The following is a 117,410-nucleotide window of genomic DNA, read 5'->3' on the forward strand; positions in this document are numbered from 1 at the left end:
GCAAAACTCAAAATGCAAACATATAGCGCTCTTGACAAAAAGAGGTTAAATGTCACCATCTGAATGGAAATCAATTTTACTGAGTAGTGGTGGCCTGGAGATTCAGTTAAGTGAAGGTTCTAATTGCCTGCATGTTAAATAGGCAGATAATACTGACAACCTTCTGGAACACCTTAACTGAAAGAGAAAATATAATTAGAGACTGAATATACTGACTTTTCTCTTTTTAAACTAAAGTTTGTGCTATATAACTTCTAGCCAATAATAAATGGAATTTCTCTGTCAATCCTTTCAGAAGCAGTTCAAATAACCACAGCAATCAAAGACATCTTGCAGGGTTGGATTTTTTTTTCAAAGTTGTGAGAGTTTGGTAAAGTAAAGAGAAATTGTGGAAAGCTTCTACTGTACTTAGAAGATTGAAAACCACTGAGTCAAACATCCCCCTCATTTCGTGCCTGCTTATCGTCCTTTGCAGATCTGCTCACCTACATGGCTTTATGTCATATGTTTTTACTTTCCTGCCTACTCTTAGCACTGCAGAACCAGACAGCCTTGAAAAAGATTAATTTTATTCTGTCTTATGCATCAGCAACAAAATTTGTCAACTTGAATCTTTATTACCAGCAATCACATCAAAGCTGGAAAACACAGCATGATTTCTCTTTCCACATTAGAGGTTGAATTTGTCACAGTAAAAAAAAGAAAGAAAGAAAGAAAAGGAAAACAAAAGAAATCTTTACGCCTGTAAATGTAATGTGTTTGATTTAGGAATTATTGAGAAAGAATAAGCAAAACAAATAAACAATCAACCCCCCAACTCTTTTCTAAGGAGAATCAACTTAGGAAAAGAGGAAGATACAAGAGGTTAGGTGTTAATCAGGCAACAGGAATATACTTCTTGAAGCAACTGTATGTAGAATAATAATGATTTTGGAGAAATGCTAACATTTATTCAGAGCGAGACATCAAGATAAACCCTTTATAGGCATTATCCTAACCATCCTATGAAACAGATTCTCTTATTGTTACCAATTTATGGATGAAAAAACTGAGGGTAAGGAAAGTTAAATAACTTTCTCAAAAAGCACACAGTTAGATTTGGTGGAGCAGGAATTTGACCTCAAGTCTCATTTCAACACCTTCACTCATTCACTGCTCAAGAGCTCTTCTCAATCAGCTCTTGTTCTACCACTCAAACTGCCTTCTACAACCTTTCCCAATATTTTTCTTGCTTCCCTCCCTGCCTACCCATTTCCGCTAAACAAATCACAGCAAGCTATTTTTTTAAAGATTTATTTATCTTAGAGGGAAAAGGGGAGGGAGAAGGGGGGGAGAGTGCACATGCAAGTGGGGGGGCACAAAGGGAGAGAGGGAGAGAGTCTCAAGCAGACTGCACTCAGTGTGGAGCCCCATGGGGCTCGACCTCACAACCCTGAGATCATTACCTGAGCTAAAACCAAGGGTCAGACCCTTAACTGACTGCACCACTCGGGCACCCCCACAAACTACTTTAAATTATCAAAAACCCAAATTAGTCCAGATTTCTTTCTTTTGTAAGTGACAGACACCCACTTGAGCAAAAGAAGGAATGCACTAGGTCCCATAATGGGACCTTCAGGTAAAGCCAGGTGTGGATGTACCAACAATGTTATCAGGTCACACTTTTTATCTGTGACTCAGTTCTGCTTTCCTCTGTGTGTTTTACACCAGCTTTCTCCTTCCAGTCACAGGATGGCCACCAGCAGCTGTAAATTTAATCCTACTTTAGCAATCCCAGCTTTCCCAATGGTTCTAGTCTCTCAGAATTGCTTCACCCTTGGGGACAAGGGAGTGGTTTAGCTCCCTTCAAATTACATGTTAAGGGAGTGAGGGATGGTTGTTTCTCAAAGGAAATTCAAGATATTACTCATAGAAGGGAAAGGAAGCTGGGTTGACAAGCACAACAGATCTTGCTCTGAAGTCTAGGTACATGCCTTTCTCCATGTACTCACTATAATAACCCATTTCCAAAGCTGACCTCCATCAGCCTCCTTTAAGCAGACTTACTGAATTTTGACGGCATCTTTGGGACTTAAATACTGAAATTATATAGATAGATAGATATCTCCACACCTACCCACACATACACCATATATATATTTTCCCATAAAAAGACTGAAAGTCATACTCAAAAGTTTTCAAACTGAATTAGCCATTGTCCTTCTTCTCATACTTATTCTACTACCTATATCCATTGACTTGGTGTAGAGCACCTCTATTGGCCCAATTGTCCAGAGCAGAAACCAGCCATTATCTTTGATTTTTCTTTCTTACTCCTATATCCAGTCAGTCATCAAACCTGTAAATCCTACCTGCTTAATATCTATCGACTCCCTCTAAATCTCTCCATCCTTCTTGCTACTGACCTAGCTCAGATTTCCTCATTTCTTGATTATTCTACTTATCCTGATAAATCTTCTGCCTCTCAAATATATCCTCCAATTAAAAAAAATGATCTTTCTAAAACACAGATATGATCCCATCATGCCTCTTTCCCACTATTCAGTGACTCCCTATTGTATGACTGCAATGGGCCCCAGTTTCCTCATTTTTAAAGGAAAGGAGTACATTGATGATTTCTTGGATCTTTCCAGCTTTGTGACTCTGCTAATCCTTGACAACCTAAAGCAGTTATCTTCCTTTGGTTATCTGGTAATAGACTTTTCTACCTTTTGGACTATGGGCTGAGACCTCAGTTCTTTCTCCTATCACTCTTTATTATACCTCATGGGAATGCTGGGCCAAGATATACTAAGAAATCATTTCATATTGAAGACAGTTGGAAAAGTATGAGCATGAGAATTCCAAAGTCATAATCAGTTATCAATTATTTGAGACTTATCTTTTAACTACTATCTCTTTTGCATTCATGTAAATGTCTAGAAATTGTATCAGAGAAAAACTCTACCCTGTATTCTTGCATTGAAACTTCTTCCAACAGTGAGAACTATAGATGCAGAAATAGAAATATTGTTTTATCATAAGACAAAAAGAAGTATTAATTAATGCATTATTCATTAAGAGGTCATTATTTGACATCTGTTGCAATATACCACCACAGGGATTCTCAATCACTCCTCCCCTCCTAATCCTGGATACTGGAGAAAACCTTAAAAATGACTACACGTAGGAAACTTAAAATTTTCAAGTCGAAGAATTTACTCTAACCAAAGGAATGCCTCAATCTTCCCTTGCCCATTTAAGGTAACTACACAGATTCGTCATTTTAAAATAGAGGCATATCTGTTTTCGTATTTTGCTCCACAATAGTTTATTATAGTGCATTCAAGTCATACCTCCATACATACACATTATAGTACCCAAAGGTATAACTGACATATATTTTTCTCATATCCAGTAAGGTAGAGTGTACATTATTACTTGTTCTTGGCCAGTGTGACTGATTACACTAGGCTGTCCCTCCTTCAGAAAGAGTGATGGGTGACAGTTTACTTATTTCTTTTGCCTAGTTTTTAATCTGCCATTACATTGTGTGCAGGTGATCATGTTTGACACGAAATGGCTAAAAAATGTTTAAAATGGATAATGTTGGATATAGAGAAAAAGAAGCAAGAAAGAAAATCAAATCTTATGTCAAAATGCACATTTTTAGGGCTGCTATACAGAGAAGCACTATCAAGAACTTGATCATGAAAGAGGTCAACAAAGCTCAGCTAGGAGTTAGGGATTGGTGGAAGTTTTTGACATTAAGAAGGGTATTACAGACATTGATAAATATCTATGGAGCAAAGATTGTATATAAGGCATTAATCTAGGTGCTTGGGATAAAGCAGGGAACAATGGAGACAAAAATGCCTGTCCTCGTGGGGATTACATTCTAGGAAAAGGAGACAGACAAGAAACAACATAAATCAGTAAAAATATATGGTGAATAGATACCAATGGTTGGCAGGGGAGGGTTACAATTTAAATGATAAGTTATGGAAGACTTCATTGAGAAATGAAAGGGCAAATATATCTTTTGAAGAGTATTCTAGGAAGAGAAAACTACAAAAAAAACTTCCTTTTTTTAAAAGATCTTATTTATTTATTTGAGAGAGCATGAGGGAGGGAGGGTCAGAGGGAGAAGCAGACTCTCTGCTGAGCAGGGAGCCCCATGCAGGATTCCAACCTGGGACTCCGGGATCATGACCTGAGCCAAAGGCAGACGCTTAACCAACTGAGCTACCCAGGTGTCCCCAAAGAAAACTTTCCAAGTTAAGACTCTGACTAGTATGTTTGAGAAATATCAAGGCAGCCAGTGTGGCTGGAATTGAAAGAGCAAAGGGAAGAATAAGAGGGAGGTCAGAGAAGTATGAAGGGCAAGATGGCAGTGTGCCTTTCGGGCTGTCCTATGGGCTCTAGATTTTACTTTGAGGGACAGGTGCAATACTGCCATCAACCAGAAGATTATATTATTCAGGCTGCTATTTTGAGAAGGTACTATAGGGGACAAAAGAGCAGAAGCAGAAGAGGTCTCCAAGGTTTAGGTTACTAAGCTAAAAAAGCAGAGAAGCATTTCCAAAGAGAATGTACTATAAGGACTAGACATAGCTATGATTCAGTTACCTGAATTTCTAGGTAGACCATTTCTAGGATGAGCCCTTAGAGCAAAATTTTGGAAAACTTTCTGAAAGTATTTTTAGATGGTTTATCCCATAAAATGTACCAACCCTTAAGTGTTGAGGTTTGACAGTTATAAATTTACTGAGGTTTTTTTGATATTCACCCTGAGAGGGCAATGATTTACATCAGAGAAACCCTTTGATTTTAATATTTTCTTCCTGGATAGTTTTGCATAATTTTATGTGATTTCCTTGATGAACCCACTAAAACTATTTTCCATCCATAGTTTTGCATAATCTGCACAATAAGGAAATCCTGAGGAAGAACTAGGAACTGGGCAATTCAGCAAGATCACAGAAACCATGTGTTGGGAGCTGCTTGTCAGCAAATGCTGCTAGAGATTCTGTAAAGATCAGGACAAATCTTGCAGATAAGGGCAAAATAACTGTCTTTGGGAAGATTTTGGTATAGGCTGCATATTTCTTTGTGGGGTCATTGCTACTTCTAAAGAATCCAACTAGACTTATTATTTTGCAACACAATTTTCTCTGTGCCTGCATACTTCCTGTCTCCCTGTCCAGAGTTCCCCCAAAATATTCCTCTTCCCAACTATTTGTTGCCCTGTTGAGGGGGCAGTATAGATTATAGGGGACTTTATGGCATTGGATGAAGGGAAGCTAGCAAAATATTCTAGTTACCTTTGCTGCACAACAAATTACCATTAACCTTAGTAGCTTAAAAAACTATTTTATTTTGCTCATAATTTTGTGGGTCAGGAATTCTGGAAGGGATTGGGATGGTGGTTCTCATAGAACTTCTGTCATCTGAGGGCTCAGGTGGACTGTACATCCGAGGTGGCTCACTCACATGGCTGTCAGCTGATGCTGTCAGCTGGACGGTCAACCCGAGCACCTGTAAGTGGCCTCTTCATGTCGTCTGCATTTCCTCACAATATGGCCACCTCAAGGTAATCAGATTCTTACAAGGCGGTTCAAGGCTCCAACTAGGAGTGGTCCAGCATGTAATACAGAAGCCACCACCATTTTGTTTGTTTGTTTTTTTAGCTTTGGAGGCCGTGCAGTATAATTTTTATCACATTCTATGGTTATAAATTAGTTATAAGTCCACTCAGATTCAAGAAGAGGGGACACGTACCCTACCGTCTGATAAATGTCAGGGTCCAATGGCAGAGGAGCACATGGCGTAGGAGATGTTGTTAAGGCTGCATTTGGAAAATGAAATCTCCTACACCTGGTTAGTTGGTAAAAACAGATTGTGTGAAGTCACTGTAAAGTGTACAGGTCAGCAGCCCATGGAGAGATAAAGAAAGGAGGCAGAAACTGCAGAATGTTTTCGTTCTTGCATTCACAAAAACAAAAGGATCCAAGAAACAGACATCTGGGTAACTTTCAGTTGTCTTTATTCTGCATTCTACACTCCAGGTTTGCTTGCTATGATGATCTCATAGTAATTCATTCATCATTTCACAAACTTTTATTGAGTGCCCGCTACATGTGCCAGAGACTATTCTAGGCTCTTGGTGCCTATCAGTACATAAGTGTAACAAAAAGCCCACCCTCAAGGAGAGTGTATTCTAAGGGAGTCATGATACTAAAATAAGCAATACGAATTAAGTAAATGGCAATTGGAGGCAAGGCCTCATGTGGTCTAAAACTAGTTCCACCCTGAAGGATGTTCTGGACTGAAGTTTTGCCAGGTGATTGTGCAACAGACCAAGTGGTGGGTTCTTTGAGAAAGACATTTATTGTTAAAAGGGCTAATTTGTCCTAGGAGTTTAAGAGGGCTTCTGGATACCGCTAAATTCTTGCTTCTCCCAAATCATGCTGTCTCACATCCAACTGGTGACCTCTGTTCTACTTGTTGGCATCACTGTCCAAAACCCCTAGGAACCCCAGTAATTCACCCCACCCTGTATACACACCCTTTGCCATCTACTTCAGAGTTGCATAAAGACACCCTGCATTTTTCACGTGATTTGCCAATAGATTAAGGCGGGTAAAAATGTGTCGGTTTTAAGACCAGACCTAAAGAAGTCTTGCACGTGTCCACCTGGGCTCTTGCCCTGCTGCCACCACCATGCAGGTGTGCTGGGGTTGGCTAGAGGGTGAGAGACAGTCATGTGAACCAGAGCCCTGCAGCTCCGATTTCCCCAAGCAACAGCCAGCCCACCCCCAGACACATGAAGGAGCCCAGCCAAGACTTACTATTACAGGCTACAAGATTTTGTGGTTGCTATGCAGCATTTTGAGGCAAGGGGTTGGAGGTTGACACAACTGGGAAAAGGCAGAGCTCCTTCTCTTGGAGACCTGCTTACTGGTCTTACTTTTTTTTTTTTTTTTCTTTTTTGAAGTCAGTGAGCACAAGTCCCTGTCATTGCTGCTGGTGTTACCCTGGTGCTGGAATTCGTGAAAGGAGAGTCAAAATGAACAGAGTTGCCTCTAGATGCATGACAAAGGGGAGGTGTGGAGGAATGAAGTGGAATAAGGCTCATTCCTGCCTGTGAAAGTGCATTTTAGGTCTCCTTGTCTGAAGGAACAAAAATCACTCTGGTTTACCACCATTGAGGGATGAGGAAGAAAGCCAGAAGCGAAACATTCCAGTTGCTCCTTTGATATGCTTAACCCATCAAGCTCCCTGCCTAAAAGTGGCCTTAGCTTTTTGTTTTTTGTTTTTTTAATTGTAATTCAAAACAAACCTGTTTTGGCAGCATTATAGGAAGGGGGGAGGCCACAGCATCCCCTATGTGGCTGTCAATCCCAGCAGAAATCTTGGCAAACAGAGCTCCTTTTCCAGAATGCAACCAGCAAGGATAGAGGGGCAGGCTATTTAATCTCTGCTTCCAAATCATTGTGACAATTACCACTTTTGAGGAAAAAACTGTCTCCAAACAGAGCTAGTCTTTCAGGTAAGTGGAGTAGTTGCTCTCCCCACCAAGCGTCAGAAACTTTTCCATGAGTCACTTATTCTTTCCTGTCTCACACAGCCCCTATCAAAATGCAAATACCCCTGGGAGAGATGACCTCTTTGGCCTTCACTTGTCAACACTTTGGAAATGGAAGAATTATTTTAAAACAGCTGAGCAAAAGAAAGGCAACTTGTTTGTGTAATTGTTCATTTTCTGTCTTTCTCAGTGGATGGCACCGTCCAAGAGGTGTAGGACCCTGTCTGCTTTGTTTATCCATCTATTTCCAGAGTCCAGGACACATATGAGACCCTCAATAACGCCTGGGGAAGGAAAGCAGCAGGGAAAAACAGGAGAAGGGAGGAAGTAGGTAACTAAGGACCCGCAGAAAAGGGTAAAAATGCTGAATTAAAATTCGCACGCAGCATTTGCCCTTATATTCAGTTAATGACTTACTATGCATGCATGGGAGGGAGGGGTCTCTAGAGTAGGAGAAAGACAGAGAGCCGCCATCCTCTTACCTTAACCTGGTGTGGTTCTTTGCATTTTTACTCCTGCGTACTCCAAGAAGAACACGACAACCAAGGCCAAGAAAGTTTCCCTATGGGGCCTTCCACCGATTCCATGCTTGAAACGTGATGTACTCAAAGCCCTCAGCCTTTGGGATGGAAACATTCAGAATGAGAACTCCAAAGTGACCAAAATGAGAAAACAAGTTTCTGGAGCGCTCTCCGTTTTTTCCTAGCCAACCTCCCCCCCACCTCGCCCCAGTTTAGTGGCTTCTCAACTTTTAATGTGCATGTGAATCACCTGGGGATCTTGCTAAATATGCTGATTTTGATTCGATATCTTTGGAGCGAAGTCTGAGCTGCTGCGTTTTTAACACTCTCCCAGGTGATGCTGATCGGCTGAGTCGAGGACCACACTTTGAATGTAGTGTACTAGGGACTCGAGGTCTTCACCTCCAGCGTCAGGTGTGTGTGTGCTGAGCCTCAGCTTTCCGGATCGGTGTCCCACACGTCCCCGGCATTCCGCCGGGAAGGGAGGAGCCGGGGGCGGAGCGGGAGGAGTGGCGCGCGACCCGCGTGGGTCTTGCCGGAGATCACCTCGGCCCCTTGGAGAGGCGGCCGAGCTGCGGCGGCGCAGGAGGGGGCGGGTTCGGCGAGGGCGCGGCCTCTCGGAGAGGGGGGCGTACGACGCGCGTCCCCAGCGCCCGCCTGGGCCACTCGGGAGCTTCCCGGCAGCCCGGTGCCCCACTTGGCAATCCGCTCCGTGCTTCTTCCTCGCGCCCGCCTTCTCTTGTCACCTCCCGTCTCAGCCTCCCTGCTCCATCCCCGCCGCATCAACCGCCGGCCGAGTGCCTCCGAGAGCGAGAGGTGGTGCGCGGGGCTGCAGGGCGCGCCCTCACGCGGACCCCGGCCCGGCTTTGGGGGGCACGGGCAGCAGCATGGACACCAAGCGCTGCTTCGCCAACCGCTTCGATGACTACCAGGGCAGTCTGCTGGTGGGCCAGTGCGAGGAGGCGGTGGCGCCCTTGGTCACTGCCACCATCGAGCGCATCCTTCAGGAGCTGCCCCCGCTCGGGGGCGGCTCTGAGGCCCGGGGGGCGGCGGCCGCGGCCAGCAGCTGCCAGGGCGGGCTGTACGGCGGCGTGGCCGGGGTGGCCTACATGCTCTACCACGTCTCGCAGAGCCCGCTCTTTGCCGGGGCCCGGGAGCGCTACCTGCGTTCGGCCAAGCGCCTCATAGACGCGTGCGCCCGCGCCGAGGAGTGGGGCGAGCCGGACGCCGACACCCGCGCTGCCTTCCTGCTCGGGGGAGCGGGCGTGTACGCTGTGGCCACGCTCGTGTACCACGCCCTGGGCCGGTCCGACTACGTGCAGCCGCTGGGCAAGTTCCGGGCTCTGTGCGCCGTCTGCGCGCCAGTGTCCTTCCTGGAGTGCGGCTCCGACGAGCTGTTCGTGGGCCGCGCGGGCTACCTGTGCGCCGCGCTGGTGCTCAAGCAGAAACTCGCCCAGGAGGTAAGAGGCAGCCCCGGCCGCGGGGGGGCGCTCGCCGCCTGCCCGGCCCTTTCCCCGGAGTCCCGGCTGCGGGAGCAGCGCACCCCCCACTGCCCGCACGGCTTGTTACTCTGGCGCTGTCGTTTCCTCAGTCTCCAGCGGTTCATCTGGTTTTGTCCGCCTATCCCACTCTTTTTCAGTCTCTCAGTTGTTGGGATTCCGCGTCTTTGCGCTTTTTTCTTGTTTTACGCCGAACGTGGCATCTCCTCAGATGCCTTCTTGCCCAACAGCTTCCTGGAGGCCGTTTGGGGCGGGGGGAACTCCTCGAAAATGAAAGGGATTTCCTTTCTTTTGACCCTCCTGTCGAAAAGCTGAAGCACCCTCGAATGTTAAGACTGCTGGCAAAGTGTTGGAAGTTTAGGGGGCTGGTCAGGTTTTCATGGTTTCCATGGCTAACGTGGAGGGAAATGGCTTTGACGACAGCCCCCCCCCCTCCGCTGGTCCCCCGCGCCGCCGTCTGTAAGCCAGAATTACTGCCCAGCTGCGGGTCTGATGTGCTAACTGTGGTTGCTTACTATTCAGTTAATCTCAGGGCTCTTTTAAAATGCCTGTCTAACGGGGGTGTCCTCTTTGAAACGCATAAACGGAGACAGAAGTTTACCCCATTGTAATCGAATGTGCATTTTTCATTCTAAAACACGTAGTTAGGATTGTCAAGATGACAACGTACTTAACAGGGTAGGTTTTCCTAATGAATAGCTTTCCAGTGGCTCCTTGAAGTGAATTGGATTTCACAACTACATATTTTTTTTTTCTGGATTCACTTTGAATACAGCATGTGACCATTAGAGGAGAATGTGCCAGTTCCTGTGGAGTAGGGGGGGGGGGGGAATCCTCCAAAGGATCATAGTAACTAGAACTGAGAGAGAGGCATTTTCATTCATAACCCAGTGGAGCCAAATATTGTTCTAGGGAGGAAGTGACACATTCAACATGACTTTATTTGGGTGAAAGAGGCGTTTGAAGAAAAATTAAAGATACACAGTGTTTTAAAAGTGTAATTAACTTAGATAACTTCTAAGATAACAGAGGCAGACTTGACTTTTTTTTATTTATAGAAGGTGAGGTTGATACAAGTGAGAAAAAAATCAGTAGACTGTGCACTGTGCTAGCACGGTAGCAAAGATCTGTGTGACAACATTGTCTTGAAATAGTTCACTCTGCTTCTGAGTCACTGTTATCTGCTAGCAGTTCCCAAAGGGCCCTTCCAGTTGTAGAAAACCTTTTAGAAGGCCACCGGGCTATTTACATATCATTTGCATTTCATTTGCATCTGCTCCTCAGACCTTGCAGTCTGGTGGTAGGCAATTTTCAGATTCGGGGCTTTTGGGGACTGCTTTCCCTTTGTGTTCCTTGGGGTCTTCTCTCCAGAATGGGGTGGCGAAGAGTGGGGGACCCGTCAGGTCATACAGACGGACACAGACTTCAAGGACTCATTGCCCCAAAACTGGTGGCCCAGGGCCAGTCTGCAACCCTGATCCAAACAGACATTTATTAAGACCTCTCTGCTGCCCTCCTGCCAAACCAAATCTGTTTTTTTATACTAATCAATTTGAGGTTCTTTGGCCCCTACTCCCAGGAGACAGAACAAGTTCTGAGGGTTGTTCAACCGCCCCCCCAACCACCACCAAAACCAGCTCTTAACCTGAGCAAATAAGCTAGTCTCCGTGCCAGCCTCAGCTGCAGTAATCTGAGAAATTCAGGCTTGAAAAGTGCAGGGCAGGGGCTAAGCACGCCTGGCTGGAAGCCCTTCTGAGGGGAAAATATGTCTCCTGCACCATCCCCACTCCTGCACCCTAGCCGGCATATGGCTTTGCCCTCAGTAGATGATCCATAAACGTTGATTAAATTGAGTTGCCAACTTCTATCATTTCTCTATAAATAATCTGTTATTATGTCCTGGGTTTCTTTCTTTCCAATGTCATTTATATTCACTTTGCTCTGGCAATTCCGTCAGTTATCACCCTAGTCTATATCCTCCCCACACTACTTGGCAGAGCTTTGGCACCTAATAAATAGTTGAATGAATGAATCCCCATTTACTGGGATTAGTGCAATATACTCAGCTGGATTCTCTGGAGCCATTACATGTACCTCTTAGAAACCAATCTCAGAAGCACTTCATTATGCCATTTTCCCCACTCAGCATCCTGCAGTGGCTCCCTATTACCTTCTCTCCAGGGAATTCTCATCTTTCTCAGAGCTCAGATCCTTAAAATGGCCGACAAGGCCCCATGTGATCTGGCCCCCCTGCATACCTATTGCTCTTCTGCTCACTCTGCTTCAGCCACACTGGCCTTCTTGCTGTGCCAGGCATTTCTTGTCTCGGGGCATTTGTACTCGCTGTTCCCTTTGCTTGGAATACTCTTCCCCTAGCTATTTTTATAGCTAGCTCTTTGACCTTGTATAGGTCGCTGCCTTATCAGTGAAGCCTTCCTTCCCTGTTCACCCTCTATGAAACTGCAACCTTGTCTCCTGACGTGATGCCCTTTACTGGTTTCATTTTACTTGTTTATGTATTTTCCAATTAGCAGGTAAGCTCCATACGTTAGAGAGGTTTTATTTTATCGTTATAGTCTCATCATTAAGAGGGTACCTGGGACATATTCAAGTTCCCCCCTTTTCATTTGGGATTATTGCAAATACTGTTTATGGCTTGCTTTGCCACTCACTCTGAATGGTGACCCATTTATCAATATTTTCCTTTATGGTGGTGCTTTTGGGTCATACTGGTAAGAATATGTCCTATTGGTCAGAATCCTTTCTTACCACCAAGGTTTCAGTAAATATGTGTTGCCTGAATAAGTGAATACCAGTTTCTTGGAAATTTTGCCTGAGATCAAGCTTAACCTTGAGACCGGCGCTTGTTAAACTTGAACGTTCATGGGATTCACCTACAGATCTTGTCAATAGAATACAGACCGATTCAGCAGGTGTGGCATTGGGCCTGAGATTCTGCATTTCTAGCAAGTTCCCAGGTGATGCTGCTGGTCCAGGGACCATGCTTTGAAGGAGCAAGGCAATGCAGTGCGGCACAGGATTGGGCATACCAGTCATGTCTGTTGAGCTTTACTATAAGACACCATTCTCTGAAGCTTGATATATTTTTTTATAAGGTTGTCGTTGAGAATACTGATCACTCTATCCTATCATGCTTTCATTATAAGGACCCACAAGGGGAATTTCTCTCAGTACTTAGAGTACAGAAATAGTTGTGCTCTTCCTGGAAATTGATTGAATTTTTTAATCTTCAGAATATGTCACGCAACTGACATGTTTCTCACTTGATGCTGGCTACTAGGAAGCCTGTGGCCAAAATTGCCCACATATCTGATATAAAGTGCCTTATGTACTTCCATATACTAGCATTTAATTTAGGTTAAATTTTTTTCTTCCTTAGTCTACCCTTTTTTGACTTCCTTCCATCTGATTTTATTGTTTGTATCGATAAGACTCAGAGATGAGAAAAAACGTGTGTCGATGTATGTACAGTGACAGGGACATGGAGAGTCGCTCTAACCAGGTAATATATTTTTGTTCAATTTGGCTCTCCTGGAAATACTCAAGGGAAGTAGCTTTGATGGTTTGTTAAGCAGATATCCTTGAGCAACAGGGCACTGAGGTCCTATGAAATCACACCATAAAAACTTATACTGGGTCCATTCTGCTTTCCAGATTGGGGGAAATGTAGCCGGGAAACGTTAGAAATGGCGGAGGGATAAAGGGGAGGCCTAGGGACCACAGTTAAAATAATAGCTTTACCACTGGGTGACCTTGGACAAATAATTTTATATCTTTGAGCCTCAATTTCCTACTTCTAAAATGGATGAATGATAGCTTCTGTCGTTTATTCCTTCATTCCATGAATGTCAGGTTTTTACATGTACCAGGCCCCTTGCTGGATGCCAGGAGTTAGTAGTGAGCAAAAATCAATATAATTATGTTGTGGCAAGTGCTCTGAAGGAAGTAAACAGAAAATACCTGGGGTCAGGGCAGGCCAGAACAGGAGAGGGGTGGGATGCTGCTTGGCAGAGGAGAGCCAGGAAGACTGCTCTGTGGAGGTGATGTCCTGGTTCATCACTGAAGCCTGAACATGAAGCAGCTGCTTTAAGAGTAGGCAATCCAGGGGGGCGCCTGGGTGGCTCAGTGGATTAAGTCTCTGCCTTCGGCGCAGGTCATGATCTCAGGGTCCTGGGATCGAGCCCCGCATCAGGCAATCTGCTCAGCGGGGATCCTGTTTCTCCCTCTCTCTCTCTCTGCCTGCCTCTCTGCCTACTTGTGATCTCTCTCTCTGGCAAATAAATAAATAAAATATTTTAAAAAGAAAAAAAAGAGTAGGCAATCCAGGCAGCAGAGACGGGAACTATGAAGCCCCCAAGGTGCAAATCTACTTGTAGATTTCAAAGAAGTGGAAGGCCGCCCATGTGATGGGAGCAGAGTGAGCCAGAGGGATGGGAGAGCCCTCTACCGACTACGACTGCATAGGAGCTGTGAGCTGGCTCAAACAAGATCCTGCAGGGCCAGATCAGTCAGGAGTTGAGGCTTGTTTCCAGTTTTAATGGTCATGTCTTCATTTTACTTACCTTTAAAAAGATCACCCTGGTTTTCTGCTTGGACAGTGAATTGAACAGTCACAAGGAGGACTAGTTTCATGGGATCTAAGCCCCTTTTGTGCCAAGGATCCCTTTGTAAATCTGGTGAAGCCATCGGTAGCTCTTTTTTCTTTCTTTCCTTCTTTTTTTTAAAAGATTTATTTATTTGAGAGACAGGGAGACTGAGAGAGAGAAAGCACGAGCAGAGCAGAGGGAACAGCAGGGCCCCGGATGAGCAAGGACCCCGACATGGGGCTTGGTCCCAGGACTCTGGGATCATGACCTGAGCTGAAGGCAGCCACTTTGAGCCACCCAGGCGCCTCCCATCAATACCTCTTAGAATAACATTTGTAGGTGCATAAAATCAAACACTTAGGGTTACAAAGGAAGCCAATTATATCGACATTCAGTTACCAAAACGTTTGAAAAATTGTGATGCAGTGGCCTGTGCATAATAAAGAAATAGAGTTTCTGGGGCGCCTGGGTGGCTCAGTGGGTTAAGCCGCTGCCTTCGGCTCAGGTCATGATCTCAGTGTCCTGGGATCGAGTCCCACATCGGGCTCTCTGCTCAGCGGCGAGCCTGCTTCCCTCTCTCTCTCTCTGCCTGCCTCTCTGTCTACTTGTGATCTCTCTCTGTCAAATAAATAAATTAAAAAAAAAAAGAAATAGAGTTTCTTTATTAACATGTTAAATAACAAGATTTCACAGCAAGCCTACGGATTATGGTACCTTTGAAAGAGTGATGAGGGTCAGTGATATTTCGAGCTGTCTTCAACAACTGCAGGGTGATATGAATATAGCTGTGATTTCTATAGGTGGCAAAGTCACAAGTACTTGAGTGGTTTGTGGTCTGCATTTGTAAGGAAAGTAAATGCAAAATTGTTTAAATGAGATTTGAGGAAATACAGATGTGATTTTATTTCCCCAGCCAGAGGGGGCTAGTCTGGAAGTTGCTGTGGTGACTCACTTTAGATCAAGTGCCTGGTATTTTGCTTGGCCCACAGTAGCTGCCTAATGGAATCAGAGTCGTTCCCTTTTGCATCCACGAACAGAAAATCAAAAGTGATTCTGAACATCATATAGAAAATCATACCAGATACCAGGAATATATCTTCCTTCCATAATTATATATATCTATTGCCAGATTGTTAATTGGGTCCGTGGCTCATTCCTAAGGCAGGTGGTTGGCAGCTGTGTAAGTGGTCATGCTTTTAGCCGCAAATAGTAGAATGTCCAATAAAAAGTGATCTGAATAATGGGAACATCTGTTACCTCACTTTCTAAGGGGTGTAGAGCTAGGCCATTACAGATTGGTCCAGCAACTCGAGAAGGTCATCAGAACCCAAGCCCTTTCCAACATTTTTCTCTGCAATTTTCAGTGTAGGAGTGTCCCACTCTCTAGGGTTGCAAGATAGCCACTGTCATTTCAGACATTATGTTCCCATTCAACTAAAGTAGAAAGGAAGAGTCTGAGGCTTTTTTCTTGCTTCTTTAAAAAAAATCATGGAAAACATTTTATGCTTGAAGAAATTCCCTTCTGTCTCATTGTCCAGCACTTAGTCACTGGCCACTTCTGTTTTCAGGGGAGGCTGGGAAGATTAGTGTCCTTCATTTTTAACCTGGATCATTGAATGCAGGTTCTGACAAAAAAGAGGAAAGGAGAAGGAAAAAGCTGTTGCATGGATACCAAAATGTCTGCCTCCTGACATCCCTTGGCAAGGTCTGTCTTATGACTTCCCACTTCCTTGGCTATTGTGAATAATGTTGTCATGAACATGGGGATGCATGCATCTCTTTGAGATCCTGTTTTCATTTCCTTTGGATCAATATCTAGAAGTGGAATTGCTAGGTCATAGGGTAATTCTGGTTGTAGTTTTTTGAGGAACCTCCAGACTATGAATTTACCTTCCCACCAACAACGCACAAGGGTTTCCTTTTCTCCACATTCTCACCAACACTTGTTATTTCTTGTCTCTCTGATGACAGCCGTTCTAACAAGAGTGAGGTAAGACCCTATAGCAGTTCTGATTTCCATTTCCCTGGTGACTACTGATGTTGAGCACCTTTGCAGTTACCCGTTGGCCGTGGGTATGTCTTCTTTGAAAAAATGTACAGTTCTTCTGCCCATCTTTAAATCAAGTTGTTTGTTTTGCTATTGAGCTGTATGGAGTTGTTTATATATTTTTGATATTAACCTCCTATTCAAATAGAGTTTGCAGATATTTTCCTCTATTCCATAGGTTGCCTTTTCATTTTGTTCATGGTTTCCTTTGCTGTGCAGAAGGTTTTTAGTTTGATGTCGTCCCATTTACTGATTTCTGCTTTTGTTCCTTGTGCTTTTGGGGTCCTATCCAGAAAATCATTGCTAAGACCAATGTCAAGGGGCGTTTTCTTTCTTTTTTTTTTAAGATTTTATTTATTTATTTGACATACAGAGATCACAAGTAGGCAGAGAGGTAGGCAGAGAGAGAGGGAGAAGCAGGCTCCCTGCTGAGCAGAGAACCCGATGAGGGGATCAATCCCAGGACCCTGGGATCATGACCTGAGCTGAAGGCAGAGGCTTAACCCACTGAGCCACCCAGGTGCCTCAAGGGGCGTTTTCTTTGCTTTATTCATATTTCACATTTCAGGTCTTATGTTTAAGTCTTTAATCCGTTTTGAATTAATTTTTGTGAGTGGTGTAAGATAGAAGTTCAGTTTCATTTTTCTGCATGTGGTTATTCTGTTTTTCTAGCACCACTTACTGAAAAACCATCTTTTCTCCATTGAGTTGTATTGGCTCCCATGTCAGATATTAGTTGACCATATATGTGTGGATTTATTTCTGGACTCCTGATTTTCTTTCATTGGTCTATATGTCTGTTTTTATGCCAGTACCATACTGTTTTTATTACTATAGCTTTGTAATATAGTTCAGAATCAGGAAGTGTGATGCCTTGAACTGTGCAGTTCTGCCTTAGAATTGCTTTGGCTGTTCAGGGTCTTTTGTGGTTTAATGCCTTTTAGTATTTTTCCTAGTACTATGTTGACTAGCTGTGGTGAGTGTGAGCACCTTTGTGTCTTGTTCCTGATCTTGAAAGAAGAGTGGTCCACCTTTTATCATTGAGTATGATGTTAGCTGTGGGTTTCTCTTATATGGCCCTGATCATATTGAGGTATGTTCTTTCTATATCCAATTTGTTGAGAGTTTTTATCATAATTGTGTGTTGAATTTAGTCAAATGCTTTTTCTGTATGTCTTGAGATAATCCTATGTTTTTTTTTAAGATTTTATTTATTTATTTGACAGAGAGAGATACAAGTAGGCAGAGAGGCAGGCAGAGAGAGTGAGAGGGAAGCAGGCTCCCTGCCGAGCAGAGAGCCGGACGCGGGACTCGATCCCAGGACCCTGAGATCATGACCTGAGCCGAAGGCAGCGGCTTAAACCACTGAGCCACCCAGGCGCCCAATCCTATGATTTTTTTTGTCTTTCCTTCTATTAATGTGCTCTGTCACATTTAGTAGCATATGTTGAACCATTCTTGCATCACAGGGATGAATCCCATTTGGTCATGTTGTATGATCCTTTAATGTGTTGTTGAATGTGGTTTGCTAGTATTTTGTTGCAAATGTTTGCATCTGTATTCATTAGGGGTATTGGCCTATAGTGCCTTTATCTGGCTTTGGTGTCAGGGTAATAATCGTCTCATAAAGTGAGTTGGAAGTGTCCCCTCTTTTTCAGTTCTTTTGGAGGAATTTGAGGATTGACATTCTTTTTTAACTGCTTGGTAGAATCCTTCAGAACCTGTCGGTCCTGGTCTGTTTTTGATGACAGGTTTTTGGTTACTGATTCCATCTCCTTACTCCTTATTGGTCTGTTTGGATTTTCTAATTCTTTTCTTTTTTTTTTTTAAAGATTTATTTATTTGACAGACAGATCACAGGTAGGCAGAGAGGCAGGCAGAGAGAGAGGAAGGGAAGCAGGCTCCCTGCTGAGCAGAGAGCCTGACACAGAGCTCCATCCCAGGACACTGGGATCTTGACCTTAGTTGAAGGCAGAGGCTTTAACCCACTAAGCCACCCAGGCGCCCCGGTTTTCTATTTCTTCATTTTTAAAAAAAGGTTCTATTTATTTGTGTGGCAGAGCACATAGGGGAACATCAGGCAGAGGGAGAGGGAGAAGCAGACTCCTTGCTGAGCAGGGAACTCGATGCAGGGTTCTATTCCAGGACCCTGGGATCCTGACCAAAGGCAAAGGCAGATGCTTAACCAACTGAGCCACCCAGGCACCTCAATTTTCTATTTTGTCATGATTCAATCTTGATAGATTGTGTGTTTCTATGAATTCATCCATTTCTTCTAGATTGTCCAATTTGTTGGTATATAATTGTTCACAGTAGTCTCATACCCTTTGTATTGGGGTGGTGTTATTTACTGTGTCTCTTTATTTCTGATTTTATTTGAGTCTGTTTTCTTTTATTCTAACTACAGGTTTATCAGTTTTGTTTATCTTTTCTAAGAATCAATTTTTAGTTGATCTTTTCTATTGTGTTCCTGGTCTGTATTTTGTTTCTGCTCTAATGTTTATTACTTCCTTCCTTCTGCTAAGTTGGGGCTTAGTTGTTGTTTTTTTTTTTTTTTCTTTTTCTAGTTCCTGGAGGTATAATGTTAGGTTGTTTGAGATTTTTTTCCCTCTAGTTTTTCTTAAAAATTATTACTGCCCTCATACTCAAAAGGTAAAGCCAAACAATGAGAAGATACAGAAAGATGCATAACAGAATGTCTTTGAACATATTATCATTAATTTATCTTTTTTAGAAATAGTCATGTAAATTGCCTTTCTCCATCTATGGAAATGATTATATTATATATATTCTATAGTTTTCTTGCACATGACTGCATAGAAAGAGGTCTCATTCTTTATACTGGTTTGATTTAATGGCTATAGCACAATTTAACCGTCAATGATTGATATTAAATTCAAATTTTCTTCTTTTTTTTGCTGTCAAAACCGTGCTGTAAAGAATTCACACTTATACATATAATATGCATATATACATATACAATATTTACATGTAATGTGTACAGATATATACATGTCTTTTAATGTATGTTTATGTATCTTTGCCTTCTGTTGCAAGTATATATATGTAGGATAAATTTTTTTATTTATTTTTTAAGATTTTATTTATTTGCCAGAGAAAGAGCACATGCACCATCACAAGTGGGGAGTGGCAGGCAGAGGGAGAAGCAGGCTCCCCGCTGAGCAAGGATCATGACCGGAGTGGAAGGCAGGCAGAGGATTTACCTCTTAACTGACTGAGCCGCCCAGGCATCCCTAGGGTAAATTTAAAACACAACTGCTCCTTCAAAGTTTACAGATCGTTTTCATTTGATAGAGATGATCAAAACTGCTTTCCAGAAAGATTTTATCAATTTCCTTTCCCTCCATGAGTGTTGGGGAGTGCTGGTGTTTCTACATTTTCAGTGCTGGGTTTCATCAGACTTTTTAGTAGATGAGAAACTGATAGGTAGAAAATGAGGATGGAAGTTTCTAGGGCAGAAAATGAGTCCCACTATTGTTTCCTTCAACACTCAGCAAACAGAATGCATAGGCAGGGTTTCACTCAGTCTGGGTTTGAGTGGTCTCTACAAGCAGCCGTGTGTTATTCACTGCTAACGAAAACCCCACAAGTTTGGCTTGAAATGACAGCAGGTTGGGGAATGTGGTTTTTTGTAGGCTGAGTCCAGTTCCTCGTTGCCTGCTTATAGACCCACCAGCAAGTGGGGCACATCTATGAGCTACAGCTTAGATCCTCTGTTACTCTTGAGCCAGAACCCTGTGATTGCTAGAAGGATGTAGGGACAAACTTGGTAAGTTTGATAAGCACTTTACGGATTTTGTCCTTTAATACTAGCAGCAACCTTATAACTTAGGCACCATTGCTATCTCCATCGTACCAAGTGAGGGAACTGAGAGACACGGAGAAGCTGGGGAACTTGTTCCAGGTTACACCCCTAGTCAGTGGCAGAAATGAGGTTCTGCCCCCTGCAGGCTGGTTGTCAAATCTGTGCTTTCTGTTAGTGCTCCTCACACTTAACTGTGCACACAGATCTCCTGGGGATCTTGTTAAAAACCAAGTTTTGATTCAGCAGGTCTAGGTTAAGGCCCAAGATGCGGCATCCCTAGCAAACTCCCAGGTGATGTGGCTACTGCTGCTGGTTCACTGAGCAGACTTGAGAGTAAAAAGCTCTAAATCACTATTTTTCTTCTAATTTTATGGGATTGCCTATCAACAGATTTGATGGATTCCCCCCAAACTTCATGATTTTCATTGTTTGTCCTTTGTGCTGAAAATGATTTCTTCCATAAATGCCAGACTATTAGCTCTTCAGGTCATAGTTAATGCTGAAGGAAAGATTCACTGCCTGGCACATCTCCTTGCAGGTTTAAGAACTCTGTTAACAATCTGTGAATGAATGTATGGATTCTTTTTTTTTTTTCCCTGATAAATACAATTGTGTACTATATATACAAGTTTTTTTTTTTTGAGGGGAGCACGGTGAGGGGTTGGGTGAGCCTGGTGGTGGGTATTGAGGGCACATATCACATAGAGCCTTGGGTGTGGAGCATAAACAATGAATTTTGGAACACTGAAAAAAATTTAAAAAAGGAAAAAAAAGAATTTCTTTAAAGGCCCAAATACACCAAGTTCCAACAGTTTTAAATTAGTTCATAATAATAGAAGAGACACGTCATTACATTTCCAGATCAGATAGAAAACATGATTTTGATGCTCATAGAACCCCTCTCATTTTAGAATCCTTTAATTAAATCTACCTGTGTGACATAAAACAGTGTTGCCCCCACTCAAATTAATTTAAATGGAAAACACTTAGACTTTTTATTTTTTATGATACAGTGATTTAAAAAATCTACCCAGTAATGCAGATTTCCTTAGAATTTATTTATACCTTCTCATCTGTTAAATACGTTCCAAAAAAATCTTAGCTTATTGTTGGCATTGTAATTATTTGGCGAGAACATGATTTGTAATTTTCTTTTTTTAAATTTTTTTTTATAAACATATAATGTATTTTTATCCCCAGGGGTACAGGTCTGTGAATTGCCAGGTTTACACACTTCACAGCACTCACCATAACACATACTCTCCCCAATGTCCATAACCCCACCACCCTCTCCCTATCCCCCTCCCCCCCAGCAACCCTCAGTTTGTTTTGTGATATTAAGAGTTTCTTATGGTTTGTCTCCCTCCCGATCCCATCTTGTTTCATTTATTCTTTTCCTACCTCCCAACCCCCCACATTGCATCTCCACTTCCTCATATCAGGGAAATCATATGATAGTTGTCTTTCTCTGACTGACTTATTTTGCTCAGCATAATACCCTCTAGTTCCATCCATGTCTTCGCAAATGGCAAGATTTCATTTCTTTTGATGGCTGCATTGTATTCCGTTGTATATATATACCACATCTTCTTTATCCATTCATCTGTTGATGGACATCTAGGTTCTTTCCATAGTTTGGCTATTGTGGACATTGCTGCTATAAACATTCGGGTGCACGTGCCCCTTCGGATCACTACATTTCTATCTTTTTAGGGTAAATACCCAGTAGTGCAATTGCTGGGTCATAGGGTAGCTCTATTTTCAACTTTTTGAGGAACCTCCATGCTGCTTTCCAGAGTGGTTGCACCAGCTTGCATTCCCACCAGCAGTGTAGGAGGGTCCCCTTTCTCTGCATCCTCTCAGCATCTGTCATTTCCTGACTTGTTAATTTTAGCCATTCTGACTGGTGTGAGGTGATATCTCATTGTGGTTTTGATTTTTATTTCCCTGATGCCGAGTGATGTGGAGCACTTTTTCATGTGTCTGTTGGCCATCTGGATGTCTTCTTTGCAGAAATGTCTGTTCATGTCTTCTGCCCATTTATTGATTGGATTATTTGTTCTTTGGGTGTTAAGTCTGCTAAGCTCTTTATAGATTTTGGATACTAGCCCTTTATCTGATATGTCGTTTGCAAATATCTTCTCCCATTCTGTCAGTTGTCTTTTGGTTTTGTTAACTGTTTCCTTTGCTGTGCAAAAGCTTTTGATCTTGATGAAGTCCCAATAGCTCATTTTTGCCCTTGCTTCCCTTGCCTTTGCCGATATTCCTAGGAAGATGTTGCTGCGGCTGAGGTCGAAGAGGTTGCTGCCTGTGTTCTCCTCAAGAATTTTGATGGATTCCTTTCACACATTGAGATCCTTCATCCATTTTGAGTCTATTTTCGTGTGTGGTGTAAGGAAATGGTCCAATTTCATTTTTCTGCATGTGGTTGTCCAATTTTCCCAACATCATTTGTTGAAGAGGCTGTCTTTTTTCCATTGGACATTCTTTCCTGCTTCGTTGAAGATTAGTTGACCATAGAGTTGAGGGTCTATTTCTGGGCTCTCTATTCTGTTCCATTGATCTATGTGTCTGTTTTTGTGCCAATACCATACTGTCTTGATGACAGCTTTGTAATAGAGCTTGAATTCCGGAATTGTGATGCCACCAACTTTGGCTTTCTTTTTCAACATTCCTTTGGCTATTCAAGGTCTTTTCTGGTTCCATATAAGTTTTAGGATTATTTGTTCCATTTCTTTGAAAAAAATGGATGGGATTTTGATAGGGATTACATTAAATGTGTAGAATGCTTAAGGTAGCGTAGACATTTTCACAATATTTGTTCTTCCAATCCAGGAGCATGGAATATTTTTCCATTTCTTTGTGTCTTCCTCAATTTCTTTCATGAGTACTTTATAGTTTTCTGAGTATAGATTCTTAGCCTCTTTGGTTAGGTTTATTCCTAAGGTATCTTATGGTTTGGGGTGCAATTGTAAATGGGATGGACTCCTTAATTTCTCTTTCTTCTGTCTTATTGTTGGTGTAAAGAAATGCAACTGATTTCTGTGCATTGATTTTATATCCTGACACTTTACTGAATTCCTGTATAAGTTCTAGCAGATTTGGAGTAGAGCCTTTTGGGTTTTCCACATATAGTATCATATCATCTGCAAAGAGTTATAGCTTGACTTCTTCTTTGCCGATTTGGATGCCTTTAATTTCTTTTTGTTGTCGGCTGAGGCTAGAACTTCTAGTACTATGTTGAATAACAGTGGTGATAATGGACATCCCTGCTGTGTTCCTGACCTTAGCGGAGAAGCTCTCAGTTTTTCTCCATTGAGAATGATATTTGCGGTGGGTTTTTCATAGATGGCTTTGATAATATTGAGGTATGTGCCCTCTATCCCGACACTTCGAAGAGTTTCAATCAGGAGGGGATGCTCTACTTTGTCAAATGCTTTTTCAGCATCTATTGAGAGTATCATATGGTTCTTGTTCTTTCTTTTATTAATGTATTGGTTTGTAATTTTCTTATTACTGAATAAATTGGGGGAAAATGTGTGTAGCAAAAATTCCTTTAAATGGATTGAATTATTTTTGTCAATAATTTAACCTCCCAGTGTTCTATAAGAGGTTGTTTTAATGGAATTTCACTGTATTTATTGAACTCTAAATGTGAAAATGATAGATTGTATTAATTTTTTATTAACTTGGCTGTTTTCATTTTTGCTGGTTAATGAATGATGTTCGTCATATGACCGGCCCCTACAAAACACATGGTAGATTTCCTCTGTGTGGCAGGGAGGTACTTTAATAACCTCACATGGTGATGGTCTCTTGGTAAACTGGCCAGCAATCCATGGTGTGGTCCACTAAGTGTTTTTCTTCATGATTGACTTTCACTGATTGATCGCTGACCTATATTCAGTAATTAAGAACAATGCCTTGGGCATTTGGTTTGTCCCAAAGAAAAACATGTTGTTTTCATGCATTATTTATATCTAAGTACCACTTATCTTTGCCTCATTATTTTCTTTATGGATTGAGTTACTAGGGAAACCCACCAAGTTAACAGACTCATTATTCTCAGGGTGCTAGCCCCTTGGACAAATTAAATTTTCAAGAAGTCATTTGATCCATCTTTTTGCAAGCTGAACAAGGAAGTGTTTTGTTTAAGATCAGGTTTCCTTTTCTAAATAGCTTTACCCATTCAACAACCCAGACAAACGAATGACTTTGACACATTGAAGTGTGAGTGTTGCTACCTGGCCCGTAAAGAAGCTTTTTCTCTGAAGAGAGACAGTCTTACAGACTTGATGGGTGAGAACATCATCTAAATTAGAGGTGGCAAAACAAATATTGGTCATAGCACTATGTGCAGTTAGCTGTCACTGTGCCCATCTGCTGGCTCCATTGCTTTGCATGGAATGGATTTCCTGTGCTCAGTGGTGTGTTGAAATCTAGTGTCCATGGCAACCAGAACATCACCACATCACCGATCTCAAATCACTCACTGTGGGGACCAGCTGAATGTTCACTTATACGATGATTTTAGGAGGGAACCACATTCCTAACAGCTCTCGAAGGCTGAAGAGATCCAGTGCTCAGCCAGAAAGGAAGTATTATTCTCATGCACATTTCAGTAACATAATCTTACTATCTGAAATGTTCTTTCCTTGTGAGGCAAAGAGAATTGCACACACATCACAAATCCCACCTGTTGAAATAGTTTGGACTCTCAATGAAGACATGAAAGCACTGTGTTTAAGAGCAGAACTTCCAGAGTCCAATAGCTTGGGGTTTGGATCCTGACTTCACCACAATCGTTGGTTGAGCTTCGCCTCGTTTCTTAGCATCTTGGAGGCTGAATTTCCTCGTGTGCAAAATGCAGTACTAGCAGCATTCACCCTGTAGGTGTAGGTGTGTTATGAAGATCCACTGAGAATGGACCCTGAATGTGCTTAGCAGGGAGTCTGTCAGGCACAGGGTAAAGGCACGAAGTCAGCCATTATTAGTATTTTAAAGTATGATGAGTATGATTTTCATTAATGCAAAGTGACACCCGGCGTTGGCTAAACATAGGTATGCTTTTTGGACATCGAGCTCGTCTGTCTAATATTCCCCACGGTGACATTCAGAGCTGCTCTGGCCCTGATCCCAGCAGCAGAGCTTTGAGCTCTTCACACAGGCCATGCAGGAGACGAAGCTGAGCAGCTCAGAGAGCGCGTGTGAAAGCAAATGGAGTGGCCGGTCATCACCCCTGAAACACGAACCTATGCGTGCTGCCCTCTGCACTTTGCTTTCTCTGGCAGAAGGGCTGTTTCTCTTTCGAAAATTTCAGGTCCTTTGCAGACTTATTCTAGGAATTGGCTTTCCTGAGTCTCTGATTTGTACTCCTCAGAGTAAATTGCCTAATTCGCTTTCAGCGGCGGGAAGTTGCTATTGCCAAGTGACGGTGGAATATTCCTTGGTCACTTCCCCCAGCATCTGGATGGCACATTGAAGAAACTCTCTCTTGCTCTTAAGTTCTCATCTTTGCTTCTAAAGATCATTTGCTTGCATGGCACGAATTCAGAATTGGAGCGAAATTTCAGCTGTATCTCTGGTGAAGTGACAACATCAAATGAGTTTTCCTCAGCAAATGTTCTGGATCATGTATACGTGGTAGCTTGTTTCAGAAAAGGATTAATACAATTAAGGATCCTTTCACGTGTTCCTTAGGCTTCTGGGCTCAGAAATGATGTTTTTTCTTGCATTAATGCACTTTTCAATTTGTGTTCCAAGACTGTGTGGTATAGGCTCACTGTCAGTTGTGCAAACTTAAATCAACATTTTACTCTTTAGCTCCTAACTCCTATTTGTATTCATTTATGTATTTACCTGGCTCGAATAATAAAAGTATAATTATGACTCCCTCCTATCCCTAATCATTGAGTGGTTATGTATATCCATTAGTTCTGCTTACAGTCTGCAATGCCATAGTAAGTGGCTCTGGGTCTTAGCCTTCGTCTTTATGGGGGTCTGTTCTATTTCTCTCTGACCTGTGGCCTTAGGTCGGTATTTCTCACATGTGAGCACACATTAGAATCCCTTAAAGAGCTTGTTATAACACAGGTGGCTGGGCTCCATTCCCAGAGTTTCTGATTCAGTAGGTCTGGAGTGCGGCCCGAGACTTTGCACTATTACAACTTCCAGATGCTGCTGCTCATTTGGAGACGACATTTTTAGAACCACTGCCTGAGACTATTCCCTTAACCTTGAGCAAACATCTCAGAAATGGTGGGAACTAAGGGAAGGCATAGGGGGATTATACCACAAACTTGTTACCACCACTGGAAAATAACTCAAAAGACAGGACTTACTATACAACAGGCACTCTGATAAGCATATTATATGACCTATTATGACTCAGAGGCTGCCTGTCATCACACAGCTGGCAAAGTTGCTTAACCCATGTTTGTCTGACTGTAGAACTGCTTCACTTCTAGGGCTTTAAGTCAGGTCTGATTCCTGCATGTTTTTCTACTCAAGTTTACCCTGCTAAGAGGAGAGTGAGTTGTACCCAAGACATCTAGAAGACTAGACACTCTGAAGCTGAAGGTGTCACTAAAGTGTAACTTAGAATTGAATAAAAATGGCAGTTCAGGAGCTCGTTCTGCAGTTGTCACAAACATCCCAAAGCCTCGGCTTCCTGGAACACTAGGAAGGTTCAGGAATGGGAGGTTCTCAAAACCCATGGTAGTATAGGGGCTTGAGCTTTCTGAAAACAGAAGAACTAGTTGCAAGCTTGATAGAGTGATTAGACATCTAGAGCCTTTCCCAAACCCAAGCAACTAGATGATGGTCTCAGGGTAGTTCTCCAAAAGCCATCTCTGGGCTGTAGACTGATGGGCAAGTGCTTCATTAAGAAAGGGCTTCTAAGGGACACCTGGATGGCTCAGTGGGTTAAGCATCTGCCTTTGGCTCAGGTCGTGATCTCAGGGTCCTGCAGGGAGTCTGCTTCTCTCTCTCTCTCTCTCTCTCTCTCAATAAATAAATAAAATCTTTTTTTTAAAAAAAGTGCTTCTTGGAGAAACCAGTATGGGAGGAGTGGGGGCAAGAGGAAAGGGCAGGAAGCCAAGTAAAGGTGAGATTTGGGCTAAGTCCCAGCTCTGTCTCATCCTGTAGGGGAGCTCTGGAGTGTAAGTTACATCACAGAGTTTGTCCTGACCAGAGGCACACTCTAGCCCCAGTGAGTCACTACAGCTGGGGGTGCGGGCTATCATCTTCACAGGTATGTATGTTCTGTTGGCATGTGTCTGATGTGGCTCTGGTAGCGTAAAAGTTAGACCGTGGAAGAAGGCTACAGTGAGGGTTGTTAGAAGCAAAACATATGGACACAGTCGGAGCTGGGGGGTGGGGGGCAGAGGTGGATTCACAGACTCAGTGGAAAGGATCTGAGGGGATCAAGTGGGAATACCCAGTTTCTGTATGGGGGCCCTCCGGACCTTAGGAGAAACCTTGATAATCACTTTCTTGACAGACTGAATTAGAGAAGCTCTGAGCTTTGAGGCCCAGGTCATGGTCAAGGGCAGAGATGAAATATTTTGCTGAAAATAGCAACATTACATGCTGAATGGTGAGACACCACCCCACACACATACACTGTGCCCCCCCCCCCGGCAACATATAGCTTCTCAACCCAGCCCCCAGAACACTGGCAGACACACTCACCCCCCAGGAGTGGGCAGGCTAAAGGAGGGGCTGTGGTTGTCAAACAGATTCAACAAAAATAACCACAAATATTGACATCTGTAGGTGTATCCCCACCCAATGACAAAGCAGTTACACTGTCTCGTCACCCTACGGTCAGTGCCACCAATTGGCTAGCACTCTTCCCCACCCCGGGTTCCCACTGAGCTTTTTAGGTTGAGACTTTTAAATAGGGCCTGTCAGAAGACATTTGAAGAAAGCATCTGATGTGAAGGACAGTGATCACAACATATAGGTTAGCCGAACTTGGAATAAATAGTTAATAGTGGGAGCAGAAGAAAACTTCCTGAGTGCCCAATCTATAATTAATATTACCAGAGAGGAAAGCGATCACATGTATGAAGTAAAGGCAGGATGTTACTGAAAGCAATATTCAGAGGACAGAAAAAGAACTCTTTGGAATTAAAAATACGATGGCAAGTAAAAATAATTTAGTAGAAGGGTTAGAATATTAAATCAAGGAAATGTCCCTGAAAGTTCAGCCAAAAGACAATGAGATTGATAAAGAGAAAAGACTAGGGACATCTGGGTGGCTCAGTCATTGAGCGTCTGCCTTCAGCTCTGGTAGTGATCCCGGGGTCCTGGGATCAAGTCCCGCATTGGGCTCCCTGCTCGGTTGGGGGCCTGCTTCTCCCTCTCCCACTCCTGCTTGTGTTCCCTCTCTTGCTGTGCCTCTGTCAAATAAATAAATAAAATCTTAAAAAAAAAAGAAAAGACTAGTTAGAGGAAGTCTAACCTCCATCTAGCAGTCAGTCCCAATAAACTAGAACAAAGTATATGAAAAGACCAAAAAAATGACTCAAAAATATTTTTCACAGGTGCAAGACTGGAGTTGTCAGCTTTCAGGGGCCCATCAACATGTTGGGTGGAAAAAGAATAAAGAGATTGTAAAGGCTTCCAAGGAGAAAAGCAAAACTGGTTCCATAAAAGGATTAGCACTGGGCTTTGAATAGCAACTTAGGAAGCTGCAAGACAATGGAGCAAGGCCTCCAAAATACACAGAGAAAATTACTTATCAACCAGAATTCTACAGCAACCAAAACGATCAAGTGTGAGAGTAGGAAAAAAAACCTTGCAAGGTCTCAAAAGAACAATTAAAACTTTTTTTTTTCTTTCAAAATCAGACATTCTTTTTTCTTTCGAATGTGTGAGACAGAAATAATCTAGCCTCACAGGACATGTGTTTAAAGAACTTAGAGGCCAGAGGTTGTAAATAAAGCAGCCACCATCTGGAACTCTGCAACAACTTTATAACTGGCTGTATATCCATTGTAAAGGGGGACTGGACCAAGGAATAGGAAACTAAGGGAATCTCAAAATCTGGAGGCCCAGTGCAGGTGAAATGATAGGAAACTTCCAGAGTGATGGTAGAGACCGCCCCAAATGACAACTGGGTATCCAGGCTTGAAGGCAGCCAGTGAGTACTGAAGCGGAGCTACAGCTGGGATGTTGCCAAGACGAAAAAAAAAAAATAGAAAGCTTACCTGATGTATTTGGATATACCTAAGGGAGTTTTGTAGGTCAGTTGGAAAGTCTGGGCATGCATTTATTACAGACAGAGAACCAAACAATATGAAAAGAGAAGACAGTTATTAACCCTGAGGTGGGATAAACTAGGAGAAAGAAAATGGTGATCATTGTACCTGGTTTTGCTGAGTATTAATTTAACCTCATGTTGTTTGTAAAAGATGTAATATAACTAGGGTGTTTGAGAAAGGGAATGTATGTATGGAGAGAGAATAAGCTAAATCTTCTTCCATGTTAGGAGATTAATAGCACCTAAAATGGAAAAGCCAGGATATAGCTGTATAAGAAGAAATATGAAGAGAAGTAGCAAAAATACAGACAAGTGTTTTAAGATTCTTTTTTAATTTTTATTTTTTGACAGGGAGAGGGACATAAGCAGGGGGAGTAGGAGAGGGAGAAGCAGGCTTCCCGCTGAGTGGAGAGCCCCATGTGGCGCCCGATCCCAGGACCATGGGATCATGACCTGAGCAAAGGCAGACGCTTAATGACTGAGCCACCCAGGCACCCCTTAAGTTTTTGCCTCAAAGGAACAGAATGTGGGGCGCCTGGGTGGCTCAGTGGTTTAAGCCGCTGCCTTCGGCTCAGGTCATGATCTCAGGGTCCTGGGATCGAGTCCCGCGTCGGGCTCTCGGCTCGGCAGGGAGCCTGCTTCCCTCTCACTCTCTCTGCCTGCCTCTCTGCCTACCTGTGATCTCTCTCTGTCAAATAAATAAATAAAATCTTTAAAAAAAAAAAAAGGAACAGAATGTGGATGGAGAGGGGTGGAGGGCAGGAGCCCGATATTATCTTAAGGACCTCTGGTTTTTTTTAAATTATTTTTATTAACATATAACGTATTATTAGCCCCAGGGGTACAGGTCTGTGAATCGCCAGGTTTACACACTTCACAGCACTCACCATAGCACATACCCTCCCCAATGTCCATAACCCAAAGGAACTCTGTTTTTTAAGCTATGCATACGTATTTTTTGAGAAATACGAATACAAAGAAAATAACATTTTTAAAAATTAACCTTACTCGTGCTTTTTAGCTGTGACTTCTCCACAGTCTGTTCTGTTCTTCGAGTTTATGCTGTTCCTGCTCAGTGATGCAGAAATTTTCTGAGAGAACATCTATGGAATGTTACCTAATAATGAAATAACGTGGTCATTTCTAGGTAGAGTTTGTCAATAAATACTTCCTCATCAAAAATATGGCTTGATGTATCCTTTATATCCTTAGAAGACATACTAAATTAGGTTATAATGATATTTTCCTAGTTTGAATGGTTGAATGGCTTTGTGTCAATTAAAATCTTCATATGGTTCAATTTCGCATGCCCTCCTTAATAAAGGGTTGAGGAAAATGAGGATCAGAGCTACATTTAAGCTTCTACCCCAGAAGGAGAGAGAACCCAGTTAAAATAATTAAAAGTGAAAAGATGATTAGAATACAGTAACGACTGGTTGAACCATTTATGTAAAGTAGAGCAGGAATAACATTTTTTTCATGGCAGTGCCTCTAAGATGCTCCAAGATCCTAAAATGCTTCCAAGACATTGCAACCGATAGTAACTAATAATTATGTAGAACATTAAGTCTGCTCAGTACTTTTCACATAAACTGTTCCGTTTAATCCTCACAGTATCTTTTTGAGTTAGATATTATTACTATTTCCATTTTCAGAATAGAAAATAGAAAACGTTGCAGAGAGGTTAAGTAACTTTCCCAAGGATATTAGGGTTGATAAGTAGGATAAAGATAATGTTTTCAAGCATGATACTTTTGATAGGAACGAACCAGTTGGAAAGAGATGAGAGATCTAATTAGAGTTTACCTATGGGACTTAGCGCTCCCAGGTGATAAGGGACTGAATCTAGTCTAGAACTCAAGTCCTTCTCCAAGGTGGTGATCTTTCTGCTGCCCTGGGCTGGTGATACCATTCATGTTAAAGTAAATTCTCCATTCCCTAAATATACCGATAAATGTTCACCAAATGGCAAATAACTGTTGGTGTTCATGGAGAGAACTCTTGAGGGAGTTGGCAGAACCTCAAAATCCATCCTGGGGATCCAGGACTGAACCGGTTGTCACTCTCACCACCCCCCACCCCGCACCACCGATTCCTCACAGTAGCTAGAAAACTCAAAGAGAGAAGGTATCTGGAAGGCTTTTCAGGTACAGGTGTGCAGTGCCCAAAGAGAGCATGATCAACTATTAGTGTGATGCCTAAGACCAGCACGGATGCTAATGTGTGAGGATCCAGGTAGATGGCAAATTGTGAGATAAGTAATCCTAAGCAGAAAGTTTCTAATACCACATTTGTTATTTTTCTGAGTTTCTTTTGTTATTTTTTCACAAGCCTTTTTTCTTAATCGATCCCTTAATCGATCCCCCCCCACCCCGACCGGCATCTCTGGCTGCGCTTCTGGGTGTACCCTTCACCTTACATTTCATGTTTGTTTTCATCCTACACGTTTCCGAGGGAACCTTTCCTGCAGCATACCTGGGCCAACTCCGAGCTGCTCATCTCCACTCCTTTCTTACTACTAATAAGCACATGCCTGGCAAACAGAAGATTCTTAGAACTTACTGAAGGAAAGGAGGAATGCAGATGAAATGCTTTTAATTTTATGAAAGTAAATAACCAACCCCCTTTATTCGAGGCTCCAGAAGGAGCAAACCACATTGTGAAAGCAGCTCTTACCTTAATGCATTGTAGCTTTTATGGGTCTGACAGCAGAGCCACTTAGGATTAAGTATTTGATGGGCAGGATACTTGGTTAGTCATGAATATTGTCATATTTTCACTCACAGTCAGCTTTGTGACAGCCAAAGGATGCTAAAATTCTACCACTTGCACATTACACTTAGACATTTCTGGGCTGACACACAGACCTCTCTGATTGTTAACATTAAAGATAGCTTTCGGGAAACTGTAATTTTGGACTTGTATAATACCTGACATCTAAAAAGCATTCTGTTTTGCTTTTTAAAAATAATCTGTTACTTTTCTATTCACGTGGGTGATAAAGGTTGGAAAACATACAGAACGTTTTATCTCCCTCTGTTTAAAGTTTGCATTCGTGCTTCGCAAACATTGACAGATGTAGACACTTAACCATTACATGGCCCCCCCCGCTTTTTCTGGATTGTTTTTGAAAGACTCAAGTTTTCCTGTAAAGAAGAAAATAACTTACTGTAGACAACTGTCAGTTTAATCGCATATTAAAATACTGTCCTTCAAACAGTTGTTAAATATTTATGAATAGGAGGAGAAGAGTCAAAGGCAGTTTTCAGTTAAGTACACTTCCACAGTGAAGGAATGAATACCTCATCTAATCCTTCCCATAGCAAATAAACAGACATCTGAAGAGATAATTAAATCTAAGAAGTGAGAAGGAAATAGAAAACTGAATTTTGATACAGCAACTATGACTTAATATTTCTCTTCATCTTAGCGTGAGTTTTTTAAAGATTTTATTTATTTATTTGACAGAGACAGAGAGATCACAAGTAGGCAGAGAGGCAGGCAGAGAGAGAGGGGGTAAGCGGGCTCTCCGCTGAGCAGAGAGCCCGATGTGGGGCTCTATTCCAGGACCCTGAGATCATGACCTGAGCTGAAGGCAGAGGCTTAACCCACTGAGCCACCCAGATGCCCCTTAGCATGAGCTTTTAATGAGCGAGGTGGTAACCGGAATGGTACAGCCGTTTCTGATTTCTGCTGATGCGTACTGACCGACATGTAAATAACTCCCCATCAGCATTTGCAGCCGGAAACAGTTCCCAGTTCTTCCTCTTGGTGCCGGGGACTTCTTAGAGATTCTAAGTAAGATGAATGTGTCAAATGGCTTTTAACATTTGGCCTTGACGCTTAAAGCATTCTGTGTTTTCCATCAGGCAAGCTGTGTTCCTGTCCAAATGTGAATCAAAGGCAGAACAATACTCTTTGATTTCTGTTACTGCCTGGCGTTTTATTTTTTTGTTTTTGTTTTTGTTTCTAGATTTCAGGCCAAACGTGGTACCTTCTGAATAGTCCCTTGTTCTAAAGTTCTGTTCCCTGGCAGTTAATGCTATGATGCTTTCAATGTGTTCACAGTCCCCTCTGGATATTGACTGCCAGGGATTTCTTTGTTTTTGGCTTTCTGTAGTTTCACCATCATGTGTCGAGGAGTAGATTTCACCGTAATCCCCCTACTTGTTTCTGTTGGGCTGCTTGTATTTGTGGATTCTTATCTTTAATCAGTTCTGGAAAATTCTCAGCTGTTGTCCTTCAAATATCACCTGTTCTCCATTTTTAAACAACTTTATTGAGATAGAATTCACACACCATACTATTCACACATATGAAGTACACAATTCAGTGGTTTTAATATGTTCACAGGGTTGTGCTGCTGTTACTATGATCGACTTTAGAAGATTTTTTTTTTAAGATTTTATTTATTTACTTGGCAGAGAGAGACAGCGACAGAGGGAACACAGTCAGGGGCAGTGGGAGAGGGAGAACCAGGCTTCCCACCAAAAAGGGAGCCTGATGTGGGGCTGGATCCCAGGACTCTGGGATCATGACCCAAGCCAAAAGCAGACACTTAATGAATAAGCCACCCAGGTGTCACGATTTTAGAACATATTTATCACCCCAAAAGGAGACCCTGAAGCCAATTAGCACTCACTCCTCCATTATCCCCATTTCCTCCTCCTACCCCAGTGCCCTAGGCAACCATTACTCAATTTTTTTTCTTTATGGATTTGCCTTTTCTGAACATTCCATACAAATGGAATAGAAGAATATGTGGCCTTTTGTGACTGGCTTCTTTCACTTAGAAAAATGTTTTGGGGGCACCTGGGTGGCTCAGTGGGTTAAGCCTTTGCCTTCCGCTCAGGTCATGATCTCAGGGTCCTGGGATCGATCCCTGCATCGGGTTCTCTGCTCAGCAGGGAGCCTGCTTCCTCCTTTCTCGCCTGCCTCTCTGTCTACTTGTGATTTCTCTCTCTGTCAAAAAATAAATCTTTTAAAAAAAAGAAAAATATTTTCAAGGTCCATCCATGTTCTGGCATGTATCAGTCCTTCATTTCTTTCTACTGCCAAATAATTTTTCCATTCTATAGATACATCACATTTTATTTATCCTGTCATCAGCTGATAGACATTCGAGTTATTTACAGTTACAGACTGTTGTGAATAATGCCTCTGTGAACATTCTTATACAGGTTTTTTCGTGGACCTACATTTTCATTTCTCTTGGGTATGTGCTTAAGAATAAAATTGCTCAGTCAAATGGTAACTTCGTTTTTAACATTTTAAGAAACTGACAGCCTGTTTTTCCACAGCAGCTCCACAATTTTTCCATGACATCAGCAATATAAGAGGGTTCTAGGTTCTCTACCATCTCGTTAACACTTGTTATTACCAAGCTTTTTGCTTATAGCCACGTTAAGTGGGTGTGAAGTGGTACAGAATTGTGGATTTGATATGTATTTCCCTGATGACTATGGTTTTGAACGTCGTTTCATGTGCTTATTGGCCATTTGCCCATCCTTGGAGAAATGTCATTTCCATCCTTTGCCTATTTTTAATTACTTGGTTTTTATTACTGATTCACGGAAGTTGTTTGCGTATTTTGAATACAGGTCCCTTCCTTATCAGAAATAGGAATTGCAAATATGGTCTCCCATTGTGTGTCTTTTACCTGTATCGAGGTAGCACAAAATTTTAATTTTTGTGACGCCCAATTTATCTTTTTCCTTTGTCCCTTGTGCTTTTGGTCTTATGTCTAAGAAGACTACCTACCTCGAGTTTATGAAGTTCCCCATTTTCCATACCAGGACTTCTGTACCTTGGGTGCACATTAGAATCACCTGGGAAGATCTAAATACACCTGCGGCTCAGGCGGTGCTCTCCTAGGCAGCAGTAGTTTTATAGATCCCACAGGTGACTCCAATGTGCAGCCAAGGTAGAGAACCAAGGCTCTGTATCCCTCTAGGATCCATATGGACCTTTTATTATCACTTCCTGCTGCTTCTCCTCACTTTCACATTTGCCATTCCCTTGTTTTTCTGTGCTGCATTCTAGGTCACCTCTTCACATCTCTCTTCCAGTTCACCAGTTCTCTCCTGAGCATTATTTCACCTGCCATTTATTTAACCAACACATCCATTGAGTTTTATGTCTGTCAATTTTTTTTTTCTTTTCTGGACGTTTCAGGTGAGCCTTTCTCAAGCTTTCATATTGCTTATGAAGTTTTGTAATTTTTACCCTTTTTTGGAGCATTTAATGCATTTGTTGGGAATGGCATATCTGTTAATTTAAATATTAGAAATCCTTGGTGATCTAACTTCCTTGTTTGCTGTTCCTGCATATGGTCACTCATGGTGGCTTGTTTCCTTCGGTCTTTGGTCTTTCACAGGGCACACACATTCGGTTGACTTTAATATGTGGTGCTTAAATAGAGGATGCTTCTCTTTTTTTGTTGCCTTTTTTTTTTAACGATTTTATTTATTTACTTATTTGACAGATCACCAGTAGGCAGAGGCAGGCAGAGAGAGAGAGGGGGGAGCAGGCTCCCTGCTGAGCAGAGAGCACTTTGTGGAGCTGGATCCCAGGACCGTGAGATCATGACCTGAGCCAAAGGCAGAGACTTAACCCTCTGAGCACCCAGGCACCCCTAGAGGATGCTTCTTTACAGAGATTTGTGTTTGCTCTGTCTGGGATTCAGGAATACTGGCGGCCTGGAACCACTTTGGCCTTTCTCCTGGGCCCCCAGCTTAATACAGGAGATACCAGCATTAGCCCTCAGGACAACCTTCCCTGCTTATCACATATACTTCAGCTCAAGTTTTTGGTTTTACTTTTTTTAGGGGAACATGGGGCTTCCCTTACTGTATTTGAGTCTAACTATGTACTGGCAAGTAAGCCTTGCGAAGGATATGGGGAATTTCATCAATTACAAGATTTTGTCCTTTACAAGATGCATTTTGCGCATACCAATGAGAAAGAGAAAAAACAGTCCATTAAACGGACACAATACTTTTTATCAGTGAGGATTTTACACTTCTTGAAAGAGCTCCCTTTAGAGTTATTTAAACATGGACTTTTATCATAGATCATGCTGGTGTATACCTAAAAGGAAAATATAAGCAAAATAAATTTGTTATGATATTCATAAAACTTTCTCACATTTACACTTCAACAGGTCTGAGTTACTTTCTCCTTTGAGTCACTGATGGTCTGTGATTTTCCACAATATAGAGTCTCCTGTGCCATTGAAGGCACTGTGATGCAGCATTTCTTAAGAGAGCGTTCTACTTTGTCTCTTGCATTTTTTTTCCAAGTCGTTGACATCCATTTGGGACATTTTGGTGCACATACATAGACCATAAGAGCAAAATCCTGCTGCCTCCAGACAGATCGTGATTTTGAGACACATTCTAATTTCAGAGATGTTAAAATGTAGAAAATAGGTGCATCTTAGAATCGCTAAAATTACAGTTCCTTGTCAAAGGGAAAGACCTTTCTCTTTGTCTTGGCCAGTGCTACTCACAATGTAGCTTGCAGGCCAGTACCATTCTGCACATTTGTTATTGGGCTAAAAGGATGTAAGTGCAGATAATGGAGAGTAAGCACTTCAGAACATTTTAAGTAATTATACCAAATAATTTTTGTCAATTGGATCTAATAATTTAAAAAATGGGACTGGTATTTAATATGCATTGTAATTTAATTTTCCTGGCAATGTGTCAGTATGTTATTTTAGAAATAGAAGAGACAAAGTTGTCCTTGACCAGTGATAGTTTGACTACCATTGATCCTAATGGTGCCCAAAGTTTAGCTTCCAGCAGAATCATCTGCAGAGCTTGGGGTGGGATTTGAGAATTTGCATTCCAGGTGATGCTGATGCTGCTGTTCTAGGAACCACACTTCCAGAACCACTGCCTTAGCCCACCACATTGCTAGAAGCAGGAACCTTATTTCCAAGAACTTCTGGCTTAGTTTGTAGGACAAGGAATCCCGATGCTCTCTTGGAAAGTTCGTGCTTCCAGCGATCACTCTTCATGAATTTAAAGTAAGTTCTGTGAACTTCACTTTCATGTCCTTTCCTAGGTGCACTGTTGAGAACACCACCAATTTCAGGCCTGGCAAAATCAATGTAGGCTACAGGGTAGATATGATCTTATTACATTAGATGTTCACACTCTTAGAAGAGCAAAAGGTGCATTTTATTGTTTAAGTGAAGTGGTTCCATGATTCGGATGTAAATAAGCTCCCAGTTCTCTTTGGTAGTACCACGGACAATCTGTTGAAGCATTCTAGGGTCTGACCAAGTAGCACAAATGCCCAAGATAACCCTTTGCAGTGGCAGAGTGCCATAAACCAGACAGCACACCAGACTTCTGGGACATTCCTATTGCTTTGTTGCAGTGACAGGAGGAAGCATTTTATGAAAAGTGTGTCTTGCTTATCCATAGCATAGTTCCCAGCAACAAGTGTTGTTATCATTGTCATCTTGAAGAATATATGTTAACCTTAGAGACCTTGATAAATGACCCTTTAGGGGGAAATTAATATCTTTAGACCAGTTGAATATATTAATCATTGGTGCCATGGGCAGAGTAAATTTTCCTCCTGCTGCCATGGCATATGCTGTAAGTCCTTGCAGTGTCTACAGGCAATGTTTATGGCCCTCCAAATATTAGACTATGCCTGCCATTTGCTGGGGTGGGAATAATTCACAAATCCGGATTTCTCTTAAAGATCTGGGATGGGGGCCCGAGAGTCTGCATTTCTGAGAAGTTCCTGGGCAATGCCGCTGTTCCAGGTATGAGGACCACACATGGACTGGCAAGATGCTAAACACTTTTGAGCCACTTGCTTCCAGAGGGGTACCCCTTCTTTCAAACTAGCAAGTGGGGTGCTGGCATAGCCCTTCACCCAGAAGCTTAGCATGCTCCCCCGGAGTAGTCATCGCCCGCATCCTTTGGTTCACTTAGGAAGAACATTCTGCTTACTCCGTGGATGGTATTTTCATCAGAAACCACTCCTTTTATGTCTGTGTCCTTTAAGATCTTTTCACTTTGCTCATTAAAATTGTCAACTTTATTCTCGTGGAAAAATGCTGTTGAGGGAAGAGTTGTGATGAATGTCACATTGAAGGTGATCACGTGGCATAGTATCAGAGGAAGAAAACCCCAAATCCCAAAGAGAGACCCATGATGCAGGCTTGTGCTATGCCACTTAATAATGTCCTCAGAAGGCCAATAGCTTTCACTTCGCAAACCCAACTTGAGGTCAGTGGTGCATGAGGGTGAGTACTGCTTTAATAAAAGAGTTTAATTGCTTGCTTTGGTCCTGGGTGAAATAGGAGTGATGAGGGAGATGATGAGAGCCTGTGTGCAGCCATCACTCACCGTGAGGCCTCATGTGCTCCTGTTCCTGAGGAGCAAAGTACAATATTCTAGCAGGGACTTTTACAAACAATGAAATCTGCTCAGTTCTGAGTGTGAAAGCTGGACTCCTTTCCTACCTGAATGTATCAGTTAGTGACGCTTTTAGCAGTAAGTGGTAGAAAACCTGACTTACAGTGGCTTAAGCCGATAGGGTTTTTATTTTAACATGAAAAGAAGTCTGCTGTTAGGTGTCTGCTGGCATTTGTTCGATGAGCTGGTGCTATACTTTTTTTTTTTGCCTTTCCCATCTGAAGCTTGCAGAATCTGTGTGGAAGCTCCAGACACAATGTCTGTGTTCAAGGCAGGAAGAAGAGGGAAGGCCGTACTATGTCTGGATTTATCAGGGAAGCAATATCTGACCACGAGATCTCTAGCAAATTTCTTCTTCTGTCTGTTGACCAAGACTGTAGGGTGGCCACAGAGAGGAGCCTGGGAAAGCTTGAATTTATCTGGGCCACCTTGAAAACTGTTGGGGTTCTATCAGGTAGAAAAAGATATTGGGTAGACAACTAATTGTATGCATACCAAAGGTAACTAGAAGTAAAATTTTTCCACATTCTTTGACTTAAATTTTGGTCTCTTCTTAACAGAATCCAATATTCCTTACTAGGAAATTGAATATATGCTAGGGAGAGGCTTGGTAGAGGGAAGAAGCAGGGGCCAAACAGTCTTTCAGCACCCAAACTTTATTCCTTTTGACTGAGATATATAGAGATATCTATCTATCTATCTATCTATCTATCTATCTATCTATCTAGATACACGTTGGGTTTTGAAGGCACAAATTACAGCTAAAATTGAAAAGAATGGTAAATGGACATTCTGCACACAAGGTAGCTTGGAGATTCAACAGCAGAATTTCCACTGTCATAAATATGGCGGCAGTCCTTATCCTACAGTTTTATTAGAAAGTTCAAGCATTAAACAGCTTGTGTTGTCAGCTTAATGAATCCCTAATGATTCTGAAAGAAAACCTTGTACTATTAATTATAATTAGAATGCCTCTTGGGACACTTCAAGATTCACTTCTTGATAAGGAGCAATCAATAAAGTCTTTTGATAAAGAATGAAACAACATGGAATGTGAAAATCAAGGGAGTATTATGTTCCTTTTAAAAATGTTCTTTGGGCATTTATTCTTAAAATAATAGGTTTCCAGTGATGTTACTGTATGTTTGCTGTTGATTTTTAGACATTTTACATCAAGAAGAGTTAATTAGACCTGTGTGAGATTATGATTTTCCACACTGTTGAGCTGGGTAACTGCTTTCCCCCCTCTTCTTTTTCATTTAACCTTATTAAAATAATTTTGTTGCTAGGAGTTAACTCTTCTTCTGAAGATGAAGAAAAATGCAATTTTGAGGAGCGAGGGTGACGTATTTCTCTTGATTAAAAACAGTGCGTATGGTCAAGATCAGGCTTTTCAGCTTGGCTTTGTAACATTTTGAAGGTGATTGCCTTGTTTAATCCCCTTTCTCTGTGCTTTCTGGCTCTGAATTCACTCAAAACTTTTTATCTCTAGCCTGGTCACTGGATGAAAGGGAATGATGATTTCTGTGTTGTGCAGATTTTAGAATTTGCAGGAGAACAGTGAGATAAAAGACAACTTTTAATTTCCTTTCATTCATCTAGAGGAAATAGAAGTGTTTCACGGGTTCCCATAGAAAGTTTGGCAGGAGATGGTGATTGGGAAAAGATATGGGTGGGCCTCCTTTGATCTCTCTCTCAAACCAGGAGATTAGTTTTTACAGAGAATTCCCTTTCCTGCTTCCAAAAGAGTGTAAAATAGCTCATGTCCAGGTGTAAAGGATGGGCAGAGTCCTGGTAGGATTGTGTGGCAGAGAAACGACAACATAGAATCTCAGGGTTTCTCATGTATCGGTTTCTCATGTATCCCTTCGAGTGAATGAATGGGACTCATGCTGGGAGATGTGAACATTGGCATGCTGGGCTCTAACTTCACGTTGGTTCCTCTGCCCTTTGGACGTACTTGTAAGTGTTACAGACTCTTTAGTGTTTGCACAGAACTTGGAAACTGCTTCCACCACTGCACTTGGCACTTTGGGTCCGGAGCTGTGCCAGGGCTGAGTGCTCCTTGTGGGCGGACCCAAGAACTCAACCTTCAGAGGGCAGGGAGTATGTCCTGTCTTGTTTTCCATCATCCTTGTTACCAAATAAATGGATGCATGTATGCGGAACCCGACTGTGACTCTATGTCCTTTCGTGATCCCCATTTTCATTGGAATGTTCTGCCTGCTTTCACTGTACTTATTCAGCTTGTTTTGAGAGGCTTTTTGATATGACTTTGAGGGGTACTTGAAATATCTTGACCTTTTCTTTTCAAAGTACATTGATTAGAGGGGATACCTTGTGCAGCAGTAAAGCAAAAAAGAAAGAGGGGGGAGTTGAAGAGAATTTGAGCAGTGTTGAGGTTGACAGGCACAGACCTATTCAGATTTTGAATTAACCTTACATGTTGCTGCCTAAGAAACAAACAGTAAAATGGGCAGCTCTGTTGTTTTTAGGAGATGAAAATATTCTCTCGGCTCCATGCAGCGAGGCTGTGATCTTGAAATACTGCCAGCCTCCCTGCTGGGCAGCCTGCCCACACTTCGCCCAGGCACTGAGTTCTTTCTCAGCTGCTCTGGTGTCTGTGCCCTTCCTGCTGTTCCCCACTTTGCCAAAGGCCAGCCTCCCTGAGCCATATGAGAATCTGCCCTTTGTTGTACTTGAGCAGAGGTTGTTTCCAACATTTCAATTGCTCTTCTCTTTGTGAGCCAGAGAGAGAGAGAGAGAGAGAGAGACGCAGCATGACAGCTGTTAGATTCTCCAGCCCAAATGTAAGGGCTGTTATGAAGTGAAGCATCCCGTCCTGGAAGTGCGTGGCCTCCCTCCAAGTCCTTCTGGCTTTAAAGTGGTAGTCAGGCCTGCCTTTGTGCGAAGAGCTACCGTGAGAGATTCTGCGGTGCTCTGAGCTCTGGAGCTCCTGTTAGGAGTCACCTGGAGAATTTTTTCAGAGACGCTCAATCTCGGTCAGTTAGCGCTGCAAAACAAAACAACCTCACAACTTAGTGGTTCATGTTTTGTTTGTTATCGCTCATCAGTCCGTCTGATGGTAGATCTGGGCCAGGATTGCGCATATTTCTGCAGTTAGCTGAAAGGTCAGCCACAGCTGGCTGATACAGGATGGTCCCACCTATATGCCTTTCAGTGCGTCGGCTGTTGACTGGAGTGATAAGGGGTCACTGCTTTCCAAGAGTGGAAACAGAAGCGGGCAAAGCCTCTTGAGGCTTAGGTTCAGAAGTGATGTTTCATCACTTCCGCGGCATGTTGACTAAAGCAAGTGAACAGGCTTTTGGACTCCACCCCTCGCTGAGAGGAATTGCAAGGGCATGGATGCAGACAGGGAAAGGCTTAGTGGCAGGCTTTGCAATCTGTCACAGTGTGTGGTATCAGAGACATCAGGATGTAGTGTGTTGGGCATGCACATGTGGATAGGTCTTCTCAGGGTTCTAGATTTCTTTTTTTTTTAAAGATTTTATTTATGTGTTTGACACACAGAGAGATCACAAGTAGGCAGAGAGGCAGGCAGAGAGAGAGGGGGAAGGAGGCCCCCACTGAGCAGAGAGTCTGATGTGGGGCTCAATCCCAGGACCCCAGGATCATGACCTAAGCTGAAGGCAGAGGGTTAACCCACTGAGCCACCCAGGAGCCCCTCGGGGTTCTAGATCTCTGGGAAGCATGGGACGATGTGTGTGTGCCAAAAAAGTTATGGGCAGGTTCTGAGTTTTCCATACTCCTGCCTCCCCTTTTCCCTCAACATTCTCATTAGGGCCGCCACAAATAATCTGAAATACCTTTCTTCACCTCACAGGTATCACACCATTTCTCCTGCGGCCCCTCCACATGGCCAATGCTAGGTATTAAACCTATGTAAGTGCAAGGTATGGCCAGAATGATTAGGTGGTATTCAGTGATGTGCTTCTGCTGTTTGTTCACATGAAAAGCAAAAAAAAAAAAAAAAAAAAAAGGATGGTGATGATTAATCCCAATTATTAAGCTATTATGTGGGGGCTTTGGACAGAATTCTTGACTTCAGATTGAAATACAATGACTCAACACCTGAGATTTTCCTTCTCAGAGCAATACAGAATTTCATCTTACCAACTATGAATGTCCATGGTGTGTCTCATTTTGTGTATTTAATTTTTGTTTCTGATGACTCTCATGGTGGCCTACAAGGCCCTGTATGAGGGGCATCCTCCCTTCCTGGCCTCAGTTCATTGACCTCCTCTCCTACCTAGCTCTCCTTGGCTCTCACCACTCCCGGCACACCAGCCTCCTTCTTGCTCTTCAGACGCATGGGCACCCTGCCCCGTCAGGGTCTTTGTATCAGTTGTGCCCTCATCTAGAAAATTCTTCCTTCACACATAGCTTTAGCTAATATGCTTACCTCCTTCGGGTCTTTGATCAAATGGCACCTTTTCAATGAGACCGCCACTGCCCCTCCTGCTTAATACAGTAAGCTCTGTCCCTTCCCCACAGCATCCCAGTCCTCCTTCCCTGCTCTACATTTTCCTCTTGGCATCAATCACCTTCTGGTATACCAGGTAATTTAGCCATTTATAGTATTAATTGCACATAGACCAAACCTCCTCCTCCTGTGTGTTGGGGGGTCCCCAAGACCACCCCAGGATCGATGATTCAGTGGGAAAACCCAAAGCACTCAGGATGTAGTCATAACCATGGTTATGATTTATTGCAGCCAAAGGACACAAAGTCAAATCATCAAAGAGAAAAGGGGCTTGGAGTGAAGTTTGGGGAGGAGCTGGATGCAAGCTTCCAAAGATCCTCACTCAGGGGAGTCCAAAAGTACGAGCTTAATTCTCCTAGAAGGGAGTTGCAACAGCATGTGGGAAATGTTGCCCATCACGGCAGCCCATGAGAGACCAAGTGCCCCAGGTTTGGGTCACATGGGGGCTGGTCATGGAGGCACCTTCTACGTGGTATGTACCCAAATTCCAGTCTCCCAGAAGGAAAGCAGGTGCTCACAAATAAACACTATTATTCACGCAAACTGTTTAGGCATAGTGAGGCACACTTACTAGTTCTGGGACTGGCTGTCCAGAAATCCAAGTTCCAAAACTCCTGCTGAGGGCCATCCTCAGAAGCAGGCTTTTCTAAGGATGGCAGTGTCAAGCCTGCTGGGATAACTGTTTTCGCCATGCCATGCAAGAATATAAGCTTCTTGGGGCACCTGGGTGGCTCAGAGGGTTAAGCCGCTGCCTTCGGCTCAGGTCATGATCTCGGGGTCCTGGGATCGAGTCCCGCATTGGGGTCTCTGCTCAGCAGGGAGCCTGCTTCCCTCTCTCTCTCTCTCTCTGCCTGCCTCTCCATCTACTTTGGATCTCTCTCTGTCAAATAAATTTTAAAAAAAATAAAATCTTAAAAAAAAAAGAATATAAGCTTCTTGAGGCCCAAGATCTTTGTTTTGTTCCATGATGGAACTATCCTCTGGAACAGTGTTTGACGCATAGTAAGTGCTCAATAAATATTTACTGAAGGAAGAACTGGAACCCAGACCCTTGAATGGACTTTCTCTGTGGCAGAAATACCATGTGAAGGAGACAGAATCTCATGACTTAACACCTCTGAGGCTTTGCCCTCAGCTAGACCGAACCAGCAGACTCCTATACTCCGCTTGAAATGAGCTGAGCTGCCACACCCTGATCTGATTCTCTGTTTCACCTGTAAATCCATCTCCTCCACAAGGGCCATTCTCATGATGGACTCGTGTAGCATGGGAGCCGGCAAGGACCTTCTCCCCCATGAGTCCACTTGCCCAGGGACAATGTGTGCAGAGGAACCTGGTTAGTTGCTTAGGAACCTGATCCCTCTTTTTTAAAAAGATTTTTATTTATTTATTTGACAGACACATCAAAAGTAGGCAGAAAGGCAGGCAGAGAGAGAGAAAGGGAAGCAGGCTCCCTGCTGAGCAGAGAGCCCGATGCCGGACTGGATCCCAGGACCTTAAGATCATGACCTGAGCCGAAGGCAGAGACTTAACCCACTGAGCCACCCAGGTGCCCCCTGATCTCTCTTGATCCTGTTTTTCCCCTTTACCACATCTGTTTTTTGTTTGTTCGTTTGTTTTTTGTTTTGTTTTTGCCATCCCACAGAGCCTAGCACAGTGCTAAGGAAATGTTATGTTTTCTTTAAACATCACTAGCTGCTAAGTGGCCTGGGTACACCAATTGACTCGTGCTCAGTTGTGACATTTATGCAGGCAATGTCTTAGTTTTTTTCTCTTAATGTTTACTTTTATTTTTTTTTAAAGATTTTATTTATTTATTTGACACAGAGAGAGAGAGAGATCACAAGTAGGCAGAGAAGCAGGTAGAGAGAGAGAGGGGGAAGCAGATTCCCCACCAAGCGGAGATCCCGATGCGGGGCTCTATCCCAGGACCCCGAGATCATCACCTGAGCCGAAGGCAGAGGCTTTAACCCACTGAGCAACCCAGGCACCCCTAATGTTTACTTTTAAAGGCAAGTATGCCACATTAAAGGACTTTTCACCCCGAAACCATATACATGTCCTTGTTTTTCTTGGTTTCCAGATCCTGAAATCATTTTTCACTGTGACCGTGTAAGTTCTTTAGTTGCCCTATTGTCACTGACTCTTCAGGTAAAAACCTCATTTTTCATGTCCCACTCCCTCTGTATCAGAAGGATTAAGCTAATTTCAAAACTACTTGTATCAAGATTTCATCCCACCTGGAAAGTCTATTCATTTCATCAGAACCTTGCTTGTCACAGTCTCAAGTTTGACAAATGGGCGGAATGAGTCATGTGCTGCAATTCGACAAGAAGCGCCCTGCCCACCTTCTGTGTCTCTACTTAGGCTTGGTCTCAGCTCCAAAATACCGAGTCAAATTTATCAGCAGGAAAAATGAAAGGTCTTCAAAAGCAATATCATAGTACCATCTTAGAATATAAATGCTACGTAGCATTTGCTATCAAAATTAAGTTTTAATATTTTTGCAAGAATGTGTTGAAACATCGTTCCTAACAAGAGAATATCCTCATTTGGCATCTTAATAACAGTCCTAACAAATGCTGAGTCACTTCAGTACAGGGAAAATATTCTTCTGAACGGAAGGGGAATTGTGAATCTATTTTTAGCACAAATAAAAAATAATTGCTCATCAAGATTCCTGGACTGATCAGATGAATTAATATTTCTGGCCAAGAAATGATAAATTCTGAGGGAGATAAACTGTCAGTGAGCATTCACCAGCAACTTTAACAAATGGCTTGGTCTTGATAGAAACGTCTTAAATACAGCTTCTAGCTGTTTAAAGTATTTAACCATTTTGACAAGATTGGGTTAGCCTTTCCTGAAACTTTAAAAAAGCTGACATGAAAAAACATGAATCATATGCCAATATATTAACTTGGCTAGTGCTTTTGAAGGCAGTGACTTTGTTACCTTCTAGAAGTGGTAAGGACCTAAGAGAAGTTCTGACTCAAGGTTGTCTTTCTATAGATGAGAAAACTGAGATCTGGAGAGGTGCGCTGATTTGATGAAGGCCACACAGTAAACTATAGAGCACAAAATAGAACTCAGGTCCTTTCAATTTCAGTTCACTGGACCATTCTGATCCAGTTTTGTTTTGTGCTTTGTTTTATTTTTTTAAGATTTTACTTATCCATTTGAGATAGAGTGAGAGTAAGGTAGCACGAGTGGAGGGCAGGCAAAGCTAGAAGGAGAAGCAGGCTCCCTGAGTGGGGGCTCAATTCTCCATCCCAGGACCTGGGGATCTTGACCTGAGCTGAAGGCAGGCACTTAACCCGCTTGACTGACTGAGCACCCAGTCACCCTATTCTGATCCAGTTTTATGCTCTAAGGCAGGGGTTCTCACAGTTCAGCAGGCATCAGGATCCCCTGGAGAGCTTGTTCATACACACATTGCTGGCCCCTACTGCTGAGTTCGTTTCCATAGATCTGGGATAGGGACAAGGAATTTGCATTTTTATTAACTTCTCAGGTGATGCTTGATGGTCCTGATCCAGTGACCATACTTGGAGAACCACTGGGTTAACTTCTCAGGTGATGCTTGATGGTCCTGATCCAGTGACCATACTTGGAGAACCACTGGGTTAAGGGGTAGAGGGAATGTCAGGAAACTGAGAATAAACATAGAATTTTCTTGGGGGGAAGAGGAAAGACTGACTTTAGCTAGTACTGTCTTTGTGCTCAGAGAATAGGTCTGTTAGTTATTTTACCTTTCCCATTGCACTTGAAATTATTGTTAAGTGAGGTCTCTACTCTTTGCACAAATACCTGGTAAATGTCTTACCTGACTCAGATTATAACTCACTGGGTGTCTGGATAATGGGTGAAGGGGACCATAGCAAACCAAGGCCAAGGAAGAGAAAATCCTTGAGAGCTACCTTCAAATATGGAATGATGGCTAACTGCAAACACCTTTTCTTAACACCTCCCCCAAGCAGGAAATCATCAAATTGCCTTTATTTATCTGAATATTCACATTAACATAGGAAAAAAGAGATCTAGAAGTGATGACTGGAAACAAACAAACAAAAACCAGGTAACTGAGTTGACAAAGGGAATTAAAATTAAAGCAGGAATTGGATTAAATTGCCAGAAATGTGCTTTCTCTTTTCCTTGGTGCTATAGAATTTTTAGCACCTAATATTAAGGTTAAATCTAAAAACTAAATTCTCTCAATAGAGTCTAAGCACATCTTTTCATTAACATAAGGTTTCTTATTTCCTGTTTTTATCTTTTTGTCCATATTCATTAGCTCGATTAAAATGGATGCCTTATAATATACTGAGACAAAATCAAAACTGGTGATAGCATCCTTTCTCCCCAACTCCTTCCAGAAACCTGCCTGCCTGCTTAAAAGAAACCCATATTTGTCTGCTCAGAGTCCCTCTTTGTTATCACTTTCACTGTCCTAGAGTGGGCAAAAATGATTCCTTGCTGATCTAGAGGCTAAATCAAGGTTTTGTGAGAAGGGAAGAGATAAGAAGGAAAGAAAGAGAAGAACCCAAGTGGATTCTGGGGCCAGAGAAATCATTTGTGTATAAATGGTTCTGAAGCAGCTGTGAAGGACAAAGGGATTGGAGAATGGGGAAGGGGTTTGAGGAAGTGTTACTATGGGTTATGAATAGATTTATTGTACTTTGAAAGACAAGAAAAGAAAGGAGCTGCTTTCTGATGATCTGTAATTGCCAAAAGAGACTTTGCTCCAGGACTGGACCACATAGCTGCTTGGATTTATTAAGTTTACCCAAAGTACCTCAGACTCAGTCTTTGCTCTAATAAAATTTGCAAGATGGAATTGAGGGAATCCATGGAAAATCAGGTTTCCAGGGAAACCAGCCTGGATGGGATAAGAGGAACACTAAACCTATCTATCAGTTAATAAATATTTACAGTCACATGAAAGCTCTTGCTGTTGGCAAGATGGGAAACTTTCCTTGCTGCTCTAGCAGAACTAGTGGAAGAGGTAGGGCTATGGAGGTCCAGGAGAGCGCTGATCCAGCTCTCTGCTCAGCAGGGAGCCTGCCCCTCCTCCACACACACCCCACACCCCACCCCACTCCCACCTGCCTCTCTGCCTACTTGTGATCTCTGTCTGTCAAATAAACAAATGAAATCTTAAAAAAGGGGTGGGGGTGGAATACACTTCGGCTTCCAAAAGACGGTTTTGGTAAAAACTCTGAGTCAGCTTTCTGTTCTTGGGAAACTGCGTGTATCAATTATCTATTGCTGCCTAGCACACTGCCTCAAGAAACTGAGTAGTTCAGAATAAAAATCATTAATTTTGGTCAAAAATCTGAAATTTGGGTAGGGTTCATCTCAGGAGAGATGGCTTGTTTCTTGTCCTTCTGTGATCAACCTGGGAAGGCTCAACTTGGGGCTAGGGGAACGATTTTCAAGATGGCTCACTCAGAAGGGTAGCAAGTTGGGGCTGGTTGTCTACTGGAAGCTCATCCGGGGTTGGGAGCCTTGGTTCCTCTCTGCACTGGACTTCCCATGGAATGCTTGGGCTTTCTTCCAGTGTGGTGGCGGGATTACATGAGCATCCTGAGAATATGGCGGAAGTGCATGGCTCTTCATGTCCCAGCCTTGGATGTCATACAGTGTCGCTTCTGCAGTACTCTGTTGGTCAGAGCAGTCAGGATGGCTGTCAAGGATCCCTTTCCTTTTATCCCCGCAGACAGAATGGTTGGCCCTTACGAATAGTCTAATCTCAGAAACAGCCCCATGTTTTGCTTGCATCTTTAAGAAGCCAGTTTTGGCCATTTTTAAGCATTTCGGGCTACAGGCCTGGGAAGGAGAGATTAAAAAATAATTCAATAAGAGAATCAGAAGCTCCCCGTGTTAATCAGTGGCTTTCCCAGCCAGCAGCGGCCCTCCTGATGCACTAAGAGATTCTTCAATTTTAGAACTTGACATGTAGTAGCCACTATGTTCATTGTAAGTACTTCCTGTCTTAGTTTGTGGAGGCTGAGAAAAATGAAGGCCATCCCACCTCAGGTTTAGCCTTAGCATAAGTACAGCTATCTTAGCTCCGGCAGCCATCTGAGAGACCCCTGTGCCTAAGGGCTGAACTTTCCCCTACTTTACTTTAGCTCTAAGAACCCCCACCCTGCTTTAGTTCCAGAGACCCTCACCCTACTTTAGTACCGGGAAGCCCCACCCTGCTTTAGTAACAGGAACCAATAAATACCCCTGCCTTAGTTAAGCTCGGGGTCCAAGTCCCTACTCTGCTGTGTCAGGTATACTTGGGCCCAAGCTTAAGCTTATTAAATCAACCCTCGTGTGATTGCATCGGTGTTGGCTCCTTGGTGGTCTCTTGGACGCAAAAACTCGGGTACAACAAGTTCAGGTTCCCCTAAAGTACACTCAGAGACAAGGTTTTGGAAGTGACTAGTTTACGGGGCAGGTGACCCCAGGAAGCACAGTGAGGGAGTAGAAAGTGAGGTAAAGAGAGGAAGAAAGCCCACAGAGGGCGGTGATGAACACGATCTCCCAGATGATCCCGCTGCTTCAGTCCAAGACAGAGAGGCAGAGTGCTGAATGCCAATTAGCTTTCTTACGTCTCACCACACTACACCCCCGTGCTTTGTCCATCTGCTCCATGGCTGTGGCCGTTTCTTTTCTGTCTCCCATCCCAAACCATGGTTTGAGGTGCCTTTGCTTACCCACCTTACCGTGATTTGTATTCTGTTCCATCCTTTTCCTGGGTATAGCCCTAGTCGTCATTCTAACCGCAAGGATAAGGGCCCGCAGTGTCCTTCTGTTGTGGGAAATGGGAACGTTCCCTGAGTATCAGCAGCCATAGAGGGTGTAAGAATTGAAGGGAAAGACTGCTGTAGGCCAGTGTGCCTACAGTGGTGCCGGCAGACCCCCAGCATCCCTGGTGTGCTTGGTGTCAATCCCTACGGAATGGCAACACACGGAGGCACCTGAGCACATAGGCTTTGGATCCCGAGTGCCTGCATTGGGATCTCCGAGCTCCACACTTGTGCATTCCCAGGCAAATTACCTGAACCTTCTGTGTCTCATTTTCCTCATCTGTAAAGTGTGTCATGTGATTATGCTGCGGATCAGCAGAGATAGGAAATGCACTGGGAACATTGCATTTAGAATTACTGAGCATTCTGTAATGTTTCGTTATTCTTGCCCACGTCTCAGACCTAGTGAGTCATAATCTCTGAGGATAGAGCCTGGAAACTGGCATTTCTAACCAGCCACTGAAGTTTGAACACCGCTGCTCCAGGCTGAGAGGCAGAGACAGAGATCAGGTAATGTCAAGACAAGATTGATTAGCACAGTAACACCTCATTTCCTTAGCAACTTTGGGAAATGAGTTTTCCTGTGAGTTCTCCAGATCCAGATGGCTGACACTTTTGTCTTGTTTTAAACATTCAACCATTTTTTTTTCCTTCTCCTTTTTGTATAGAGAGGATGGGGGCGGGGGAAGGAGCAGAGGAAGAGAGAGACTCTTTTTTTTTTTTTAATAAAAATAAATAAAAATAAATTTTATTTATTTATTTATTTATTTATTTGACAGACAGAGATCACAAGTAGGCAGAAAGAGAAAGGGAAGCAGGCTCCCCACTGAGCAGAGAGCCTGACGCAGGGCTCCATCCCAGGACCCTGGGACCACTACCAGAGCTGAAGGCAGAGGCTTTAACCCCCTGAGCCACCCAGGTGTCCCAAGAGAGAGACTCTTGAGCAGGCTCCATGCCCCGTGTGGAACACAAGGCAGGGCACTGTCTCACGACCCTGAGATCATGACCTGAACCAAAATCAAGAGTCAGATGCTTAACCGACTGAGCTACCCAGATGCCCCTGAAAACCCAATCTTAAAAGCTAAAACTTGATGTATTATTCATTCTGAATTATAAATTCTATTACATGCTGACACAGAGAATTCTGGAAATAGTAGTGTTGTAGCAATATTTTTGAGGTGACTCAACATCAGAGAGCCAAACAAATAGTAAATATTTATTGACTCCCTTGCCTGTGTCCCCTCATGGTGGTCAGTGCTGGGGATACAATGAAAAACAGGACCAAATCCCTGCCTGCAAGCTACTGTCTAGTGGAGGAGAGGGCAGGAAGTGGAGATGACACGGCGAGAGAAGTGATAGAACAGAAGGCTGCTTTGCACTTTATCATGGGGATGTCCCAATGAGGCTGAGGAGGCGGGAAGGTATGGCCTTCATGCTGGGTCGTTGGAGTGCTCAGGCCTGCTAGCTTATAGCTTCTGCGTCCTTCCCTTCTTTTCACTGGACACTCTTTGTATTGTCAATTTGTCTGCCTTCAAACGACATTGCCATCCTCATGTAATGCACTGCCTCTAATCTGCTATGGGCTGGAAACCAGGTGCCTTAAGCTTGCTGGAACGTTGCCCTCTCAGAAAGCCCTTCTCTAACGTTGCCATCTAAAACAGCATGGCCCACGGCCCCTCCCCATACATTACAGCCCCGTACCCTGCTTGATTTTTCTTCATGGCATTAATCACAATCACAACCTTGTAATGACCTATTACATGTATTTCTTTATGTTCCACGTTGTGTATTTTCATTAGAATATAAGTGCCAAGAGGGCAAGGGCTCTGTCGGTTTAGTATACCCTCTCTCTTCAGCACCTAACACAAGGCCAGGCTCAGGGTAGACCTTCAATAAATACTTACTGAGTGAACAATAACTGCAAATAAGTTTCTTTTTCTTTATTTTATATTGAGGTATACCTTGCCTCCGGTCAAGTGCACCATCTGAAGTATTCAGCTCAGTGACCGGGGTATGTATGTGCGCGTGTTATTACACCACCTGGACCAGGATATAGAGCATTTCCAGCACCCACCCAGCAGGTCCCCTCAGGCTCCTCCCAGTCGGTCCCTCCTCTGAGAGAGACCTGCTCTACCCACTGCTCTCACCACTGATTGGTTTTGCTTATTCCTGAGTTTCAGACACACGTAATCACGTAGTTTGTGCTCTTATGTGTCTGCCTTCCCAATGTGATCTGTGAGATTTATCCGTGCTGAGTGTACCTGCAGCCCACACTTCATTTCATCACTTGCAACGGTCACAGTAAATTTATTGCCATACGTTTAACTCATTCTGCTTGCATGTGGGTTGTTTCTAGGTTTGGCTGATAGGGAAAATGAGTCTGGGGGATGGTCCTTGCAAAGCTTTGAGTAAAGGCCATAGGTTAGTTCTACATTTCTTGGTCTGTCCCCTTTTTTCCTGCTACTTCAGGGTTCTGATTTATGCTGGACCTGTGATGAATTTCTGAAACTATCACATTTATAAAACCCCTAGATGGCCTGGTGGAGAAAAAAAGCCACATTTCTGGTGGTTTATCCCACAACATAGCAGAATGCTGATTAACCATCCCTTCTGGTATCCTTCCTTTCTCTTCCTCTTTTGCCCTTGATTCTTGTTCACTTTCTGCTAATTCCCTCCAGTAAGTGGGGGCACCTTTGGGCCTAATGTGTTTTATAGCAGTGTTTCTCAACCATGGCTGCACATTATAATCACTTGGGGAACTTTAAGAATAATACCCATGCCTGAGCTTCACTCTAAAGCAATTAAATCTGTATCTCTGCCAGTGGGGCCTGGGTATTAGTGTTTTGGAAGAGCGCTCTAGATGATTTGAATCGGCAGCCAAGTTTAAGAACCATTGCAGGACACACCTTGGAAATAGTGTAGATGTGTAGAACCAAGTAACAACTAAGCCCTTTCCCCCCAAAATGAGCAAAATCAACTTGTTTCCACATAATTTACTAGATAGGGATCTTTTGAATGCTGTCCACTTTATAAATTTCAAGGAGCAATATATGAGAACTGCTTGAAAATGAGGGAGCCAAGGAATGTGGCTTTTCACCCACACCATATTAGTCACTTCATGGCATCTAGAGCAGTATTAACTCAAACTGGGCTCATGAATTATAGTTTAGATCCATCATTTAAAATCCAGGCTGTGGCATGGACACCTTGACTACAGGTGACTGGGTGCTTCAGAAAGATGGTTATTGTGATGGCTTTTTTTAGTGGACATTGTGTGTAAGCAGGATTAGCACCAATGGATCCTAAGTGTCATGAGGTCAGGGTCTATTTTTTTTTCCTATTTATTTTTTAAGTAGGCTCCATACCCAGCATGGAGCCCAATGCGGGGCTTGAACTCACAACTCTGAGATCAAGACCTGAGCTGAGGTCAAAAGTCAGATGCCTAACCAACTGAGTCACCCAAACAGCCTGGTCAGGGTCTATATTTATTTTTTTTAAACTTTATTTATTTATTTGATTGACATACAATAAGAGAGAGCATGAGAGGGAGGTCAGAGGGGGAAGCACACTCCCCTTGGAGCTGGGAGCCCAATGGCAGGACTCCATCCTGAGACTCCGGGATCATGATCCCAGCCAAAGGCATTCGCCCAACCAGCTGAGCCACCCAGATGCCCCAGGGTCTATTTTTAAATCATCTTTCCTGACAACACTCAACAGTGTTTTGTCCACTGCAGCTAATATCTACCAAGTACTTTGTTCATTTACTGAACTCAGCATTTACAACTCATTAATCTGTTAATCCTCACTATAACAGCAGTCTTACTGAATACTTACGTGCTATGCCCTTTCATAAGCTCACTTGTTTATTCATTTGCTCTTCTCAACACTGAGTCAAGTTTTTATTATCATCCCCATTTTATGGGTTAAGAAATGGAGGCACAATTTAAGGAGTCAGAGATAGTAACTAGTAGAGCTAGGATTCAGGTAGTTTGGGCTCAAGAGACTTTTTTTTCTTTTTTTGTTGTTTGTTTAATATATATTTATAAATTTTGTCTGTAAACATGGATTAGAGAGAAAATTACATTAAGAAGGACTTTGGGAAAGTCAGCTTGGGATTTAGAGGGGTTTAAATTTATTTTAATTCCAGTGCAGTTAACATACAGTGTAATACTAATTTCAGGTATACAATATAGTGATTCAGCACTTCCATACATACCCCAGTGCTCATCATACCAAATGCCTTCCCTATTCCCCATCACCTGTTTCACCCATCCCCCTGTCCACCTCCCCTCTGGTAACCATCAGTTTGTTCTCTAGAGTTAAGAGAGTGTTTCTTGGTTTGTCTGTCTGTCTGTCTGGCTCTCTTTCTCTTTCTTTCTCCCACCTCCCACCTTGTTCATTTGTTTTCTTAAGTACCACATAGGAGTGAAATCATATGGTATTTGTCTTTCTCTGACTTAGCATTATATTGTGACTTCATGTCATTGCAAATGACAAGGTTTCATTCACTTTTTTTTTTTTTATTTGACAGAGAGAGATCACAAGTAGGCAGAGAGGCAGGCAGAGAGAGAGGAGGAAGCAGGCTCCCTGTGGAGCAGAGAGCCCGACGCGGGGCTCGATCTCAGGACCCTGAGATCATGACCTGAGCTGAAGGCAGCGGCTTAATCCACTGAGCCACCCAGGCGCCCCGGTTTCATTCACTTTTATGGCTGAGTAATATTCTATTGTATATATAACACCACATCTTTATGCATTCATCAGTTGATGGACACTTGGGCTTCTTCCATAATTTGGCTATTGCAAATAATGCTGCTATAGATATGGGGGTGCACGTATGCCTTTGAAATCAGTGCTTTTGTATCATTTGCTTAATACCTAGTAGACAATTGCTGGGTCATAGGGTCATTCTATTTTTAACTTTTTGAGCAATGTCCCTGCTATTTTCCAGAGTGGCTGCACCAGTTTGCATTCCCACCAACAGTGCATAAGAGTTCCTTTTTCTTCATGTCCTCACCAACACTTGTTTCTTATGTTGTTGATTTTAGCCATTCTGACAGGTGTGAGATGATATCTCATTGTAGTTTTGATTTCCATTTCCCTGATGATGTGTGATGTTGAGCAAACTATCTTTTTTTTTTGAGAATCTTTTTTTTTTTTTAAGATTTATTTATTTATTTATTTGACAGAGAGAGATCGCAAGTAGGCAGAGAGGCAGGCAGAGAGAGTGAGAGGGAAGCAGGCTCCCTGCCAAGCAGAGAGCCCGATGCGGGACTCGATCCCAGGACCCTGAGATCATGACCTGAGCTGAAGGCAGCGGCTTAAACCACTGAGCCACCCAGGCGCCCCTTGAGCAAACTATCTTAAAATTTATATGGAACCACAAAAGTCCCCAAATATCCAAAGCAGTTTGGAAAAAGAAAAGCAAAGCTGGAGGTATCACAATTGCAGACCTCAAGTTATATTACAAAGCTGTAGTCATCAAAACAGTATGGTATCGGCACAAAAATAGACACAGAGCAGTAGAACAGGATAGAAAACCCAGGAACAAACCCACAATTACATAATTAATTAATCTTCAACAAAATAGGAAAGAATATCCAATGAGAAAAAGACAATCTCTTCAAATGGTATTGGGAAAAGTTGTCAGCTACATGTTGAAGAATGAAACTGGACCACCTTCTTGCACCATACACAAAAATAGACTCAAAATGGATGACAGACCTAAATGTGGGACCTGAATCCATAAAAATTCTAGAAGAGAGCACAGGCGGAAATGTCTCAGACATCAGCCGTAGCCCAATTTTCTAGATAAGTCTCCTGAGGCAAGGGAAACAAAAGCAAAAAGAAACTATTGGGGTTACATCAAAATAGCTTCCAGACGGTGAAGGAAACAGTCAACAATACTATCAGACGACCGAGGGAATACGAGAAGATACTTGCAAAGGACATATCCAGTAACAGTTAGTATCCAAAATATATAAAGAACTGATATAACTCAACATCCAAAAAACCAACAATCCAATTAAAAATTGGGCAGAAGACATGAAAAGACCATTTCTCCAGAGACTCTGTTCTTACGTATCCAGTGCTTCTCAAATTTTACCGTGCATAGAAATCACCTGGGGATCTTGCTAAAAGGCAGATTCTGGCTCACTCTGTTGGGGGCAGATTCTGCAGGTCTTATAAGATCCTGGGTGGTGTTGATGCTCCAGGTGCATGGTCCACACTGTGAGGAGCCAGGACATACTCTATGAGATAACTTCTATTACTGTCTCCATTTTCAGGTGATTACTCTGGGGCTCGGAGAGGGTAGTGTTTTCACCAGCAGATCCCCACTGTAAAGTCAGAGGTTGGAATGTATTAAATAGAGCCCACACCATTTATCTTTCATTGGCACTTTTTAAACCTTGGAAGTGAATCTCCTATCAGCTTTTATCCTCATCACGTTTTCTTCTTATGGCATAAACAGGTCGTTCCACCCTTGCTATTAACAGAGAACAAAGAGGAAACAACTCAGCAAATTTTCACTGGGGATGTCTTTCTGTGGGTCTTTTTTTTTTTTAACCATTGCCTTCGCTTTTGAAAAAGTGGCACAGACCTGGCATCCTACTGCTAGTATTTCTTGTTAAACTCTCTAAACAACATTCAGAAATTATGCTGCTGTCAAAAACTAATGATGTACTATATGATGACTAACATAATAAAAAATTATTAAAAAAAGAAATGCTGCTACTTAAGGTTTGGTCATCAGCAAAGAGATTAATTTCCAGTTTTTGGGTGAAAGGAAATAGTTCCTCTCGTGGCCTTGGCCCCCACACTGTCCTAATACCATAGATTGCCTTCTTCCTGAGTGGCCTCCCTGAGAACAAGGCCCATCAGAAAACAAAATAAGAATCCAATTTAATGTTCCTTGCAACAATTCAACCATTACAGGTTCCGGGAAGAGCTCTCTGTGTACTCCCACCACTCTGGGTAATGTTTTCTAACCAGATAATGCATATATGTGACAAAGAGTTTTTGCCTGGAGGAAAATTTATTTACTTACTAGATTATTTTAAGTGGCACTTCTTGGCTCAGAGAACCAGAGGGAACAAAGTGTATAATAAAAAATTCGTAACTCATAAAAATATGTGACTTCATGCAACAGGAATCAGGCATGAAATCCTAGTGTCTCTACATTGTAACAGGGTCCAGTGTTAAGAAAAGGGCTCTTGGCTGCATCTTATTGACTCGAATTCTGAAACCCTGCAGAAATATCAGTTGAGGCAGTGGCTTGTGCCATATTTACCACTTGGGGAGAAGAAGAAACCACACCTGAAGTCTAGAGGCCGTATTCACTTCACTCATTCATTCCATTCAGTTACCCAGTGAAGATCCTTGAGGGCCACTGGGCGAGGTAGCCTGGAGGTACCAAGGGGCATAAAATATGGTTTCTGACATCCAGGAGTTCACAAAATCACTGGGGATACAAAACAAAAAGGAAAGAGGTTAACGGAGGTGGTGTGTGACAAAGATTATAGAAATGGTGCCCTGTGTCTTACAGCAGCGTTTCCTCAGAGGGACCCTACACGGTGCACCTGCATCATCCGAGAATGTTCTGAGATACATATTCTTGAGCTCTCCCCCAGGACCACTGAATCAGATACTCAGTGTTTGGGGCCAGGGATCTCCACTTCTAATGAGATCATAACGCAGTTTGTATGCACATTAAAGTTTTAGAAGCATTTTTAACACTTAGCATTTCCAATCATCAGGGAGATGCTAATCAAAACCACACTGAGCTATCACTTCACACCTGTCAGAAGGGCTAGAATCAAAAAGGCAAGAAACAAGTGTTGAGAAAGATGTGGAGAAAAGGGAAACCTTGTACACTGTTGGTGGGAATGTAAATTGGTGCAGCCACTGTAGTCCTTTCAAAAAATTAAAACTAGAACTACCATATGATCCAGTAATTCCACTGCTGGCTATTTCACCCAAAGAAAACCAACACTAATTTGAAAAGCTACATGCACCCCTATGTTTATTGCAGCATTATTTACAAAAGCCAAGATACAGAAGTGACCCAGGTGACCCCTGATCGATGAATGGATAAAGAAGATGCGGGGAGTATGTGTGTAGTGAAACACTACGCAGCCATAAGTAACCGTGAGATCTTGCCATTTGCAGCAGCGTGGATGGGTGTAGAGGATATAATGCTGAGTGAACTAAGTCAGACTGAGAAAGACAAACACGATCTTGCTCATATGTGGAATCTAAACAAAACAAACGAATAAACAAAAAGCAGAAACAAGTACAGAGAACAAACTGGTGGTTGCTGGATGGGAGGGGTGGGAGCTAAGCAAAATGGTTGAATGTGAGTGGGAGGTCCAGGTCTCCAGTTACGGAATGAGTAAGTCACAGGGAGGAAAGAAAGGCACAGCATAAGCAGTATAGTCAACGGTACTGTAATAGCACTGTAGGCTGACAGATGGCAGCTACCCTTGCGGGGAACATAGCGTAATATAGAGTCTTGTCAAACCACTATGTTGTACGTGTGAAACTAATGTTATATTGTCAAGTATACATCAATTAAGAATTTTAAAAGCATTGTTTTAAAAGATCACTTCTATCAGAGGAAGAACACAGGAAGGTCTTGTCCTCATGGGCCTGTCATGTAAAAGAAAAATGAAATTTGAATATGAATTTTCAAATGTGATAAGAAACATTAACAGCTGCGACTGGAGGTACAAAGAAGATGGAAGTAAAGAGAGGAAAATTTTGTCTGCTTTGCAGGTGGGGAGATCTCTGAATGTTCCTTGGAAGGGGCCTTGGAGGATGGGAAATGTACCAGTGAGGCGTGCATTTGACTGTAACAGAAAACTTAATTGGCAGTGAATCGAAGAGGGGTTCTTTCTTACACAAGTAGTCCGGGGCTAGGTGACCTCCAGTGCTGATTCGGGTGTTCAAGGATGTCAGGGCTCTGGGTCAGTGTCTCTGCAGCTCTCTCTCTCTCTCTCTCTCTCTCTTTTTTAATTAAGGGATCATTGCCATACAACATCATATTAGTTTTAGGTGTAGAATGTGAAGCTCTAAATTTGTATGTATTGCAAAATGATCACGATTTCTTTCCATCATCATACATAGTTTTTCTTGTGATGATTAGGATTTACTCTATTAGCAAAACTTTCAGTATGCGATACAGGATTATTAACTAGAATTGGGGCATATAACCATCCACATGGGGAACTGGTCTACTTTCTATGGCTTCTAAGAATTCTAGCCCAAGATTAGTAGAATTGGACTTCTTTTTGCAGGGAACAAGTATTTTTAAGTGGCAAAAAGACTGTGGCACAGCAGGACTGTAGTTGATGGAATCAAGAGTAAGGGCTTTCCCGGGAGAGGAAAAGACATTAAGTCAGGGAGAGTGGAGAGTATAGGAAGAATGATTACTAGATGAGTTTGTCTGAAGCCCAGGGGTCTTACAAAGGAGTGTCGAGGCATTTGTCTTTAATCTGGGGAACCCTTCATTTAATTGGAATCGGATGTGGAAATCCTTTTCGCAAAGGAGAGAAAAGGATAGCTGCTTTGGTCAGAAGGAAGATGGGAGCCCTGGAGCCAGCCTGGTCAGCCTCTGACCTGCTTCAGCTGAAAGGGCATCTTGGGGTTTTTGTTTTGTTTTGTTTTGTTTTTTGTTTGTTCTGTTTTTTGACTAAGATGTAATTGACAATACAGTACTATATAAGTTTAAGGTATACAGATAATGACTTGACTTACATGTATTGTGGAATGATGAGTGGAGAGAGTTTAGTTGACATCCATCATCTCATGTAGATACCAAAAAAAGGAAGAATGTTTTTGTCCTTGCAATGAGAACTTTTAGGATCTATTCTCTTAGCAACTTTCAAATATACCATACAGCAGTGTTAACTGCAGTGATCATGTAGTCCTAAAAGGGCGTTCTTGAAGGCCAAACTGAAGGGACAGTGCACTGCTACTTTAACCCTGCCAACCCCAAGGTTCTCAGGGGCCTTCTGTGTCCTTGTAGGAGGAGGCAGTGAGGCATCTGGCAAGGTCACCCACTTGACCTCAAGCTGGAACTTCATAGATATCTCTGGACAACACAGTCACCCAGGCTGGAATGTGTATTTGGTTTTAGGATATTGTTTTTTATAAATACCATGTGTAGACCTGCAGCTCTTAATGCTGTTCCTGACCTTGAACTGCTAAAAACTAGAGTTGATGGGGACATCATGGGGAAACACCCAGAGGAAGGGGAGCTCTGTTCCTTGCAAGAAATGGTGCTGTTTCTCACCTCTTGCCCTTACCACTCTCTGTTAGTTTCCTAGGACTGTTGTAACAAAGTGCCATGAACTTGGTTTTATAAACAATAGGAATTTATTGCCTTATAGTTCTGGAGGGCAGAGTCCAAGATCGGGGTATTGGCAGGGTTGCTTCCTTCTAAGGGCCCTGAGGTAGGATCTGTTCCGTGCCTCGCCCCAGGCTTCAGCTAGTTTGCTGTGGCATCACTTGCCTTGTGGATCTCTGCCTTCATCTTCCCATGGCGTGCTCTATGCCTTCACATTGTCCTCCCTGTGTGCATGCCTGTGTCCACACTTCCACTTTTTGTGAGGACACAAGTCCTATTGAATCAAGGGCCACACCAGTGACCTCAACTTAATCATCAATTTCTAAATAAGGTCACATTCATGGGTACTGGAGATTAAGACTTCACCATGTCTTTTTGGAGGGATACACTTTGACCCATAACACATCCCATATTGGAGACCTCCACTTCTCTTTCTCTGGGGCCTTCCCTCCCATTCTTGATCCCAGTGATGATGCCACAGGCCAGTCCATTAATTCTTATGCCAATGCCAATGCAATTTACTAAGGAAGGTGGGTTATTACAAGGAATGTTTCACCCTCACTCTTCTGTTTGAAGACATAATTGTGTAGACAAGTGTATGAAAAGACATGTGGGGCTAAGTTATATACCTATATGCAGTCTTTTGCATGGGATCCTAAGTTCGAATTCAAAGAAGTAGAACCAAAAGACTGAATAATTACAGTCATTGCCACTGTTATCATCTATACAGCACTTTCACATGGATTCTTGTTTAGAAATATATCCCTTTCTGCCAGTGATCAAAACCCCTTTTTCCCATCCACTTTACTCCATAATAAATTCTCCTTGAAGGTATGTTCTGACAGGATTATCTGACAAAAGTCCTTTACTTAGAGATGTAACTGAACCTTCCCAAATTTAGTAGAGTTCGTGCAACACTGAGCTGAAGCCCAAGTAAGGGGAGATGGAGAGAGATAGTAAAAGAGACAGACACTGAAGAAATACAAAGTGGAACTTTTTTTAAAAACTTCTTTTCTTGTAAGGGCACTGACAAAGGGAGTTAAAATTTGGTTGAGCCATTTTTTAATTATATGGCTCTATTTGGTGACATATATTATTATTAAACTTTGAAACTTGCTAATTAAATACTACTTACTAGTGAGAAAATCTGCCCTTGATCAAGAAAGAAAAAGGGGAAGTTACTCTGCAGATTGTGGTCTCGGCACTTCCTTGAATTCAACCGTGTCGTCAGATGCTCTGACCATTTCCTCTTATACAGTGGAAATTTCCTGTCATTCCATTTTCCCTGGAAATGGAAGATAGCTGAGCAGAACCTCCATTCACCCCTCCCTTTATTCAGATGCTCATTATGTCATCAAGTCTTCTCTCTCTTTTATCTCAGTCTATCAATAAGCTCCCTTCATTTCTCTTCTTCAGAGTGCTTGAAGCATGACACTTAGCCATTGCTCACACTGTCACTCCTACCTAGAATGCTCTTCCCTCTTTGTTTTCTGCTAAAATATATCCCTTCCAAATTCAAGACTTAGCCAAGGTGAGAGCTCTGGGGCACACACAAAAAGGCATAAAATGGGGATGCCCCCAGAAGGGCTGGTAAACAGATCCTCAGGTAACACAGCTTAGTCTCCTTCTGTGTTTCTCTGCAGCCCTCTTACTCTGCCATACCTGAAGTGCTCATCTTATTGACCAGTTGGAGTTTTCTGGAACTCTGCTCTCCTAAGATCTCCCTAACTGCTCCAGCGAAATAGAGAGCATGGAAGTCTCCAGAGAAAGACGGCCTAAAGGCAAAAGAGCAGGTGACTCTTGGGGTTTCAGATGTGGAAAAACAACCAGGACCGACAGGGCCACATGTAGATTTAGGTACCACTTGGGCCTCTGGAAGATGGGACACTTCCTAAAAAAAGAGAAGGAGGCAGATATTTGGGCCTGTGATGGAGTCTGTGAATTTCATCTCCCCACTTCCCATCAGGTCTAGGGGAATGGAGACTAGCTGCAGAGACTATGTGGTCTCATAGAAGGTAGGACACATTAATCTGGCCTGGCCTGTTGCAGATCTTAATTGCTGGTGACCCCACTTCCGGAACCAGGAATCCCAGCATTCCTTTGGCAGTCTTACTTCCCAGGGTCACAGAGAATTTGCAAATGTGGTGAAGACTATAGGACTAACCGTGAGACCATGGCTAGGATGGACAGATTTAACTATATTCCCAATACCTTTAGTCCAGTGATAACAGCTGTTGGAAACTGATAAGTGAGGTGTTGTATCCAGAGCAATCATTTGGATCCTTGGTTATTCTTGAACATTGAACCCCACATGCCTGACTTAAAGGAGTATCCTTACTAAAGCTGAAAGGCCCTTGCTATCGCCTGAACTCTTCTGGTACATTCCTGGAATGACCCAAAGGGCTGGGGAAGTGGCGGCAGACTCCTGGTGCACAACTCCTTAATGCTGATCCCCACAGATCACAGCCTTGTTTCTGTCACATCAATAGCTCCCCATCTCATTTAAATCCAGATTAAGGAAAGCATTTAATACGAGATTTCAGCCTTTCTAAATTAGACCAAGCTGGCTTTGGAGATCTCAGAAACAAGCACCTTTGTATTTTTCCCTCCATTATTTTGCTCCTCAGACAGTGTCTGCAGCTCTGGTGGGGGTGTGTGTAGCCCTCAGTCTCTGAGGTCATACACTGTCTTTTATTTTTTAAAGATTTTATTTATTTATTTGACAGAGAGATCACAAGTAGGCAGAGAGGCAGGCAGAGGGGAGGGGGGAGAAGCAGGCTCCCTGCTGAGCAGAGAGGGGCTCCATCACAGGACCCTGGGATCATGACCTGGGCTGAAGGCAGAGGCTTAACCCACTAAGCCACCCAGGTGCCCCATGTACTGGGTCTTTTATTAATTCTGTAGACTCTATACAGAGTTTGACACAGTATTTGCAAAATATACACATACTATTGCTTGATAAATAAATTTAAGATATTTGGTTGGTTCTGAAGATCACTTCTGTAGTCTTTCTCTAGCTATAGGCAGTGAGTTCTACAAAATTCCTTTGTTGAAGGCAATTCTGGTTGCAGGTCATCTTTATGGTAAAGTAAGTGTGGGTGGGTCGAAAGCAGCCCCTAATAAATATTTTCACATTCACTGACATGTGACCTTACAAGCAGCTTTCCAAATAAGGAGAATAGTAATAACATTTTATCACCTTAAATTAGTATTTGGTGATTTTTTTTTCTTTTTCTTTTCCTCAGCTCACTTGAGAGTTATGTCTTTCTTCCCTCCAGTTTCAATAAAACAATATGTGGTGATTTGTTGTGGAAGATAGATTTTCATTTGTTAAGACTTTGGACTGTGTCTAGTCCTATGTCCAGGATCTCAGTCTTTCTGATTTTGTGACTTGAAATTGCTGAGTTTGAACTCCCAAGTGGTCTACCTTTGTGAACCACCATACTCCTGGGATGGGGAGGCAGGCCCTGGGAGACTTGAGATGGGAAAATTGATGTTGGTGTGGATCCAGCTCAACTCCTGTCCCCAAACCATCCCCCCCACCAACTGGTATCCCCTTGGCCCTGCACCCAGAGTTCAGGCCAAAGCAATACCATCCGCTTTTCTCACACATGCCTCTCAGGTGCCCCCTGAGGATGGTCTACAGTACAGACGCGTAGGCCAACTTCTCCTCTTCCTTTGTCTTTCCCAAGACATCATTGCCAGAGCTTCTGCTCCTTTTTACCATCTGTTTCCCTTCCTGCTTCTCAGCTCCCTCTTCCTTTGCGGAGCCTTCCACAGCACTGCCCTCCCACTTGGTATTTCCTAGTATCACACTTCTTAGAGTAGTGGAGAAGTGTCAGAATTCTATGTATGGGAAAGGAACTCCAGTTGGAGGGAAACTTGTGGAGCCATAGAAGAGAGTTCCCAGGTTTTCTTTCATGTCAACAATTTAGCTCATTTTACACCTCACGGCTTGTAGACCTTGTGCAAGCCCTCAGCCCACTTCCTTAGTCTGGAAGCAGGAGAGGTTCCCTGTTGCCTCCCTGGCATTTCCCAAATGGAGTTGTGAGATTAGGGATTATGCAAAAAGGGGGACCTTTGGTCAGATATTTTCTTTGCAAATGCTGACCCACTGTACTGAGAAATCATATGTTGGGGGGAGTCTTTTTTTAACCTAATATTTAGGTTATCTCAAATATTTAACCACAAGGACATGACCCCTCCTTTCTCCATTCTCCCAGTCAACCATTATCACGCGGTAAGACAATTTTATAAGTACATGGATAATACATGAAATTGCACTCTTCTTCATGGCTTCCAAGCCTGCCGCAAAGTGGACCTAGTCTCTCTGTTCAACCTGAAAGTTCTCTCTCTGTCTTTCACAACACAGTGTGCTTTCCACTGGTGTCTACTTTCTCAGTTTGTTGGTAGTCCACGTCTGGGCCTTTGCTCATGCTATTTTGCCTCCCTGGGTACTGGTAACTTTAGGCACAGCTTCGTTCCAGATCCTCTGTGAAGCCTCCTCAGGCTTCTCCTTCCTCCAAATGTCAGTAACTTGGTCTTCAGTACTGCATCGATTAAAAACAAAAGCTGTCCTCAAGGACAAAACTGTATGTTTCCCTAAGGCATGACCATATCACATCCAACTGCAATATTTCCCCTGAGCTGCTCTTAAGGATATAAGAAATGTGCTAAACGAACCTCTTCATTGATTGACAGGTAACAAGACTATTCATTCGACCATAGAAGTGGTAGCTTTTGATAGGCAGCTTTTCGTCGTTTTTGTTTTGTTTTGTTTTGTTTCGTTTGCATTGAGTACCGAAGTATAGCACAGCTACTCTGTATTTACCCGCATAAAAGCCCAACACACTTATTTCCATTGTACTTTAAAGAGAGAATAATTGTTGTGGATTTTTTCCCCCCAATTTGACAGAAGTGATTGCTTTCAAATTGCATGATGGCTCAGTGCCTCAGAAACACTTTCATCCTCCTGGACCAGTCCTGGCATAGGTGTAACTGGAGGGTCTTGTCCATTTGGCCTCTCTGCAGTGGAAGATGAGCCATGAAGATAATGCAGACATTATCTTTCATGTGTCCTCAGAGTTATGTAAATAACCATACCTCCCTTCCTGACTGAGAAGCTGTCATTAGTTTGCTTTTCAGGTCATTCTCCGTCTACTGAATGAAATTCAATAGTCCTTGAAAAGTCAGCCTTCCACAGCCTAATCACTAGATCATTGTTTAAAAAAAAAAAGTTATCCTTTTAAAAGCATTGATTTTTCTAAAGTAATAGGAAGGCTATTAGGCTTTCTTTTTGTTTTTCTGTATACCTTTAGGGACTATTCAATTTTTCTATTTATTCGTATTAACTAGATTTTCATTTTAAAAAAGACTGCATGCTTTTGGTACACACACACACACACCCCATGTGTACGAGGGGATATATCAAATAAGAGATCAGTGTTCCTCTCATCTCAGACTGACAGTCTCCAGTTCTCATCCCCCAAAGCAGACAATTTTACCTGTTTCTTGCGAATTTTCCCAGGAACATTCTAGACATGCCCACACACAGGCACGTGTGAGCAGAGCAGGTTACAGACGCTGCCGTGTACCCTACTTTTTGAATCCGACCCTGTCTGTCGAAGAACTCATCATGTTAACATGTACAGATCTACTTTGTACCTTTCGTGGCTGGACAGTATCTCATTGTCCAGGTGGTAACACAGTTCATTTAACCATACCCTCTTAACGGGCATTCTGGTTGTTTCTAGTGTTTTGCCATTGCTTATAACACTGTCATGTATCAGACATACATCTTTGTATACCTATAGCTAAGACAGTTGTTTCCCAGTATTTTTTCCGTTTTTTTTGGATATAATTGACACCGATCACGGATAAGTTAAGGATATGCAGCACAATGGTTTGATTTACATATATTGTGAAACGATTATCAGTGTTTAGTTAACATCCATCATCTCATATTGATACAATAAAAAGAAAAAGCAGAAAAAGGGAAAACAAAGTCTTTGTCATAAGAACTTTTTTGTTGTTGTCATAAGAATAATTAAGGATTTATTCTCTTAACAACTGTCCAGAAATCCTACAGCAGCCTTAGCTGTGGTCATTATGCTGCACATTACATCCCTACTACCTACTTGTAACTCTAAGTTTGTACCTTTGGACTCCCTTCCTCCAGGTCCTCCTCCCGTCCGCCTCCCACCTCTGGTAAACACAAATCTGCTCTCTTTTCCTATGGAGCTTTGTTTTGTTTTGTTCTGAGATTCCACATGTAAGTGAGATCACATAGTATTTGTCTGACTTATTCCCTTTGCATAATGCTCTCAAGATCCATCCATGTTGTCACAAATGGCAGGATTTCCTCCTTTTTTATGGCTGAATAATATTCCACTGTGTATACCAGATACCACAATTCTTTATCCATTCATCTGTCAGTGGTTTCTTATATCATTTCCATGTGCTCAGTGTTTGATCAGTTGCCAAATGGCCTTTCAAAGAGGAAGTTCCTACTTACCCCTCCCCCAAATAGTGTGTGAGATTGCTTGTTGCCGCACCAGTTACCTGTGCTATAAATTGTACTCACCTGTTTCTGCCACATTGCTAGATTAAAAATGGTATCTCATTTTCATTTACATTTTTCTAGTTTGAAGATAATTTTTTTAAAGATTTTATTTATTTATTTGACAGAGAGAGATATCACAAGTAGGCAGAGAGGCAGGCAGAGAGAGAGAGGAGGAAGCAGGCTCCCTGCTGAGCAGAGAGCCCGATGCAGGGCTTGATCCCAGGACTCTGGGATCATGACCCCAGCCGAAGGCAGAGTCTTTAACCCACTGAGCCACCCAGGCGCCCCTGAAGATAATTTTTGCCAAAGTTTGAAGTCTTTTGCATATCATTATATGCAGATTCCTTTTTTATGTCCTTTTCTGTTTTTCCTTTGAATTGTTGCTTTCTCTTGGTTTGTAAAATTTAAAACACTAACATTGTCTGTCACATATTCGGCAGCATATATAAAATCATCCCTGTGTGTTTTCTTCTACAATTTGTATGATTGCTTTTTAAGTGTTTCAGTATTTTAGTCATCTGGACATCGTTTTATTATGGGAAATCATTGCAAAAAAAAAATACTACTTACATCATTCTAAGTTTCAGGAGAACAGAGACAGAGTTTTTTATTATTACCAGCTGTGGCCACAATATAACGGATAGCACATTTCTGGCAATTTTTGTTTGTTTGTATCGACTTGCTCTCAAAAGATTCTATCACCTGAAGTTTGGGAGAGTAAGTGGTCATAACACACTTTATTGAGATGGCAGCAATTAGGCAACAGTAGCGGAGGTAATGGTGGTAGTTAAGGAGTCATTCTCAACCTCATCTCCATTGTTTCCCCCTCACAGTGCTCAGGGCTTTTGGTACCATAACAAGTGTATCAACCCACATAGAACACCTTTCTGGTACTCCCATGTGAGAATTCGTCCGCTTTGAACTGCCTCTGAGTGGAGGAGCACCCACACTATTGTATAGCAGTCAAACTGAGGGCACCAAGGAGAGGGGAAGAGGGGAATGTCCTAGAAAATTCTTTGGAATCCTCTTAGTAGCTACCAGGCAGTACCATGTGCAGGTTCCCCTGGGTAGTTAACAAATTGAACCTCACCTCTACCGCTAGTTTAGAATCTGTACTTGATAGACAGCTAGGGCTGGGTAAATTTCTTTTTTTTTCCCCAAGATTAAAAGGGTCTTCTTTTATTTTTGTTACATTTTTAATAGTACTTTTTTTAGACTTTTTAAATTTTTTTATAAACATATAGTGTATTATTAGCCCCAGGGGTACAGGTCTGCAAATAGCCACGTTCACACACTTCACAGCACTCACCATAACACATATCCTCCCCAATGTCCATAACCCCTCCACCCTCTCCCTACCTCCCTCCCCCCGGTCACCCTCAGTTTGTTTTGTAACAGTAAGAGTCTCTTATGGTTTGTCTCCTTCCCGATCCCATCTTGTTTCATTTATTCTTCTCCTACCCCCCAAACCCCCAACGTTGCATCTCCACTTCCTCATATCAGGCAGATCATATGATAGTTGTCTTTCTCCGATTGACTTATTCTGCTCAGCATAATACCCTCTAGTTCCATCCACGAAGTCACAAGTGGCAAGATTTCATCTCTTTTGATGGCTGCATAGTATTCCATTATATATATATATATATACCACATCTTCTTTATCCATTCATCTGTTGATGGACATCTAGGTTCTTTCCAAAGTTTGGCTACTGTGGACATTGCTGCTATAAACATTGGGGTGCACGTGCCCCTTCGGATCATGACGTTTGTATCTTTAGGGTAAGTACCCAGTGGTGCAATTGCTGGGTCAAAAGATAGCTCTATTTTCAACTTTTTGAGGAACCTCCGTGCTGTTTTCCAGAGTGGTTGCAACTTTTTTTTAAATTTTTTTATTTTTTAAGGGACTGGGTAAATTTCAAAACATGGTTGCTATTATTTCAAAATACATAACAAACACCTTTAAATCTCAGTGGCTTGCAACAGCAAACTTTTAGTTATCCTCACTCATGGGGTAGCTCTGTGTGGGTTCGGGTCGGCTCCATGTGTGTCCTCATTCCTGTAGGGTTCTCGGTTAGCTGGAGGGTGATCTCATGGCAAGTACAGAAGTGCAAAAGGACAAGCCAAATCATGCCATCATACTGAGCTCACCAAGGTCAAGCTGAAGGGACTTCCAAGTAGGTTCTACCTACTTATGATAGAACACAACCTGGGGTAGTAAGAATAATGAACTTTGGAGCCTGACAACAATGGGATGGCAGATACTGTTAAATAGCCATTCAAAACCCTTTCTCTCTTTCTTCCAGGATGGGGGACCCTAGTCCCCACAGTAGAGAATCATAACGCCAGATACTTTCCAGCCTCGCTTGTAGCATAGGTAGCCGAGTTACATGTTTCTGGCCAATGAGACATTGGAAGGACTCTATGAGGTGCCTCTAAGGAAATTACTTTCCTCTTTGAGTATGCAATTTAAATTTTTTAAAATATTTTATTTATTTATTTGACAGAGAGAGAGAGATCACAAGTAGGCAGAGAGGCAGGCAGAGAGAGGGGGGAAGCAGGCTCCCCACTGAGCAGAGAGCCCGATGCGGGACTCGATCCCAGAACCCTGAGATCATGACCTGAGCCGAAGGCAGAGGCTTAACCCACTGAGCCACCCAGGCGCCCCTGAGTATGCCATTTAAATGCCCCGGTAGTCTCGTCTGCAAGTTGGGACGAGGTATACCTCACAGAGTTGTGTTAGTCAAATTTACTCTGTAACAAACAATCCCAAACCTCTGGCTTACAATGACAGGCACTGATTTTCCTCACTGATGGTCTGCAGGTCATCTGGATGCCGAGTGGCTCTACTTCAGGCTGCAGGTAGGGATCAGCCCAACTCCATGTATTTCAGGACAAGGCAAACTACACAGGCATGTTTAAAGCGTCTACTGTGGGGTCTCCTGCCTGGCTCAGAAGAGCATGAGACCCTCGATTTCAGGGTCATGAGTTGAAGTCCCGGGATGGGAGTTGAGATTATTTAAAAATCTTTAAAAAGGAAAATAAAGCTTCTGTGTCCCTAGCATTCCTTTGACGAAAGCGGTTCTCAGGGCAGAGCCCATCAGTAGGGCAGGGAGTTATGCTCCGCCCACAATGAGAAATCCTTAAGTTACATAACAAAGGTATGGATGTGTAATCCTACTCCAGTAGAAGAAAGATTTAGAACAAGAATCCAACATTCCCACTCCCTAGGTGTGTGAGCCTAAACAAATTGCTAGTTGACTCCCTGTCAAGACAGCAGGGGCCTCTTTCCTCTGGGATGATGTGAAGATTAAAAATAAACCATGTGCCATAAAGGAGGCCCTTAACCAAAGTTAGCCCGGCACCCCCACCACCAAACTGTTTGCTAAGCGGGTTCCTCCCAGAAACCAGGTGTGTGATTTAACGCCGGTGTTCTATGACGTGTGGATGAGAAGTCACCAAAACAGAAGGCTCCCTGAGCGAGGAGGTAGAGCATTTCTTCAGTAAGCAAGCATTCATGGAAACCTGAAATCATTATTTCAAGGCCATTGTCATGCTTTCATGCTTCAATAGACTGTAACTGGTTTTTGTTTTTGTTTTTGTTTTTTTGCAGGGCTGGGGCAAATGACCCTTCACCCCACAAGAGCCTATGAACACTGGTATTTCAGGGTTGATTTTGTTTATTCATAGGCTCCCTCTGCTGGAGGAAAACGGCATCTTCTTTTCTGAAGATGAAGTTCCTTTACCTTTCATTGAAAAGCAACTGTAATAAACAATTTGCTGCATTGCTAGCCTGGCTTTTCATATAGTGTTTCTGCTGCCACGTCCTAAACTTACCTGCCACAGAGCTCTAACACTGACTGGCATTTCTTGCCTTTTCACAGCAGAGCCTTACAAAAAATTCTGATTTTATTTATTTATTTTTTAATATTTTATTTATTTGACAGAGAGAAATCACAACTAGGCAGAGAGGCAGGCAGAGAGAGGGGAGGAAGCAGGCTCCCTGCGGAGCAGAGAGCCCGATGTGGGGCTCGATCCCAGGACCCTGGGATCACCTGAGCCGAAGGCAGAGGCTTTAACCCACTGAGACACCCAGGCGCCCAAAAAACTCTGATTTTAAAGAGTTTGCCAGAAATGTGAATTGTTAATAAGAAGCAGGTTCATGTTTCCTGTGAGTAATGCCCTTCTTACTTCAATTCTAACCTTCTCAGTTTTAGAACATCTGGGAGTATTATGGGAAGGCTGTGCCGGGCCTATTTAGAGGTGCTTGCTGAAAGGAAATTAGCCTGAGTCACCAGGTTTGTTATGTAGGTAGACTGTGATTGTCTCTAGAAAAAGCGAGGATTGCTGCAAAGCCAACACTTCCCCTGCCAGGGGTAGCCACACTTTCTTAGGGCATGCACGTTTTCAGGGCTATCAAAATGAGATTTTTATGTGAACTTATTTTTTTAGAGAGCCATTGTTCGTTGCTTAACGTGTACAGAGTTTCACTTTATTTCTGGCTGGGCAGTGTGCCGAATATGTCTCCTTCGCCTTTGTCGCCTCTTTATCTTTTTGGAGTCGCTTTTTTGGATTTAAATAACTCAGGAGTGTATTCGGTGAGTTCTGAACTGGGTGAGTCAACGAAGCTTCTAGGTGATGGTATTGAGGGAAATCTTTTTTTTTTAATTAACATATATTATTTGCTTCAGGAGTACAGGTCTGTGAATCATCAGGCTTACATATTTCACAGCACTTCCCATAGCACATACCCTCCCCAATGTCCATGACCCAGCCACCCCATCCCTACCCCCACCCCCCAGCAACCCTCAGTTTGTTTCCTGAGATTAAGACTCTCATGGTTTGTTTCCCTCCCCAGTCCCATCTTGTTTCATTTTTTCCCTCTCTACCTTCCACGACCCCCCTCCCTGAGTCTCAAATTCCTCATATCAGGGAGATCATACGAGAGTTGTCTTTCTCCGACTGACTTATTTCACTTAGCATGATACCCTTTAGTTCCACCCACATCGTTGCAAATGTCAAGATTTCTTTTCTTTTGATGGCTGCATAATATTCCACTATATATATATATGTATATATATATACACACATGTATACACACACACACACACACACACATATATATATATACCACACCTTCTTTATCCATTCATCTGTTGATGCCCACCAAGTTCTTTCCATAGTTCGGCTATTGTGGACATTGCTGCTATGAACATTTATCGAGGGGAATCTTACCGTCAATGGGACGCCAATGTACGTGGGGCAGCATCAGCACATCCATTGCAGCCACGGCCAAAAACTATGTTCTCCTACGGCTTTGAAACCCAGAGCGTGGTCCAGCATGACATGGGGACAGATTGGTTAAAAATGCAAGATATCGGCCCTCCTCATAGACCTACTGAATTTGGCTGTGCACCTGCACCAGATCTCCAGGGAATTCCTGTGCCCATTAAGATCTGAGAAGCACTGGTCCACAGTGAGGGGAAATCGCTGAGTAATGCCAACCCCGAGATATGCAAGATAGCACTGGCACCTCAGAATCTGCCATAGCCAGAGACACCTTACTCCTGCCCTCCACTGAGGTCTGTGACTAACACCCATGGGCCCAGGGCCAGCTCCACCCACTGGCCCTGTGACGCCGGGCAGTGAGCCCACAACCCCTGCCCTGCAGTCAGTGCTTACTATCCTTGTTAACTGGCACTTGCAGACTTCGACCTCATGGACTCTGACTTCCTGGACCTAGCCATCTACCCTCCCCTGACTTAGCTGACTGTTACAGTCTATTTATCACTGGGCGTCTTTGGCCCAAACTCCTGCTTTCCCAGCTGGGATGGAGCCAGGCCCAAGTGATGACACATGTTACCGCTGAAATTACATTAAAAGAAACTGAGGCGGGGGGCCGCCTAGATGGCTCAGTGGGTTAAGCAACTGCCTTTGGCTCAGGTCATGATCCTGGAGTCCCTGGATCAAGTCCCGCATCGGGCTCCCTGCTCAGCGGGAAGTCTGCTTCTCCCCCTGACCCTCCCTCCCCTTCATGCTCTCTCTCTCTCTCTCTCAAATAAATAAGTACATAAACATCTTTAAAAAGAAAAAGGAAAGAAAGGGTGGGTCTTCAGCAACTAAGGCCTTAAATGAGTCATAACTTTAATATCTCAGATGATAGAAATTAAACTCGAAGTAGCTTAATTTTAAAAGTGGGGGGGCACCAGTAGGGGTCAAATATCATGACATGATTTCAGGGATATTCCTGCTCTAAAAGCATAACTCGAAATGGATCATGAGGAACATTGTACACATCCAAACTGAGGGATAGCCAGGAAAATAAATTGCTTGTACTCTTTAAAAATGTCAAAATCAAGAAAGACAAAAAGGCTGGGGATCTGTTCCAGATAATGAAGTCCAAAGGACATGACAGCTCAATGCAATGTTTGATTCTGGATTGGATCCTATAATAGGAGGAAAAAAACTCTTTAGGAGGATTTATTGGGATTATTGGAAAATTTAATGTGGACTGTAGATTAAATAATAGCATTGTATCAGTGTTCGATTTGTTTTGATAATTATGCTATAGTTAGATAAGAGAATGTCCTCGTTTATAGGAAATGCATTCTGAAGTATTTGGTGGTAAAGGCAATTTAACTCTAAAATGCCCCCTCCAAGACGAGAGAAGAATGGAGCAAATGTGACAAAATGCTAAGAAAACATGACTATCGGGGCACCTGGGTGGCTCAGAGGGTTGAGCCTCTGCCTTCGGCTTGGGTCATGGTCTCAGGGTCCTGGGATCGAGTTCCACATCAGGCTCTCTGCTCAGCGGGGGGCCTGCTTCCCTTCCCCTCTCTCTGCCTGCGTCTCTGCCTGCTTGTGATCTCTCTCTGTCAAATAAATAAATAAAATCTTTAAAAAAAAGTGACTATGGATACATGCTATATGGGAAAGTTTGTGCTATTCTTATACATAACCTTTTGGAATTCTGTACTAAAAATTTACAAAAATAAAAATAAAGGGAAGGGGCGCCTCGGTGGCTCAGTGGGTTAAAGCCTCTGCCTTCAGCTCAGGTCATGATCCTGGGGTCCTGGGATCGAGCCCCGCATCGGGCTCTCTGCTCAGCAGGGAGCTTGCTTCCCTTCCTCCCTCTGCCTGCCTCTCTGCCTACTTGTGGTCTCTGTCTGACAAATAAATAAATAAAATCTTTTAAAAAAATAAATAAAGGGAGCGTTTTATCAGCAGAACACTGGGGCACTTCAGAGAATGAAAGGAAGAAATGTAAGACTCAGGGCAACACTGGAGAACTGGGAGTGAAGGCTTGATGCCACCAGAGCAAACTCTGATCTGGATAAGCTTCTTGAACAGAGTAATAGAAACCTGGAAATTTAGAGCAAGAATTTAGAGCAAGAAAAGGGCTTTTAAGGTCCCTAAACATCTCCCATTTCACAGATGAGAAAAATGAGTTCCGGACAGCAAAAGTGACTTGCTCAATGACAGATAATTAGTATAATTTCTAACTACAGATATTTAGAACTCCTTTTGCCGTGGGTTTATAAGTGGATCCCTAAAGTTTGTGGCTTTTCCTTATACTTTTAACATAGAATATGAGTTGAAGCAAGAACAAGATTAACATGAATGATATGCTGCAACATGAACATATGTTTGATGAACAACTATCTAAACAAGATCCCCCCCCACGTGATGAACATATCCCCCCAATTTTGCTAGTAATATATTTATGATAAGTATTTAAGTGTGTATTTAAGAGCGGTAATAGTCTTTTAACAATTTTATTCGTATGTGAAAATCAGCTAGAAGATTCGACTTTCTCTACTTATCACGTGCATGAGGACGTTCTGTCCTTTTCCATGGCATTTTTCTCACCTCACAGAACACATCATCTTCCGGTTGCAAAGTAGCACCGGTCCAGACTCGATTGTTGGAAATGTCCCTGTGATTTGGAGAGCCTGTGATTGCAGTCCATTTAGAAAGGATAATCTCGGGCATGGAGGGGCACCTAAAAGCCATCTAGTCCCACCCATCCCTTCTAATGGTGAAAACTGCCTGCGGTTGGTAATTCAGACTCTCTCCCACACCTGTTTTGCACAAGGGAATGGACTTAAAATGGAATAGTATCTATTTACATATACTGAAGTAATTATCTTTGACATCACTTCTGAAATAGCGGTATATTTGGAGAAAACAGAGCTCCTTTAATCATCCTTCCTATAATCCTGTATTATCTGTATAGAAGAGGCATTTGTGTAGTGCTTGGATAATGAGTCTGGGAGCCGATAAACCTGCCTTGACCAATTACCTCCATGACAGCTTTTGAAATTGAATGCAAATCCTAGCTGAAGGATCCTGCGTAGTGGAGTGCAAAATTGAATATGTATAATACGGTGGCTTAGTGTGTGGTGAGAAGCAATGAATTAAAAAAAAAAATAAGTATGTTTTCTGTCACCTGTGTTCAGACATGATCACGAATGGCTCACATAAATTTTTCCAGAGAATATGGATCCCAATAGTTCACTATGGTGACAGACACTGTCTGTTGCCCACCAGATATCCATTTTCCACTTCATCCTTAGTAACGGAACCCTAATCTGATTTAACATAGCAGTGTTCTCAGATAATTACTTGATTTTCCAATCTCTCTGTGAAGGTGGCTGTGCCACACAGTACTAGCTAATGACATGTCAGTGTAAGTCGACTTGTGAGTTCTGGGAAACCTTTTGCTTCACTGATTTAAAAAAAAAAAAAAAGAATGGATATGCCTGGTTTGCCCTTCCCCATTTCTTCCTGCCTTGGATATAAACATGGTGTTTGGAGTTACAGCAGCCTTTTTTGTGCCTATGGGCGAAGCTGGGGGGGAGGGAGAGAGAATCGTGACATTCTGACTGACGTCACAAACCACTAAACAGTATCAGCCGTGCACTACTTCCGAACCTTGTTATGTGAGAAAAAATAACCTCTTACTTGATTAAGCTATTGGAAGTCAGAGTTTCTAATGATTTCACTTAAATGCATCCCTGATACAAGTACAGTAGACTCTTCTGGGCAAGAGCGGCTAGCTCCGGATATCCCCAGTTCTTGCTCCCTCTCTGGCTGGACTTTTGCACCCGTGTTGACGCATTTGGGGTAAATCCACCTGACAGAGGCTGAGCCAGTCAGATTCCCTCTCAGGAGGTTGACATTCAGTTTCAGTGGTTCTGATTGATCCTGCAGTGTGGCTAAATTTTAAGGACATTATAAAACCTGGAAGTCAGGTATGTGTTATGTTGTGATAGGAGGTCACCTGCAGCCGTAGAGAGGTAGGAAAAATGGGTCGGTGGAAAGTGAAAGAGGCAGAGTCCAGTGTCATCAAGAGAGGGAACACTCTTGTCCTATTCTTATACATAACCTTTTGGAATTCTGTACTGGGGCCTGGTACATTTCTGGGGCCTGGTGCATTTCTGGTCTAAGTATTTGTCCCTTCATGGTTTCGGCTGCCCTTAGATTCCAGGAACTCTTCAGCTTCCTTCCAGAGAGCCAGGCAGCCCTGTGTGATTAGCAAGGTGGTGCCCCACAAAAGAGGTAATGTGCTTTTTCTGCAAGTCGTTTGCCCAGAAAGGGGCAGATTTCACACACAAAACTTAGGAAGGCCCTTCTTCAGGATGGCTAGTAAGGTTAGTGCCTTATAATCAATGGATCTTGACATTCAGACAAAATGTATTAATGACCAGCGAAACCATTTCTTCTAGTACTTGACAGATACCTTGTTCAATACCCTGATTTATTTTGCTATTAAAAATTATAGTTTAGGGGTGCCTGGGTGGCTCAGTGGGTTAAAGCCTCTGCCTTCGGCTCAGGTCATGCTCTCAGGGTCCTGGGATTGAGCCCCGCATCAGAGTCTCTGCTCAGCGGGGAGCCTGCTTCCCTCTCTTTCTGCCTGCCTCTATGCCTACTTGTGATCTCTCTCTCTGTCAAATAAATAAATAAAATCTTTTTTAAAAATTACAGTTTACACATAGCAATATGTACAAATCCTAAGCACATAATTTAGTGATATCACTGTATGACTCATATACTCACTATCCAGATTAAGGAAAGGAACACTTCCATTATCGCAGAAATTTCCTTTATACCACTCAGTACCACTTGCCCCCAACCCCCAACAAAGGACTCAGGGCAGTAACCACCCTTCTGTATCACTGTAATTTGTTTTGCCTTCTTCTTGAACTTCATATAAATGGGCTCCTACAGCAAGTAGTCTTCTGTTCAACATGCTCATGAGATCCAGCCGCGTGGCTGCATGTGTCATTAGTTCTCTTTCTATTATTGAGTAGCATTCCATATTGTGAATATACCACAATTCTTTCATTCATTCTTCCCTCGGAGGACATTTAGGGTGTTTCCAGGTCTTACGAATAAAGCTTGTGAATTAAACTCTCGTGAGTTTATTCTGGCACAAAGTGGACCTACCTACTTCTTTCCTTGCGCACTGATGAATTGTAGCAAAAGTTCAAATTATACATCTTTCCCAGTAATAAACATATCTATAAATTTATATAGATATATAGATCACATGCATGCACCTGCACAAATTTTGTCTCAAGCTGTTCCTTTCTGGTGTAATTAGGAGGGCTTATTTTGTAAGTATCTCTTCATAATTAATTATACATTTAATGTACCTATCCATTTGACATAGAGACACGGGGCTACTCTCTCAGTATTGTGGGGATGCCTGCTTTGGTTGATTCAAAACTTGCTAAATGGTCAGTAGTATTTTGTGTTGCAACTAATGAAGCAAACTTATAGGAAGGGTACCTGGCATTAAGCTTGTAATTGAAAATCTAGTCTGTGACCAGGTATAAATACAGCAAAGCTACGTGAACCACAGAAGATTAAGCCGAGTCCTTTGTTCCAACCACCTGTGCAATTTGCAATATTAAATAGTGCCAGATTTGCAATGCAAAGCCCTATAAAGCAATGCCTGTGTCCCAGCATCATGAGTGGGGCTTTTTACAAAACAGGAGTGTCCAGTCCTACCCCACCTCCCATAACATCTTGGTCTACAGTGGGGCGTTGGTTTTCAAACCCGTTCATGTAATTATAGGCTATAGCAGCTGGCTAGCAGAAAATTCCTTTCCTGTGTCCATCGTCACGATTCTGGTGATTATCCTCAGCTGAACACTGGTGCCTGTGAATGTATTTTATCTCCTGTTAAACTTTCCCCAGGCAACATGAGATGAGGCATACAATTTACTCTTTATGAAGACAGCCACATTAAAATGATAACAAATGATGGAGAGTGGCTGAATAAGACATATTCAGGGTAATAAAATATGGAGCACAATATACATTTATTCAGGCCAGGCTTTATACTAGGCTAGGCTTTATACTTAAATACTGAATTTATTCAGGCTAGGCTTTATTTATACGAGGCTGTAATCTTCACTGATGGCAGGGGTTTGTCTCTCTTGTTCACTGATGTTCTCCTGGTGAGCCATAGGAGGGCTCAGTGAATATGTATGGAATAAACTGTGTATAAGACAAGGACCTTATTTACTAACTTACACGGTTATGACTCCTGCTTTGCGTAGCACTGGCTATATATCCCAGGTGCTCCCCTCAGCCTCGCTAAGGACCAGGTAAAGGCCCCCTTAGCTCCATTCATTTGGCAGTGACCAACTTGGAATCTGTGGAAGCTCAAATCTAATGAGGAGGATTTGGGGACCTTCTCATCCTAAACAGAGAAAAGGTGTCAATTTAATTAATTCTCCTGTCTTCCGCCACACAGCCAGCTCCTCCTAAGATTCTCTATTCCTTCTCTTTCCCTTAGGCGTAAAATGAAGATCGAAACCAGCCACCATGACACTTTTGTTCATCATGGCCGCCTGATCCCTAACCAGGGGTGGTGGTGGCCGCTCCTTTCACATCTTCATGCCCAGATCACCCCAAATCTCCTTTTTCGGTGCATCGGTTATGTAGAAAGCGATTCGATCTGAATTTTGTAATCTGGCTTTCCTAAGATCCCTGGCTAAAACTTTCTGAATAGAAACCAGACAACAATAAACCACAATCATTTTCCCTTGCAAGCACCTGAAGACCCACTGTCAGCATAACAAAACTACTTTGGACGGGATTACACAGAGGGTTCTCTACAATACCTACGTGACTACAAAGGGAGGAAAGAAAGTTATGCACATACTTAAAAAGCATATAAATCATGAACCAGAAAGGTTGTGGGAAGTCTCTTGGTCAGCAGTGTCGTTTCACAGATGAAAACCATGAAGCCAAAGAGGTTAAATCACCTTGCCTGGGACCATATAATGACAAAGCCAGAATTTCTGAATTTCTTAGCCTTGGTCACCTACCCCCCACCCCCCCATTCCCCCACCCCAGTAGCTTTAGGTTTCATTTTGCACACAGGGAAGGTACCACTCATGGCCAAACCTACACTCTATCACACTGGTTCCTTCAGCCCCAAAGAACAGATTTACTAAAGTGTATTTTAAGATATTGGGGGGAAAAAGATCTACGCAGTTTTAAAGAAACTCTGCCTTCGCTCCCCTGTTTCTGACCTTCAGGGCAGCCATCAGTCCTGTAGGCCCACACCAAAAAGCTTGGCAAAAGAAACCCTCTCGGCCTGTTCTGTCAGAAGTACCTAGGTGAAAGAGTTATTGAGCCTTAAAATGTCACAAATTGTTCAGATGTTATTCTTATACGGCCATTTTCACGAGGAGCTCTCTAAAGTGACAAAGTCGGCAGCCCGGAATATAATCGCTGAAGTTGAGATGACATTAGTTCCCGGAAAAGCAGGTAATTGCTTCACGGCACTTGTTGCTGAGGCTCCCGCGGGCTTCCTCTCTGTCTTCCCAAATCGACTTTGAGGATTTCAAGATCTACTGTCCTGGCAGCAGATGGGAGAGTGCCCATTGTCCTTGACCTAGAGCAGGATAAGCGGAAGGAGAAGGGAGATCATCCAGGGCTGTGGCAGCAAAGGTGACAGCTTGCTCCCCAGGCTTTGTCTCTGGGCTCTAGGGTAGCACTTAAGAAAAATCAATCACAACTTCGTGAGTGCCGCCGGGGCTGGAAACTGCAGTTAAATTTGTCCACCTAAGACAGCCTCACTTTAAAGAGCCGTGAAACTAGAGGTTTCCATGGAAACAGAGGTACGTGTGGGCAAAAACTGCTTTACAGGGAAATGAATGCTAGCCATCCTGTTAGGTTGGCGCTTTCTGGCTACCCAGTTGATGTGAGCTTGGCCATGAGTAACCCAATGAACAGTGACTTTTTTTTTTTTTAAAGATTTTATTTATTTATTTGACAGAGAGAGACCACAAGTAGGCAGAGAGGCAGGCAGAGAGAGAGAGGAGGAAGCAGGCTCCCCGCGGAGCAGAGAGCCCGATGCGGGGCTCGATCCCAGGACCCTGAGATCATGACATGAGCCGAAGGCAGCGGCTTAATCCACTGAGCCACCCAGGCGCCCCTGAACAGTGACTTTTTAAAGTTAACATATAATGTATAACTCGTTTGAAGAGTACAGGTCTGTGATTCACCAGTCTTACACAATTCACAGCACTCACCATAGCACATACCCTCCCCAGTGTCCATCACCCAGCCACCGCATCCCTCCCACCCCTCTCCCCTCCAGCAACCCTCAGTTTGGAACAGTGACTTTTATTTATTTATTTATTTTTAAAGATTTTATTTATTTATTTGACAGGCAGAGATCACAACTAGGCAGAGAGGCAGGCAGAGAGAGAGGAGGAAGCAGGCTCCCTGCGGAGCAGAGAGCCCGATGTGGGGTTCGATCCCAGGACCCTGGGATCATGACTTGAGCCAAAGGCAGAGGCTTTAACCCACTGAGCCACCCAGGTGCCCCTGGAACAGTGACTTTTAAAAAGGGAATAATTTTTCTCTTGTAACAAGAGTCTGGAGTTGGGTAGTCCTGGTTGGGATACAGAGATGCTCAATGATAGCCACAAACTCCAGGATCTTTTCTTTCTTCCCCATCATTTTTTGAATGTTGGCCTTTGATCCATGTGTTCATTGCCTCAGGGTACAAAATGGTTGCTATAGCTCCAGGCCTCACATAAACATCCAAGACACCAAAAAGAGGAAAAAGACAGGTAACAGCCAAGTCTACCCACTTTATTTTCATTTATCATAAAATAATAAGATTTCTAAGAAGCTCCTGCCCCGGAATATTTCCCCACTGATCAAAATGAGGCTACACAGCCAAGCTTAGCTTCAAGGAAGGCTGAGGATGGAGTATCTGGCAAGAGACAAAAAGATTGATGTGATTGGCTGAGGCTATTCACTATTTATACCCGAGAGCTAAACACAACTGTCCCCCTAATAAAATTGAGATCTAGTTATCAAAGAATAAGGGGAGAGTGTGTGTTGAGTAGCTAACTAATGGTGGAAGTCACAAATATGTAATCAGAATTCACCTTTCCAAATAGGAAAGGCCTTTACCATATACCTGATTGTACTCAACTACTCATCTCTGTATTTTTTAATTCACTAGCTCAGCGTTGTGCACCTAGCAAGCACTTGAAAAATTGTCTGTTGAATCACAGTTTGAGAACACTGCAATGACTCATTCATTCAGCAGCGGCTTAGAGGAGGGTCTGATGTGAAATATCAATTACGCATCTGGCATTCATAACGGAGCCATTCACTTTAGAGGCATCAGGAGGCCAGAGACGACGGGTACTCAAGTAGCCAGTTTGGCGAGGCTGTTCGGCGAGGCTAAAACAATTGCTAGTTCTTTAAGCTTTCTACTTAGGAAGAAAGTACACAAGAGAATATGCGTCTTGATAATGCCTGGGACAGAGGACAGGTTAAACATGCATCATGATCTCATTGCAAAGGACCTTTGGCCTAGCCTGTGCAGAACGAAACCACTGAAACAGACCATCACAGCCACATCCCAGAATTAGAACTCAAATAGGTATAGACAGATTTGTAAATAGTTGTCATAAACTATTGAATCACAAAATAACAAAACACTGTTGCTGAGAGGCACATTAAAAACCAATGCAACTCCTTGTGTTTTTTTCAGAAAAGGAAACCAAGTTCCAGAGGGTTTATGTGATTGGCCTAAAGTTACATAGTTGTATAGAAACTTGTCTAGACTTGTCTAGAGACCAGATAAACTTGAGAACTATTTTACAGAAGCAAAGAATCGTGGCTTGGGGTAAGTAGGACAGTGAAAGGCTCAAAATGTGGTGATGAGAAAAGTAAATACACAAACATGAAGGACCATCCATTCCCAGTTCATAAATTAGAAGTTACAACAACTGAGGAACGCCAGCTGGCACAAGCTGGTCCTGGAGTGGAACATGGCGATGAGAGGTGAGCAACGGCAAGGTTCTTTTATGAGAGAGATCCTGAGTGATCCTGATCTCAAGGTCATTGGTGCTGAATGGTGGGAGTTGAGTGACTAATTGACGTTTGGATAGCTTCCATGTGTTGTGCATGCGCTTTATGCCAGGAATTGTGCCAAGTGTCCTATGCGGAATGCTCACAGCAGTGCAGTTGCTGCTTTTTTACAAATGAGTAAACTGAGGCTTAGAAATTTCAGAAGCGCCCCCCCCCCCCCCGCTTATCCACAGGGCATATGTTTTAAGCCCCCCAGTGGATGCCTGAAACCATGGATTGTACTGAACCCCATATACACGAAAGAGCGCAATAAAAGTTATACAAATGTGGTCTCTCTCAAAATACCATGTTATCCTGTACTCACTCTTCTTGTGCTGATGGGAGACGATAAGACACCTACGTGATGAGCTGAAGGGAGGTGAATGACGCAGGCACTGTGACTTAGTGATAGGCCACTGTTGCCTTCCGATGATTCGTCAGAAGGAGGATCACTTCTTTAGGATTGTGCTTGGCTGAGGGTGACTGACACCACAGGAAGCAAAACCTCAGATATGGGGAGATTTGCTCTTTAAGTAACTGCCTAAACCCATCATGCTAGAAAGTGGTGAAGCGAAGTCTGGAACTCGAGTCTGTCTGACCTCAAAGCCCCTATTTTTTTTTTTTTTTTATCATCCTGCTCTGCTCCTTCTTTCATTCCAGAGCCAGACAAGAGCCAGTATGGAGCCCCGAGGAGCCTCAGGGGTCAGTCACCTAGTACAGTGCCGTGCGGTGGGTGCGGTGGGTTCTCAACCAGCAGCGTGCCCACCGCCTGAGAGCTTGTTACAAACGAGACCTCAGGCCCCGTTCCACAGCTGCGGAGTCAGACTGAGGGGAAGGCCCAGGAGGCTGTGTTCTAGCTAGTTCGCTAGGTGATTTTAAAGCACCCTAAAATGTAAGAAGCCTTGACTTAGCAGGTAGATTTTAGTGCAGTCTCTTTCTGTTAAAGGTGAGGAGGCACACCTGAGGAACTTAGTCGGTGAAGCAGCTGACTCTTGATTTCTGCTCAGGTCATGATCTCAGGGTTATGAGATCGAGTCCCGCTCTGGGCTCCACGTTGGGCATGGTGCCTGCCTAAGATCCTCTTCTCCCTGAGAGGGGAACCCTCTTGCACTGTTGGTGGGAATGCAAAGTGGTGCAGCCACTCTGGAAAACAGTATGGAGGTTCCTCAGAAAGTTAAGAGTAGAGCTAACTTATGACCCAGCAGTCGCAGTACTGGGTATTTATCCAAAGGATACAGTGACTCGAAGGGGCACGTGCACCCCAGTGTTTATAGCAGCAATGTCCACAATAGCTAAAACACTGAAAGAGCCCAGATGTCTATCTACAGATGAATGGATAACAAAGAGGTGGCGTATATACAGTGGAATGTTCCACAGCCATCAGAAAGAATGAATCTCACCATTTGCAATGACATGGCTGGAACTAGAGGGCATTATGCTAAGCGAAGTAAGTCAGTCGGAGAAAGACCATATGATTTCTCTCATATGTGAAATTTAAGAAACAAAATAGAGGGGGCACCTGGGTGGCTCAGTGGGTTAAGCTGCTGCCTTCGGCTCAGGTCATGATCTCAGGGTCCTGGGATTGAGTCCCGCATCGGGCTCTCTGCTCAGCAGGGGGCCTGCTTCCCTCTCTCTCTCTCTCTGCCTGCCTCTCTGCCTACCTGTGATCTCTTTCTGTCAAGTAAATAAATAAAATCTTAAAAAAAAAAAAAAGAAAGAAAATAGAGGATCATAGGAGAAAGGAGGGAAAAATGAAACAAGATGAAATCAGAGAGGGACACAAACCATAAGAGACTCTTAATCTCAGGAAAAAAACTGAGGGTTGCTGGAGGGGAAGGGGCTGGGGATGGGGTAACAGGGTGACGAGCATTAAGGAGGACACGTGATGGAATGAGCACTGGGTGTTGTATGCAACTGATGGATCACTAAATTCTGTCTCTGAAATTAATAACACAGTATATGTTAATTTTAAAAATATCCTTTAGGATGTCTAGGTGGCTCATTCTTTAAGTGTCTGCCTTCAGCTCAGGTCATGATCCCAGGGTCCTGGGATGGAGCCCCACATTGGGCTCCCTGCTCAGCAGGAGGCCTACTTCTCCCTCTCCCACTCCTCCTGCTTGTAGACTCTCTCTCACTGTCTCTCTCTCTCTCTCTGGCAAATAAATAAATAAAATCTTAAAAACATTTAAAAAATTTTGATTTAAAAAATTTTTAAAATAAAAAATTTTCAAAAATCCTTTCTCCCTTTCCCTCTGCCCTTCCTCCCCTAAAAAAAAAATGAGGAAACAGAGTTCTGATGACTAAACCATGGTCACTGGGGCAGAGTAGGATCTCAAGCCCAGGCCTCCTGAATCCCAGGGCAGTGTACTGTCTGCTGTGTTCTATGATTTCTCCATGACTGTACTACAATATGTGCACTGGTGCCTGTGTTGGAAACACTGGATGAGGTTCAGTGGACCTCTGACCTGCCCCAGCATACCCATTCATGTGGCATATCCGGTTTCTCCCTCCACTCCCCTATGAGTCACACCAAGGGTGTTTCCCTATACCTGAGAGTATCTTTTGTTTGGGAGGTCTTTTGTTCTTCCTCCCTTTAGCTTTTCTCTTCTTCATCATGATCGTCGTCATCATCATCATAGTATTATTATTACTTTGCTTTAAGAACTATTTTTGCATTTATTCACTATTTCATAGCAGTGATTCTCAAACTTGAGCATACTTTGGAATCACCTGGGGAGATTTTAAAAATCCCGATGCCTGGGTCTCACACCCAGATTGTCTCACGTATTTGATTTGGGGTGTGGCCAGGGCATCAGGATTTTTAAAAGCTCCCCAGGTGATTGCAGTGTGCAGGCAACCATCGGCAACTGCTTTTTTACGAGTCTCACCAAGACCTGAGGAGGTAGGGGGGCAAGTCCTCGTGATGCCCTTTCCATAGATAAGGAAGCTCGGGCTCTGAGACATTTAGTATCTTACAGAAAACAATGACATCATCTAGTGGCACTTGGTGCAGACTGGGTTACCAGGTAGTTGTAATAAATCTTTAAAGCCAGCAGTCAGTCTGCAAGAATGGGGTAAAATCCGTTTGTCTTTTCTGGCTTCCAGTGTTTTCTGGGCTCATGTTTCCTGACATGAGAAGGGGAAAGAAACTTTGAAATGGTGTCTGGAACCAAATGTTTATAACTGAAATTCCCTGCTGAATGCCTTTAATAGCTAGAAGATAATCACTAACTAGAGCATCCCCCCTCCCGTTCCTCATCACCCAGTAGAATAATGGTCAGGGAACATCAGGAAAACCAGATGGAAGGGACTTGCTCATTCTGTACCAGCACACTTGCCCTGTTTGGAGACTAATTAGGAAAATAACAAACCTGGCCGCATTGGCTAGAAGAACTCTCCACTGGGGTTTGTAAATTTGGACACACGTTTTTCCTACACACAGCATATTGGAAGAGAATTTCCCGTTGTTGCTTGCTTCTCTTCCCGGAGTATTCTGATGATTTAAATTATGGTGTGCAGTGTTTCTTGCCAGGTGCTCTCTCCTACTTCCTTGAATGTCTTTGGGAACTTACTACAGTTCCTTCAGTTTATCAGTCACCCTTCCCAGGAGAAATCCTCGGCTGCAACCAGCCTCTCTATTCCCATAATTCCTTGCTACTTCAGGTGCTTTCCCTGGACCAGCAGCAGCAGCAGCAGCACCATCTGGGAGCTTGTTAGAAATGTAGAATCCTGGTCCCATCCCAGAGCGACTGAATCAGAATCTGCATTTTACAAGAGCTCCAGGTAATTTGTACACTGTGGTTTGAGAGACATTACTCTAATACCCAGAGTTTTCCCCACCATCCCACCACTTAAAATGCCCACCCTTCCAGCTACTTCTATTTACCTACTTCCTACTTGTCCTTCAACGCTTAACTCGGATCCCTCTCCATCTGTAAGGCCCCCAATATTTACTGCCCCCACCTTACCCCACTATAGGTCATGACTTTTCGAATCAAAACAAATGTTGAATGTTTCATTGTTTAAATGGTTCAAGTATAATGTTGAATGTTTCATTGTTTAAATGGTTCAAGTATTATTAGTCTGTTTGTTTAGAATGTTAGAAATTTTGTGTTTTGCAAAATTGCACTATAAACAACAGTAGCTGACAGACTTAAGCTAATCATAACCAGTAATCACAATGATCAGTCAGGTTAGACCAGGTTATGTTGCAATAAGCAGAACCTCCAAGTCTTAGTGACCGAAAAGAACAACATTCCATTTCTTGCTTACAACACATGTCCAGTGTGGGCAGCTGGGGACTCTGTTCCAGGTTTTCTTAATCTGGACCCTGGCTGATGGAACCTCCCAAGACTGGAAATTCAGTGGTTTATTGGTGGAAGCCTGCAAAAATTACCTGCTTCTTAGTGGGTTTTGCCCTAGAGCAATACACATTGTATTTGCGCACATTCCATTGGCAAAATAAATGACACGTCTCTGTCCAGTTTCAAGGGAGCCAGGAAGTGCAAGCTCACCCTGGACCTAATAGAAAATCTGGAATATTGGTGAAAAGCCTTAGCATCTATTACAAACAACAGTGAAAACTCTAAGACACTGTTTACCATTTCCTCACTGGGAGAAAAAGCAGGGTACAAAGCAGGGGATTACATGTGGACAGAAAAATGAACAAATCTGAAAGTAAAAATAGAATTTAATAGATAAACAGATAAGGACAGCACTTCCTTAATCTTTCTTTTTTTAAATTAGTCTAATTATTAAGATTACATCTTCCCCCAGAGTGCCTTGCACAGGCTTTGCACAAAATAGGAATTATTCGATTCATCAAAATTTCTTTCCTGCTTGAAAGCTATCCCTTAGTCCTGTCATGTATTTTTTTTTAAGATTTTATTTATTTATTTGACAGAGAGATATCACAAGTAGACAGAGAGGCAGGCAGAGAGAGAGAGGCGGAAGCAGGCTCTTGCCAGAGAGCAGAGAGCCTGATGTGGGACTCAATCCCAGGACCCTGACATCATGACCTGAGCTGAAGGCAGCGGCTTAACCCACTGAGCCACCCAGGCGCCCTCCTGTCATGTATCTTTAAGCTACTTCTCCCTCAAAGGATTTCCCTCAGTTTTTGTCTTCTCAATGTCTGAGGTAAATCTCCACCCACTCCAGAGATCTTCTGAAGGACTGGCTCTTCTCTGTGACCTAGTAGGTTCCAACCAAACCACAACCCCCAAAAGGCATAAAAAGTTTTTTTTAAAAAAAAAAGCAGACAAAAAACCTAACCGACTGTGAATATTGACTTTGTATAATAAAGTTTCCCTAACTTTTTAATTTGAAATTATTTGCATTGAGAATTTTTAAAAATGAGTTTCCTTTTGGGGATGAGATATTTTTTTCCTGCTTCACCATGGTATGCACAGGAAACTTGGGATTGTCTCTGGCTCTCTCCTGGGATGTGCCATGCAGTGTTATCTCTTTTATTAGCCCTAGATCCTGAGACAAGAGACAGATCTTTGAGGCTTCCATCTCCCCAATTCCAGGAGGGAGCAGAGGGCACACATGCTAGCTATCTATAAATCCCCAAACCTATCCGGTGGATTATAAGACCTCTCCTAAGGCTTGGCACAGGGTGGGGTAGGAAGGAGAGCGGGAACTCCATACTGACTTTCAACTTCCTGGTTTCCTTTCTGTGTCAACTCCTCCTACCTTAAACAGCTTTTAGTTCCATCCTGAATCTATATGTCCTTCAAGAGTATTCTTTATGGTATCAGCTTTAAGTTGGAAAATACCCAGACTCTGCAACTCAAAAGCTTTTTCCTCAAAGCTTTTGTCTGTGGGTGTCAAGGCATTTTGATATTCCTTGGTAGTCAAATGGCTTGTTTCTTTTCTCTGAGCAGAAGCCCATGCTGCCCCTATGGTGGTAGACAAAGAATTGGGGCCAAATGAATTGCTGGAGGGAAACACATAAATTAATATCAGATTCTTACTGTGTGTTTGGTGTGATCTAGGAGTGGCTTTCTGCATTCCATGTAGATGAGCAATCACACACTCAGGACATTTTGGACCATTGCTTGATCATGTTGGCCGTGGTTGATCTATAACTACCAAAGACCGCCACTTCAGAGGGCCTGTGGGCAGGCTTGCCTGGGAAAGAGATCTGTGGTGAAGGAAGCTTTCTGTGGCTTGTTCATTTCATCCATTTCCTTAATGAAAGTCCTTGCTGGCCATGGAGATGGCTCAGTTACCACACAACCCTCAGGTGGGGCGAAGAAACATAGCATGGGCTTGAACTTCCTCTCAGCTCTTCAAACGCGGAGCCCATCCCCATAGGAACTATTTCACCACAGGCACCTCTGTGTGAGGATCGGTGAAGTGAGTCAGTTCAACTAATGAAACTTTAAATCAAACTTACTTTGTATTTTTGAGGTATCATAATTTATTTTAAATCAACGTAGAAGACAATTTATTTGAAGAACCAAATCCATCCAAGATATCAACGCACACATAGGCCTTAGGTGCTACAAATACAGGAGAGGGAATTTGGGTTTGTTTTGGCAAAGGCCCGATGGGCAGAGAGCCCCTGTCTGCCTTTCCATCACTCCCCCCCGCCAACTGGAAATACCACTTCCTCATTCCTTGGGCCTTGGTGTTTCCGAAGCACGGTGGTCCTCTTCTCAGAAACACAGAGGCCATCTTCTCAGAGGTAGTGTGTGTGCTTAAGAGCGCATTCGTGTGTGCTGGCTTGGGGCTAGAGACGGCCTGAGAAAGCAGACAGATGAGGAAAGGACAAGCCCCTCCCACCGCATCTCTTCTTTCTGCGATATTTGCTCAGGGGGAAGAAAACAGCACACTCTTCCTCAGTATTCCTCCTCCACACACTTTTGATGAGCACTGTTTTCACTTTTTATTTGCTGATCAATAAGCCCAAGGGTAGGTCTTGTCTGTTCCCAGAGATAAAGAACTGCATGCATAACTGGTCTTTATCCAGCCAAACTAGCACGGTTTCTCTTTGTTTTTCATAGTGTTTCTGAGAGATAAGAGGAAACCATGTAGACATGATGCATGACCAAGGAGGTTTTGAAATACTTTGTAAACTCGTGCTCTATTCTGAGCTGTGGATTAGGGATGGAAAGAAAGGAAGAGGACACCACATGTAATCTAAGTTGATTTTTTTCCTGCATTTAAAACAAGCAGGTGGACACACACACACACACACACACACACACACGGAGAGAGAGAAAAAAACGTGAATAAATGCTCAGCTGAGGAAAGAATAAGCTGATTTTTCAATTAGTAGCACATAGGGAGAATTTTATGAATACATACCCTGAAGATTCAGTGATCTTTTCCTATTGAAGAAACTATTTGTTGTCATATGGATTCAGGACCGATATTGGCAGACAGGACCTAAGTTCATCTGAAGAGCCAGATATATTGCCAGGAAAATGTGGGCTGGGACCAGGTTAGAGTCCTATGAAATGCATGCTGTTCGAGGCTCTTAGGTTTCTGAGAGCAGGCCAACTGGAGGCGTGGTTGGAGGGGAATAAAACTTTTGAGTAAGAGTCAATGTAACATCAGCTAGCACTGATAAAGGCACAAAGGAAAAGGTGGTTTTTTTTTTTAAGATTTTTTATTTATTTATTTGACAGAGAGAGATCACAAGTAGACAGAGAGGCAGGCAGAGAGAGAGAGAGGGAAGCAGGCTCCCTGCCGAGCAGAGAGCCCGATGTGGGACTCGATCCCAGGACCCTGAGATCAAGACCTGAGACGAAGGCAGCGGCCTAACCCACTGAGCCACCCAGGCACCCGGAAAAGGTGTTTTTAACAGCAAATGAAAATTTAGGGTAGCAATTTGAGTAGATGCAGGGTAGAAAATCCTTTAGGAGAAATTTGCTGCTCAGCTCTGCAAAGACCCAAGGTTGAGCCTTGAAATGATGGCAGTGATGTCTGGGAGGATAAAGTCTTCAGGAATTTTAGGCAGAAAGGAGGAGTACAGCCAAGAGACAGAGGTAGGTTGCTAATAGAAGGTAAATTTAAGTTGAAAGCCACAACATCATTATTGCTGAGCAACCAGATAGGAAATGAGTTAGTAAATTCTTGGTGAAGCTGAACAGTGCTTCCTTGTCTCTGTTACATACTCTGCATTACTCTTTCCACCCTAAAGCTCATGGACTTAGATTGCTCTATGGTAGACTTCTGGCTATATCTTATCTCCAGTGCGGGAAGTAAGTTCCCTGTAGGGAAAAAACATGTCCCAGGTTTTCTAGAATTTCCCCCACAATACCGGGTATAGGACCTCACTGGAATGGTCACTCAGTAAGTGTTAATTTGGCAGAATTAATTAATGAACAGCCTCCCCTTTATGTAATTAATTTTCCAAGTTAATTGCTAGATTTGAGGAGGCCAAAATCTGGATTATATTTTGCCCTTCTCATGTTGAGTAGATCAGAGGAGCAAAACCCTGCAAAGAAAGAAGGAGAGGCAGGGGGGAGAGGGAAAGAAAAAAAAAATCAGTAGTACTTTATTTCAGAAGGAATTGGTGAGTATAATGGTAGATAACAGGCAGAAAGATTTGGTGTGTGAGTCTTAGGAGAGAGGCCAAAATCCAACAGACTTTTCTTTGATCTTAGAGTCATTCTGTCAGACCAAGGCTGAACTTCAGATGATTCTTGGAGGGCCAGGTAGGGGGCAGACAGTGGCCACGGTTATTCTGACTGGTACTTTTCTGGTGCAGGAGTGCGTTTCCGGAAGATTGGCTTCATGAGAGCGGAGGTCTTGGCTATCTTTTCATTGTCATACCTCCAGCATCTAGAACAGCTTTCCCGCCTTGCAGTAGGGGCTTAAGAAATAATTGTGGAAGGAGGGGAAAGAAGGAGGGCTCTGCTTTCCATGCCAGTAAAAACCTGGCACTTATTTACTCCCAAAGGCCCCCTCAGGTTCGGTCTTAGGAACGGAGGATACCAAAAAGGTGAGAAGCCATAGTCTTGGGGCATCTTGATTATCTAGTAGAGAGAGACAGGGACAGAGGCATAACACCCCAGGTGGTAAGTGCTCCCCCAGAGAGTCATGGTGAGATAGAAGGAATGAGCCAGAGGGAGGTGGGAGGAACCTCTCACGCCTAAGCAGAATCCTGATAAACTCAACGCTGCTTTGTAGGCTCGAGAACATTTTCATCTCTAGGGTCCTAAAACAGACCGTGGGTAGATTGAGTGAAATGTGGAAGCCCACAAGTCATTGCATTTCAGCCATCTTCTATTCAGAGTGTGTTTGACATTGGAAGTGATTTTTGCCTTGGTACTTACTGGACTTTGGTTTCATTCTGGGGTGCAAATGCTACCGTCTGTCATGCAGCAGGCTGTCATAGCACTGTGGCTTTATAAGCAGTCTAAATGACACAAACCAGAGGTCCATTGTCTGGGCCAGACCCGTGCCGCACACTGGGAGTGACAGCTTTGTTAAGCATGATCCATTAGGCCCTGTCTTTGTTCTTCTCTTATGCAAGTTCTTGTTCCTGTGACAAGGATTAATAACATGACCACAGTAAAGTGGTCTTTGCATTTTATAAAAGCCTAGGGCAATAAAAGTGTGTGTTTCCCATCAACACAGCAAATTTTCTGAAGAGGGGGGATAAACTTGACAACAAAAAGAGAATCAGTTATTTTAAAAAAAAGTCACTGCTGGCTAAGCTTGTTTTTTAGAAGAGGAAAAGGATTTGGGGAATATGCTGATGGACCTTAATGAAAAAATCCAGTGTCTGTGGAAAAAAAGAAGATCTTGATTTGACCTTTGCTTCTTGATTTCCTTACTCAGGTACTGACCCCAGCACAGATCAAATCAATTTGCCAGGCAATTCTGGACTCTGGGAAGCAGTATGCCATGAAAAAAAGGAAACCATTCCCTCTGATGTATTCTTACTATGGAACTGAGTACTTGGGTGAGTGAAAGTGTTGGCAAAGCCCTCTAATATCCACACTGACTAAAAACTAGAAGATTCCGTTTTTGTTATAAGTCATCACTATTTGTTTAACTGGAAACACTTAAAAATGCTGTGTAAAAACAAATATTGACAGATCCTACAAATCACAATTTAATGTTTGTTCACGTAGTCTGACAGAAAGGTATTTTGATGATTGCTTTCACTAAAGACTGAAGTCCATATTCTAGATTGTGAGTTCATTGGCTGAATGTCACCAAAAGTTTGTGACTGGTTTACACACCCTTTGCCAATGGTGCCTCAGCACAGGGGAACAGGATGAAGCTACTGACATTTCCAAGTGTTTAATATTTGTGGATTAATAACAGACTCCTGATTCATAATGGCTACTTTGGTGATAAGAGGCCTAGACAGTGCAGATTAGTTACTCCCCTCTTGAGTCTCTCAGTGGCTACCCATCACTCCTGAGCGTGACTTACAGACCCCTTTGCAGATCTCCCTTTCCTGGTTCTGCCCTGCATAACCTCCTACAAGCAAAGTGCCCTCAGATCTTCCAAGTCTTTGTGCCTGTGGCTTTTGCCAGAAGGCCTGGCCTCCCCCGACCCCTTCAACTTAGCTGGAATACTTACACCTAGACTTCAAGGCTGATCAAACGTCAGCAGAGCTGTGGAGAAACTTTGCGCTTTTGGGTTTATTGAGTCGTCTCTGGAGAAACATTCACACATTTCAGGTTTTACCCTGATGCAAAATCGGTTAGTGTCAGGTCACCCTGCTACACGTTTGCCGGAGCCTTTATCACGTCACGCTGTCATCAGTGGTTCGCCTGTCCAACCGCCTCAGCGGGCTTCGTGCCCCTTCAGGGGGAGGACTTCTGCTCACTCATCTTTGTGATGCCCGGACATTTGCCAATGGCTCGCACATGAGGAGGGTGCCCAACTTCACCAACGAGCTTACAGACTAGTAGTTCTCTGAGAGATTTCTCCAAGAAGCTTTAAGTTCCTATCTGACTTTCTCTAGAATCAGACCTTGAGACAAGGATTTGAGTATTAATTAATGGCTTATTTAGGAGGTGATCCTAGAAAGTGTTGCTAAAGGAATGAGGAGGTGAGATCGGGTAGAGAAAGAGGTTAATCGAGGATGTACTAGTGAACAGCTGTGGATAACTGAGGCTTGGTTCCACTGGGGACCCTGAAGACTATCTAGAACATGCCGCAGAATTGTTGTACCTCAGTGGGGAGGAAGCTGAGATATTCATCTACCAACTCCCTGCTTCCTGGGTGAGGGGCTGTTCCCAGACCTGTTAATTCCCTAGGAGTTCAGTCCTGCCCCTGTGGGCTGGGCATACCCCTGGCCAGAGAAAACCGCGGGCAGAAGGATAAATGCTTGAGGTAGAAGGTGAGGAGGAGAGGTGCCCCAGAATGGTGAGTGTGGGAGAGGTGATGGGCAGGGTACTGGCAGTGTCTGCTAGAGTTCCTTCATAGAGCTATTCCTTTCACTATCTGTCTTCTTAGAGAAATTAACATTTTAACCATTTACATGTATAGCACAAATCAGATTGCTATCTAATGCATAAATATTTTCCTGGGAAGCTCTTTTACCCAACAAAAGTCCAGTGAAAGAAAGGTACCTTCAGGGGCGCCTGGGTGGCTCAGAGGGTTAAAGCCTCTGCCTTCGGCTCAGGTCATGATCCCAGGGTCCTGGGATCGAGCCCCGCGTCGGGCTCTCTGCTTGGCTGGGAGCCTGCTTCCTCCTCTCTCTCTCTCTGCCTGCCTCTCTGCCTACTTGTAATCTCTATCTGTCAAATAAATAAATCTTTAAAAAAAAAAAAAAAAAAAAAAAAGAAAGGTACCTTCAAGTATTATGACTAAATTTTAGGAAGAATTTTTTTTTAATTTTATTTATTAGGGGGGCGTATTTGTCCCCCATAAAAATGTTTTATTTATTGGGGAGGCATGAGGAGGGGTAAAGGGAGAGAAAGACTGTCAATGAGACTTCCTGCTAAGTGCAAACCTGACGTAGGGCTCGATCTCACGACCCTGAGATCATGACCTAAGCTGAAACCAAGAGTTGGATGCTTAACTGACCCAAGCCACCTAGGCGCCCCGGAAGAATCATTTTGGCTGGACAAAACTGAGGCCATTTTTGGAGAGTTCAAGTGCCTGAGGGCAAAGAGAAAGCTTTACTGTTATGGAGTTGAGTTTACTGTGTCTGCCTTCAAGTAATATTGCCATTCATTTTTTTTAATATTATGATTGTCTTTTCCCTAAATTAAATGGGCTGTCCTCCCAGTTGTGTGAATTAATTATGCTTTGTTTCTTGATACAGGAGCAGCTCATGGCCTGTCGTCCATTCTCCAGATGCTTCTGTCTTACCACGAGCACCTCAAGCCCTCCGATCAGGAGCTGGTGTGGCAGAGTGTGGACTTCCTCATGGAGCAGGAACAGAACTGCAACTGGCCGCCCGAGCTCGGCGAGGCCATTGAGAGAGAGAACGAGCTGGTGCACTGGTGCCACGGCGCCCCAGGTCTCACCCACACTATTATCTGAAAACATTAGCCAAAGAGACCTGTCTTTTCTGAGGAGTGAGGATATTTCTCCTGTTAGGTCATCAGTACATGAGCTAAAAAGGTCAAGACGAAGCTTGTCAAACCAAAAAAAGTCTTGATCTGTAAAGGATCTCCAGAACTGATGCTGTAATTTTATTATTATTTTTTTAATTTTTATTTGACACAGAGAGAGAAAGCGAGAGAGGGAACACAAGCAGGGGGAGTGGGAGAGGGAGAAGTAGACCCCCCACTGAACAGGAAGCCTGATGTGGGGCTCGATCCCAGGACCCTGGGGATCATGACCTGAGCCGAAGGCAGCTGCTTTAACAGCTGAGCCACCCAGGCGCCCCGATACTGTAATTTTAAAAATATGTGATCTATAGCTATTTGTGTATAAGTTAAATTAGCACTGTCCTATAACATATAATATGAACCACATAGGAAATTAAATTTTTCGTAGCCCCATTAAAAATGCAAACAGAAACAGGTGAAAGGAATCTTAATAGTATATATTTTATAACCCAGCTTACCCCAAGTATTATTTCCACATGCAACCAATTTAAAACTTGAGCTATTTCAGTTTTTTTCATATTAAAGTATTTGGAAGCTAGGGTATATTTTATATGAACGCCCCATCTCAATTCACGCTAGGCACACGGCAAGGGCTCAATATCTGTGCTGAACGGTATAAATCTGGAGGCTGCTAATTCAGGACGCGGGCCCTGGACCAGGGGCAGGGGCAACATGGGAGCTGGTTAGAAATGCAGAACCTCAGGCTCCATCCCAGACACACTGAATCAGAATCTGCATGTAACAAGATCCCTGCGTGATTTCTATGCACATTAAAGTTTGAGATGCACTGTTCCATAATTCTTCAAATGAGGATTTCCATCATCACCTAATAAAAAGTCTAGAGAACCGAGAAGCCATCTGCAGTGAACTCTCTGGAATTGAGCCTAGAAACTTATCAGACTCCATCTCTTCTTTTCTTTCTTTCTTTAAATCCCATTATACTGTTAATTAGGCTTCCTGAGAAGGAGCAATTTGAAAGAAATTAAATTCAAATCAATTAATTTCAGTTGATTGGCCAAGGGAGAGATTGAAAATACCAAAATCACACAAAAATTTTGGATTAGGAGTCGATTTAATTTTCTTTTCTTTTTCAAAGATTTTATTTATTTATTTGAGAGAGAGAATGAGAGTCAGCAAGAGGAGGGCCGCAGGGAGCCTGGCACAAGGCTCAATCCCAGGACCCCGAGATCATGACCTGAGCCAAAGGCAGATGCGTAACTGACTGAGAGCCACCCTGGTGCACCAGGAGTGGATTTAATTTTCAAGGCTATGCTTCAGTGCCATGATATATTCGATTTCTCTTTAGTCTGTTACCTGATTTTATTTTCTTTCCACTCCTTACCTAATTAATCTTCTGTAATCCAACTGCAATTTCATTTTTTTTTTTGATACAGTTTGAGTTGAAGAGTAAGTTTTAGCTCACTGGCCACGTTCTCTCTTCCCAGCACATTCACCTAAGGAAGGGACTTCAAAGCCTCTTGTGTGTGCTCGTACCAGCGCCAGCGCATTGCGCATTACGTCCAAGCTAATTCCCGCTGGTGATGACTTGAGTCCATTTCTTCGGGCTTTGGAACTTTCTGGAGAAAAACAAGTTATTGATCATTCTGGAAATGATATTGCTTCATGTTAGGCTCAGCACTTCCATATCCCATTTCCCTTTAATCATTCTCAGGGATGGTGTCTGGCTATCCTCCAAGCACCCCCAGAATCCTGGAATTTTGGAGGTGTCCCAAGTTAAATACAGAATATTTTAGAGGGACTCAATATACTAGGAAAAAAGCATTGCGACGGATGGGAAGATAATCCTTTAAGATGAGTGACTGGGTCAGTTAATCGATGGTGTCTTTTTTTTTTTTTTTTTTTTAATTTTTTTTTTTTTCTTTTTTACAGACAGAGAGAGAGAGAGAGAGAGATTACAAGTAGGCAGAGCAGCAGCCAGAGAGGGGAGGAAGCAGGCTCCCTGCCAAGCAGAGAGCCCGATACGGGGCTCGATCCCAGAGACCCTGAGATCATGACCTGAGCTGAAGGCAGAGGCTTAACCCACTGAGCCACCCAGGCGCCCCTAATCGATGGTGTCTTTGTGGAGCGGTTATTCCGTCCTCTTTGTACACCACATTCCTTCTGTCTTTGTAAATCCTGTACTGTAACCGTATGGTGTAGGATTTATCACCTTGGGGACTTTATTTGTCTTCATATATCATTCACGTTCTGTGTCTTCCAAAGATTAAACATAAGGTGCAGAGCAAACTCATTAAACCCCCGTATCCGCTGAACTACCAGAAATAAACCAACTCACAAATGAACAGAGAGCCAATTGCGGCCCATTCTGCATGCCAACCCACACTCCCCCTTCAAGGGTATTGGTTTTCCTTTTATGAGATGTCCTGAAAACAGCATACGTGTGATTATAAATCTGGTGAGTACAGGTTAAAGACCAGCAAGTTGGCAACACTTGAACTCCCTCAAAATTCTAAAAAAAGATGACTTAGAAAAATCATTTTCACTTGTTGGAGGGAAACGTTTTTTGAGAGTAGATTATGAACAGTGCGGACGGTTTGGGGCAGCAGACTGATTCCGTGAATAAAAACCTGCCGGAGATAATGCAAATGTGGAACTTCATCAGCTCTACCTGATGTCCCCCTATAATTGTTTCCTACCGACTGTTCTTCACCCCACCTCTACAGGTGACAGACAGCCCTCGTTATCATGTAGGAAGTATGGAAATAGTTCTTGCCTCGAGGTTAATAACTTCGGGTTCTAATCGTAGCTCCAACGCTAACCACTAAATGACCTTGAGAAAACCACTCTGTGCCTTTCGTGGCTTTGTTTCTTCATCTGTGAAACGAGTATGGGGAGACGGAGCAGTGAAAGTCAGTCTTTTGATCACTGCAGGTCCCCTTCGTCCTGGGGACCCTTGCCCCTCCTGACGGACACGCCCCCAAAGATCTGCAGATGCCCCGCATTTAGAAATAACCAGTGTAGCGTCTCGTTTTTCTCACTAAATGCACCGAAGTATAGCAGGCAGATCCATCTGACCTCTTCATAGCCTTAATGATTCTGAAATACAGGATGAGAGCCATTTACAAAATCATTAAATAAATGCCACGGCTAAAATAAACTCTGGGTTGAGTTATGTTACATCATTACGGTGGTAACACTGACCGTGCATTTCCTTTCTGCTGTGTGAAACACAGGTGTGGCTAGTTTTTACAATCATTTCACAAGGGCTCCTGGGTATGTGACTTTGACTAGAGAACAAGGGCTTCTCCAGGGTGGGCGTCATTGGTCACTAAGGGTTGTCGTGCACCGTACGATGCGGGTCTCATTGAAATGACAGGCCCAGAATGGACCTGTGCGGTGATGCTCCAGTCTGTTCAAACTACGCGTACCGAGTCGAGCTGTCATGAGGCTCTGCTAGATTTCGAGCTTTCACAGGCTTAGCTTCTCAAACCATACTTCTTAAGTAATAATTTCTTTTCCCAGCGTTTGGTAAACGTGTATCGTTGCTGACTTAGGTTTCTTATCAGTGCACAATAATCAGTGTTCTGGTGGCAAAATGACACAGTTCCTATCAAAAGCAAAGAAACCCAACATTCCTTCCTTTTAGATTAAGCAGCCTTATGGGTTTCAGTAGGTCAGGTTAGAAGACAAGGGGTTTAGAAGTCTTTCAAGGTCCTTTCCATGTACCACTGTGTGATTCAGGCTGCAGGAAAGGTCCTTTGTCTCTGGCTGGAACAATAGGATCGATAGCTATTAAGCTGCCTTGGGCTAATGGCCTGGCACAGCCATCGGACCCTATCAGCCCTTCTTGCTTCCACAGCTCGTCTCCGCTGTGGTGTCAGCCTGTGCTGGGGTGAGAAATGAGACATTTTAAAGCCAGCAGGTGTTTGTGGAGCCCTTGCCGTGTCAAACACCAGACCGTAGACCGGGGGAGCGAAGGTGAACAAAATAGAGTTCCCGCCCGTGGGTCATTTGCACTATTCTAGGGGATGCAGACATATAAACATAATTGTAATATGATATTGTATAAGTGCTCGGGTTTGTATAGGGCATGATGGGAACTCAGAAAAGGGATTCCTGGTACCCCTCCAGGTTTAGGAAGGGCTTCCTGGAGGCAGTGATGCCTGAGGTGAGTTGGCCAGGGCAAGAAAGTTGGGAAGATTATTCCAAGAAAAGTCAGTCAGAGGTTTGGAAGTGCATAGTGAAGGAAGGGAAACTGTGGGGAGGGTTAGTTTTACTGAAGCGAAAGCTTCAAGTAGGTAATGGAGGAGATGTTGGCAGTGAACTGAACATGACCTGAGTCACAGAGGGCTCTTCGTACCTCAGCTGGAGACTAGCTTCACCTGGCTTCTGAGTGGATGCTAAGAGGCATAGATGACACCTCAGGATTGGTCCATCCTGAGGCAGGGGAGCTGACCTCTGGTCTCCCCGTGTTAGCTAGTCTTTAGCTGAAATCTCCTGGGGAGGTGGGCTTCTAGCATAGCCTCTCCTTTGGCCGAGTGCAAATCTCCCAAGAAGAGGGCAGCTGAGAGCTTTATTAGCAGCCAACTTGTGGCGTCTGGGAAATGGGGCACCTGCAGGTAAGGTAGAGGCAATCCAGCAGAGCACCGAGGGCTCCCAGTTCACCTGGGGAAATCCTCCTCCTCTTTGATAGTCAGGCAAGATGGTGTCCCTCCCCCTAGTTGGCCTTTCCTACCTCTAGGGGTGGGTTAGGAGCCTTCCTTTGTGTTCCATGACAGCTCTACTTCCCCTCAGATAACTTAGTGCCTCCAGTTAGATCGTAAGCACTATGAAGGGAAGGGTTTTTTAAAACCTTAGCACCAACTACTGTACCTGGTATACAGTAGGTGCTCGGTTACTATCTCAACAACCACCACATCTTTTGAGCCTTTTATTAGCCTCTTTGCCATCTTTCTGACAACATGATCAGCTCATAGTTACCCCATTGTGCTTCTTTAGGTCTCTCTTGACACCACCGTGGGAAATTTTCTCTAATACTAACCACATCATTAAAAATAAAAACCAACAAATCTACAACAAAATCCCTTCCACTGGTTCCCTATTGCCCATAGAATACAGTCCATGCTGCCTAAGTAGACTTGTAAAACCATCCATAATGTGAACCCAATCCACACTTCCATCTCCCTGTCCTGTTGGTTAGAACACTGCACTACAAGTCTTCATGTGAATTGTGTGCCATGGCTCCAAATCTTTGCCCTTGTTGATCCTGATGCCTAGAATGCTCTCTCTAGCTCATTTTGGGCCTAGAGTTTCCTATGCATCCTGCAAAGTCCTAAAGAAAGCCCTGCTTCTATCCTAGGCCTCTCCCAACTGTCTCCCTCAGGGAACTTCCACTTTTTTGATCCCTGTAGGGTTATTGACAACATCATTCAATTTAGGCTCCGACAGCATCATGAACTATATGTCCTTTGATGTATTGTTCACATGCACAGATTTTTCTCTCCCTTTCTAGACAGTACCTTCCTGAAGGTCAGGAATCTTGTTTAGCATTTATTTCATAGTACCCAAGGCCAGGACTAGTTACATAATTTGGGGGGCCCGGCGCAAAGTGAAAATGCAGCCTTCTTTAAAAAACCAATTAATTTCAAGATGGTAACAACAGAGTATTAAACCCAGCTTGAGGTCTTCTGGAGACCCTGGGAGACTATACAGGTCACATGCCCATGAAACAAGTCCTGCTTAGGGCTATGTATGCAGTAATCAATGATCACTTAAAAATGAATGGATACAGTGAATGAATAAATGTGTAATTAACTAAATTCAATTCTTCTAAAATCTTCTTTTAGCTTGTGAAAGACACTTTGTTCCTAGAACTGAAGAAGGACAATAGGCTATAGGTGACCATTGTCAGTAGCTGACTGGAAAGCCTTGGCCAAGGAGAGCTTCTGGTTATGTGTTAATCATAGGAAGTGTTAGAGAATAAATTCTAAAAGAGAACACAGTCATGACTCATACAAATACAAAATAAACATAGGTCGACAATTTTATTTAGCTCATTAATTAATGAAGGAACCGGAAAGGTGTTACAGCTGGTTTCAAAAGAAAATTCCAGGAGCAGACGTATTTATGGGCCATTAGGAGTGCTGACCGCGGATTTGCTTACTAGATGCAAAACCAGCTGCTACCACAAAGGCGGAGGGAAGTCAAAACAACCTCTCCCAGAGAGAATGCGATTTTCTAGGAATAGGAATTATTTCCATTACTATCAGTTGTCTACAAGGTAATTTCTGTCTCCACAGAGCTGTAAAATAGCCTGGTGGAAAGACAGTGAGAGGCCGAGATAACCCTGATGGATGAGCTTCACCTGCTAAATTCCAGTCTTTCCCACTTCATGTAGGAGAGAGGTAGAGGCCGTGCGGGAGAGGGAGAGATCTGGTGTTATTAATCTCCTTTCTGAATATGAGCATCTGGAACTTGGGGGAATTCATTTCCATGAATAGCTGTCGCTCCTCTTGTTTCTGTTCCCACCTGTGTAATTGAGATTGCCTCTGCTGAGGGGTTTGGAAGGCAGACGTCTTCCTTGGAACAATCAAGTAGGGAAGGACTCGCTCCACAGCTGGAGTAGAAGTCTTGGCCAGATTGTTTGGGATCATTGTTTTTTCTGGAAGGACTCCCAGTTTTGCCTGAAGAAAATGTGTATAGTTATAAGCACGTTAACATTAGAAATGCCAAACCTCTGAGGGGGCATGGGCAGACTGTATAAATTCTTAGCCATTTCAAATAGCCAGATATGCAGAATGCTTAGCAGAGTATGCATAGTTAAATCTTAACCCATTTGTCATAGGGGTTGTATCACTCTTTGTACTTGTTGCTCTGTCTCTGGGGGCCAATACCACGATACAATTCAAACTAAATCTCACAGGTAAAATAAGACTAGAAGATTCTAGAGCGCTGTTACTGAAAATGTGGTTCCCGGAAGGGCGCTAGTTAGAAAAGCAGAATCTCAGGCCTCACCTCAGACCCACCAGATTAGAATGGGTGTTCGACACTGGTGATGTGTGAGCCTTTTACAGAAAGCTGGAGAAGTTCTCTGTAGCATAAGTCTCCAAAGTCACCTCTGACATCTCCAATGTTTTCACAGGAATTGCCTATCTGTTTGCCAAAGCTTATCTGGTTTCCAAAAAACCACAGTACCTGGACACGTGTATCCGGTGTGGGGAACTTACGTGGCAGAAGGGCCTGCTGAAGAAGGGGCCGGGGATTTGCCACGGTGTAGCCGGCAGCGCTTACGTCTTCCTGCTGCTCTACCGTCTCACCGGAAACTCCAAATACATCTACCGGGCGCAAAGGTCAGCTGATTGTCGCGTGGATTGTTCTTTGTTTTTTCCTAAACGTGACTCGAATTCATGTTCTGAATAGGTGATAGAGTCCCATGGTTTGGAAAGTGAAAAATGCGTCAACTGTGCACTCTAGCAATGTGCTTCTCTTTCCAGGTGACAGTCTTACCACTTTCTTAGTTCTCCTCTCAGAGAGCCAGTGTGTATGTGTATACAAGTGAATAGGTGGGCTGTATATCTGAAGTTTTGTCCCTCTTTTTTTATACAAGTGGTAGCACCTTGCTGTCTGAGCAGTCACCCTAAATCAGTACACGAGTAACTCTTCACTGTTACTGTTGTGTAATATTACATCATATGAATGACCCAGAGTTTAGTTACCAGGTCCTTGTAGAGGGATATGTGCATTATTTCCGATATTTTACGTTATGAATCATGCTGTCATGAGTAACCTTGTATATATATCATTTTGCCCATGTGTGGGTCCATCTGAAAGATAAAGCCCTAGAGATGGAATTGCTGGGCCAAAGGGTATGTATATTTGAGATTGTTTTTTATTGTAGTAAGAATATTTCACATGACATCTGTCCTCTTAACGTAGTTTCTTTAAATATGTATTTATGTATTTGAGAGAGAGAGAGAGAGAGCACGATCAGGAGGGGCAGAGGGAGAGGGACAGAATCTCAAGCCAACTCTGCATTGAGTGTGGAGCCCCACGCAGGGCTGGAACCCACAACCCCGAGATCATGACCTGAGCTGAAACCAAGAATCGAATGCTTAACTGACTGTGCCCCCCAGATGCGCCCCCCCTTTAACATCCTTTTAAGTGTTAGCTGTAGGCAGTGTTATACAGTAGATCTCTAGAACTCATTCACCTTGCACAGCTGAAACTTTATACCCATTGAGCAACAACTTTCCATTTTCCCCTCTGTCTCCAGTGTCTGGCTACCACCATTCTACTCTTGACTTCTACGAATCTGGCTAGCATAGATACCTCATATAAGTGTTACCATGCAGTATTTGTCTTTTTTGTTACCTGCTTATTTCACTTAGCATAATGTCCTCATTTAGAACAGTGTCTGACACATAACTGCAATGTAAGTCTTCACTGTTATTATTACTAAAAATTAGAGTTCTATCACTGGAGCCATTTCTTGATGCATAAATGCATGTCCATATATCTATGTATATATAATCATGTATATAGATAAATATTAATAAGATCCTACTATTATGTATATATAATAGTACTATACATGCCATCTACAGCTAATGATTTTAAATTAACAATTTCCAGGGGACATCCTTCATTTCAGTTTCTATAGATCTAGCTCATTGTTTAAATGACTGTATAGTTATTCATTATAGATGTACCATGATTAATTTCACCAGTCTTTAAGTCATGAACACTTGGTACCTGTGTGATCTTTACAAATAACAAACAAAATTGTCCCAGATATCTAGTACATACGTTTCTGGGCACTTGTGCAAGCATTTCTTGTCACAGAAATTTTAGAATTGAAGTAATTAGACCCATTGGTATTTCTAGCCTGTTTTTATCTCTTGCCTATTTTTATCCTATTGTGATGCTTAGCTTGAGGATTGTAACTCTGTGTTACAATATATGCTGTGAACATTTTCCTACATTGCCATTTCTCTTTCAACTTAGCTTGTGGTCTTTTGCCAGACCAAAATTTTAAGTATTTTTCTTGTTAAACTTTCAAGATTTCTGGATTTTGTCTTATACTTAAAAAGACCGTTCCCACTCCAAGATTACAAATCATCAATTTACGCGACTTTTAGTACCTTTGTGATTTTAACTTTTCACAAAAATAAATTTTATACCCCCTTCACCCATTTTTCCCAGCCACTTAAAAGTTATCTTAACTTTCAAATCTTTGACTAATCTAGAACTTACTTGTGCTAATGGTGTTATCTGGGTATCTGTCTTTGTGTTTTTTTTTTTGTTTTTTTTTTTAAGATTTATTTATTCAACAGATAGAGATTACAAGTAGGCAGAGAGAGAGAGAGGAGGAAGCAGGCTCCCAGCCAAGCAGAGAGCCCGATGCGGGGCTCGATCCCAGGACCCTGGGATCACGACCTGAGCTGAAGGCAGAGGCTTTAACCCGCTAAGCCACCCAGGTGCCCCTGTCTTTGTGTTTTTTAATGAAAAAACAAAACATTCCAATAATATCTATTGATGAATTACCCCAATGATTTGAAATGTCAAATTATAAACAATTTATATAAATGTTTGTTTCTGGACTTGCCATATTTTATTATTCATTTTCTCTCATTCATTCTTCCCATTGTATTTTAGAATCAATTTTCAGATTTAAAAAAATTCTGTGGCCATTTGATTGGAATTTCAATAAATTTATAGGTTACTTTAGGGAGAATTAACATCTTTAGAATATTGTTTTCCTATCCAGGAATGTGGTATGTTTTGCCTTTATTTAAGTTTTTAGAAATGTCATTTGGTAAGGTTTTGATCTTATAAAGAAGCTCTTGCATGTTTCTTGTTAATTTTATTCCTAGGTATTTTATGTTTCCAGGTTTGTGAGCACAATCTTTATTGCAGTTTAGCAAGCTAAGATGCACTTCTTTCCTAGAAATCTGCATTGTTATAAATGTCTTAATTTTGATAGATGTCATGATATAGCTGGCCATCTTTCTGAACTCCATTACTGTTTCTGTTAGTTGCAGAAAAATAGTTGATAATGGTTTCAGTTTCTTCCATCATATTTAATTATTTAGGGTTTCTGCCTCTTCTTGAATTAATTTTTGTAGTGAATATATTTCTATAAAAGCATTTAGTTCATATGGATTTTCAAATGTTTGATGTAAAACCTTAACAGTGTAGTTCCATGGTATTTTAAATTTCCCATGCCTGTGATTATGTACCTTTTAAATTCCTAATGGTTTTCCTTTTTGGTCAGACAGCAGCATTTTGTCTATGTCATTCCTCCTTTCAAGGAACTGGCTTTTGGTTTTGATTATTGATTCTTTTTGTGCTTCTTTTGCTGCTTAATTCATAGAAACTTTCTGCCTTTATTTTTTCTAGTGTTCCTTTCCTTTGTTATTTTCTACGTTTAAAAAAAATGCTTCATTAGAATACCTTACATCTTTCTGATAATAACGATAATGAAATTCTCAGATGAATGAATTTTCCAGAGTTCAATTCTTGTCTAATCAATAGGTTTTGATATGTAATGTTCTCAGTGTCTGTAGTTCTTTTTAGTTCTAGAATTACCATTCTGACTTCTATTTTGACAACATTTTTAATTTTTTTATTTTTTTTAAAGATTTTATTTATTTGACAGAGAGAGATCACAAGTAGATGGAGAGGGAGGCAGAGAGAGAGGAGGCTCCCCGCTGAGCAGAGAGCCCGATGCGGGGCTCGATTCCAGGACCCCGAGATCATGACCTGAGCTGAAGGCAGAGGTTTAACCCACTGAGCCACCCGGGTGCCCCTGACAACATTTTTTAGAAAAATGAATTTGCTAGCTTGAATTTTGCGTCACTGGGTAGATTTGGGGAGCAATCATTTTCCTCTTGTTTATCTTTTTTTTAATTCAATTCACTTAGTCATTTTCACTTGAATGTGATAACACACTATACCTGTCAGAACACAATGAAACTCCTACTCCCATGTATTGCTGGTATATTTACTCTTATAAAATGCTATATTTCATTTAGAAATTATTTTGAAAAGTGCAAAAAATGTTTATCATATTACTTTTAAGTAAAATGTAGGATACTAAATATTATACAGACTATAATTTCAATAATGTGCTAAATAAATCAAAGCTTGGGGGGGAAAAGGGTCAGGAGGAGAAAGAGCAAAATTAACTATGGGTTTCTTTTCAAGTACGGTGGAATGGTTGTCTCTGTTTTACAAACATTCCACTATGTTTATGTGAAAAACTATATTTACCATATATCAGATGCTTGCCGTATGCTCAGAGCCTAATATACGCTATCTTTAATCTTTACAGGTCATCTTACACAACTCTGCAACTTCACCATTTTAAAGTCAGATTAAGAAATTTGCCAAAGGTCATATAACATGAAACTATCAGAGTTGGGGATCTCGGCTCCAAAGCCCTTCCTCTTTCTGCTCTACCAGGGCTTCATAATCTAGGGTTTGTGAATTTACTTGAGAAGAGCATTATATTTCAAACTGAAATGGAGCATTACCTTCAATTCTGGACGTGGGTAAAAAGCCACAGGAGAATTAGCGCTAGCCGTGACTCTGACCAGCAGAAGTCACAGCTATTCTCATGTCGTATTGCTCTTGTTGCAGATATTATGAAATATATTTGACTCTCGTAACTACTAAAATGTCAGCAGTTATTAGACTCACTGCTAGATCCTGTGCTTTAATGTGTTAATGAAGAATCCATATATTATTATTTCACAGATTTGGTTTTACAACTTTTGCTAACTGTGCCTTGATAGAACTAATTTCCTTGGGAATCCTGTGTATTTTGTTTTCTGTATTTGAAGACTTTTTTTCTGGGAGGAGTACAGACTGTGAAATGATCCAGGGCACCGGAAAGCTTATGGCTCCTCGAAGCTATACTTTGAAGTTTCATGGCATAATGACAAATTTCGAATTAACTTTCAAGAGACATCATCATTCTACTGTTTAAAATTTTAAACTCCATTTAAAAATTGTTGCATATTCAGGAAAACAGTTGATAGAAAAATTGTACCAAACAGAATTGCAATATGTTTCCTGCTGACTTATTTTGAGCTGCTGTTGATAAGTCCAAGAACCCTAAAAAGATCAAATAAGTAATTACTCTTCATGGGACCCCCCCCACATACACTCACACTCACACACACACACACACACACACACACTCACACTCACACAGTAGCAATAATCTAAATTTATGGCAGTATCAGCTCTCAGGCCTTACCCATCTGTGAGTTCCTCTGAATTGGTGATTGTGTCATTAACAGAAACCAATAGAGCAGGTCCGAAAAGACAACACAGGTCACAACACTTTCAAAGCTCCAAAGTACTATAAATGTTACTCATTGTAAAGAATTTGAATAGGATTTGTGGCAGATACAGGTAGAAGAAAAAGGATCTTTCATTGAGAATCTGGAGGCTAGTGATTTGTTTTTAAGGCAAATGTCCTAAAAATAATCTATCTTGTAGCTGAGTTTGCTATTTGATGTCATGATTATAAAATGTTGCTCGCCTTTTCCCATTCATCTTATTCCTTTGTTTGCCCAAAGCACAGATTGTATAAAATCTTGCCCATTTATTTTCACAGTCTCTGCTCTCTGTCACATATAAATGAAACCTAGCTCAGAAATGATATGACTGCAAAAACACAGCATATTTACTCTTTTAAAGGAACAGTCATACATCAGTTTGCTTCTATTCCAAGTAAATAAAAATATGGTTATTTATCTGTCTCTTTTACTTTTAATTATTGAATGGCAGAAGGAATGAAATCCACAGAAAATACCAAACTGCTTTGCTTTGCAAACTCTGACAGTAGTTGAATTTGCTTGTCAACACCATTTGTTGTGAAACACACACAATTATATAACAGATTTTCTTCTCTCTTTTTTTTTAAATGGAGAAAAAAATCTTTCTTAAAATATTAAGCAACTCAAGGCCAATAATCTGGAAACCCTCGTGTTAAAACTGTTCATATGTTCTTCTTCTTCTCATAGGTTTGCTGAGTTTTTATTTACGGAGGAATTCAAGGCCGGCTCTCGTGTCCTTGAAAGTATATACAGCTTGTATGAGGGATTCTCCGGGACGGTGTGCTTTCTGATCGATCTGCTGCAGCCCAATCAGGCTGAGTTCCCTCTCTTCAGCGTCTTTGTCTAGAAGGCTCCATCTCCCACTGTGGCCCTGCAGAAGGTCCCTGAGATTTCCCGAGCCTACCTGAGGCAGTTTCCACATAAGCCACATTCAATGGTATCACAACCATGAGCCTTAACATTGCCGCCAGAAGGAAGGAAGGGAGGGAGAAAGCAGGTGAAGGCAACATGATACCAGACGGAAGGAAGAACAGTTTGAGAACCTGCAGAATTAAGACCCCACAGCTCTTCTAAACACCGTAGAGACTTAAAATATCAGGGAATAGTTGTGAAACCAGAGATCAGAGGAAAAAGGGAAAGAGAAATAATGCATTTTTCAGTTATGGCACAGAAAACAAAACTGAAATGTGGACCATGTCAATAAGATGCCAGTACTTTTGCAATTGGAAAGAGAATTTGGCCATTTGTGGGTGCCCTCCACCCCTAAATTCAGAAATAAACACAATCAAAAACCAAAGTAATTGCCCAGCTGAAAATTGCTAGGAAAGATAAAATGTCAGGTTGCTGAAGGACAAAAAAGGAAACTCTTGGTTGTCCTAAGCCTTTACCTATTCAAATTTACGTTTTTACTGAATGGAGAAATTTGCATATGAATCTCTATCTTTAATCATTACTCTGGGCCCTTTAAAGGAAACATATCATAACCTTCTTTTATTTTTGAAGATTTCGTTTTTAAGTAATCGCTATGCCCAGTGTGGGGCTCAAACTCACAAAACTCAGTTTAAGTCCTGAAATTTGAAGGTTCTTTTGGGCCTCACATCTCTTTTCCTGGTTCCTTTTTCTTTCCTAAAGCTCAGTTAGAATAGTAAAATTCATAGACTAGCAAATACTGTAGCAAGTGTTGCAGTCAAATATTTTTCTCAATTTGAAGTGTGAGCTGTGTCTTTTCTATTGTTAATTCGTATTAAAATGCTTATGTAATCCCTATGAAGCTATTAGCTGAACTGTAAAATACACTCGTGGTAAAAATCGCTCATCTCAAAGGTCAGGGTAGCCACTACAAAGATATGTCGTTTCTGCCTTTCATGGACTACTGGGTCTCCTGGGACAGGCAGATCCTGGCTGAGAATGAGACCTAGTGATGGTGAAAAGAACATTGCTAAAGTTCATGCTATTAGATTAAGAGATGAGTGAACTCGTCTTCAAGTCTTCAAGACTTTTGAAGTCTTCAAGACACCGGCTCCACTAGAAACTGTCTACAATCCCCACTGAGCCAACCCAACCTGTCATACTAAATTCTACCCTGCTATAGACACGTAGAAATTGTAAAACTACTTCAGGTAAATAAGGGTTTGCAGAACACTGGCAGGAACACCTTTCAGGTCAGAACGTGAGTTTACCCAGTTCCTAGAATTTGGTTACTGGCAATTTCATATATCGGAGTGAGGAGGGACTTGTGTGCCGTACAAGATTTAAGAATTATTGAAATAGTCATCAAATATTTGCATATATGTGATAGATGTAAAAAATATATATGTGTATTCTACATCTATCTCCATGTAAACCCAAACACTTATTAAGTTCAGTAATTCCTAACTTCTTGCTTTATAGATAAACTGGGAGGAGTTGGGAATACTCTGTTGCCTAAAATTGTGTGTGTGTGTGTGTGTGTGTGTGTTGGCATGTATGTGTGTGCCATGTGCTCTGTGTGTGTGTGTGTGCAGGGAAGAGGTTCTCTAGCATTTATAAGATTCTCAAAGAATCTGTCGGCACTCATCAGAACAAGCGAGGACAAAATGGTTTTGACAAACATGCACCTATTTCATTTATTGTTTCATTTTCATATTCTCAGATATAAATAGATGAAATTGGCTTCACTTGTTCATTTTGAAAATACTCAGGTTGGAGCAACACCACATAAATAACAGCTTCAGATGACTCTCAAAGCTGGGTTCTAGAAATTCTTTTCATAAATAGTCGAGGCCCTCTCAGAAAGCCTTAAGGCAAAATGCCTTTTATGGCCTAGTCTCCTTTTGAAATGATAGTGGTACCTGCTTTTAAGCATCGGGTTTCAATGCATTCCCTTTGGCCTCTAAAGGCTGAAAGAAATAAGCATCCAATATACCGGGCTTTGTGCAATACATGCTTTTTTCATCATCCGCCAACCCTTCAAGATGATTTAGGTAATTGATCCAAAGTCTCACAGCTGGGACGGGGCAGAATGAAGATTTAAATCCGGGTTTCCCTTTACGAGTATGTTTATTCAGTCCTCTAGACTAGACTCTGGGGATACAGCAATGAACCAAAGTCCCTCCTGGAAGGTACCTTCGGTTTCTGTTTGCTGATCCTTTCACCGTTCATTTTGACACCTGAAATCTAAAGCCCTAAGAAGGGATAATGTAGTTTGACATATGAGTTTCATTTCTAGGAACTTCAGGACAACTGGAAACAGTCATGCTTGCCCACCCTCTTAAGGTCTAGCAGGGTAACCATGACATTGTGCTGACCCTTCCGAAAAGGCAACCCTTTTGTGTGTCCAATCCAAGCAAAGGCCATGTTTGAGTGTGTCTTTATGAGTTGATACCTGGGTAAAGGAGAGACGAGGGTATGCTTGTTTAGCACTTAAGCATGCTGTAAGTTTTCATTTTCCTGAAAGAGTTGAATTGTAGCTTTTGAGAGACCCTCTTCTATCTTGTATTCCCAAGAAGAGGGAAAAGACCCTTAAGTGTTGCAGTAGAAAGCATGGCATGTCACTTCTTATTTACTTAACCAACTTGTTCCCTTCTAAGCAGTTACATCCTTTTCGGAATACGTGCTTAGGCAGGTTGCCTCGTGAAGGCTGCAGGGGCATTTCACCACCACTAGTGTAATTTTAATATTAGTTACTATATGTGGCATGAATAGTTATAAACCCCGAAGGTTACAGTGGAAATACGTGAGGATAGACTGAAAGCATTTCTCCACAGTGGGGAGACTGGAATATACTTTAAGAATGGGACGTTTTGGAAAATATTACAAATCTGTGAATTTGTTTCATTAACACAATTAGGGACTTTCTCTTCCACACATACTCCAAATATCATATATTTTGCCCAATCGCATTTCAGCCATCAGTTTTTACTTTTTTGCTCCATTTGTAACCTAATAACTGAGGTTCAACAAGCAGGTTTTTCAGCATAGATACCCCCTGTGATTCTTCAGGCAACTGACGACACTATTAGGATAATAATATTTACTTTCTGGTCCTTTGAGAAACAGTCATTTTGTTGGGCTGTGTTGAATAGCAACTCTTTCATGGCACTATATAATTAACTTCCTTTGACGCACTAAGATTTTAATCAAGGTAGTATTCAAATTGTTTCAATTCCTGTAGAGAACAAATCTCAATAATTTCAGTGCATCTGATGTAAGCTTGTGATTAATAACCATGCTGAGGAACGCATGAATAAAGGGAAAAAAACATTAGTATTGCAAAGAGCCCTCTCCACCCCACAGGGTTGTCCTGAGGATTGCCAATGATAAAAATGGATATAAAAGAGTTTTATAATATGCAGGTCCTTTATGTATTTTAAAGGGAACCTAGGTTTTTTTTTAAGTTTTTATTTATTTATTTGACAGAGAGAGAAATCACAAGTAGGTAGAGAGTGGAGGGAAGCAGTCTCCCTGCTGAGCAGAGAGCCCAATGCGGGCCTCGATCCCAGGACTCTGGGATCATGACCTGAGCCGAAGGCAGAGGCCCCAACCCACTGAACCACCCAAGCACCCAGGAACCTAGATTTTAAGTACCTATGATGTGTGTAGAAAACTGTACTTGATTTTGACCTCAAATAAGCATTTTAGACAAATGGAATCTCCGTATGTGGATACAGTGCTTGGGGTCTGGATCACTTGATGGGTAAAAATGAAAATATTTTATTCTTTTTTTTTAAAAAAAAGATTTTATCGGGGCGCCTGGGTGGCTCAGTGGGTTGAGCCTCTGCCTTCGGCTCGGGTCGTGATCTCAGGGTCCTGGGATCGAGCCCTGCATCGGGCTCTCTGCTCAGCGGGGAGCCTGCTTCCCCCTCTCTCTCTCTGCCTGCCTCTCTGCCTACTTGTGATCTCTCTCTCTCTCTCTGTCAAATAAATAAAATCTTTAAAAAAAAAAAGAATGCTTTAAAAAAAGATTTTATCTATTTATTTATTTGACACACAGAGAGAGATCACAAGCCAGCAGATAGAGAGAGGGGGAAGTAGGCTCCCTGCTGAGCAGAGAGATCATGACCTGAGCCAAAGGCAGAAGCTTAACCCACTCAGCCACCCAGGCGCCCCTGAATATATTTTATTCTAGAACCAATCCTGACCATAGTATTTGTGCCTCCTGATTCACTGGGGCTTAGTAAATAGGAATAAGCTGGTTTAGCCCGAGCTCCTTTTAATACAAATATTTATTTTGCTTGCTGGAAACAAAGGATTACAGTGCCAGTAATGTGAGAAAAGGAGCTGGCAGGCGAGCTCTGCAGAGCAAAAATGAACTGGGAAATAAAGTATTTTTGGTTGAGTTTGTAATTCAGGCCTCAGTGTAATTCAGGCCTCAGAACTGTGTGACATATAGCAATAGAAGCATACTCTCAATTACATATGAGGCCTTCTTTGGGGGATCTGGGTTGTTTATTTAACACTGTCCCAAATTAATAGCCAAGGCCACGTTAACTTGGCATAAACTTGGCCAGGAAAGCAAATGGAAAGGCAGCCACAGGTAGGTGGGGAAACTGGCTGGTGCTCCAAATGTTGTGGGTTTTATTGCTTCCTGGGACCTCTAATTCCCACCCCCCCACCCCCATCACCAGCCTCCCCTGCCATTCAGCAGCTTCATGTCCTCCCTTTGGTCTTTAAATAGTACATTCTGATGTTTATTTTTTCCTGTGTGTGCTTAATCATGTGACCTCCTTTTGCCTGGGAGGGCAGGATTTCTCCTTATCTCTTCCATCCAGGTCCATTTGTAGCTAAAAGCTCCAGGCTCCATGAGGCTGGACTCCCCTCTGGACAGAAGGGCTGACCTCAAGGTCAGCCGCAGCAGGAGTTGGGCCCATTGTGCAGCGGGGTCTCGGGTCCAGGACAGCTCACCCTGTCAGCTGTGCAGGAGGATAGAATGGCGGCTGCATTTGTCCTGCTTCTCCTCCACAAAGAAACCTCTTCATTGTATTTGTAGTGTTGTGGAAAATGCCAGAGTTGATGCTACATTAAGTATCTGGGCCTCCTGCATTACCATAAATCTCCTACCGGGCCGTGGGGGCGGGGTGCCCTCTCTCCTTCTTTCTTTAATTAGAAGTGCTAATGAATTGAGAGGCCTGATGGATGATGCCTCTAGGGGTAAAAAAATGTTTCAAAAAATTCCCTTCAAATACTGGACCTTGTCATTTCCACCTAGACTCTTCCACAAATGGCAAAGTCCCTGACCTGATCTGCAGAAATGCCTGCATCTTTGTTTGCCTTCAGGTACCTGTTACTTCCACCTCTGAACTGAATCTGAAAAATCATTTAAAAGGAAAACCAAATCATATTTTTGTTCTTTGGAGCAGTTTGTTGGTGAGTCATACGGTGAAAGGAGCAGGCTAGCTTTCCTTTTCTTGCCTTTCTCCTCCCGGTGCAGTATCGAGGAAGAAGGGAAACAAGGAGAAAAGATACACGAGGTGAGGCTTGACTGTGGAGGACCGTGAAAACAGTTTGCAAGCCCTTCCTGTTTGTTTGCTCTTTGGTTTTTCTTAGTCCTGCCCCATCCTGTACGAAATTGCGTGTGTGTGTGTGTGTGTGTGTGTGTGTGTGTGTGTTTGAGTGACAGAGAGAGAGAGAGAGAAACTCACTGACTTAGGGAGAGTCAGTATCACATATGATATAAAACCCAACAGCTCTTAGATATATCTGAATGGTGAATTGGTATATGCTGATTAATGAATGGGTCTTCACTGTGTGTTAACTGCCCTCTAATAAATTAGTGCATAATTAATGAGGGCCCTAGTTACACTTCTAGTTGTCTATCTTCAGCATTCATTTTCATTAAAGCTTCCGTCAAGTTAGAGCCGTTAGTAGCCAACTGTAGAAGACAACAGATGTGAGTTTCACAAAGAGAGCCGAAAGCAAGAGCCACATACAATTTAAAATTTTTCTAGTAGCCACATTTAAAAAGGAAAAACAAAAAGATGAAATCAATTTGAATAATGTATCTGATTTAGCTCAATGTTTCCTGAATATTCTCATCTCAACATGTAATCAGTACACAATTATTGAGATATTTTACCTTTTTGTGTGTGTCACGACAAAATCTTCAAAATCTGGTGTGTATTTTATACTTACTGCACGTTGCAAATCAGACCAGCCACACTTCAAGGGCTCACGAGCCACATGTGGGCTGGCCACTGTGTTGAACAGCAGAGGGCTGGCATTCACTGCTGCTTCACAGTCCTGATGAGGTTTTCCCACAGCTGATGTATGTTTTGTTGTTAGGAGAGGAAATGGAGACAAACCACTGCATGTTATTTGAGTCCTGCGGTGTTTCCCCAAATTCTGAACATTAATACCAAGAGCTGCCCTGGGGAAAAATAGATTCTGTGATTAAATAAGTTAGGCAAGTTCTGGTCTTTTGCCCCCTTTTGGAGATTTTTATGGTGTATTAACATATCACAGACTGAGAAAGCCCTCTTGGATAAAGAAAACTGTTAGAAGTTGTTGAGCTGTGCCTGTAAGTTTCAACCTCCTGATTGTCGCTGTCGCCCAGCTGCCAATGTAAAAACATGCGTAGTCTGACATGCTATGTTTATGGTATACTTCCAAAATTTGTCTTTTCTACAGTGGAGTTTTAATACTCCTCCCTACACCCCGGCCCATTAAAGATATCAGAATGATGGTTCTGTCCCAGAATATTAATCCCTATTAATTATCTTGTCCTCAGAGACCTGAGATCATTCTTTACTACAATTTTGGGGACAAGAATTCTGAAATTCCTGCAAGTGTCTCTACATGAGAAAAGCTTTTGTGTCTTCCCCTCCTTCTCCACTTTTTTTGGAGCCTATCTCTACTTATTCTTTGTATTCAGAATCACTCGAGAACCAAGATACATTTCCTTGTTCTAGAACCCTGTAGTAAACTGAAACCAGCAGATGGCTTTTTTTTTTTTAAAGATTTTATTTATTTATTTGACAGAGAGAAATCACAACAAGGCAGAGAGGCAGGCAGAGAGAGAGAGAGAGAGGGAAGCAGGCTCCCTGCTGAGCAGAGAGCCCGATGCGGGACTCGATCCCAAGACCCTGAGATCATGACCTGAGCCGAAGGCAGCGGCTTAACCCACTGAGCCACCCAGGCGCCCCAGCAGATGGCTTTAATGTCTTGCACATGGATGTAGATCTTCAGAAAGGACCCAAATACACACCTTCCTCTCATGCTTTCAGAAATTATGAGCACTCTAGAAAGATGAGGAGAGAAACATCTGAATGTGTATAATACAGCCTTTTAAATAGAGTAATACCGTCCTGCTGTTGCTTTCTATTTTGCGTGTGGTGTTGATTTACATGCTTTAATGTGTACTGTTTTTGCCAAGTGTGTAAGCTTAACAGCTGTCAATCTTCAGCAAATGATCTTTTTGCCTTTGTTTTAGTGGGACCTCTGATGCCGCCCCCATTAAGTTTTGCTTTGTTATCTGTGCTTAAGTGGCAATTACCAGTTATCAACTTCTGTCGCTGAATTTGGTCCAAGTTGACTGCAGTAACTCTTAATAATGTGTATGTATTCAAATAAGATTGATCTTAATGATCAGTTTTGTCTCTGTTTTTTAGGACTTTAGTATTTCAGTATTAGAAATGTCTTCTGAAAACTAACAGCAGAATCCCTTTGCTCTTGAAAATGCAAAGTATACCATCAGTTTTATATAGACTCTCCAGGAGTAGGAGTGGAACATTTGAAATGCAAGAGTTTGGTTTTAGAATCTGTCTGATCATGAAGGGCAGCCCCTTCTCTAAAAAGGAAACAGCTTTCCAGCTTTGAACATCTGGGAGAGCTCCACTTGGAAAGACAGTCTGAGTTTTAATCTCATGGATTTAATGGCGCTAAATTAACAAACATTTTTAAAATGGATTTTGTAGAATCCAATTATTAAGGAAACACTTTGCAAAGCCATATAATGGGGAATAGTTAAGCACCACATGTTAATTTTGGAATATGTATTTACCAAGTGAATAGGATTTACTTCATCAAAAAGAGTTTTTGCACAATTCACAATACTTACAGAAATATGATTGTATCAATGGAGAAAAAAAGCTCACCCTCCTAATGATACATTTCACATTCTCTAGTAAACTAGTGCAATTCTTTATTATTTTAGGGGATACAAAAGAACGATCTGTCAATAAAATATAAGTGCTTATTCCTAATTATATCTAGGAATGAATACATACTATTATTTAAAATAGTCTTAAATTTTGAAGAACTGATCAATAAATTAATATTATTAATAAAATTGTACTCTTTGCAATACACTTGCCTCAGCACAAATGCAGATTTAACATAAAATTATAAAAAATACACCAAATAATAGAGATTAGTTGTCCTTACTTTAAACTTCTAATTTCCATTAACATTAAGTCCAACACCAGTTATCTCTTGCATATAACTAAAATTTTGAAAGTCTTGCACACAAAATGAGAGGCTTCTTCAAAAATGTCTTTTTGCCAAAAACAGGTTCTATGACCTCTTGCTAATTATATTTCTTTAGGGGTACTTTGAGGCGCGTTCAAAGACGTATTGTTAGCAGTTAGGTCTAAATTTAGAGCAGAACATTCTGCCAGATATTTTACTATATCACAAAATGTTGTAGTACTGTATTTTATAACGAAACCAAATTCTCAAGTATTCTGGTATGTTACATATTATTATACCAAAAAACCACTTTCTATAAGTCTATTATTATGTACATAATATTTTAAAAAAATGGATATTTCAGTCATAGAAAGAAAGTATAATGTAATACGTGATATTAAACTGATCTTTAGTCAAAGTCCGCTTAGGTATTACAGGGAAAGAGCAATCATAGGCTTGAATGTATACATTATTCTCAAGGACAAAATGGTAAATGATAATACATAAAGACACGGTCATTGGGGCAAGTTAGCTGGTGTGCACACTGAGAAGGATCAACTTGCAAATACTCATCAGATTTTAGCTTTTGCTATTGGTTGTTCCTGGAGGGGGAAGTGCTACAGTCAGTTGATCTTCCCTCCCCTTAGTGTGGGGGGAGTTTCTCACCGCCTTAGCGTGGTATAATGAAATCTCTTTAGAAGCAAGATTGAGTCAGAAGCTTAGAGACGCACCTTACTGTTTTAAAAACTGCTGTTACAATGTTCTAAGCACTGTGATCTTTCCAAATGTGTTTT

General features: G+C 42.5%; 1 protein-coding gene across 1 annotated transcript; it reads left to right on the forward strand.

Moving 5' to 3' along the window:
* The first annotated feature begins 8,914 nt into the window (after positions 1-8,914).
* LANCL3 (LanC like 3) lies at positions 8,915-111,559 on the forward strand. The gene is made up of 5 exons (XM_045995515.1): positions 8,915-9,548; positions 92,184-92,307; positions 94,633-94,830; positions 102,027-102,234; positions 107,920-111,559. Exons 1-5 carry the CDS (start codon positions 8,976-8,978, stop codon positions 108,077-108,079), a joined length of 1,263 nt encoding a protein of 420 aa, XP_045851471.1. The 5' UTR covers positions 8,915-8,975; the 3' UTR covers positions 108,080-111,559.
* The last annotated feature ends 5,851 nt before the right edge of the window (positions 111,560-117,410 follow it).

Source organism: Meles meles, chromosome X (genome assembly GCF_922984935.1).
Source record: "Meles meles chromosome X, mMelMel3.1 paternal haplotype, whole genome shotgun sequence".
NCBI classification, from domain to species: domain Eukaryota; kingdom Metazoa; phylum Chordata; class Mammalia; order Carnivora; family Mustelidae; genus Meles; species Meles meles.

What these genes read in the sequence shown, in the direction of transcription:
- LANCL3 (XM_045995515.1), top strand. Translation starts at nt 8,976, where the DNA reads ATGGACACCAAGCGCTGCTTCGCCAACCGCTTCGATGACTACCAGGGC. An exon ending in CTATGGAACTGAGTACTTGG is followed by an intron (nt 92,308 to 94,632) that starts GTGAGTGAAAGT and finishes TTCTTGATACAG; the next exon opens with GAGCAGCTCATGGCCTGTCG. An exon ending in CTGGTGCCACGGCGCCCCAG is followed by an intron (nt 94,831 to 102,026) that starts GTCTCACCCACA and finishes ATGTTTTCACAG; the next exon opens with GAATTGCCTATCTGTTTGCC.